The following is a 144179-nucleotide window of genomic DNA, read 5'->3' as shown; positions in this document are numbered from 1 at the left end:
CACAGGCACCGCACTACTGATGCCATTATTTAATTATAATGACCAATCACCCCATGCACTCGAACAGCGACACAAAAGAGACGGAAAATAACACGAAAAAACAGGACTGAGCGTCCACACAGGCACCGCACTACTGATGCCATTATTTAATTATAATGACCAATCACCCCATGCACTCGAACAGCGACACAAAAGAGACGGAAAATAACACGAAAAAACAGGACTGAGCGTCCACACAGGCACCGCACTACTGATGCCATTATTTAATTATAATGACCAATCACCCCATGCACTCGAACAGCGACACAAAAGAGACGGAAAATAACACGAAAAAACAGGACTGAGCGTCCACACAGGCACCGCACTACTGATGCCATTATTTAATTATAATGACCAATCACCCCATGCACTCGAACAGCGACACAAAAGAGACGGAAAATAACACGAAAAAACAGGACTGAGCGTCCACACAGGCACCGCACTACTGATGCCATTATTTAATTATAATGACCAATCACCCCATGCACTCGAACAGCGACACAAAAGAGACGGAAAATAACATGAAAAAACAGGACTGAGCGTCCACACAGGCACCGCACTACTGATGCCATTATTTAATTATAATGACCAATCACCCCATGCACTCGAACAGCGACACAAAAGAGACGGAAAATAACACGAAAAAACAGGACTGAGCGTCCACACAGGCACCGCACTACTGATGCCATTATTTAATTATAATGACCAATCACCCCATGCACTCGAACAGCGACACAAAAGAGACGGAAAATAACACGAAAAAAACAGGACTGAGCGTCCACACAGGCACCGCACTACTGATGCCATTATTTAATTATAATGACCAATCACCCCATGCACTCGAACAGCGACACAAAAGAGACGGAAAATAACATGAAAAAACAGGACTGAGCGTCCACACAGGCACCGCACTACTGATGCCATTATTTAATTATAATGACCAATCACCCCATGCACTCGAACAGCGACACAAAAGAGACGGAAAATAACACGAAAAAAACAGGACTGAGCGTCCACACAGGCACCGCACTACTGATGCCATTATTTAATTATAATGACCAATCACCCCATGCACTCGAACAGCGACACAAAAGAGACGGAAAATAACATGAAAAAACAGGACTGAGCGTCCACACAGGCACCGCACTACTGATGCCATTATTTAATTATAATGACCAATCACCCCATGCACTCGAACAGCGACACAAAAGAGACGGAAAATAACACGAAAAAACAGGACTGCGCGTCCACACAGGCACCGCACTACTGATGCCATTATTTAATTATAATGACCAATCACCCCATGCACTCGAACAGCGACACAAAAGAGACGGAAAATAACACGAAAAAACAGGACTGCGCGTCCACACAGGCACCGCACTACTGATGCCATTATTTAATTATAATGACCAATCACCCCATGCACTCGAACAGCGACACAAAAGAGACGGAAAATAACACGAAAAAACAGGACTGAGCGTCCACACAGGCACCGCACTACTGATGCCATTATTTAATTATAATGACCAATCACCCCATGCACTCGAACAGCGACACAAAAGAGACGGAAAATAACACGAAAAAAACAGGACCGAGCGTCCACACAGGCACCGCACTACTGATGCCATTATTTAATTATAATGACCAATCACCCCATGCACTCGAACAGCGACACAAAAGAGACGGAAAATAACATGAAAAAACAGGACTGAGCGTCCACACAGGCACCGCACTACTGATGCCATTATTTAATTATAATGACCAATCACCCCATGCACTCGAACAGCGACACAAAAGAGACGGAAAATAACACGAAAAAAACAGGACCGAGCGTCCACACAGGCACCGCACTACTGATGCCATTATTTAATTATAATGACCAATCACCCCATGCACTCGAACAGCGACACAAAAGAGACGGAAAATAACATGAAAAAACAGGACTGAGCGTCCACACAGGCACCGCACTACTGATGCCATTATTTAATTATAATGACCAATCACCCCATGCACTCGAACAGCGACACAAAAGAGACGGAAAATAACACGAAAAAACAGGACCGAGCGTCCACACAGGCACCGCACTACTGATGCCATTATTTAATTATAATGACCAATCACCCCATGCACTCGAACAGCGACACAAAAGAGACGGAAAATAACACGAAAAAACAGGACTGAGCGTCCACACAGGCACCGCACTACTGATGCCATTATTTAATTATAATGACCAATCACCCCATGCACTCGAACAGCGACACAAAAGAGACGGAAAATAACACGAAAAAACAGGACCGAGCGTCCACACAGGCACCGCACTACTGATGCCATTATTTAATTATAATGACCAATCACCCCATGCACTCGAACAGCGACACAAAAGAGACGGAAAATAACATGAAAAAACAGGACTGAGCGTCCACACAGGCACCGCACTACTGATGCCATTATTTAATTATAATGACCAATCACCCCATGCACTCGAACAGCGACACAAAAGAGACGGAAAATAACACAAAAAAACAGGACTGCGCGTCCACACAGGCACCGCACTACTGATGCCATTATTTAATTATAATGACCAATCACCCCATGCACTCGAACAGCGACACAAAAGAGACGGAAAATAACATGAAAAAACAGGACTGAGCGTCCACACAGGCACCGCACTACTGATGCCATTATTTAATTATAATGACCAATCACCCCATGCACTCGAACAGCGACACAAAAGAGACGGAAAATAACACGAAAAAAACAGGACTGAGCGTCCACACAGGCACCGCACTACTGATGCCATTATTTAATTATAATGACCAATCACCCCATGCACTCGAACAGCGACACAAAAGAGACGGAAAATAACACGAAAAAAACAGGACCGAGCGTCCACACAGGCACCGCACTACTGATGCCATTATTTAATTATAATGACCAATCACCCCATGCACTCGAACAGCGACACAAAAGAGACGGAAAATAACATGAAAAAACAGGACTGAGCGTCCACACAGGCACCGCACTACTGATGCCATTATTTAATTATAATGACCAATCACCCCATGCACTCGAACAGCGACACAAAAGAGACGGAAAATAACACAAAAAAACAGGACTGCGCGTCCACACAGGCACCGCACTACTGATGCCATTATTTAATTATAATGACCAATCACCCCATGCACTCGAACAGCGACACAAAAGAGACGGAAAATAACACGAAAAAACAGGACTGAGCGTCCACACAGGCACCGCACTACTGATGCCATTATTTAATTATAATGACCAATCACCCCATGCACTCGAACAGCGACACAAAAGAGACGGAAAATAACACAAAAAAACAGGACTGCGCGTCCACACAGGCACCGCACTACTGATGCCATTATTTAATTATAATGACCAATCACCCCATGCACTCGAACAGCGACACAAAAGAGACGGAAAATAACACGAAAAAACAGGACTGAGCGTCCACACAGGCACCGCACTACTGATGCCATTATTTAATTATAATGACCAATCACCCCATGCACTCGAACAGCGACACAAAAGAGACGGAAAATAACACGAAAAAAACAGGACTGAGCGTCCACACAGGCACCGCACTACTGATGCCATTATTTAATTATAATGACCAATCACCCCATGCACTCGAACAGCGACACAAAAGAGACGGAAAATAACACGAAAAAAACAGGACCGAGCGTCCACACAGGCACCGCACTACTGATGCCATTATTTAATTATAATGACCAATCACCCCATGCACTCGAACAGCGACACAAAAGAGACGGAAAATAACATGAAAAAACAGGACTGAGCGTCCACACAGGCACCGCACTACTGATGCCATTATTTAATTATAATGACCAATCACCCCATGCACTCGAACAGCGACACAAAAGAGACGGAAAATAACACGAAAAAACAGGACTGAGCGTCCACACAGGCACCGCACTACTGATGCCATTATTTAATTATAATGACCAATCACCCCATGCACTCGAACAGCGACACAAAAGAGACGGAAAATAACACGAAAAAACAGGACTGAGCGTCCACACAGGCACCGCACTACTGATGCCATTATTTAATTATAATGACCAATCACCCCATGCACTCGAACAGCGACACAAAAGAGACGGAAAATAACACGAAAAAAACAGGACCGAGCGTCCACACAGGCACCGCACTACTGATGCCATTATTTAATTATAATGACCAATCACCCCATGCACTCGAACAGCGACACAAAAGAGACGGAAAATAACACGAAAAAACAGGACCGAGCGTCCACACAGGCACCGCACTACTGATGCCATTATTTAATTATAATGACCAATCACCCCATGCACTCGAACAGCGACACAAAAGAGACGGAAAATAACACGAAAAAAACAGGAACGAGCGTCCACACAGGCACCGCACTACTGATGCCATTATTTAATTATAATGACCAATCACCCCATGCACTCGAACAGCGACACAAAAGAGACGGAAAATAACATGAAAAAACAGGACTGAGCGTCCACACAGGCACCGCACTACTGATGCCATTATTTAATTATAATGACCAATCACCCCATGCACTCGAACAGCGACACAAAAGAGACGGAAAATAACACAAAAAAACAGGACTGCGCGTCCACACAGGCACCGCACTACTGATGCCATTATTTAATTATAATGACCAATCACCCCATGCACTCGAACAGCGACACAAAAGAGACGGAAAATAACACGAAAAAACAGGACCGAGCGTTCACACAGGCACCGCACTACTGATGCCATTATTTAATTATAATGACCAATCACCCCATGCACTCGAACAGCGACACAAAAGAGACGGAAAATAACACGAAAAAAACAGGACCGAGCGTCCACACAGGCACCGCACTACTGATGCCATTATTTAATTATAATGACCAATCACCCCATGCACTCGAACAGCGACACAAAAGAGACGGAAAATAACATGAAAAAACAGGACTGAGCGTCCACACAGGCACCGCACTACTGATGCCATTATTTAATTATAATGACCAATCACCCCATGCACTCGAACAGCGACACAAAAGAGACGGAAAATAACACAAAAAAACAGGACTGCGCGTCCACACAGGCACCGCACTACTGATGCCATTATTTAATTATAATGACCAATCACCCCATGCACTCGAACAGCGACACAAAAGAGACGGAAAATAACACAAAAAAACAGGACTGCGCGTCCACACAGGCACCGCACTACTGATGCCATTATTTAATTATAATGACCAATCACCCCATGCACTCGAACAGCGACACAAAAGAGACGGAAAATAACACGAAAAAAACAGGACCGAGCGTCCACACAGGCACCGCACTACTGATGCCATTATTTAATTACAATGACCAATCACCCCATGCACTCGAACAGCGACACAAAAGAGACGGAAAATAACATGAAAAAACAGGACTGAGCGTCCACACAGGCACCGCACTACTGATGCCATTATTTAATTATAATGACCAATCACCCCATGCACTCGAACAGCGACACAAAAGAGACGGAAAATAACACAAAAAAACAGGACTGCGCGTCCACACAGGCACCGCACTACTGATGCCATTATTTAATTATAATGACCAATCACCCCATGCACTCGAACAGCGACACAAAAGAGACGGAAAATAACACGAAAAAACAGGACTGAGCGTCCACACAGGCACCGCACTACTGATGCCATTATTTAATTATAATGACCAATCACCCCATGCACTCGAACAGCGACACAAAAGAGACGGAAAATAACACAAAAAAACAGGACTGCGCGTCCACACAGGCACCGCACTACTGATGCCATTATTTAATTATAATGACCAATCACCCCATGCACTCGAACAGCGACACAAAAGAGACGGAAAATAACACGAAAAAACAGGACTGCGCGTCCACACAGGCACCGCACTACTGATGCCATTATTTAATTATAATGACCAATCACCCCATGCACTCGAACAGCGACACAAAAGAGACGGAAAATAACACGAAAAAACAGGACCGAGCGTTCACACAGGCACCGCACTACTGATGCCATTATTTAATTATAATGACCAATCACCCCATGCACTCGAACAGCGACACAAAAGAGACGGAAAATAACACGAAAAAAACAGGACCGAGCGTCCACACAGGCACCGCACTACTGATGCCATTATTTAATTATAATGACCAATCACCCCATGCACTCGAACAGCGACACAAAAGAGACGGAAAATAACATGAAAAAACAGGACCGAGCGTCCACACAGGCACCGCACTACTGATGCCATTATTTAATTATAATGACCAATCACCCCATGCACTCGAACAGCGACACAAAAGAGACGGAAAATAACATGAAAAAACAGGACTGAGCGTCCACACAGGCACCGCACTACTGATGCCATTATTTAATTATAATGACCAATCACCCCATGCACTCGAACAGCGACACAAAAGAGACGGAAAATAACACGAAAAAAACAGGACCGAGCGTCCACACAGGCACCGCACTACTCCATTCGCATGGACGAGCGAAGCGAGAGAAAAACTCAAACTAATAGAAAAAGTCAAACCAATGATGCCACATCAAATGACGGACCGTTTTCCCTCTTTGTTTTTGTGGTTGCGTTTTGTTTTCTTATAAATATAGAAACGAGAACCATTTCTAATAACTAGCATGACAATATTTGAGTCAATGTAGAATTGTTATTATAAACAACTCTTCAAATTTTATGCGAAGTATAAGGCTTTTTTATTATTATTTATAAATATTTTCAAGCGTAGAAACATCGATTGCAAAGTCAAAGTACCTCCATTTTTATCAACAGCTTCATCAAACCTCAAAATGAAACGTACTTCAAGAAGAAAGAAACACAATACCAACCGAACAATAACCGAGTAAAAATTATCTTCAATCACCCTTCACCGTTGACTGAACGTTTCATCTTGGGTGAGAGAGAGAACGCGATGAGTTAACCTCTCTACTTAGAATGACCGACTATTATCGTTCAAGCATGAGAACAGAAGAAAAAGCTACTCCTTTCACCCCGTTTGAAAGCTGTTGAATTTTTAAATTTAGTTCTACAGAGCACAAATGTGAAACAAGTTCCACAATTGTTCATGACCTTGGGGTTCATCCAAAAGTTACGTTACACAATTGATTTGATTGTTTTGCATGTAATTCGAAGAATCAAATATCATTTCAGCATTTTTTCAATTTTCAATAGTCACAAGGTCACAAACCCCCTCTGCATTACTAACTGCTACTAAGTATCACAGAAGGCAAAGAACTACAACATAATAGAACCCCAAGCAGACAGAAAGAGTGAACTTCACAACACTTCCGATGAAAGATGACCCTCATCGTTTATCCGCTCCTTTATGCTGCTACGGATTCTGAATGGAACAGTTGGGGATGGAATTGGACCAATGTAATCCATCCTTTAAAGGTACGGCTATGTTTCTATATCTGTATTAGTGTTAGCACGCATAGAAATTTGTTTTGTCTAATTTAGCTACGAAATTTAATTTTATGTTGTTTTTCTCTCCGTGCACTGTCAGAGCAGAGCATGTGTGACGTCATACCGTTTGTTTTGGTATGGTTTGAAATGGGATTTTTATAACTTTTCAAGTTCTTCGCCGATTTAGTCGATTCTGTACCGCGCCAACGCCCTGAAACCATTAGAAAAACTTCCCGGCCATCTGAACGACGAGCTCCAGAAAGAATCTCTGCGATAATGGTAAATATTGAGAATATTATAGATTAATTTGATAGGTACTAATTTATTTTATTCCAGCTGTGTTAACAATTCGCGAACAGGCCAGATCGGACAAGCTCGGAACCAGAATGGCAACCCGCCGGTCGAAGAAGAGGAACGTAGAGACGATTTGGCCTGCCGGAAAACGCTGGAGGCAGACGCCTTTGAGCTCCTGAAGCCGTTTGATCTGCCGTCTTTTGGGGACCGACAGCCGATTCAATCAAGCCATCGGCAGCAACAGCACGGTAAGGGGAACCACAGTCAGCATCAACTCCATCAGCAGCAGTCAATTCCGGGTCGGCTGGGGAATGTCCAACAGCAGCGGCATCATCAGCAGTGCGTCAAACCACCGTCGTTGCTGGGATCTCCGGTTATGGCCAACGATAAGCAGGAGAAGCAGCTTAAATCCCACCAAGTCTTCACGTCTATGCTCGGTACACCGCTGCCACATTTCAACTATGCTTCCCAGTAGCTACAATCCCCTTCCGCACCATCTGCAGCTGCCGATCATTCTATGGCTTGACGAGGACGACTTGCATCAGTTAGGACGAAACTGTAACCATGCACCTCTCTAGCAGCAGCAAAAGCAGCCATCACAATCAAAACACGGCATTCGGGATCAACTCTCTTTTGAAGGTCTCTACCCGTAACGATCTAGGGGGCTGGGTGAATGGCAAACTCCAGCTCGGACTTCTTGCCCTACTAGACCAACTCAATCAGCTCAATCAGCAGCGAGGTGATTCCAGATTCTGTGCCTCCGAGGAACTGGTGGAACATCAGGAAGCCCTGCTGGCGTAGCTGTCGTTTATAAGCGCTGTCCCTATTCAGACTGCAGTCCCGATTCGCCCAGTTGACGGTACTACCCCCATGGAATGGCGTGATAAATCGATTCTGCTCTAAGCTACAAGTGGTTTAGAGCTTTACATTCAGAAATTCTTTCTTTTCTGTTGCAATATTTGATTTTATGCAAAACATGATCATTAATTCACCTGTTGAAACGTAAAAAAAGTTTATTGGATCATAAATGTTAATTCAAAGTACATTTTCAATAAATTTTATATACCATCCTGTAGAAGCGAGAGCGGTATGACGTCATCACCTGAGGCATCGCGAATGTTGACACTTTTTTGCTTACTAATACTATACCGAGGCGTTTTCAGCCGGACCTGTTAAATATACGGACATTGGAATTGGACCACTTTTATCTCGAGCTCGCAGCAGTAGGGTGAATATACCCATTTTAAGCCTAATAAGCGGTCTTGTTTGAATGATGCTGGATAATCTGGAGTGTTCCTTGAAATTTATTAAAACCAAGTACACCAAGGAGTAGAGCAACTTTTTGAGAACGTTTCTGCTTATAATTAATAATAGTTATGCTATTTCTTTTACATGCATTTCAAAAAAATATTTCCAAAATGCATTCTAATCAGTCGTCCATTTTCATATTTTCAGTTTAGTTTTTTTTTTCTTCCAGCGCTCTTTTGGGTCTGCTTAGTGCTGCCAAAATTGATGAAATTTGAAGCGAACACTCACGAAAAGCAGCATTCCTGGCATCACTGGCTCATTCCAACAGGTGCTGGTGGTGGTGTTGGTGGTCACCCATTGTTCTTTATTTGCCTTCGCTTCTCGCTCGGTTTTCTTCAGCCTTCGATTGGAATAGGTAGTCAAAATTGAAAAGTCAAAAGACTTAACGCGTTTGTTTTTTTGGTGGCGCTTGCTAATTATTTACACGTTTTGGGATTATTTTTCAAGTGAGTTACTAACTAATGTGCAAAAGAACATGTTTTTTAGGTGTTAATCGCCGCGAAATGATTTTGGGTTGTTGATCGAAAACAAATCGATCAACAACCCAAAAGAACATGTTGCCGGCAGTTGAAAGCAATTTTAAATCTTAAGCGCTTTTAAATCGTTGGCGCAAGTGAAAAGATATTGATGGCGACTTTCGTTAAGCAGTTAAACTCTCATCTTGCGTGTGGATGAGTGTGCCATCAACATGATGAGAAATGGTCTCGAAAAATAGAAATTATGATCAAAAGTTCATTAAATTTGATCTTTTTGGCCAGTAAATGGCATAAATTTGCGTGCTTGCTTGAGGCGGTGCTGTTGATGGTAAGTTTATAGCCTAAATTGTATTTTTGGAGCTTTAATCGAGCATCAAACTCTTCATAGGAAGAAGATATGTTTGATTAGAAAGGGTATGTTTCCCCTAGTTTGCAGGAAAGTGAGAGCATTGTGGAAAGAAGCTTCGCGCTGCATATTGCTTCGATATGCATGACGGAGTACATTCTCCGATTGTAGGGGAAATTGTGCATTGGATTATGGGATGAAGAAATGCAGAAATATATACGAATCATATTTCAAAAGTGAGTGCTTTGAACGATTTTGAATTGATTCTGTTGAGAGAGAGAAGTGGGACGCAATAGATATGGTTCAACGAAATTGAAAAAAAATCAAGCAAAGAAAACGGTTTTGAAGCACAAGAGCAAAATAACTGTCATATATTCCAATGTTTTAGATCACATAGTATTATACCGACCAATAAAATTTCTACGCAGGCTCAACTCGAGGGGAAGCATGAAGTTTGGGATTCCACTAAACACGTGCACTTTGAATTTTTCAAAAATATTTAGTTAGGGCTGAATGGTTTTTCTCCAAAGTTTGTATGGAGAATTTATGCTGTTCGCTACTACCACATATTTCATGCATTTTTTTCTTGTATGCAACAGCGGCGAAACGTCTTTTTGTACAGAAATTTACATATTTTGTTGTTTTCATATTCAAGCCACAATGAATTTTTACCACCTGCTGGCATTGTTTGTTATTTAAAAAATATATTTTTCAAAAATGCTTATTTAACGCATTTAAGTTCATTGTGTTTAGAGTCGAAACGAATAAATCAAATGAGCGTAATATTGTATGTTTGGCCCATTTGAAATGTTAATCTCTATTTCATAATCTTCAAAAAAAATCGGAGGTATCACAAATGTTTCATTTTTCAACATTGAAAATTAGAAATTGTAGAAATGTTTGGATGAGACATCGAAAACTTCAAATTTCCTGTTTCTTTTTCTTTATGCCTGTAATCTGTAAATATTCCGCTAAATCAAACTTTCTGTGGCAATAACTTGGCAATGGGACACCTTTTAAAAAAAACTGAAAAGTAATTTTTGATTGCAAATTCAATTTTAAATACAAAAGCGAGGTTAAAAAAACTTTTTGCTGGTAATTTTGTGTTTTTCCATAAATCACTATTATTTCGAAAAATCTTAACTCAGCGGCAAAGTTTTTGACCATACTTCTCTATGACAACAATTTTTATTTAAAATCGGCAATTTTTTCCGTGTACCTTTTTCTGAATAGTCCTCATTAATCCCTACAAATTTGCTCAAAACACCAAATGGATCAGAAAAAAAAGTTACACATTTTTAAATATTTACGCACCATTTTTGTATGGACAGCTGCCAAAATTGTGTGGAGCCTTGTTTGGGTGAACCAATGACACGTATAGGCTTCGTTGGTCATAGTGGGGTCTGCCTCAAAGTTTAATCCAAATAAAAAAGCTAAATCAGCCAATTTAAAAAAAAATGCTGACATTCAAATTTTTGAAGATCATTTTTTCAATCAAAATTGAATTTGCAATCGAATGTACCTTACCATACAAATTTTATACTTTGGTTTAGAATGTGAGATAAGGAAAATAATCAATTTTTTAAACCATTGGTTAGACTTGATTTTAAGATTATTTTTTAAATCAACAAATTTTACAAATGTTGCATTTTTTATTTTAACATTGAAAATCGGACTAATTGTTTCCGTCAGAAAATACTTTGCTTTTTTTTAACATTTACTAGAGAGAAAATTTTAGTACATTTTATCAGTTTTATATTTTTTGCAGAGGTGCGTTTCTTCATAGAATTATTTGTAAGCTTAAAAACATTTTGAAAAATCGAAAATGTATACCTAAAAGTAGCTTTAATTTGAAAACAATCATTTGAAAATTGTGTCTAATAATTAATTTAAAAAACTCCTCTCCCGTTCAATGGCTTGCAGACCACATTTGGTCAATATTCTTGGCTTTTTAGGTAAGAAAACGCATTTAAAGCACATTGCAATTATTGCATCATAATAAAATTGATTGTTTTCACATTAAAAATCACATTGAAAATTGAAAAATGTGACATTTTGGTGTAGCTTCGCTAAGAATCGGTCAGGTCCGTTTTTGGCCAATGACCTCTCGAAAAATCATTTTTCTAATTTTTTTGTTGAAATTGCTCGAAAACTATCCAAATGTTTGAAAATATCTACATTAAACATTGTAGCATGTCGATTCCCTCGAACAAGAAACACTGTTGGATGGCTTTAAAAATCTCGAAATAAAATTGTGAAATCGTATAGAACTACTTCCCATTTTTATATGCAATAAGCGATATCAGTATTCTAAAAAAAATACGAATCATCGTAAAATTTCAGTATTTGACACACCGTTCTGAAAAGTAGAATTTATGAAACTGAAAACGTAATGGATGATAAAATTTAAAAATTAAAATTAAAATACTTAAATTTAAAAAAACATTTTTTAATTCAAAAACTTTCACTATTTACCTGGGTGATGAATAGAACGAATGCGTAACGTGATTTTCGAATGATCCCACTTTGTTTACATCTACAAAGTAGGAAGCTGTTCAAGCCCAAGCATGACTTTTTCATACTGGTAAATGAGCTGTTTTATAATCAGTTGTTTGTGTTTCATTTTGACTAGTTTTTGATATTTTTGGCTGGAAAATTGTGTGTTTTCAAGTTTGGAACGGTTAGCCTTTTCTTTTTTACGGATAACGAAGAACTGCGGCGAGTTTGTCATTCTGGGATGTCCCAGATAAATTACTCGGCTGATTTTGGAATCATACAGCTCTTCCTGGTCCAGCGAAAAAATATCGCTAATTCTAGCGAAGCTGATCCAACAAACTGAGAAGATTTGAACTTAACCAGTAGGTTTTCAAAGGGAATCAAATTTAGATTAAGACAGCTTCTGGATGGATACAACCGCATCTACTCCATAAGCAACTTCAATTCATGATTATAACAAAATTACGATCTCACCTTCAACTTTCTAAAGATTTCTTGAATTAAACTCCAGGTCCTCACTCTTAAAAAAACTTGTTTTTGATCGATAACAATACTCTCTACTTTTAGCGAACAGTAAATTGGTTCCACTTTGACAGTTCAAAATTGAGGCCGTTTTGCGAACCACTATTCAACACCCAGCTATTTACAGATGTGAAAATCTTTTTTCTCTACACTGAAAACATCAATTTACTTATATTGAAAATTGGAAATTCAAACATGTATTTTCAAAAATCATGTGAAAAAACAAACAGAGGAAATTCGAGTACATTAAAAAAATACCTCTTCAAAAATGTTAATGTTCAACAGCCATCTATTATACAGATTTCCTCCCCTAACCAAAAACCAACATCCCAACCGGAACCCTTTTGACCCACAAAAATCCCCCGACCACAGTTTAGCCAAACTCTACCCCTTCTTCGATGACCCCGGCTGGGCGTCGACCCATGACCGAAAAATCCAGTCCGCCCACCTCAAGCGCGAAGGACTTGTTCCGGAAAAAGCAACAGGCACCACAACAACAACCTGTGTCTCGTCCCAGCCAGCACCACCACCACCAACCCCGTCAGACTTTGGTTGACACGCTTGGGAAACCTTGAACATTTTCACCTCTTGACTCTCGGGGTAGGAAAACAAAGTCCTAGAAAGCTTACCGGGTTGAACAAAAAAAAACGGTGGGCTAATCTGGCCGTTTGCCACGTGTTCAAAACAAGAGCTTTTTCCGCACGGCAGAAAAGAATTTGAATTTAAGAGAGTTTCTCACATGGCATCAGGGAAATGCTGGTTGAATGAGATTTTCCACAGAATTAAATCAATTAACTTACCTGCGACGTAATCCAAGCGGAAAACTGGGAAAAGCGCACCTCTCGTTGTCTGACGTTAATTAAGTTTTTATTTGATTGTGAGTGCAATCTGCAGAAATGTTGCTTTCGGGAAATAACTTTATAACACATTCACTTTGTATTCTTTTACCGGTCTCGCAATTTATTTCCAATTAAATCAGACCACTTTTCGGCTTTTCAATTACATTTGCACACGCACACACACTGATTCACGAGGACTATAACATGCACAGGGTTGTTACGGAAAAGTCGAGAAAAAATCCGCGCCAGATCCGCGCCGACCCCAAAACCCAATCCGCGCGAAATCCGCGCCATATAAAAAAAAATCGCGACAAACATTGAAGAGAGTAACATAATGAATGAAATTTTAAACGAAAAAAAAAATTATACAGAAGGCATTTGGATCAGTACCGTTGATCAGTTGTGGATTCATATCCCACCTGTACCAAATGGAACCTTTTTTGCCATTTCTGAAACAATATTAGCATTTTTTGCAACACTTTAAATATCGTTTCTTTAAAAACATATTCAGGAAAAAAAATAAATTCGAAAAAAAAAATAAAACCATAAAATAAATCACCAAATTATAAAATCTAGGATTAAGTATTTGTTAATTCTCGCCAAAACTTTACTCTGTAAAATCGAAACACGAAATTTCTATTATTTTCTTCTCTAAATTTCTCTAAACTAAAATATGACTCCGAAAATGATCCGAACTTAGAAAATGGCAAAAAAAATAATTTATACATTTAATAATTTAATAATTCAATAATTTAATAATTTAATAATTTAATAATTTAATAATTTAATAATTTAATAATTTAATAATTTAATAATTCAATAATTTAATAATTTAATAATTTAATAATTTAATAATTTAATAATTTAATAATTTAATAATTTAATAATTTAATAATTTAATAATTTAATAATTTAATAATTTAATAATTTAATAATTTAATAATTTAATAATTTAATAATTTAATAATTTAATAATTTAATAATTTAATAATTTAATAATTTAATAATTTAATAATTTAATAATTTAATAATTTAATAATTTAATAATTTAATAATTTAATAATTTAATAATTTAATAATTTAATAATTTAATAATTTAATAATTTAATAATTTAATAATTTAATAATTTAATAATTTAATAATTTAATAATTTAATAATTTAATAATTTAATAATTTAATAATTTAATAATTTAATAATTTAATAATTTAATAATTTAATAATTTAATAATTTAATAATTTAATAATTTAATAATTTAATAATTTAATAATTTAATTATTTAATAATTTAATAATTTAATTATTTAATAATTTAATAATTTAATAATTTAATAATTTAATAATTTAATAATTTAATAATCAAATAATTTAATGATTTAATAATCAAATAATTTAATGATTTAATAATTAAATAATTTAATATTTGATATTTTAATAATTCAATAATTTATTAATTTAATTATTTAATAATTTAATAATTAAATAGTTTAATAATTTAGTAATATAAGGATTTAATAATTTCATAATTTATTAACTTAAGAACTTTCTTAAAAAAAATAAAAAATTAAAAACATCAATTGTAGGGGAGAGTGGGGAGACTTGATCCCCGGGGAGACTTGATCCCAAGCCTGTATCTCGTCAGCATGTGGGTAAAACAATCAGCTTTGTTCTTGAAAGTTGTGCGAAATTGACTAAAACTCATTGTAGAAAACAAAGAAAAAAAATAAAAAATGTTTAGATTGAGTTACACACATTTTTCGAAGAAGTGCCGCAAAAAGCTTCCAAGAGATCTTTTTTCTTTGTTTTGATAATTATAGAAAACACTCAAAAATTATTGAAAAAAATATTTTTTATACATGAATTGTTTGATAAACATATCAACTCCAAAACCCCTCACACATTTGACATTAAATTTATCGCCATGCTATTTTTACAATCAATTGTTTAAAAAAGTGCGTTTAGGGAGACTTGATCCCTGCATTTTTACAGACACTGGAATCAGCCTCAAGATTAAATAATTTGGCTGGGTTTTCGTACATAGTTTCCTTTAGTATAGTTGTACATAACTAACTGCAGTTTGAACCATTTTTCAAAAGTTTTGTAAACAAAAATTACCAGCTTTTGTAAACATGCTCAATTTTGGTATGAAATAGAAAATTTTAAGTTTTTAAATATTTTACATGCTAAACTTGTTATATTTTGAACACAAACGTACAGGTTTAATGTGAAATTGCTGTATCTTATAGAAAATTAAAAGTTTGGATTAATAAGAAACATTTTGCTTAAGATTTCTTCAAAATGTTGAAAGGGGGATCAAATTACCCCCAACATTTTGAAAATGCCGGTTTAAAATATTTTTTTAAAACGCTTGTCATTATTCTAAGAATTTATCTGATGAAATACCCTTATCAGCCAAACATAATTGAATGTTTAAGCTTTCAATTCATGCAAAAAGATCATAGTTTTGTGAGAAATTGACAGAGTTATGTGCGATACAAAAAAAGGGGATCAAGTCTCCCCACTCTCCCCTAATATTTTCGTAATTTTTCAATTTAATGATTCGTACTTTTTACGTTTTTTTTAAATTATGAATTCTAATTTTTTTATTATTTGAATATGTAAATTCTGAAATTTCAAATTGTTGAATTCCAGATTTCTTATTTTTTTTAGTTTTGACATTACACTCGCTTTTAGACGGAGATTTTTTTTCAGATTGCTAAGTGAATTTCATCATGTTGTGATAATTGGGAGTAGAATAAATTCTACCTGAATCAGAGTGGCAGCAGAATTTTTCATTTTTTCAATGAACCAAAAATTTAAAAATTTCAATTTTTATATTGAAAAAACTTAGAAAATCTAAAAAGTTCAATAGCTTAAAATTTTTTAAATTCTGTAATTTTTCGAATTTTGTTATTTTGATTTTAATAAAATTGTTATTAATATGAATTGTTAAGCAGATGTTTTAAAAATAATGAGTTGTAATGTTATGTTAAATTTATATAACAAATCTCAATACATTTAAAAAAATCGCTCCTTGAAGATTATTTCAATGTTTCGTATTAAGAAAAAAATCAATAATTTTTAGAAGAAAATTTTCTGCATTAACAACTTTTTAGGAATTTGATGTTTTTGCACTTAACGAAAAATATTGAATTTATTTAATTCTTAATAATATTTTCCCCTGTAAATTGAAAGAAATTCTATCGTTCGCAATTATTTTGTTTATCAAAATTGCTATCCGCGCGAAATCCGCGCCTGAGCAAAATTAGCCAGCAAATCCGCGCCAGATCCGCGCGATTCGCGCCATCCGCGCCATCCGCGCGATCCGCGCCGTCCGTAACAACCCTGCATGCAGCTTCCAGTTTCGATTAATTATGAATATTTAATACATCAATTTGTATAGCTTCCCCCACGCAGTTTTTAATCGACCACCACTATATGAAAATTTACACAGAATTTACCGCTTCTTTTTTGATTCATGCCTAGCAGGTTCCAGCACTTTTCACATATTTTCACTCGGTTGAAAATTACCCCCGGAAAAGCCAGAAACAGGCAGAGAGAGGGTTGTAATTTTGCATTCACCATTAAACACCACGATATAATTATGCGCCACCCCTCCTCCGACCAGTAAAGGGGTGTGAGTGTGTGTTGAGGAAAAATGGCCACGATAATCACCTGCACTGGGGCCCTACTTGGGAACGAGATTGGCACTCACTCCTTGCATGTGCACGTTGGGATTGTTGTATCTTATTATTATTTATAATGGATGCACTGTTTCAACTGAGTTGTTTCTGAAAAAAATACAAACAAATTAATGATAATATGTTTTGCAATTTCACAGTAATCATTATGACATTATTTATATTCATTACGCATCTAATAATTCTTGGCTAAAATTATACAAAAATTGTTGTTTTGATTGTTTAAAAATGACAAAATAAAAAAAATTAAAGTTAAGTCACAAATCAAGATAGATTGTTTATTTTTATAAGTTCTTGCTTCAGTGCTGTTTAGAATCGATTATCCATTTTTTTATTATCTGATTGTTTAAAAAAGAAACTTGATGTCCCGGGCAGACGGTAATAACAAACTTCATGCCATTTTGATAACAAATATTGTTAAAATAATAAAAAGTGTTATGCAATTTTCCTGAAAAGTCCATTTTTGCATAAGTGTTTAATAACAGTTTATGTTATCATAACAAAATTGTTATTGGTCTGATATTGGTTGACAGCTAAACCAACTTTGGAATAACATTTTTTGTTATGGAAGAATACCTCCAACTGTTATTGGGATGATCGGATTAGTTGTTAAAATAACAAAAAATAATAACAAAGATTTGTTCGAAGAATAACAAAAAATGTTATTAGTCTGTTATTACAATAACAATCCCGATCAGAAAGTTACATCTTCCTGAAAACTTGTCATGTTCGCAAAAACACAAACATGTCAAGTACCTGTTAACTTCCAGTTAAGAGTTAATCAAACATAAACGCGAACATAATTTACTCTACGCATATCAAAAAATTATCAACTTAAGTTCGTGTTGGAAACTTCAAATTATCATGCTATGGTGCGGAAAAATATCATCCATAAACATAAAATTATCCCGACCAGTTCATTTTTTTCCTGGAAAAATATGGGACGAAAAATATCATACAAAAACATAAAAGTTTCATAACAAGTTGTGATGTTTCCAGATATTTTTTTTCTGTAATAATTTGGTTGCTTTAGAAAGCGTAATACACAGTAAGAAAATATAAGTTTCATATAGACTGTTTTTCAATTGTATTTCAATAAAACAAATTAATTTAAGGATATAATGTGATTTTCTAGTAAAAATTATTTTTATTGAATAAGCCTAAAATTAAAAACTCTGGCAAACAAACTGCTGGAAGACTAAACATCAAGGGATGTCAAGTGAAGAGTAAGCGAGTCTTGTGGTCAAAAACAATTCGGCCTGTTTTCCGCGTTTTGAGCTCTGAGTTATCCAAAAAGTTGTGAAACCTGACCGCGAGTTTCGGCTAAATCGGAACAACATCGAGTTTGCCTTCAGCCTGTGTTTTAAAGCCAGCTAACTGAAAAAAACTAAGTTGGTTTTGCACGTTGTCACAAAATCAATCAAGTACACCCTTCAGTATCGTCTTATCGGTCGCTGCTTTCTCTCCGTTCTTCGCCGTCTTTTGACAACTCTCGGCGTCAAAGTGGTGTGTACGATGTCGAACAAAACAAAGACTCGTTCTGCAACTGGCGGCACCGCAACAACGGTTGACGAAGATGGACAAGCCTTGAAACGCTCCAGGGAGGATCTGAACACTCTTGAGTTTCCAGACGAGGTGGAGAATATGAACGATCTATGGCGTAACATGAAAAAGCTGCTGTTCCACTCAAATTCGCGTTTGGAATCCAAAATCGATGCGTGCAAAACGAGTATCGACGATCTTGAGGATGAGTTTGTCGCTCTGAGAAAGGAATGCGGAGAACAAATGGAAACCGTGAATCGCCAGGTGATTGCCGTCGAGTTCGGGCTGCAACAAACTGCCGAGGAAGTCGCTAGGCTGGAACGGGCGTCGGAGTTGGTAATTTCCGGGATACCTTATCAACAGACTGAGGATCTTGGTCACTTCTTTCGGAACATCGCCACGGTGCTCGGTTACGCCCATACTCCGATTGTTGACGTGCAGCGTCTGGCTAAGCTGCCGATCGTAGCTGGATCAGCACCACCAATTCTTTGTCAGTTTGCCCTCCGTAACGTGCGAAACGACTTTTACCGGCGCTATATGACTAATCGGAGCCTGTCGCTGCGGCACATCGGTTTTGATGCTGACAAAATAATTTTCATCAACGAAAACCTTACGAAACTGGCCAGGGAAATTCGTAGTGAAGCACTGAAGATGAAGAAAGCTGGAGTTTTCACCCAGGTGTTCACCAGGAATGGAGCGGTCTACGTGAAGCGCCAAGGCCAGTCTTCGTCAGAATTGGTGCAGTGTGCTGAACAACTGGCGCGACAAAAGTGAACCCTTTCCCCGAAGTTACTCTTTTCCTTCCCACGTTCATCCTATGATTCCAACTCCTTTTTTCCCTTGATTCCAACCCCTCCTAAAAGTCAAAATTTACCCTTCCAACAAGTTTATCTTTCTTCCTTCCACGTTCATCCTTTGACTCCGTTCCTTATCAAATCCTGTGACTCCTTCCTTCCTAAAAGTAATGCTGCTGATGGATTATGCTGTAAAGTTAACATTTACCTTTCCAACAAGTTTTTCTTTCTTCCTTCCACGTTCATCCTTTGACTCCTTTCCTTATCAATCCTATGACTCCTTCCTTCCTAAAAGTGTTGCTGCTGATGGACTATGCTGGACATTTTACCACCAACATGTGCTGTTTCGACACCGGGGTTGCTGCTCTGTTGCTGTTACAAGAACGATGCTGTTGCTGTTGCTGGGAGCTGGGGACGGTTTTTCCACGTATGAGCTTTGTTTTTTTGTGTGTTCAAATTGATTTTTTTTTTTTCGCCAGCCGATATTAGTTTTTGATCAGTAATCTATTTTTTTTTTAATATGCCTCGATCTATATCTTTTTCAAATGATTTTTTGGTTAGTTTTAAGTCATGGTTCTCTTTTATTAATAATGGTTTAGTTAATGATGGTTTGGTATGCGGATTTCGCTTGAATGTAAGTGCTCCCTTTATTTACTATGTTTGATTCTGATAATAATGATGTCTCTGCAAATTTTCTGATACCTAGAGCTGTAATGAATGCCTGTTTAATTGATGATAAATTGAATATATGCCACATTAATGTTCAAAGTCTTTGTGCCCGTCGTTTATCTAAATTTGAAGAACTTAAACATAATTTCATTGATAGTAAAGTGGATATTATCTGCTTCACTGAAACTTGGTTAGATGATTCTATAACTGACTCAACTATCGCTATTCATGGTTATAACTTAATTCGTCAAAACCGTAATAGACATGGTGGGGGCGTTTGTGTTTATCTAAGGCAAAATATAAGATGTAAAATTCTTAAGAAATCTTTTAGTGGTGTTTCCACAAATGGACGGTTTGAATCCGATTTTCTGATACTAGAATTGCACTGTAATGGAAATCGTATATTGTTGGCTATTTACTACAACCCTCCTCCAAACGATTGTTCCTACTTGTTACGGACACATATCGAAGAATTTTGTTTGAAATATGATCATTCTTTTTTTATTGGTGATTTTAATACCGACTTAAGAAAACAATCTAGGAAATCAATTGAATTTATGGATACAATTTCAAGTATGTCTTTTACTTGCATTAATACCGAGCCAACTTTTTTCTATAATAATGGTTGCTCGCTTTTAGATTTATTTTTAACTAATTCACCTGATCTAGTATTGAGATGTAATCAAGTTTCTATGCCTGGAATATCTTCTCATGATTTATTATTTGCTACTTTAAATCTCGAGAAGTGCACTGACCCAAACGGCTATTGGTATCGTGATTACATTCACTATGATAATCATGCACTCGTAGAAGCAATTTCGCGTCTTAATATCAATGATTTTTTGTGCATTAATGATTCCGACATGCTTCTCAATATCTTAGATAATCATTTATTCATAATTCACGAACAAGTTTTTCCTTTACAATTTAAAAAGACGAGATTTGCACGTAATTGGTTCAATACCGACATCGAAAGAGCTATTATTAATAGGAATTTGGCCTACAATACTTGGAAAAGTTCAAAAAATACTTTTGATCATAGTAAATATAAAAGATTAAGAAACATTGTGAATTCCTTAATTAAAACAGCAAAGTGTAACTATGATAAACAACGCATTAACTTAAATATTCCGGGCAAACAGTTGTGGAAAAATATAAAAAATCTAGGTGTTTCAAAAAGTAAAAACAATAATATCTGTAGTCCAAATTCAGCTGAGGAGGTTAATAATTATTTTGCTTCTAATTACAGCGAATGTGTTCCATGTAATATTCAATATTCTCATTTACAAAATTGCTTTCAATTTCAACAAATTAATGCTTATGAAATAGTGACTGCCATCAACTCAATCAAATCTAACGCTGCTGGACTTGATAATCTCCCAATTATCTTTATTAAAATTATTTTTCCTTTTCTTATGCCATTCTTTGTACATCTTTTCAATACTATCATAACAACTTCTAAGTTCCCACTGAACTGGAAACGTGTTAAAGTGATTCCAATCACTAAAAAGAGCGGATCATCTGAAATTTCAAATCTTAGACCAATAAGCCTCTTGTGTACGCTTTCTAAAGTTTTCGAAAGGATAATCAAAGATCAAATTTCTCAATATATTTCTGACATGAACTTTTTACACCCTTTTCAATCCGGTTTTAGAAAAAATCACAGCACTGAAACCGCACTTATGAAAGTTCACGATGATATAGCGTTTACTGTTGACAAAAAGGGAATTGCAATTCTATTACTTATTGATTTCGCTAAAGCGTTCGACCGGGTCTCTCATGTAAAACTTGTGAATAAACTTATTTCTGCTTACAATTTTTCTGATCCTGCAGCTAAATTATTAAACAGTTACTTATCTGATCGTTATCAAGCAGTTTTCTTAAACGGAATCATGTCATCCTTTATTTTATGCGAGTCTGGAGTTCCACAAGGATCTATTCTTGGACCGTTACTGTTTTCCTTGTTCATCAATGATTTGCCTGGTGTCCTAAAATACTGTTCAGTACATTTATTTGCTGATGACGTACAAATATATTTCTGCTCAAGTGAAAACTTTAGCATACCTGATATAAGCCATAAAATTAATTTTGATTTAAATCAGATTAATTCTTGGTCCGAATCTAATTTATTATCTATAAATCCTACTAAAACAAAAGCATTATTAATCAGTAAATTGAGAATACCACCTGATTTTCCGAACTTGAATCTGAATGGTTCACAAATTTCTTTTGTTACAGAAGCAAATAATCTGGGACTCATTTTTAAAAATAATTTAGAATGGGATCTTCAAATTAAATCTCAGTGCAAGAAAATTTACATTGCTTTAAAACAGCTTACTTTGACAACTAAACACCTTGATGTTGAAACTAAGCTTTGTTTATTCAAATCACTTATTTTTCCACACTTCATTTATACTGATTTTATATATTCTAATGCTTCTGGTATGCACGTGGATAGATTACGTATTGCATTAAACGCATGCGTAAGATATGTTTTCAATTTAAATCGATATTCTCATGTTTCACATTTACAAAAAAGTCTAATTGGATGTAATTTTTCTAATTTTTATAAATATCGTTCATGTATGGTATTGCATAGGATCATCAACTCCAAGAAACCCAATTACCTATTTGAAAAGTTATTACCTTTTCGAAACACCAGAACATTTAGCTTTCTTATACCTAATCATAGCTCGTTTTATTATAGTCAATCGTTTTTTGCAAGAGGCATCGCAAATTGGAATAGACTACCTGTAACGTTAAAACAAACTCCTTCCAAAAATATTTTCAAGCGTGATCTGCTTATCAACCTCAATCTAAACCATTAGTTAATTAAGAGAACCTAAGTTAGTTTTAGTTCATTAAAGTAAATTGAATTCAAGCAGAACACACAATGTAACATTAAAAAAGACAATGTCTTAAGTTACAATACGGAATAAATAAATAAATAAATAAATAAAAATAATGACAATCTAAATTTTTTTTAAATATTTGTATAGAGTCATCCCTCATATTCGGAACAGTTTACAGATCGGCCAATGTTCAAAAAATCATAGAAAATCGATAATTGAACATAATGATTCGCTTTTACCTTCATTTGAAAGCTGTTTTTGCGATCTTTCGAATGCTGTATTGAACAACTGCAAATTTTAACATTTTATATCAAGTTTTTGAAGAAAAACTTTGACCCTTGAAATCCACAAATTCGGAACACTTTTTTCTTACGATGTAAACAATCTTTTTTATCGCTCCTGGGGTACATATTTAAAAAAAAAGTGACTTCACATTCTGAAACCAATAAAACTCATGCTTAGTAATGTTTTATGAATGGTCTGCTAACTTTTTTTGTGAAAATATCAGTTAAATTCAGGTGTTCCACAATTGTGGGAGGCACAATAACATCCCACAATTATGGAACAGGCAATTTGGAAGCAGCGTTTTGCTGCTCTGAATAAAATGGTCTCGAAATGCAGTTTTTTGTTTAAAAGTTCTACTTATATAAATGAAATAGCAAAGGAATGTCCAAATAAAGGTCCTAAAAATAGTAGGGTACACAGAAAAGATGCATTTGGCATGCTTTTGACAAATTATCACAAAAGTGTTCCGAATTTGTGGGTGTTCCGAATATGTGGGATGACTGTATCATTTGCCGTATAATTCGAATTGATTCAAAGTTTAGTGTGAATAAGTAAGGCTGGTAAAAATTTTATTTAAAGTTTTTGTCACTCCTCCCTTCGAAGTTTGCCCGAAAAATCAGGGGGCAACAAAAAATTACATCCAAAATTGCATACAACTAACAAAATTGAAACAAATCAAACTTTTTGTAAAGCCAAGTCAAAGAAAAAGCTTCGAAAATCTGTACAATTGAACTAAACAAATCAATAATGCACTAATTTATTTGCATTGGCCGCTGAAAATTTTCCTGAAATTCTAGCAAACCTATTAGAAGTGTAGAAATTTGCAAATATTGTCAAGGTGGAAGCGTTACAACTGGGCAACGTGGCTCGGTCTTATACAAACATTTAAATTTATAAAATTCCCAAACAAAAAAAAAATAAACAAAAATATGGTCTTGAAAGGAAAGAATCAAAAAAATATATGCAATCCTTATCAATAAATAATTTATTTTCAGAATTTTATATCAATCTGTCAAAAGTCAATAATGTGTATTCAAAATCAGCATAAATAACAGTATGAAAAACTGAACTTTGCTAAACAAACATTGAAATGTTTGAAAGAATTTCTAAACTGAAGTGATAGGTTCACTTTGAAATAATAATTCTCGTACTTACCTTGTTAATCCTCTTCAAATGCATCCAGAGAGCATATGATTGCAGCACAATCCATTTTTGCAGCTGATTGGTCAAAGTAAACAAAATTCTAGAAGCCGAATGTCCAGAAAATGCCCGTTGGTAGATCTGTAAGAGAAAATAAAACACAAAGCATCAATTCTCAAACAAAATTTATGGAACAATTAAAAATTCAATAGTAAACAAAGAAAAAGAAAACAAGCAATACTTATCTGAGTTTTAAAAATCGTCGAAAAATATTTGTCGGTTGACTAGTAGAACTAACATCTGTAGCCACTTCAGGTGGACTCATCTTCCTCCGTGAAACTGCTTGCGAGCCACACAATTTAATCATCTCCTCCGGAATCACAAGAGGAAGGTTCAGAAACGTAAACAATCACACGCGCACTCGCGAAAACACACGGACCAAATACGGTTCCTCCACAAATCGCGATTCTGATGACGCGACGACAAAAAACCAAAACAAATCGAAACTGCTGTTTTCCTCCACCGAGAACTGTCTAATTCGCCAAAATCATTCCGACGTTGATCCGCGTCTTGATAGCACCTGCTGGAGGAGGAGGAGGAATGATGACCAGCGACATGCAGGCAGGAGGATTTCGATTCTGCGAACTGCGGCTTTGTAATGCACCCGCTAACGTAACTTTTTCTTCTCCAACGAGCCACAAAAACATCAACTTTCACATAAATAACAACATTTCGCAACTCTCACATAAAACGACACCAACGAACGCACATTCCCACGACCAAAATACGCACTTACAACCCGCGGCGATTCGCGGGCTGTTGTTAATCAGTGGAAAACTACTGCACCAAAAACGTAAACAAACCCTTGTCCCTTGTCCTGGCGAATCCGCCAAAATCCTTTCCTCGTTAATCCACAGCAGCATCTTGGGCAAGAGAATTACTTTTCTGGTGCAGCGGCTTGGCCGAAACTTTCCTTGCACCCGTCAACACGGAGCGAAACTTTTTCTTCACCCCCCAGCCACAAAAACACAAACAATCACTTAAACACAACATATCACGGCTCCCGAACGCCACGGAACGGACGAACACACACTCCCTCGGCCACAGAACGTACTCACAACCCGCGGCGATTCGCGGACTACAATTTATCCGTGGAAAACTACTGCGCGAAAACGTAAACAAACCAGCCCGCCACGAACGCAAAAGCTGTCTGTCTGCCGATTGCCGATTCCTGTCACGGCATGTCTCGCGCGTTGCGTGCGAGCAGTGAACGAAAGAAGAGAGAAAAGAGAGAGTGAGCGAGCGCGTGGGCTCATTTTTGCGCTTTGCGATGAAATTTTATATGCGGTAAAATACTTTTTAATGTGATTAGTTTAACTAGTGTATTTAAAGTAAATTAAAGTGGAAAAAAAGTCAATAAAAATGTCCATTAACAAAACTGCCATTTTAGCTAAGTCCCGCTTGAAAAAAATTTAACCTTGTAAATCATCTCATAATCCCGGGTTTTCAAAAATATTCTAAGTGTAGGAAAAGTGAAATTTTGTCGAGGAGTGAAAATTTTGCTAAGTCCAAATAAAACAAGATAAAACTAGAAAAAATCATCTCATGATAAAGAGGTCGAAATTTTTTCTAAGTCCCAAAATAATTTGGCTTTCGAAATTCTTCTAAGTCCAGCAAAAACAAGATAAAACAAAATAATATCATCTCATGATAAAGATTTCGAAATTTTTTCTAAGTCCCAAAATAATTTTGCTTTCGAAATTTTGCTAAGTCCAGTGAAAACATAATAAAACAAAATTATATCATCTCATGATAAAGAGGTACATTTTTTTTTCTAAGTCCCAAAATAATTCGGCCTTCGATTTCTTTCTAAGTCCGGTAATATCATGAGAAAATGAAAATTTATCAACTGATGATTAAAAGTCTACAAACATAGAAAGGAACATAGATTTCGGCGCGCATTTTAAGAGTTTTTGGAACAAATATCAAACATGCCATGATATCAAAAACAACTCAAGTTATTTTTTTGTTCGTCCCATGATGCGACTTTCTGCCCGGGCCGCCCGACCCGGGCAGAAAGTCGCATCATGGGACGAACAAAAAAATAACTTGAGTTGTTTTTGATATCATGGCATGTTTGATATTTGTTCCAAAAACTCTTAAAATGCGCGCCGAAATCTATGTTCCTTTCTATGTTTGTAGACCTTTTATCATCAGTTGTTAAATTTTCATTTTCTCATGATATTACCGGACTTAGAAAAAAATCGAAAACCGAATTATTTTGGGACTTAGAAAAAAAATTGACCTCTTTATCATGAGATGATGTTATTTTGTTTTATCATGCTTTCACTGGACTTAGCAAAATTTCGAAAGCCAAATTATTTTGGGACTTAGAAAAAATTTCGAAATCTTTATCATGAGATGATATTATTTTGTTTTATCTTGTTTTTGCTGGACTTAGCAGAATTTCGAAAGCCAATTTATTTTGGGACTTAGAAAAAATTTCGACCTCTTCATCATGAGATGATATTTTCTAGTTTTATCTTGTTTTTGTTGGACTTAGCAAAATTTTCACTCCTTGACAAAATTTCACTTTTCCTACACTTAGAATATTTTTTAAAACCCTGGATTATGAGATGATTTATAAAGTTAATTTTTTCAAGCGGGACTTAGCTAAAATGACAGTTTTGTTAGTGGATATTTTTATTGATTTTTTTTTTCACTTTAATTTACTTTAAATGCACTAGTTAAACTAGTCACATTAAAAAGTATTTTACCGCATATAAAATTTCATCGCAAAGTGCAAAAATGAGCCCACGCGCTCGCTCACTCTCTCTTTTTTCTCTTCTTTCGTTCACTGCTCGCACGCAACGCGCGCGACATGTCGTGACAGGAATCGGCAATCGGCAGACAGACAGCTTTTGCTTTCGTGGCGGGTTGGTTTGTGTACGTTTTCGCGCAGTAGTTTTCCGCGGATAAATTGTAATCCGCGAATCGCCGCGGGTTGTGAGTACGTTCTATGGCCGAGGGAGTGTGTGTTCGTTCGTTCCGTGGCATTTGGGAGCCGTGATATGTTGTGGTTAAGTGATTGTTTGTGTTTTTGTGGCGGGGGGCTGCTGTGGATTAACGAGGAAAGGATTTTGGCGGATTCGCCAGGACAAGGGACAAGGGTTTGTTTACGTTTTTGGTGCATTAGTTTTTCACTGATTAACAACAGCCCGCGAATCGCCGCGGGTTGTAAGTACGTATTTTGGCCGTGGGAATGTGCGTTCGTTGGTGTCGTTTTATGTGAGAGTTGCGAAATGTTGTAATTTATGTGAAAGTTGATGTTTCTGTGGCTCTGTGGAGAAGTTATGTTAGCGAAATCCTCCTGCTTACATGCGGCAGGTCATCGTTCCTCCTCCTCCTCCTCCTGCCGGTGCTGTTAAGACGTGGATCAACGCCGGAATGATTTTGGCGAATTTGACAGTTTTCGGTGGAGGAAAACAGCAGTGTCGATTTGTTTTGGTTTTTGTCGTCGGGTCATCAGAATCGCGATTTGTGGGGAAACCGTATTTGATCCGTGTGTTTTCGCGAGTGTGCGTGTGATTGTTTACGTTTCTGCGTTCATGGTGGTGATTGGGGACTGGACGTGAAACTGTGACATTGTTTCTATCGTTTTGGAGTGTCAGCGATAGAAGGATGAACCTTCCTCTTGTGATTCCGGAGGAGGTGGCTCGAAAGCAGTTTCACGGAGGAAGATGAGTCCACCTGAAACCCGACAAATATTTTTCGACGATTTTTAAAACTCAGATGAGTATTGCTTATTTTCTTTTTCTTTGTTTACTATTGAATTTTTAATTATTCCATAAATTTTGTTTGAGAATTGATGCTTTGTGTTTTATTTTCTCTTACAGATCTACTAAAGGGCATTTTCTGGACATTCGGCTTCTAGTATTTTGTTTAGTTTGACCAATCAGCTGCAAAAATGGATTGTGCTGCAATCATATGCTCTCTGGATGCATTTGAAGAGGATTAACAAGGTATGTACGAGAATTATTATTTCAAAGTGAACCTATCACTTCAGTTTAGAAATTCTTTCAAACATTTCAATGTTTGTTTAGCAAAGTTTAGTTTTTCATTCTGTTATTTATGCTGATTTTGAATACACATTATTGACTTTTGACAGATTGATATAAAATTCTTAAAATAAATTATTTATTGATAAGGATTGCATATATTTTTTAGTTTCTTTCCTCTAAAGACCATATTTTTGTTTATTTTTTGTTGTTTGGGAATTTTATAAATTTAAATGTTTGTATAAGACCGAGCCACGTAGCCCAGTTGTAACGCTTCCGCCTTGACAATATTTACAAATTTCTACACTTTCAAATAGGTTTGCTAGAATTTCAGGAAAATTTTCAGCGGCCAATGCAAATAAATAAGTGCATTATTGATTTGTTTAGTTCAATTGTACATATTTTCGAAGCTTTTTCTTTGACTTGGCTTTACAAAAAGTTTGATTTGTTTTAATATTGTTAGTAGTATGCAATTTTGGATGTAATTTCTTATTGCCCCCTGATATTTCGGGCCAACTTTGAAGGGGGAGTGACAAAAACTTTAAATGTAATTTGTACCAGCCTTACTTATTCACACTAAACTTTGAATTAATTCGAATTATACGGCAAATGATACAGTCATCCCACATATTCGGAACACCCACAAATTCGAAACACTTTTGTGATAATTTGTCAAAAGCATGCCAAATGCATCTTTTCTGTGTACCCTACTATTTTTAGGACCTTTATTTGGACATTCTTTTGCTATTTCATTAATATAAGTAGTACTTTTAAAACAAAAAACTGCATTTCGAGACTATTTTATTCAGAGCAGCAAATCGCTGCTTCCAAATTGCCTGTTCCATAATTGTGGGATGTTATTGTGCCTCCCACAATTGTGGAACACCTGAATTTAACTGATATTTTCACAAAAAAAAGTTAGCAGACCATTCATAAAACATTACTAAGCATGAGTTTTACTGGTTTCAGAATGTGAAGTCATTATTTTTATAAAAATATGTACCCCTGGAGCGATAAAAAAGATTGTTTACATCGTTAGAAAAAAGTGTTCCGAATTTGTAGATTTCAAGGGTCGAAGTTTTTCTTCAAAAACTTGATATAAAACGATAAAATTTGCAGTTGTTCGATACAGCATTCGAAAGATCGCAAAAACAGCTTTCAAATGAAGGTTCAGTTATCGATTTTCTATGATTTTTTGAATATTGGCCGATCTGTGAACTGTTCCTAATATGAGGGATGACTGTATACAAATATTTTTAAAAATTTAGATTGTCATTATGTTAAGTCTTCCAGCAGATTGTTTGCTATAGTTTTTAATTTTAGGCTTATTCAATAAAAATAAATTTTACTAGAAAATCACATTATATCATTAAATTTATTTGTTTTATTAAAATACAATTGAAAAACAGTCTATATGAAACTTATATCTTCTTACTGTGTATTACGCTTTCTAAAGCAACCAAATTATTACAGAAAAAAATATCTGGAAACATCACAACTTGTTATGATACGTTTATGTTTTTGTATGATATTTTTCGCCCCATATCTTTCCAGGAAAAAAATGAACTGGTCGGGATAATTTTATGTTTATGGATGATATTTTTCCGCACCATAGCATGATAATTTGAAGTTTCCAACACGAACTTAAGTTGATAATTTTTTGATATGCGTAGAGTAAATTATGTTCGCGTTTATGTTTGATTAACTCTTAACTGGAAGTTAACAGGTACTTGACATGTTTGTGTTTTTGCGAACATGACAAGTTTTCAGGAAGATGTAACTTTCTGCCCGGGGGGCAGAAAGTTGCATCTTGGAAAAATCTACCCATGTTCGTAAAAACACGAACAAGTCAAGTTCACCCCAGGGTATGGTTAAGAGATAACCGAACATGGCCACGAACATAAATTGTTCGAGGTGTATCTGCGAAAAATCTTGTTAAGTTTATTTGACCAACAATGCCACAACAAGTTGAGTTTATATTAGCAAACAACTGAAATCTTCCAAAAATCATATCAAGTTCATGAAGTAGATTTTGATCCCAAAAATAATTTTATTGGTTTTTAATGCACCCCGCCACTATTCAGACCCCCCCCCCCTTCTTTCTCTTTACAAATATGAGTAATATTGCAGGAATATACGCACTTACATCAAAACAAGATTTTTCAAAGTTGAAAAATTATTTTACTTTAAAAACTCATTAAAAAATTGTGGAGAAAGCGTTGAATTGCCAAAATGTCACAATAATTTTCCAAATCACGAAAAATCCAAAGTCTCTATATTCCTTTTTTTTTTAATTTAAAATAAAAGTCTATGAAAATATTCCTAAAATTGCATAAGTCCAAAAATCCACAGTAAAATTTGAAAAAGCCTGGTTATGTTTCTAATCAAAATAATTTTTCAAAATGTTGAAAAATATTCAACTGGCTGAGAGCAAAAATTTCGCAAAGTCCTGAAAATCTAATAAATTCTACCAACAATCTTGTCGTGATACGGATCCCGTAAATTTTCTAAGTGCCGGAACGATTTTTGTAGGGGGTATATCAATAATTATTAAAAACCAACTTTCGAATTTCAAAATTTCAATGAAGACGTTTTGTTAGGGACATTATTTTAGGAACAAACTGATGTTTTTGTAAAAATCGGACAAAAATTTCCTGTAATTTCGTCGATTTTTCCGAAATTTTGGATCAAAGCAAAAATAAACATCAAAATAATTTATCATGTTTCCAACCTCCTGAAAATTTTCTAAGTCCCAAAAAAATGCTTTTTCTGTAAAAGTAAAGAATTAAAAAATATACGCAAAAATTTCAAAGTCCAGCATAAATAAAATCAAACTTTAAAATATCAGCTCATGAAAATTATTCTAAGTGTCGGAAATTGAAAATTCTGTCAGTGACTGCAAATTTTGCTAAGTCCAGTATAAATTTGAAATAAAGTCAAAATAATTATTGCATGATGTTCGGGTAAAATTTTGGAAAAAATAAAATTTTCGAAATTTTTGCTAAGTCTAAAAAAACTACCACTAACAGCTCAATATCAACTGTAGATAATGCAGTATGATCATGGAATATACTTTCCATTATACGCAGTCGGTTTCAAAAGTCGTCATAACTCGATGAGTTTACAACAAGATGCAAATAAACAAGCCAAGATAGTTCCAAGTTATCGCCACCAACTCACTTTCCGCCCGGGTGGCCTACTATTTTAGAATATCAAAAAAAGTTATTCCCACGTTATTTCCGTCTGCTCGGGGTAAGAGAAACATGAAAAAATGTGTTTGTGTTTATATCTTATATCGAATTCAGCTCCAAGACTCCAAGCTAATTCACGTCTCCCCTGCATTTTAAATCATATTTAGCATATTTGAGATCGAAGTATTTTTTTTGTGAAAAAAAAAAAAACACTACTGCAAAAAGTTTTTTTTCGACAAAAATAAATAATTCGTCAATGCGTTGATTTTTTGAAAACTTAGGATTGCAAACATCTCAGCAGCTGTAAAATGCGTTTTTAAACGCTTTTTCATTGAAATGTTAAAACCATGGCTCGTAATTTTAATTTTTATATTATTTATTTGATTGCCCCTCCTTGACTTTGGTCAGGGTCGAGGGACAAAAACTTCTAAAAATATTTGCAACGGCCTAACAAGTTTAATAATTACATTTCAAAAGCAACCGATTTTGTAGGGGGCGACATAAACTTTGAAAAATATTTGCAACAACCTTATGAAATTTAAGAAAAATTTAAATTACAATTTTTCGGGCCCAACATTTCATATTACGCCCTTTTTAAATGTTAGTAAAAATATTGTTTTTGAAAAGATCGGAAAATTTCACGAATGTTTCATATTTATCACATTGTAGATCGGACCATTAGTTGCTGAGATAACTATCGACATTAGAAAATGGTGGGTTGTTTGGGTGAGACTTAGAAAACATCAATTTTCCTGTTTTTTAACCTTAGCATGGCAACATCTCAGCAACTAAGTGTCGTATCAACAAAGTTCAAAAAAGCAAAATATAGAGAATTTTCTCAGCTTTTCAAATATATTTTTTTCAAAGGTGGGCAAACATGGGCACTTATTTAAAAAAAATGAAAACTGCGACTATTTTCATAAAGTTACATAAAAATGGCTATAACTTGAAAACGGTGCACTTTATCAAAATTTACTACAGTTCTTTTTGATTGCAAATTCGATTTTACATCGAAAAATGAAGTTGAAAAATTGTTGCGACCAATATTTTGATTTTTTGGATAAATCTGTATTGTTTAAAAAAAATCATAACTCGGTCAAAGATTTTTTGCCCATTCTAGAAATTTCTGAAAAGTTGGCGTTGGATGTCCTCTAAAACTCTAAAATAAAAAAAAATAATAATGACCGATTCTTAGCGAAGCTACACCAAAATGTCACATTTTTCAATTTTCAATATGATTTTTAATAGAGCAATTCCATGCCAAATCGGGAATCGGTTGTACCCGACCCTCTCCGATTTCAATGAAACTTTGCAGGCATGTTATCCTACGCTTATATAAGCCATTTTTGTGTATATGGAGCCAGTTCCACTCGATAATGACATTTGAGAAGGGTGTAAGTGTTTTAAATATTTTTGTAATTCGGAATTTAAAAAATTATGTATCTCGAAGCCGTTGCACCGTATCAAAAAGTGGTCAGAGACAAACTTGTAGGAAATTTGACGGGCTTTCCGAAAAAAATACACTGAAAGAAAAAACACTCTACTTTTACGAGATTTTTCGATTTTTAAGTGTAAAAGTCAAATTTGAGGGGGAGCCCACGATTTTTTTTCGTTCAAAATTTTTGTGAAGATAGCCTAAAATGTTACAAAAAGACTCAAGAAAAATGCAGGATGGAGCAACTCACCTAAAAAAATACAAAAATCATTTACTGAAACGGTTTTTTTGAAAAGTGCTCTAAACGTCAAAATTTTCACAAACCGATAGTGGGAATCGATTCTCCAGACAATTTTACATAAAATTTTAGGCTATCTTCACAAAAATTTTGAACGAAAAAAATCGTGGGCTCCCCCTCAAATTTGACTTTTAAACTTAAAAATCGAAAAATCTCGTAAAAGTAGAGTGTTTTTTTCTTTCAGTGTATTTTTTCGGAAAGCCCGTCAAATTTCCTACAAGTTTGTCTTTGACCACTTTTTGATACGGTGCAACGGCTCCGAGATACAGAATTTTTTAAATTCCGAATTACAAAAATATTTAAAACACTTACACCCTTCTCAAATATCATTATCGAGTGGAACTGGCTCCATATACACAAAAATGGCTTATATAGGCGTAGGATAACATGTCTGCAAAGTTTCATTGAAATCGGAGAGGGTCGAGAAAAAAGTACTTGAAAAATTCCTGTTTTGGGCTGGAATTGCTCAATATGAAAAAAAAATCATTTTTATTATGATGCAATAATTGCAATGTGCTTTAAATGCGTTTTCTTACCTTAAAACCAAGAACATTGACCAAAAGTGGTCTGCAAGCCATTGTACGGGAGAGGAGTTTTTTCATAAATCTGCTCCTTTCGTTGTCCCGTCACGAAAAGAAATGGCTGGCAAAAACTCAAATTTCATCCAATTCTTTCAGTTCAAGGAGCAAAGATTCGTTTTTTAATTTGTGATAATGTGTAGAAGAGCAAAAGTTTTAAAAAATCAAACTGACAAAACTGTAGCGATTTTTGTAGTGGCCTTTTAAAAGTCCTGTTTTAAGATGTTGTCCCGTCACGCTACTTTTTTATTTCAGGGGAAGCACAGGTGCCATATGGTTCATTCTGCATGATATTTCTTTGTAGGAAAATCAATTATCTTTCCAAATATGTAATAACATTGCGGGGTTTCTTCTTTTATTTTGCCACTACAGCCAAAACGCTGAAAAAAACTTAGATTTTTTTTGAAAAGGAGCCGAAGAATCCGTCTAATAGTGTTTTTTGCAAATAAAGTTTTAGTGACAAAAAGTGAAATTAAAAATCACCATTTTTTTTTACCTCGTATCATTTTTTTTGTGTAGTCCATATCCATACCTACAATTTTGCCCAAGACACCAAATCGATCAAAAAATCCCTTCAAAAGATACAGATTTTTGAATTTTTACATTTTTGTATGGACAGCTGCCAAATTTGTGTTGAATACTATATGAACGAACTTATGATGCAAAATGGCTTCTTTGGGCATACCAAAGGCACCAAAAAAGTTTCAACAGGATTAAAAAATACAAAAAAATCGAATGACCGAAATCTCAGAGAATTTCTCAGTATCAGAATAAATTATGTAAAATTTTTACAAAAAGGGATATAAATTTGCATTTTTTAAGCGTCATACATATTAGATCCAATTTCAAAAAAATGATAATTTACGCCTTCCAAATAAACAGTAAACAACAAAAATGCTTTCTTTTGAGCAATAAGAAAAAAATCTGTTAGATGATATTTTTTTAATTTTATTCTTGCCATATTACGTTTCAAAATAAAACAACAGTTTTCGCAAAAATAAATGGAATTTTAATATTTATAAGCGTTCTGTATATTTCTATTTTAACCTAAACAAATGATAAAAAATCTTTGAAAAAATAATTTGCACCGTACAATTTAAGCCAATGTGAACATGCGAATCAGGGGGCAAAAATGTATTTCCACAAAAAAATCGTTGAAACAACTTGTAAAATAGATTAAAAACTACTTATTATACATTTTATACCTTGATTTTTTAAAAATCTTTTTGAAGATTGAATGTTGCGAACACAGTTCAAAAAATAACTGTTAAAATGTATAAAGCAATTTTGTTTTTTTTTTATGACACGGTGTAACAGTCGGAAGCTTGAACTTACTCTTATTTTGTTTAATAATATTATGGAACTACATTTATGTATTAATAATCCACAACAGAAAAATATTTACCTTTTAATATTTAACACCAGCAAACATCTAATCACATTGTCATTTTTTTAATATTTAAGTAAATTTTTTTCTTAACTGTTGTTTTTAGTAGGATTTATCCAAATTTTCTTACTTCTGGCAATAATCACTTTTATTTTTCATTATCATAAAACACATAAACATGTAACAATCTGCTCCTTTTTTTTCCTCAGACAAAAACAAATCAACGCATCACACAATCACCACCCACGCCAACTCGTCGCCAACTCGTCACAGCATCCCAACCAACTCATTTCCAATCAAAATTACGCAAATCATTTCGATCTCCGTACGCGTGTCGGTTTTTTTTTCCTTCATCCATCCAACTCTCCCTTGACCTCAACCTCGGTTGACCCGCCTCTTTACACAGAGCAACAATCGGCAATTGTTCAGCTGGCTCACTCACCGACTCTTCTTAGAAATTCATCCGCGCAAACCGCGTAATCACCCAATTAGACGACCCCGCGTCATCCTTGCGTTGTTCTTTTTTTCCTACTTCCAAACCGATTCCACAATCCGTTGCCGATCCGTCACGCCGAGGCCCCGACGCCACTTTGAGAAAAACGTCCGATCCGCGTCGCGCCAAGATTACGACTAAAGCCTCTTCTCGATGGAAGCTGGAGAAGGCTGGTTGAGCCGACAGACAGCACCCAGTCCTACACACAACTGCTCAACAACAACAACAGCTTCCGAAGGGGCGCTGGCAGCGAAGAACCTTCCAGCATCTGTTCCGTGGCGACGGCAAGGGACGACTAACCGCGCTGGGTACTTCGAGACTTGGACGTCGATGCGACCTGTTGTTGGCAGTTTGGCGCCAAAATTTCGAACCGTTATGACGGACCTGGCATACAACGTCGGAACAAACTGGTAGATTCTGGGAACCACATCAACGCATGCTCACCACATCTTCCGCCGAAGAGTTCCGAACCCTCCGAGGGGAAATCGTTCTCTGTTTTGGTTTGATGCAGCTGGACCACGTGGACCCGCGTTGCATTCTCTCTCTCAGCTTGTTCGCACAACAAACGGGAGAGTGATTCTGATCTTGAACTAGTGGTGCCACTACTAGGCCATTAGGGGACCGTGATTATCTCACGCGAAATAAGGCAAAAACCACTTGTTGAGTGCGCGCCTCCGGAAGCTGCGTAACTCGGCTTGGCCCAGAGTTCTAGCTACTAGAGAGAGAATTGAGGTACAGCTGGAGGCATCGTAAGTTGTTGATTGAATTACTGGCTTTTGCAACACAACACACGGCAGTTGGCAGTAAGTGCCCACTTTGAGACACGAGATGCGGTCGGCGAGATCAGACAACGGTCAATCCGGGATTGGATTGGGGCTGTGATATGAAGATTAGGACCGTGTACTGGAGGGAGTTTGAGTTTATCAAAGAACCATAATGCACCGCAAAACCAGCTTTTTTCAACTTTTTCTGAAAAACATGTTTTTTTCGGAATTCTGAGTACGCCATCAAATCGGGCGTCCAATATTTCATAAAGGCCTTTGACACCAAATTTCCAAACCATCACCATTTCAGGCTGCAAATTATTCCAAAGTGGAAGGGGTCGTACCAAGGAGCGGCTACGAAACATTAAAAAAATGAGCTCGGGTTCGTGATCAGGGAAAAAATACCCCTTGGAACAAAGTTTCACGCAGATCGAAAAGGGGCCAGGACAACTGCTGTGTTTTTTTTTGTTTTTTTTTATTAACGTGACTTTACCTAGAGGGGTAATTCGTCACTTACTGCTGTACAAGTTCGCGGAGAATTGCTCATATTTTAATTTAAAAATTATCTAATCAAAACAAAATAAAAATAATAAACTTTATAAAACATATGAACTTATCTTTGGCGAAAAGTTAGAGGAAGTGTAACAACATCTTTAAATTAAGTTTACAGTGGCGTTCAATCAGTGATGTCAACCATCGTGGCGCTCATTTTTGGTTCGCGGCACATTTTTCGTTTGTGGTGCTTTTCAGTTACGGAATTCGACAAAATGGTGTTCGAAGCATTTGTAGAACTCATCAACAGCAACATTTCTTCAGAACATTGTATAGCTGTAAAATTCTTACGCAAAAAGTTACAAGAAGATTTGAGACCTCAGGCCCAATGGTTCGCGATGCTTTTGTTTGCCTAACGCATTTTTGGTTGTAACTTTTTTTGTATTCATCAAAAATTAACACTATGTTCAGCAAAGTTGTACGATTTGATGTGTTCTACAAGTCCTTCATACATAACTTTGTCAAATTCCGTAACTGAAAAGCACTACAAACAAAAAATGTGCCGCGAACCAAAAATGAGCCCACACAAATGGTTGACATCACTGGCGTTCATTTGATTGTAAATGTAAAGTTAACATAACAACTTTTTTTGTGGAAAACTGGAATTGATTTTTTTCATGTTTTTGGATCTTTCTTTTCGATTACCTAAATCCAAACAATGTATTTTCAAAAATTTAAAAACATTCGCTTTCGTGCCTGCTGGAACAAGGCAGAACAATTCCAAGCTCTTAGTGAGCTGATGATGAAGTATATCTACAACGGATAAGCTGCCGTGTGCAGCGAAGTTTTTCGACGTCAAAAGACAAAACAAACTGTGATCTAGTTTTAAGCTTTTCTATTTCTATCCTTTTCCTTAGCAAATTTCGAAGGTTTTTTTTTAATAATTTTTCCTTCTGTTGACAAATCCATTGTTAGAATATCCAATTGCATCAAAACGAACTAAAGTACAAATCATAGCTGATAGGTACTCCAAAACTCTATTAGGTTATAAGAATTACGAAATTGTGAATTGATTATTTACTAATAAAAACTAATTGAATTGAATTGAATTAAAAACATATTTTTCGAAATGCATTCTTCAGAATAAATTGCATGATTTTGTTAACAAAATCGTCGCTGGTGTGACGAGACAAACCAAATTAACCCTCTAGAACCCAACCCCGCTTTTAGACGGGCTTCGATTTTAAAAATCGTTAAAAATCAATTTTTCAAAAAAAAAATGATCTTTTAAAAGCATTGGAAAGAAGAACTCCCAAAATTTGAGAAAATCTATGTGTTGGAAGTTTGACTTGTTTTATGTGACTTTGTCAATGTTTTTAAAAATGTCATTGTGTTAGGAGTCAACTTTGGCTGTGTTTTTTACTAACATTTCCTATGTTTTAAGTAAAAAGAAGTATGCATTTTTTTTATAATTTAACCCCTTCCCGCCCAGAGCAAAATCGTGATTTTTTACGATTTTCATCATCATTCGTAACTGGATCGGCCAAATTGGATGAAGTTTTAATGGTTATAAGCTAACATTCTGACGCAGGTTGAACCAGGTTAAAAAAATGCAAGGTTACAGAGAAATTTTATTTTGAAGACAACAATTAGTGGTGCTCTGGAGTAACCATGGGCGTTAGAAGGTTAAATGTTAATGGTATAAAATAAGCAAAAAATTGAATAAGTGACTGCCAAAACATGAAAAAATTAGATAGGCAAAATATAATGATATGAGGTAGTTAAACATGCCAAATATTATCAAAAAGAAACATAAACTAAACAATATAAATGCAAATTAAAATACTGAAAATGAAACAAGAAAAATATAAAACAAGAGAAGCAAAGTTTTTCGTAAAACGTTGCTCAAAATGACCTCCTGAACACGGGAAAAATAAAAAAAAATCCAAAAAATTGGGCAGTAGAGGGTTATGTTCTATGATTTTATAACATGTATCAATAACGTCATGGTTCGAATTCCCGGACACTTCATCTTGTTTTATCAATTATTTGGATATAAGTTCGCATTATGAATTTCAAAACTGTGTTATTTGATGAATTCCTACATTGTCTTTCATTTAAAGTTTGTTTGAACGCTGTAGTTAATGCCAAAACAATTAAATACAATAAAATTATAAGTTTCCCAACAATGCGAAACATTTCACTTGAAATATTTCATAGGCGTTTAAAGCACCGGGAAGGCAAAGCAGAAATTTATGGTTTCGATTTCCTTAAATTCTAGCAAATTTTTATATGAACTATCGATTGTTTTGATGTTAACGGCTTATTTGAGACCTAAAGAATGCCATTCACTAACATTTCAGTACAAATTTGTGAGATTCATAAGTAAAATCGAGTGTCCGGAATTCGAATCAGCTAGAAAAGACATATTTTGCATGCATTTTCTTGAAACTGACTGCACAGCTAAAAAAGTAGTAATCCAGCTGCGTGTAAAAGGCCTGGGTGTAAAATAAATATTGCATTATTTTATGCAATTTTATGTGATTTTATACCCTGAAATATGTAGACCATCAGTATGGAAAACCTACTTGACCGAAATGTCAAGCTCATATATGCGTTTATCCTTACAGCTTTTCATCGGTCTGATGGTCGAGTGGGCTAAGGCGCCAGTCCTTACTGTTGGTGCTGGGTTTGAATCCCGTCGGTTGCAGCTTTTTTTGTATTTGCAAAAATTGTACATGCAGTGTGTAATATTAAGTGTTTATTTTGACGAAGGTGATGTGCATGCTTTTGCATGCGATTTTACCATCGGATTTTTTGCTGTGTGTTTATACTACATCCTGATAATATTTCTACATTTTCAACTTAAAAAATGATTTTCTGACAGCTATAACAAAAATGATATGCTACTAAGTGTCCGGATTTCGAATCATGACGTTACATTTTTGAAACTTTGCTGCCAAAAAGTTGAACAAATGTATACTTTCGCTTAGATTTTGGAAATTCTCGAGAAATAAAAAAAACTGGAAATATTTATTTACGGGAAATTCGTTGAATTTCCGATATTATAGCTTCTCTAACGGAAAATTAGAAGTTTTAGTCTTGAGTTTACAGTATTTTTTTGTCGAAAGAATGATTCATTTTCTGACATTTCAAATCAGATCAACAGTGCGGTGCCTCTGTGTTCTCTTGTACTAAGCTTGCTGGGATTATTATCTTATCTAGTAAGCATAACATACATTTGAATCACAGACATTGTCTGAGTTTGAATGTTGAGTACAATTTGAGTAATAATTTTTTACGAGTTTCTTTTTTCTTTTTGTGAATGTATTTCAGCAAATAAAATTCAAACCTTAAAAGTATTTTATGATAATTTAAAAGACATTTTCGTGAACCATGGACACTATCAAAATATATGATATATTCAATAGGCAATCGACCATTCAAATTTGGCTAAAATGGGGTCGCAGGACTTAAATTTTATGTTAAAATCAAGATAATGAAAAAAACGAAAAAAAAAATTATATGATTATCCGAAGTCCCACACAAAACTTCGGATAATCGAAGTCTCGATTGTATAAAACCCAAACAATTTTATAAAAACTTGTCAAAAATCAAATTTTTGATGGATTTTCTTCAAAAACGATGCATTTTATCTAAATTTCTGTGAAACACTTTTTGATTTGAAATCCAACTTTGTATCCATAAATCATTTTTTTTCGAAATTTTTTCTAAGGTTTTTTTTAAAATCATGCTTTAATTTTTTCCAATAAGATTGCAACACTGCTGCCAAATATTGATTATGGTTGAGATCAAGTAAATTCAAAATTAGTTCAAATTTTCATAAAATTTTGGCGGCAGTCCAAACAAAAAGGCTACAATAAAATAAAAAAACCTGTATCTTGAGGAGAGAGAGCAGATTTTCTGATAGATTTGTTGTCTTCGGCATAGTTGTAGGGATTGCTTAGAAACCCTCAGAAAAAAAATAGTTACCCTCTATAAGAAATTTACCCATTTGGTGGTGGTGTTTTAGAGAAAACTTTGTTTTTCTCGACGTTTCCAAGTGTATTTCAAAAATCATGAATTATTTGAAAAAATGGCAACACTGCCAAATGAATTTTGACCAACTTGTGACATAACTCAAAGATGGCACTTTTTGTCATCTAAAACATATCCAAAAATTATAATATTTCAAAGGTGGTTAGTCTGCACAAACAATTTTTTGAACGAAAAGTTAAGTGAAAAAATGAGTTGATTTTATGAAAGTGTAACTTTTTTTTCTCATTTGGAAATAGTAACACATAAGTTGATCAGTTCAATTTTGTACAAAATACCTTCTCGGCACGGTATGTGGTGTCAATGCGGTTTTAAATGTGAGGTCAGGTCGACTTATAGGAAAGTCCAGAGGTAAGTACTATCTCAGAGTGGTTATTAGCTTTATTAACTATAGCTACTTTAACGCGATTAATTTACTTAGTCATACTGGGAAGAGATCTGCTTGATACGGAAATTTTCCACAAGCAAAAAAACATGTCTGAAAAAGTCTGTTCACATTACCTTTCATTCAAACTTTCCTACAAAAATTGAGCAATCCATTAGGATTCGTCAGAACCGTTCGTCCAATCCATTGACCTGCCACTCTCACCGGACTAACCTTTCCAAATCAGCCGAAGAATTCTAGCGGAGATAAAACACGGACGGATAACCATCAGTGCATTCCGGCTTCCTCCGGATAGTTGGCCGGTAGGAAAATTCAATTTTCCTGTTCCGCCAGTGATTTCCTCCCACACACACACCGCCGCCGGGGAAGTAAACGACGAGTCAAGAATAGATCGGGTGAGACTTCTAGGAAACTGAACCAACCTGCAGTGATTGGGGGATGGTGGGGAAGGTTAAGGTCGGCAACGTTGATTGCATTTGTCGGCTGCATTTGCATGTGCTGCAACTCGCAGTTCACTGCAAACTGGTCCCATGTCTTAGTCGAACGACTCGATTTTCTACTTGGGACATTTTTTCGTGCATTTGTCAGACATGTAGATGAACCACAAGCAGAGGCTGTGACAATCGGATGAGTCTTAATTGGTACCGACGTGTGCTAAGTTGAGCTGATTGAAAGTCGAGCTTGCAGACAAATTGGCAATCTTGGAGGCAAATTGGAGCATTTGATGCAGATTGATGAGCTTCGTCACTCTCGCTAGATTTGTGGGTGGTAGCATTGTTGTGTGTGTGGTCTGAGGATCATAAGTGGAAGCCAGAACGATTTCAAACAGTTTAACTTTGTTGAGTTGTTTTTTTTTTGACGTAGACTTACGTCTTAGTCGAAGGTACTGGGGTGCCATTCCAAAAACCCCGGGCCTAAGGCCGTGGAATATTGCGTCATCCGTCAATCGCTTATATCTTCCTTCCCTCAAATCGAATCGGCACGATTTTGGTTCCATTCGATTCGAAAATTATTCAGCAATTTGCTATTAAAAAAAATTATAAACATTGAAATTACGAGCCATGGTTTCCACATTTTAATGAAAAAAGTGTTTTAAAATGCATTATACATTTGTCCAGATGTTTTGCCATCACTAGTTTCCAAAATATCAAAGTATTGACGAAAATTTTATTTTTTGCGAAAAATAACATTTGAATTTCATAAAAATTCAAAACATTTTTAAACCAGCCCAAACATGCTAAACATGATTATCAATGCAGAAAAACACATTTTAGATTGTTTTCAGTTGATTAAACTTTTATTTTCATGGAAATTTTGAAGTTTTTTTGAAAAATATTTTTTTTGCCCCCTGATTTTTCAGACCAATTTTGAAGGGGGGGCGACATAAACTTTGAAAAATATTTGCAACGGCCTTATTATGATTGCATAAATAAGCATTATAAAATGCAAAGCATTTTGAATAGTTTGCATTCAATTCTACAAGTTTTCGACAATGAAAATTTTAATTTTAGTCAATAATTACTTTTTGTTTCCTTATTACAATTATGCTTTTGTCATAAATTAGCAAATTTTCGATGAATTTATGATTATCATTCATTGGAGTTTCACGTATATTTCGTACCACAGGACCAAATCTAAAATTCTAAACTATAAAAAGGCTACAAAGCCTATAATTTATTAAAATGCATAAATAAACGTTGTTTAATGTATTCTAAATAGTTTACATGTCTTTACAATAAAAATTAACATTTTAAGAATATTTTTTGCTTCCTGAATTTTGAAATAAAATTAGTGTTAGCCTATGTTTAATGTCATATTTCCTAAAAACAATTCAAATTCTTAAACGTGTTTAAGATCCAACACAAAATTAAAGAAAAATAAATATGTTTTTTTCCTTTTAATGTGACAAGAGATAAAAGGAGAAACCTTAAAAAATTCGTTTGAGTTAGATAAAATGATACATAAATTATTTGTTAACCCATGATTTTTAATAACATTTTTGTTGTTTTTTGTTGTATTGCTTCAAACTCAAATATACCCTTGAAATAATTTGTTTTTGAAAGTGAATGCAGTGTTATTTAAGCTTCTGGGGCAGCACAAGAAAAGGGCATTCTTATCTGGAGTTTTTTTTAATGGCCTAATAAACCAAATTTCCAGTTTTTGCTTTTTGGGTGTTCTGAAACGGCTTTGAGTCAGGGGTCACGGAGTGTTTTCTGGGCAACCTTATGGAGAAAAAATAGTCATCGCTACTATTAAATGTGTTTTATAGGAAATTTTCTCAGCATTACAATGCTTCTAAGAGCGAAATATTTCATCGGGAAATTTCTGAGATATCTATATTTTAAGTTTTTCGTTTTTAAATCCTTAATCATTTATTGGAAACTTTTAAATAACAGTCAAGGAAACTTGTCAAATGATGTGTTTCATGTGTCATTTACTCATAAAAATGTGCAAAATAAGACAAGAAACAACTTTGTAGAAGGTTGCAAACCGCTTAACATTTTGAAAATGAAGTTTTAACCGATTTTATGAATATGTGGGATTTATTCAGAAATTAAAATCATAAAACCGCATTAAAATATTATTTTTACAAGAACAACTAGATTATTACATAATTGTTGTGTACAAATAACACCGGTCTGCTCTGATCCAGCTTGGAATTAGCTGATACAACCAATTTTTTCAGGTTTGAGATTGATGAGGTTTTTCAAGATTTTTATGAATTAATATAATATTTCCTCAATCATACATTAACCAGTTGCATGGATACAAAACATGTTAATGTTTAATACTCGAAATTGAACTGCAAACAATTTGCTCTTAGAAGCATTGGAAAGCTGAGAAAGTTTCCTATAAGACACATTTGAAAGTAGCGATGACTATTTTTTCCTGAAAATTTTGTTCTAGAAAACATGTTGTGGGGTATTAAAAACACCCAAAAAACAAAAACTGAAAATTTGGTTTATTGGACCTTTTCAAAAAAAAAAACTCCAGTTATGTTTAAAAAGAAAGCTATTATGCATCATTGGTTTGCCTATCTGGTCTTCATACGAGTTTGGCAGCTACATAGCAAAAAAATCAGTTCCAGTAATCGTGAATTGTGCCCATGAATTTCAGAACCACGAAGGAATTTATTCATTATATTGTGCGTTTGCATTATAATCATTATTTTATTTTTTTTTTTTTTTTTGAAAACATGTCATTTTATGGCAAATTAACCTAGAAATCACGAAATTTTAAAATATTTTTTTTACCTGAACGAAAAAGTGACGTTATCAAATCGGGCGTCAAATTTTCCATAAAAGTCTTTTTGCAACTCCGTCGTGAAACTACTTACTTTGTGATTTTTTTCATCACTTGTCGTATTTATCCAACTCGGTGGACCTCGTTTGATAATTGTACGAATCATGCTGAAAAAATCTTCTTTCTGCAACTTGTTGCATAAACTACTATTTTGACACCAAATTTCCATCCTTTTCAGGTTGCAAGTCATTGAAAAACTTGTCATTTCGATCCGATTTTCGTTGTTTGAAAATTAGTCATTATTAATTTTTTTGTTCTCATCAACAACAATATTTTGGTATTTTCAATTTAAAGACTAAATTATCAAAAGAGCCTAAAAATCAATTTATTTTTAATTATTAATGCTTCTCTTCTATACATAATTGTCCCACGTTTATATCAAACTAAAAAAAGCTAGAATCATGTGTAATTTAAATTATTTCAGCGATCCGCACTAAGTCTCCATAAAACTTTGGAGAAAATCTTTCCGGAAGCATTTTAGTTAATGCTATCCCATAATTGAAAACACATAAACTATTGGTTGATGTTATAATAAATTCATACCCAAATTTTAATTATGGCATGTGATAACAATAAATGGGTTACTTTCCATTCATAATACTTGCATGATATAGTTATTCAACTTGGGTTCACCATTCATTTGGAAATTTCAATTAACACTCCATTTGTAATTCCAACTCACTTTTCACTTCTGAACAATCTGTCTCTCCTTTGATGCAAAGCGATGACATGTTTTCATTTATGCGACAAACTTTGCCCAGTGATGTTCTAAAAAAGCAGAGAGTTCCCACCAACTGAACCAAGTTAGTCGCATAACATTCTGATGTGTACGATGAATAACTCCAGAGTTTTAGCAGTTGGAAACAGATGATGCAAATTTTTCTCCGACGCCAAACCGGGTACCGACATTAAAGTACAACTACTGTGATATGGTTCCAACTCAGATCACAGCAGAAGTTCCTTCAATATAAGCACCGTCCTTTCGAGACTAATCAGAAAACTTTTTTCACTGAAGTTAACACACATTTTCAGGACGTTACACCAAGTGCAAAGTTAGTAGTTACTACTGTTGTGATATGCTATCTAAAATGAACCTTCGAATATCACACCGGGAGTTCCTTCGAACTTCCGTCACTGGTTGTGCTGCACTGCTCACACTTGACTAAACCCGCTGGATCTTCCGAAACCATTCGACGATGGCGTAAGTCCTAGGATACGAGTGTTCGGTCTAGTCACTGAAGTGCAACTGTGCCTCGGGTAAAGACAGCGACCAAGCCGACAATCGCCCCAGGACTTGGACAACTCAACCCAACGCTGCTCAGAACTGCTGACTCCAGCAGGACGATGACACCTGCTGGACACTTCACTGGAAGCCACTTGGACACCTGACGGGGTGCTGATGAACTCATCACCGGTGGCTCGAACTGGACGAACTGACATGATAAGCACATTCCGGCGGGGACTTTATATACGTGACTTGGGCTGGGTTGAAGAACTACCCAGCGCGGTAGATGGGTTGTCGAGGCGGCAGAATTTGCCTACCTAGGCTAGAAGAGGGCTAGCCTGCGCGAAGAGGGAAAAATGTAGGTTAGTGTGGCCACCGCCGGTAGAAGTATTCAAAACATAGCCCCGCGAGCCACAGGTAAATATTAGGTGTTTTGACCCAACCGCTTCTTGTTTTTGTGAAACAGGAACGGAGTCCGAAGGACTGCTGCTGGGGTACCTGCTGACCGGTTGGAGGTCGTAGGAAAAGTCCGTTGAAGTACAAAAGAGTGCTGTAAATTGAGAGGGAGTGTGAATCATGCGATAATTACGTTTTAAGTTATTGGCTGCAAATGTGGGTGTCAACTGTTTTGAATGGCTCCAAATTAGTGAGGGATCATTGTATCGTAAAGTGTGGGCGTTACTAACGGACTTTTAGTTTGGAAATTTTTGAATGATTGAAAACGGAATTGATAACGGTCGCTTAGAACGGTTACAGTTTTTAATGTTGGGAGATAATAGGTCAGATACAAAAAATTTCCACTTTTTCGTTGTACTGCCAATTTTTCAGTCTAAATTGAGGTAATATTACAACATAAAAGAAGAAGTGCTAAACCATCAAATTTTACACCTCCCAAGTTTATCCATTTTTTGCTGTGTAATTAAAAAATATACATCATTACCCGTCATAAACAAAAAATAATATGTGAAAGAACATTTAAAACAAATCATTTAGTTATTTGATTACTGAACTATTATTTTTTAACTGGGCCGATGCATAAATTTTTCAAAGTTTTTGTCCCTCGGCTCTGGCCAAGGCCCCCCTCGAAAATTTAAATAAGCCTATGTTTCAACATTTAAATGAAAAAAGTGTTTGAAATTGCATTTTACACTAGTTCAGTTGTTTCGTTTCGAAAAATGTAAGATTTGATGAACACAAAAATTTTTGCATACAATTTTTGTTTACTGTACTGTACATACAAAATTTTAAAAAATTCAAAGGATTTTTGAATTAACCCAAACATGCTAAAAATGATTTTAAACGCAGGGAAATGCATTTTAAACTGATTTCAGCTGATTGTACTTGCATTTCCATAGAAATTTGGATGTTTAGAAAAAAATTGTTTTGCCCCCTGATTTTTCGGTCCGATTTTGAGGGGAAGGGGCGACAAAAACATTAAAAAAATATTTGTATGGAAAAACAAGAAAATATGAATCATGAAATAGGGAAAAAATAAAACTGGAAAGACTAATCATGGTTTTGTTTATATTTGTATAACCACGAATGGTTCGAAAAAAAAACTTGAAATAAGATCATAGGGGAACAGCATCTAATTCCAGCGTGCCTCTAATGTTAGTGATAAATAGCTCAATAAGAAGTGAGCAAGCAAGTTTCTATCAAAAGTTTTGCAAAATTAGTTGTTTAAATAGTCAAAATCAGCTAATTGGGTGGAGTTAGGAGCGAGTGCTAAACCTGCCAAACATAGGAGAATTTCCCCTACATAAATTTAAAAAATATTATTGATAGGGACATTTTGTATCAATATAGGTAAAATCCAATAAAAATATTAATTTCATTTTCTTCTGAGGACTGTTCAGAACATTTCCTAGAGTCATGTCAAAAATTTTACTCAAAAATAGGAAAAAAAATGTTTTTTTTTTAAAGAAATTTATTCAATTAAAATCTCAGTTCAAACCAAACAAATAAACCAGTCATTTAAAACCATAAAATTAAAAAAAATCAAAACATTAACTTTTGAAATACCGTAAAACGGGGTGACTTTGAAAGCCGGGGTGACTTTGATAGGTTTGCGATTTTTCCGCAAAATGAAGAGTACAATTAAAATACGTAAGGAATGGTTCAGAAACATACTGACCGTGGTAGAGAAGTGTTCAAAGTACCTCATGAAGAACTTTTCATAAATTTTTGAAAAGTTTATAAAGTTAGTTAACTATAGTTAAGAAAATGTGGACGAAAGTCATTATTTTAAACTTCTCAAAGTGTCATGATTTTCTCAATGAACATGATTTTTAATCGGAAAACGGAATGCATTTTCGGATTCTTTGGACAATTTTCCACTAGGAGAAGGTTAAATAAGTTTGTAAATAATAAATAATATGTGTTTTTGAAACACAATTAAACAAATTCTCCAAATTTATAGGCAAATTCAGTTGAACAAATTTCATGTAAAATGTGAAAACTTGTGATTCGTGCTTCAAATTCAGTTTAAAATGCAATATAAATCCATAATTTTATCAACAAAACTATTTTTAACAAATTTCAGGAAAAATTCCGACTTTTTAACAATTTTACCTAAAATTTATATGTATTTTGTTAAAAAGCTTATAAACTTAGTTAACTTAATATAAACATTGATTTTTTTCTTACAAACTATATCAGCTACTTTAGTGATGGTACATTTAACGTACAAATAAAGTTTGAACATCTTAAATATGATTTTAACAAGAAAAACTATGACTATCAAAGTCACCCCGGAATTAAAACCAAGAATTTTAAACGTAACTTTTTTTCTAAACACTATTGAAAAAACTTTTTTTCCAAAATAGCGCATGGACTTTGTGTGGCCTACCCCAGTACATGTTTTAAAAATAATAATCTTGAGAAAAACCTTACCTGTTGGAAAATATTCTAAAAACAAACTGAAATCCTATCAAAGTCACCCCGGTTTACGGTAAATGAAATATCTGATCGGTTTGGACAAAACATCCTATCAATTTAAAAAATAAAATCTTCAAGCGTAAAGATTTTTTTCTGGAAAACAGTGAAAGTAGGAAAATAATCTCTTTATTATTATTTGTATTTGACTTTTCTCACAAAAATAATATTAAATTGAAGCCAATAGACGGTTAGTTAAAACTTTGGGTTTAAAAAATAGTTCCCAAGAATGTCAGTTCCAGAAAAAAATACTCTGAAAATAAGATTTTTATCGGAAAATATTTTTTTTGGATTTTGAAAACCGATCATTCAGTTTCTGGAATTAATATCAACCAAAAAAGAGTTTTGAGCAAGTTTTTGAGTATGTTTTTTTGTTAAGCTTTGTGAAAAAAAATCGTTATTAGGAGAATTCATCACACGCATATTTTAATGGTAAACAATAAAATCAAAAATAAGATGAAGTTTCAAAATAAAATTAAAATGTTATCAGTTAAAATAAAGTTGTTGCAACAGTTCAACTTCAACAAGATTCAAGTTTTAAAATGTTGCTGATTTGAAAAAAAAAACTAACCAAATTCAATCCCAAAAATGTGGACGCTCAACATTTTTGTGATTCAAATGTGGGGAATAGCTGCATTGCACATCAAAAATATTATATCCAACAAGTCTCCTCATTTCCAAAGCTCGAAATTCTCAACCAGACGCCATATTGTACATGTTTCAAAACAAGCATAAAAATCAACACGAACTATCCCAAGAGAAAGAGATAAATTCATATCAACAAAGTGAAATCCATCATTCCTCGTTGGTCCACAATACACGAAACAATCTGCCAATATTTATGCATTATGAAATAAAACTTTTTCCATCCGTTTGTGTAGCACAAATACCAATCCAATCTTTATTCCGTTCCAGATTCGTCCTTGTTTTCACCGGAAGGGAAAAGTTTAACCGTAAGTTTCTGTTTGTGGAGAGAAAGGATAATTTTTTTTTCGTTCTGTTTCGGACGAGTACGTATTTGTAATCAAGTTGTTCACTCCTTTGTGTCAATAAAGCAGTTCTGGCTGAAAAATTGATGCTTTGTACTTGATTTAAACAATATATTATTAAACAATGCAAAAGTTGTTCAGAATGTAGGTTTTGTTAAGTTTAAGTAGATATCGTTGAAAAATTTCCAACTGAAGTCATTATAGTTTCTATTTTATTAAAAAATTGAAATTTCTACAATAGATTTTGTTTTTTAAATATGGCTTAAATTCAAATGAATAGAAAAAGTTTGATATCTGAATGTTTGAAAATCGTGAAAATTACGCCATTCAGCGTTTTGTTAATTAGCAATGACAAATTTACAGAACACATGAATTTTGTGAACAAAACTGAGTCCCAAATCCATGTTTTTTTCCGTATCGTATTGTCTTCCCTGGCCTGATCAAAATTGTTATCTGACAAGTTTGTCATATCCAATAAATCAAAAAATAACAAATAAAACTGACAAAAAGTAATTACAAAACTTTAAAAACCATAGAAACAATATTCAGACAATCTACTAGAGATTTTAGTTCCTCGGCCCACCGCTTGGTGCTGGTACTCTTGGCCAACTTCGAATTTTCGAACTCAAACTCATCAAAACAAACCCCGACTGACAGTTCTCCCATGTCCAAATTTCGCAAAACAATCAGCCCGTATCTGCTACTGCTGCTGCGTATTCGCTGTCATTCCGTGTCATATTTGTGTTCCCAATTTTTCCGTACTGCCCCTTGAAAAATCTGGTCCAAAATGCTTTCAAACGTCGCGAAATCTGTCGCACAGCGTGGCCTGTTTGGAAATCTGGTAAGTAGAAATAGTTTAGCGTACGAATATCTAGAAACAAGCTACAAATTTCATGTCAATTTTGCATTTTTTCCGGTGACGTCTCCGATGACCTCTCCGGGCTGAACCATTTTACTCCTCTTCCACACGCACCTCCTTCGCAGTGAGGGGAAAACTGATTGCATAACAAAACAAATTTAAAAACTTATTTCGAGATAGGATCGAAAGTACTTTTCAACTAATCAGCTGTTGGGCGAAGGTCAACCAAATCGATATACTAACAGGAAACTTCACTAGTAAAATATGGGACTTTCCAAGTGGGTCAAAACCATTTTCCGTGCCGGGACGGAGGTGGCTGCACAGAACCAAAAACCAGGAGACGTGGCCGTCACTGCAAAGGTCGGCAAATAGATGTGTTGATAATGATGTTTGTTACTAATCGAAGTTGATTTATAGTTAGTTTTAAACAGAAGAAAAACAAATCTGATGACGCGTTCTTTTTTGTTTACATTTGCAGAAAGTCCTTGCGACTCAATCGCAAAGCAGCGGATATGCTACCGAAGCGACGTTTGAAACCAGAGTAAGTATTCTATAATTTTAACATTATTAAAGTGGTATGGCTGTGAAAAAATGATAATTCTGGCACCCCTGTTTCAAATTATAAGCACTTAGGTAAAATTTAAAAAATAACATAATCGGAGATATGAAAACAGCATTACAGTTTTTTCTATATACCTATCAGTGGAAAAAAATCCACTATAGTATACCTTTGCGTTCAGGAATCAAGTTTAAAGATCTTGCAACCCTTTCAAGAGATATAACGATGATCGGGTCTCCGAATGACAAATAGCCGAATATTATAAATTCGTTTTCCAAAATTAAAGTTAATGAATAACGTGAAAATATGAACAAAATGAAAAAAAAAATATAATAATTCCGCCTTACAAGACATCCCGACCAGACGAAAATCACTTGAGAAGCTCAGTTTTTGATATTGTGAGAAGAACAAAATGTGTTTTTGGAAAAGTCGGATTAGTTGTCAAAGGGAAGATAAATTAATAACATTAATTGATCCTGTAACTTGGATATAGCCAGCACTTTTTTCTCGCACTTTTGAAGACAAGAGTTCAGAAAGCTAGGCAACCACGTTTTGTTTATTTACATTTCCAGTCGCAGTTTGGGGCAGCGAATGACCGAAAGGTTAAAGCTGCCGGAAATAAAGAAATTAACAACAACAGTCGCAGTTTCCACCAACTTTCAATGCTTTAAAAGTGCGATTGACAGGTGAAAACGAGCGAGCAACCTTGGCTCGCTTTTATCATTTTTGAGGAAAATTTAAATCTCCCCAGGCAATTTGACAAGATTCGACAGAAACGTGCACGCATCCTGGTGGCGAGTAGAAGCACTACGCAACGATGTTCGGAATGACAGCGTGCTTGGAAATATTATTTTTTTGCAGTTTTTGATTTTTATTTCCATCAAATATTTTTTAACGTCGATGAAAGTTATTGTAAAGTGTGGCAATCGCATAAACGAATCGAATGATGTATAAATCATAGGGGCTGAGTTAATTTTTCATGTTTTTTCCTCAAATTTACCAAAAAGATCTTCTGAAAAATTGATTTAAATAAGATTTATTTGATTGATAATGCTCCTTATGTGTGTATTATTGATAGAACAAACTATTAGAGTCATGTTACAGCATAATAACAATATTTTTCTCAAAAAATTGTCAGTTATTCGAATTTTTCCAAAAATTTCCAAAAAATCACCAAAATGCATTTTTAAGGTCAATATTTTGGTCAAACGGGAAGAAAAGTAAAGTTTAGACACTTTTACATAATATTTCATCATTACTTTTAACTTTTGCAACATTTAACTCAAGTTATCCAAAATATCGATCATCTATTTAGAAAAATCGTTTAAATAAAATACCAGTCACAATTTATCACTACAAATCACCACGCATTATGATCGTTAGCGAAATTGCCACACTTTGCAATACCCCACTTTTCTGAAAATGCTTGATTTTTCATTCTAAACGCGATTTTTCCCTAAAAACTGCTCAAACTGTATGGGGGCTATCATTCCGAACACCGCTGGAACAACAGCGAACCTAGCGGAAAAACGTCGTCGAATTCTTCAATAGCGCGATCGATAGCCATTTCAATAAAATAAATAAGTGAATGCGATTCAGTAATCATCGACAATCAAAAAAAAAAAACATTGCTGAAAAATCAGTATCTAAATATCTGTCAAACAGAAATGTCACTTATGACTTATTGTTTGGATGCTGCCGAGGAAAAATCCTCTTTCAAATGTGTTGTGATTTTTTTATTATGTATGGTGATCCTTTGAAACAGGAGTTTGGAGGATTGTTGAAATAAATATATAAATAACAGCACTGGAAACATTTCCAATGGCACGCAAAATCTAATTTCGATAACGAATTTCAAACTGACAAAAGAAAATTACTTTTCTGCAGAATAATTTGACGTTTCTTTTGCTGAAATTTCAGTTGTTTTGACAACCAACTTTCAGTAAACTATCTGTCAAAGTGACTGTTAACGCCCAGTTTACCAAAATTGACGATCTAGTAGAGAAACTTTCAGACAATACTTTAGATTATGTAACACCACACGCCCAATCTCAGTAGCCCTTCGTGTACCTTTATGTTCAATGTTTGTAGTCGTTTCAGAACACAAAGTGGTTTGTCTTTTGTATAGTTTGTAGACTTCCCGGTCGCATTTAACTTGACCAGCTAGAACTAGACTACAAATTTATCCATAAGACACTTCTGACCAGATGGTCGACCGGGACAAGTTAGGTAGAGCTAATAAACATCCACGAATTGTACCCCTTTTTGTGCAATAAAGTCTTCCCGAAGGGTTGAATTCAGGGAGCAAGTGTTGGATTGAAGTAGGGAATACATTAGACTAAAAAGTAGGAACGTTCTTTTATTGCGTAACTCAAAAATGTTTCCCATCTTCCAGGCCTTCAAGCTGCACAACCTGGACCAGGGCCCGGCCACGACGGTGACCGTAACGAAGGACGAAGCGCTCCGATACTACGGCCAGATGTACGCGATCCGCCGGATGGAAACCGCCGCCGGTAATCTGTACAAGGAGAAGATCATCCGCGGCTTTTGTCATTTGTACTCCGGCCAGGAGGCTTGCGCCGTTGGAATGCGCGCGGCCATGCGTCCCGAGGACTCGTGCATCACGGCGTACCGGTGCCACGGCTGGACGTATCTGATGGGAGTTTCGATGCAGGGTGTGCTGGCTGAGTTGACGGGTCGTCAGAGTGGATGCGCTCGGGGAAAGGGTGGCAGCATGCACATGTACACGAATAATTTCTACGGTGGTAATGGTATTGTGGGGGCGCAGGTTCCGCTGGGAGTGGGCATCGCCTTTGCTGCCAAGTATAACGGGACGAAGGGAGTGTGCATTGCGGCCTACGGCGATGGTGCGGCCAATCAGGGACAGATCTTTGAGGTGTACAACATGGCCAAACTGTGGAACGCGCCGTGCATTTTTGTCTGTGAGAACAATGGGTACGGAATGGGAACAAGTGCGGAGCGTGCCTCGGCCAATGTCAACTACTATACCCGTGGAGACGCCGTGCCCGGAATCTGGGTCGACGGAATGGACGTGCTGGCGGTCCGCGAGGCTACCCGATTTGCCATCGAGCACTGCAACAGTGGCAAGGGACCGATCCTGTTGGAGACGGCCACCTATCGCTACTCGGGACATTCCATGTCGGATCCTGGAACCAGCTACCGGTCGCGTGATGAAATCGCCGAAGTGCGCCAAACGCGTGATCCAATCACTTCGCTGCGCGAGAAGATCCTCACGAACGAACTGGCAACGACCGAGGAGTTGAAAGAGATCGAGTCCAAGCTCCGTGGAGAGGTTGATGCCGCGACCAAGGTTGCCAAGGCCGACAAGGAGATCGCGGTGGAGGAGCTGGTCACGGACATTTACGCCAAGCCGGATAACTGCAGCGTCATCCGTAACTCGACCCCCGGAGGTGAACTGGCCCACAAGAGCCTTGGCCGGGCTGTGAACCTGTAGATCGGGACTAGCGCAACTGTTTTATTTATAATCTCACAATCGCATTTGGAGCAAATTGGGTTTTTGTTTTTACTTGAAGTCCTGCAATTATACTTTTTTATTTTAGCTAAAAGCGAACGAAATCAAACGACCACACACTCCAACATCCAACACATTCTTGAACAACAACGGGTCATTTAAAAACTGTGGCATTTAGTTTGGTCACTGCCTCCTCTCAGTATCACACAAACACACGAGTCGTAGCGTTAGATCAAGAAACAAGTTTCACCTCCAACATGGATATTTTCGAAGAACATTCAAATAAAAAAAAAACTTCACTATTTAAAATAGTACACCCTCCAAAAAAGAGCCTCCTGAATAAATGTTTATTTACACCGAGAAACATCCCGTCCCTACCTCACGGTCATCGATTGCCCAACCGCACCAGCTGCGTCTCGAAGCTCTGCAGCAGGGCGCTCTTCCACAGCCAGTACGCGAGTAGGGCGTAAAAAATGGCCTTGACCACGCGGTCAGCGAGCTTCAGCCGGCGCATCTTGCGGTTCGCCTGGGGCAGCGATTCGTCCGGGTCGTTCAGAAGGTAGCGCCGCACGCCCATCCAGCAGTCGTAGTAGAACTGGTCGATGCGCTCCTCCGTTAGGTGCCAGCTGAAGGCGGCGCTGTAATTACCAAAAAATGACACTTCTGAACAACTGAAGATTCGAAAAGTACATTAAATTTCCATCCTAATGGCGTGTTGCTCAATTTGTAACAGCTAAGTAACGAAAAAAATGTTGTCATAAAACCGCCCACCGTAACGAGATATCAAAAATGGACCTCGGATTCGAGATCAGGGACAAACATTACCCCTTATGACAACATTTCACGCAAATCGAAGAGGGCGTTTTCATGCAAGTTAATTTATCAGATTTTCTACTCGAAGAAAATATTGAAGTTTTCAAAATATAGTCTGAAAAGTGTAATTTTACAATACTTTCGTTCAAACATAACAAAATTAATATTTCACAATTTATAAACAACCGATTCATTGAATATGTATTTTTTTAAATTTGTGATTGAGTGTCATTTTGTTACATGATTTTCTGGAAAAATTTTAAGGATATTTGGTATAAGAAATTAGATTTCAAAACAATTAAAGAAAAGTTTAAAAATTGAATTTACAAGCCACGGTTTTTGCGTTTGAATGAAAAAAGTGTTTAAAAAAAGCATTATACACCTGCCCAGTTGTTTTGCACTCATTAGTTTCCAAAAACCTAAGTATTGATGAAAATCTATTTTTTTTTTGCAAAAAAAAAGTTTCTGCGGTGCTGTACATTGAAATTTCATAACTTTCAAAATATTTTTAATCCAGCCAATATGCTAAATATAATTATCAAAGCAAAAAATACGTTTAAGATTGTTTTCAGTTGATTTGACTTCAATTTTCATTAAAATTTTGAAGTTTCTTGAACAAATATTTTTTGACCTCTGATTTTTCGGAGCAATTTTGAAGGGGGAAGGCAATAAGGTTTCATCCATAAAGTACGTCACGCAAAAATCAGCCAAAATTTACCCCCCCCCCCCTCTCCCCCTTTGTCACGCTTTTCCTATACTTATAACATGCAATGTCACACTTGCTCTGACCTCCCCTCCCCCCCTAGAGCGTGACATACTTTATGGATGACGCCTAGTAATGATTGCAAAATATAAAAACTAAAAAATCACACAATACCGATTTTTTAAGTACTCAAATTAACATAATTCGGAATTTTTCGCTTCGTTTGCTTTTTCACTGTTCTTGTATTTTTTAAATTAGGCCGTTGCAAAAATTTTTGAAATGTCCCTCGACTCTGATCAAACCCAGTCACGAAATATTCAAGCAGAGCTGGTTCTGTCAGAATCCTGCTAGAACGGTGGAACATTTCTGCTAGAATGCTGTAAGAATATCCAGCTCTGTAAGAACTCTGCTAGAATCCTGCTAGAACGTTGTGACTGGGAAGTCGAGGGGAGGGGGGAACAAAAAAATAAAAAAAGTATAAAAATTGAAATTACGAGGGTTTCAACATTTGAATGAAAAAAGTGTTTTAAAATGCAGTATACACCTGTCCAGTTGTTTAGCCATCATTAGTTTCCAAAATATCTAAGTATCGACGAAAATTTTATTTTTTGCGAAAAAGCCCAAACATGCTAAATATGATTATAATTGCCGAAAAATGCATTTCAGATTGTTTTCAGATGATTTTGCATCATTAGTTTGTCCATATAATTTTCCATACAAATTTGGCAGCTGTCCATACAAAAATGATATGTGAAAATTCAGAATTTTTGTATCTTTTGATGGAATTTTCTGATCGATTTGGTGTCTTCGGCAAAGTTGTAGGTATGGATATAGACTACACTGAAAAAAAATGATACACGGTAAAAATTTTTTTTGGTGATTTTTAATTTCACTTTTTGTCATTAAAACTTGATTTGCAAAAAAAAACACTATTTTTAATTTTTTTTATTTTTTGATATGTTTTAGAGGACATAAAATGCCAACTTTTCAGAAATTACTAGAATGGGCAAAAAATCTTTGACCGAGTTATGATTTTTTGAATCAATACAGATTTTTTCGAAAAATCGAAATACTGGTCGCAAAATTTTGTTAACTTTATTTTTCGATGTAAAATGGAATTTGCAATCAAAAAGTACTCCAGTGAATTTTTGATAAAGTGCACCGTTTTCAAGTTATAGCCATTTTTAGGTAACTTTTTTGAAAATAGTCGCAGTTTTTCATTTTTTAAAATTGGTGCCCATGTTTGCCCACCTTTGAAAAAAATATTTTTGAAAAGCTGAGAATATTTTGCTTTCTCGGACTTTGTTGATACGACTCATAGTTGCTGAGATATTGCCATGCAAAGGTTAAAAAACAAGAAAATTTATGTTTTCTAAGTCTCACCCAAACAACCCACCATTTTCTAATGTCGATATCTCAGCAACTATAGGTCCGATTTACAATGTTAAAATATGAAACATTCGTGAAATTTTCCGATCTTTTCGAAAAAAAAATATTTTCAAAAATTTAAAAGACTAACATTTCAAACGGGCCAAACATTCAATATTACGCCCATTTGAAATGTTATTCTTGATTTTAAATTTTTGAAAGTATTTTTTCGAAAAGATCGGAAAATTTCACGAATGTTTCATATTTTAACATTGTAAATCGGACCTATAGTTGCTGAGATATCGACATTAGAAAATGGTGGGTTGTTTGGGTGAGACTTAGAAAACATCAATTTTCTTGTTTTTTAACCTTTGCATGGCAATATCTCAGCAACTATGGGTCGTATCAACAAAGTCCGAAAAAACAAAATATAGAGAATTTTCTCAGCTTTTCAAAAATATTTTTTTCAAATGTGGGCACACGGCGTGTTTTCTGGGCAACCTTAAGGAGAAAAAATAGTCATCACTACTTTCAAAAGTGTCTTATAGGAAATTTTCTCAGCTTTCCAATGCTTCTAAGAGCGAAATGTTTCATCGGGAAATTTCTGAGATATCTTTATTTTATGTTTTTTCTTTTAAAATCCTTGATCATTTATTGGAAACTTTTAAATAACAGTCCAGGAAACTTGTCAAATGATGTGTTTCATGTGTATTTTACTGACCAAAATGTGCAAAATAAGACAAGAAACAACTTTGTAGAAGGTGGCAAACCGCTAAACATTTTGAAAATTAAGTTTTAACCGAATTTTTGAATATGTGGGATTTATTCAAATAATAAAATAATAAAACCGTATTGAAATATTATTTTTACAAGAACAAATAGATTATTACATAATTGTTGTGTACAAATAACACCGGTCTGCTCTGATTCAGCTTGGAATTAGCTGATACAACCGAAATTTCTACAGGTTTGAGATTGATAGGATATTACAAGATTTTTATGAATAAATATCATATTTCCTTAATCAAACACTAACTAGTTGCATGGATACAAAACATGTTTTATACTCGAAATTATACTGCAAATTACTGTTGCTAGCTTTAGGAGAAATACTTTTCATTAGTATGAAATGATTGTTTCAGTTTTTTTGTATTAAATGATCAAGGAATTAGCAATATTTTAGAAGTTTATAAGACTCCCATGTTCAATCTCATCTTTAAAAAAAATGTATGTCTTGATTTTTGTTCAAATAGTTTGGAAAGAAAGTTTCTGTTAGATTTTTTTGTCAAAATACTATTTAATTTTTGTTCAAACAAAAATAAATGTTTGTGACGGTGTTTTCAGAATTCTGAATTGGAAGACTCGAGTTTTATTGCTACTTTTAAGTGCATTTTCTACAGAAAACATTTTATAAAATTTTATCTTTATTTTATACTCATGAAAATATGACTTTTGAAGCTTGCTACAGTAATATGTAGTACATTTTCGATTTCAAATCATATTTGTATTTATGTTCCAGGTTAATGTTTGCTTATGAAAATATCAAATTTATTCATTAAAATTCAATAATACCATTAATAATCACAAACTTGCCAAAGTTTCGGTTGAACAAGCTAAATCAGAATAGACACGGTATATTTGTACACAAAAAATATGTAATTATCAAAAAAATCTTGTAAAAATACATTTTTACACTGTTTTATGATTTTAATTTCTGAATAAATCCCATATGTTCAAAAACTTAGACAAAACATAATTTTCGAAATGTTTAGCGGTTTGCAACCTTCTACAAAATTGTTTTTTGTCATACTCATCAAAATGTGCAAACATTTTGATGAGTAAATGACTCATGAAACACATCATTTGATAAGTTTTCTGAACTGTTAGTATAAAGTTTCCAATAAATAATAAAGGAATTTAAAACCAAAAAACATAAAATAGAGATATCTCAGAAATTTCCCGATGAAACATTTCGCTTTTAGAAGCATTGGAAAGCTGAGAAAATTTCCTATAAGACACATTTGAAAGTGGCGATGACTATTTTTTCCTGATAAGGTTGTTCTAGAAAACACGCCGTGGGGCAAACATGGGCACCAATTTTGAAAAAATGAAAAATGCGACTATTTTCAAAAAAATGTACATAAAAATGGCTATAACTTGAAAACGGTGCACTTAATCAAAAATTCACAAAAGTATTTTTTGATTGCAAATTCCATTTTACATCAAAAAATGAAGTTGAAAAATTTTTGCGACCAATATTTCGATTTTTTGAAAAAAATCTGTATTGATTCAAAAAATCATAACTCGGTCAAAGATTTTTTGCCCATTCTGGAAATTTCTGAAAAGTTGGCATTTTATGTCCTCTAAAACATATCAAAAAATTAAAAAAAAATAAAAATAATGTTTTTTTGCAAATCAAGTTTTAGTGACAAAAAGTGAAATTAAAAATCACCAAAAAATTTTTTACCTTGTATCATTATTTTCAGTGTAGTCTATATCCATACCTACAACTTTGCCGAAGACACCAAATCGATCAGAAAATTCCATCAAAAGATACAGAATTTTGAATTTTCACATATAATTTTTGTATGGACAGCTGCCAAATTTGTATGGAAAATTATATGGACAAACTAATGATGCAAAATGGCTTCTTTGGGCATACCGAAGGCACCAAAAAAGTTTCAGCCGGATTAAAAAAAAAACAAAAAAAAACGAATGACCGAAATCTCAGAGAATTGCTCCCATACCAAATTTCTCTTCATTTGCTACCACTACATTCAAATCCCGATGGTTTGACGCCAACTGTTGTCACTTTTTAATTTGACACCCCTTTTACACGGAGTTCACACATACTACGAAACGTTTGTTTTGATAGTGTGCGTGAGCGCCGTGTAAAAAGTGACAGTTCGTCACTTTTTAGTTTGACTTTGACCAACCAACGGGGTACAAACTAAAAAAGTGTCAAACGAAAAAGTGACCAACCACCGGTGGTTGAGTGTATTGCAAATTATGAAAATTTGAGTATTTTCAAAAAATTAGACATTTTGTGAAAACTATGCATTTAATTTTAAGATACTTGAACTAAAAAAAACTAAAACAATGAAAATGCATGCAAAATTTCAAATCGTTTGATACCCATATTGCATATTATGAAAATTGTAGTATTTTCGAAAAAATACGGTATTTTATGAAAATTTGAGTATTTCACTCAATATAATCTAAAACAGTGAAAATTCATGCCAAATTTCAAATCGATTGATACCCCCATTGAAAATTGTGAAAATCTGAGTATTTTTGAAAATACGATACTTTGTGAAAACTAGAGCATTAAATTCCAGAAACACCAGAACAGTGACCCAAATTCAAAAGACTGGTGCTGCATGTTAGTAGAGCTGAGCTTCTAAAGATTTGTCAGTTGACCGCCGTCTGAAGCCAACATCTACAATGACCAGTGTTTAAATAGGGAAGGCTGGGACTTGGTAACGACTACTTACATATCGTCTCCCTGCAGACCATTCCGGAGCGATCGAAACCGTTCGGTTTCAAAGTTCCACTGATGATACACAAAGTATCGTAGAGAAGCTTGCGCGAGGAACACTTTCCGTTGTATTTTCATCAAGCTAAAAGCAAAAGTTTATTATATTTTGTCAATTTAAAACAATTTTTGGAGTGTCTTACAAGGGTCGCTTCCCGCAGACCCAGCAGAGCGTATCGACCAGCATCGCCGGCAGAATGTGCAGCAACAGAACCATCAGATAGTACTTGACCCGCCACGTGGTTGTCGATCCACCGGGAACCCACAGTAGCCGGCTGAAGCACAGCTTGGTCATGTTCGCTTTGCCACAGTCGATCATTTTGTCGAACTGCCACGAATGTTCGTGCTCGACGGCACTGTTGTACACGGGCAGGTGGTTCTGGCTTGGGGTGTGTTTCGTCGTGCCTCTTCGCCACGCGGCCAACAGTAACGCCTTGATGGAAATGTCCGCCGGGATGGTGTTGGCACGGTTTCCTGTCGGCATGAGATCCGTCCGAACGATGCCGGTTCCGGCTCCGAGCAGCATTCCCGATGGACCGTTGAGGTTGTCGATCCAACCGACGAGCGGTTCCTCGATTGTGTTGACAACGATCGAGGGTCGGAAGATCACGAGGGGTAGCTGGCTTTCGTAGTCACGGCACACCTGCTCCGCCAGGCCTTTGCTGAAGGTGTACGTGTTTGGGGCAAAGTCGGTGACTCTGGAGATGAATTATGAAGATTTAGCGTTTTTAGAATCCTTCTATTCTGAGAACTTACTTGTCTGTTAAAATATCTAAAATCTGTGTGTCGAATTTGAGGGCACAATCCAGCATCTTCCTCCAATCTGCTTTGGCAGGATATAACTGAAACACCAAAATTCATCATCATCATAAACAAAACCTCCAAAGTTTTGAAAACTCACCCTCTCATCGACCTGCGTCTGCTCGGGGTTGCTGTAGGCCGTCGAAACGTGCACGACGGCCCGCAACGCCTTCATCCCCAGGCACAGCTCGAACAGCTCGCGCGTCGAGAGCACGTTCGTCAGGATGGCGTCCTTGAGGGGATCGTCGAAGCGGACGCTGGCCGCCAGGTGAAACACCACCGACACATTCCGCAACCGTTGGATGTCCTCCGGGGACATCCCCAGCCGCAGCTGCATGCAGTCACCGTACATGGGCACCAGTTTGGACAGGGCCGACGGGTTGAGGCGTTTCAGCTTTTCGAACAACTGATGATGGGGGAAGAGACAGATTAGCAGGGAAGTTGTGTTTCTGAATATCTTCTGGCATGAATATAATGCGAATCAAGTTATAATAAAACTCTTGAAAAGTGAAACCAAAAGCAAATCGTGTTACAGGTCCTTATTTCAAATCTTTGTATATTTTCCTTATTTTCTCTTATTTTGAAGCATATTGGATATTCAAGATGACATCCAATATGGCAGAAAAAATTAAATGATGTGTAATCACTTGAATTTCATTCAAAATTGCTAAGAAAAATATTTTAAAAAATCTAATTGTTATCCAATCAGCCTTAATTTTTCAATTTATGATATCTCTGAAATTATAAATCCATTTATCAATGGTAAAATGTGACATTTTGTGACGTTTTCCAATTTCAATATTTTCAACATTTCAAAATAAGGCCAAACATTTAAAAAGGGTCAATTTAGAAATTTTAGAATTTTCTCAGCTACTAAAAAAAAAATGTTTTTAAAAGTGAACATACATAAGCACTATTGAGCAGATCTCTCAGATTTCGGCCATTCGGTTTTGTTTGTATTTTTTAATCCGACTGATAATTTGTGGTGCCTTCAGTATGCCTAAAGAAGCCATTTTGCATCATTAGTTTGTCCATATAATTTTCCATACAAATTTGGCAGTTGTCCATACAAAAATGATATATGAAAATTCAAAAATCTGTATCTTTTGAAGGATTTTTTTGATCGATTTGGTATCTTGGGCAAAGTTGTAGTTATGGATACGGACTACATTAGAAAAAAAATTTTATACGGTAAAAAAAAATTGGTGATTTTTTATTTAACTTTTTTTTAGAAAATGCTGGGTTGTTTGGGTGAGACTTGGAAAAAATCATTTTTTTCTGTTTTTAAACTCAATTTCGAAGGAAATTGGACGTAGAATCCATTTCCGTGATCAAATGTTGATTAATTTATTGTTTCTACCTGTATTTCGCAATTGAAAACATTAAACGGCCGTATCTCAAAACACCCCAACTTTTTTTTTTTACCTCACCATCGTTTGCAAAATTTGTTGTTTAAATAGTGAAAATGAGCAAATTGGACAAAACTAGGAGCGAGGACTTAAGCTGCCAAACATACGAGAATTTCCCCTATTAGCCATTTGAATAAATATTTGCGTAAAATTATAAAAATATAAATTAAATTAATCATCTCCCAGAACACCAGGTAGCAGTTATTGATCAGCCCGCCTGTGATGCGGCGAATGAAGCTGATGTAGGTAATCTCGAAAACACTAAACTTTAAAATTCGATATCTCTGGAACGAAACATATTCATTTCTGTCGATAAGCGATTCTTATGTAAAATTGGCAGGGGAATACGATGGTGAGGTCAAATTTAAAAAAATAAATAGGGCTGTTTTGAGTTACGGCTATTTCAAGTTTTCAATTGCGCAATACAGATAGAAAAAATAAATTAATCAACATTTTGATCACGGAAATGGATTCTACGTCCAATTTCCTTTAAAATTGATCTTAAGACCGACCTTCTATGATTTGTGGTTCTTAAGCTATCGCTATTTGAAAGTAGGAGATTTGATCAAAAATCGCAAAAAAGTCGATTTTTTGGGAAGGTACAAAAATGGAGCGGGTGGTCCAATTTGGATGAAATTCGGGATTCTTGCAAGTTTTGATAGTATCAACAGCTCTGCCAAATTTGAGCAGGATCGGAGAGGGTAATTTTCAAATTTGCACTTTTTCGTGCACAGTTGAGATGGAATGACCCATATGAAATGACAGAAATGTAAAAAAAGGGTTAAAAATGCTAAAGATTTTATCAGATAAATGACCTGACAAAATACATCATAGATTGCAAAATAAATTAGATTTTTTGAAAAAAAACATAATTTTTAATGATTTTTCAAATTTTTGCAACAGAAATTGAATGGTAGAATAGTCTAATAAATAGAAAACGGATAAAAATTATTATTTAAATTAGTTTAAAGTCATTTATTAACATTTTTCAAATTGATTGTTGAGTTTTATTATTTTGTGCTCATTGAATTTTTAAGAAAATTTTAATAATGTATCAATAAAAAGTTATTTTTCATTGATCACTAAACAGCAAAAAAAAGATAATATTACTACTGGGAATGTGTCAAAAAATATGTGTAATTTTACATCCGGAACTGGTGAAATTTTATTCACTTCCTGATGAATTTAACCTTTTCACAAATTACACAGTCCAACAAGATTTTGTCTCTGAGACGAGTATATGTGTTCCTAGTAGAATTTTGCCTGCTGAATCCGAATCCGGGTCCAGAATTGCTCCAAATGGTCCCAATTTTGAAATACACCCGTTTAAAATGTTAGTTTAGGCCAAAATTAGCTACTTTGTTGACTATTTTACAAAAGAACTATTGAATAAACAACTAAACCAATACATGTACCTTAAAGTTCACGTTTTCCCCTTTCTGAAACACCCCTGGTTTTTTAAATTTGATTGTTTCTACGCATATTTATAGCCATTTTAAAATTTTATTTTCAGTTGGTTCTCATTCAAGTTTTTCCAACTTGCATGCAAGTCAAATTCTAATTTTAAAATGGCTATAAATATGCGTAGAAACAATCGAATTTTAAAAACCAGGGGTGTTTCAGAAAGGGGAAAACGTGAACTTTAAGATACATGTATTGGTTTAGTTGTTTATTCAATAGTTCTTTTGTAAAATAGTCGACAAAGTAGCTAATTTTGGCCTAAACTAACATTTCAAACGAGTGTATCTCGAAATTGGGACCACTTGGAGCAATTCTGGACCCGGATTCAGATTCAGCATGCAAAAATCTGCTAGGAACACATATTCTCGTCTCAGAGACAAGAAACATTTGATTTTTTGTTGAACTGTGTTATTAGGGTGAAATTCCAGAATTTGTTTTTTTTAATGTTCTATAAGCAATTGTGTTTCATATGTACAAAGGATTAAAAAAAACTCTTGAATTACTTAAAAAAGAGGTTATATTCAATTATCCAAATTATCCACCTTCAAAATTAGAACTTTTTTACTGTGTATATATCACAAAATGAAATTTTCAGGTACAAAGAAAAAATCTATATTTTTAATTTAATTCTTTCTGTTCAGTTCAAAGAATAAAAAAGGGATGATCTCCTAATTATCGAAAGTTTTTTACATTTTTTATGCTGAATCTATAAATTACGAAATTAACATAATAGCACAATAGGGCGACAATAAAAAAAACACACAAGGTACCGTAAACCGGGGTGACTTTGATAGGATTTCAATTTGTTTTTAGAATATTTTCCAACAGGTAAGGTTTTTCTCAAGATTATTATTTTTAAAACATGTACTGGGGTAGGCCACACAAAGTCCATGCACTATTTTGGAAAAAAAGTTTTTTCAATAGTGTTTAGAAAAATAGTTACGTTAAAAATTCTTGGTTTTAATTCCGGGGTGACTTTGATAGTCATATTTTTTCTTGTTAAAATCATATTTAAGATGTTCAAACTTTATTTGTACGTTAAATGTACCATCACTAAAGTAGCTGATATAGTTTGTAAGAAAAAAATCAATGTTTATATTAAGTTAACTAAGTTTATAAGCTTTTTAACAAAATACATATAAATTTTAGGTAAAATTGTTAAAAAGTCGGAATTTTGCCTGAAATTTGTTAAAAATAGTTTTGTTTACAAAATTATCGATTTATATTGCATTTTAAACTGAATTCGAAGCACGAATCACAAGTTTTCACATTTTACATGAAATTTGTTCAACTGAATTTGCCTATAAATTTGGAGATTTTTTTTTTAATTGTTTTTCAAAAACACATATTATTTATTATTTACAAACTTATTTAACCTTCTCCTAGTGGAAAATTGTCCAAAGAATCCGAAAATGCATTCCGTTTTCCGATTAAAAATCATGTTCATTGAGAAAATCATGACACTTTGAGAAGTTTAAAATAATGACTTTCATCCACATTTTCTTAACTATAGTTAACTAACTTTATAAACTTTTCAAAAATTTATGAAAAGTTCTTCATGAGGTACTTTGAACACTTCTCTACCACGGTCAGTATGTTTCTGAACCATTCCTTACGTATTTTAATTGTACTCTTCATTTTGCGGAAAAATCGCAAACCTATCAAAGTCACCCCGTTTTACGGTATACCCCACGACTCGAATCTTTAAACAAAAATAAGTAACTGTGCCAATTTTGATCGATTAAGGTTCTTTACAACATTGTCGAGGGGTGCAAAACGATCCGAGTTGATCCTGATTTTTGGTAATTATTTGAGTAAAAAGTATTTTCTTATATATTTCCTATATACCCCTTATATACTTTCAAGTATATAAGCCGATTTTTTTTCATCGAATTGCTAATAACTCATCAGTATCAACTCGGATCTTCTTGCACCCTATGACAAAGGTGACATTTTAAACATTTTACATCATTATTTTAGGCTTTCTATAATCGCTTTGGTTTTTCGGCATCACTTTTCAACTCTAATTGTACATTTATATGTAGATTTCACCGGATTATCAATTGTTCATTTTCTGTTCTCTATATCGTCATGCTATAACACTTGAACACTTCCACAAACTTCTATTCTAGTTTTCTTCACACCCACCGGATTATTCGTCAGATCCTGCACCCGAGTTTGGGGCGTTTTGCCACGCTTCGAGCGCATCAGCACAAAAATTCGGCCCACATCCGGGCAGGACCGGAGCAGCTTCTCGATCAGCACCTTGCCCATGAACCCCGTTCCGCCGGTCAGGAACACGTCCGCACCGGCGTAGAACCTGGGCACCGAGATGTACTCCCCCAAACTCACATCACTCAACATCACTTCGCACTCGGACATTACGAGTCAACCGAAAAGGACGACCTCCTTCCTTCCTTCCTCTTCCAACGACCAAATCTTCCGGACTAGTAACGGAAGCGCCCAACGGTCGTCGTATTTATAGACTTCCTTTCACTGCCTTGGCGTGAAGCCATACCGTCAGGGTACTCGGTGTTGGTCCTCTCTTGAGGGCAATTGCGCCGACTTGATCTAAACCAGACGAACGGCCACAGACAAACGGATGTTGACACTTGTCCGGAGTTTTAATATTAATCGTCACTTTCAATACGCAAGTTCACTTAGCAGTTCATTCAATAAATTTAATCTACTTGTCTGTGACCCCATACAGTCTCCCCCCACAAGACGAATTCCGTAAGATATATCTTCGAAGGGCACTTTGTAATGGTCTCTTTTTTTCGGAGGCACTACCGCATTGTCTGTAACGCTGCGCTGTGACGACCTTGGACTTGGCCAGTCCCGACTCCAACTGCACCGCGATGCAGTTTTTAACTTTCACTTTTTGGCGCCAAGTTCAGTTCCAGTTCTGGGAAGTTCCTATACGCACGTGAATACAAGCTTGCTGGGGAATAAAATAAATACCTTTTTGCAATAACCATCATCGTAAACGGGCATGCGAGACAAAGATGTCAATGAACACGTAAACCGGACGACACTTGCAGAAGTTCGTTTGACCGTGAGTTTGTTTGTTTTGAGGTGTGGATCAGTGCGACATAAGTTATGCAATGTACAACATGTTTGCCAAAATGTACGAACAGGTTGTGAAAACGTAAAGTAGTGAATTTCCGAGTTTCATATAATTTAAAAAAATATAACAAATGATCAGCATTTTTTCGGAATTCTAAAGAACTACTTTGTAGTGAATTCAAAATGGCCGAAATGAGTTTCCGAATCATTTTGATTGACCGTTAAATTGATGATTGATTGACTTAAAAAAGAGATTTACGTCTAATTGCCTACGCTAAATTCATATTTTCAATCGGAACTTATTTACATTTCTTTCGATGAAATTCACCGTATTCATGTTATAGTCATCTTAGGGTTATTTACAGGTTAAAAATAAATTAAACACCGCTTATAAAAAAAAATCATATCGCTTAGACAATCATCTGTAATTTTCACTTGTGAACTTTGAAAATTGATCAACAAAATTCAAGATCAAGCCTAAGATTACAAAAGGACAAAACAAAAATATGTTTACCTTCTAAAAAATTATGCTTGATTTTGAAATTGTGAAAATATTTTAAATTACAGTCCAGACTCGATTATCGGAAGCCTTGATTATCTGAAGTTTCGATTTTCGGAAGGTTTGTATGGGACTTTGGATAATCGAATTATGACCAGACATTTTTTTTTTCATATTTTTGTGTTTTTTACAGAACCTGGATCTGCGACCGAATTTTGGTTAAATTTGGATGATGATTGCCTACTAATTATTTCATTTTAATTTGGGGTCATACTAAAGTATTTCAACAAAAAAAATCATGATCCGATAATCCGAAATGATTTTTTTCCGAGGCTTTCGGATAATCGAGTCTGGATTGTATAATATATATATATGGAAAAAAACAAAAGTGCTCGGATCTGGCTCAAAATTTTTGTGGGAGTTCCCTGGCCGAAATAATTAGACCCGTATTTTTTTGTTTGGCCATTAGGGTGACCTACGCCGTGTTAGGGTGGTCTGAAAAATTGCCATTTTCGTCGATTTTCGCAAAAACCACTTTTTTCGAAAAATCATCACTCCTCGCCATTTCAACCGATTTCAATTGTCTTATACGCAAATGAAAGGTGATAAGTTGGCCTTTCAAAGAAAAATAGTAAGAAGTTTCAAAAATCTAGCCTAACATATGAAAAGGGCGTATGCAACTTTTAAATGCCGTTTTGGCGGTGTCTGGACCAAAGAGCCTATGTCTGGAAATATTTTTATCGGATTCCCCGGACATTTTTACATAATATACTAAAAAATGAGAGGAGTTCATTAACAGGATTCCGAGATATGATTTTTTGAAAATAAAATCCGTGTTTTCTGACGCGCCGCGCGCAAAAACCGGAGAATGACGAAATTGGCAAAAAATCAACTTTTTTCACAAAAACTGTGATAACTTAAAAAGTTCACGGATGACCTATACATGTCTGGGTACCAAAAGTTGCGTCTTTTAATTACGAAAATTTTGGTACCCAGACATCTATAGGTCATCGCTGAAATTTTAAAGTTATCGCAGTTTTAGTGAAAAAAGTTGATTTTTTGCCAATTTCGTCATTCTCCGGTTTTTGCGCGCGGCGCGTCAAAAAACACGGATTTTATTTTCAAAAAATCATATCTCGGAATCCTGTTAATGAACTCCTCCCATTTTTTAGTATGTTATGTAAAAATGTCCGGAGAATCTTATAAAAATATTTCCAGACATAGGCTCTTTGGTCCAGACACTGTCAAAACGACATTTTAAAGTTTCATACGCCCTTTTCATATGTTAGGCTAGATTTTTGAAACTTCTTATTATTTTTCTTTGAAAGGCCAACTTATCACCTTTCATTTGCGTATAAGACAATTGAAATCGGTTGAAATGGCGAGGAGTTATGATTTTTCGAAAAAAGTGGTTTTTGCGAAAATCGACGAAAATGGCCATTTTTCAGACCACCCTAACACGGCGTAGGTCACCCTAATGGCCAAACAAAAAAATACGGGTCTAATTATTTCGGCCAAGGAACCCCCAGAAAAATTTTGAGCCCGATCCGAGCACTTTTGTTTTTTTCCATGCTGTTTTCTTGGGGAATTGCTGTATATATAGAAAATCAGACCGATTTTTGCAAAAAAAAAAATGCTAATATGAAGTGGCTGTAACATTGTCCTAATTACCACTAAAAACTTTGCTCAAGTTGATTAAAAATTCACGGATTTTCGAATATTTACGTACACTTTTAAATTAAAAATTTAACAAAAAATCAAAAAATGGATAAAAATTAATCACGCGTATAAAAAAAACGATTTCATAAAATCATGAAAATAATTTGGGGTGACTTATATGCTATACACGACATTCCTCTCGTTAGAGACCATCCATAAACCACGTAGACAGTGGTCACCAAACTCCGGCCCGTCGAGGGCTTCTGTGGGGCCCGCGGGCTGGTTTTAAATTTATAATGGGATCCGGCCCATAAAAGAGTTTTTGTAATGGGTTCTCTAGAAAAAAGAATGGACAAGTTTTCTTTTGCTAAGAAAATAATAAATAATATTAAATTTTATGAAATCATGGAAATCACATTTCAATTTAATTACCTACCTTAAAAAAATCTTTCATTTATTTGAAAACTACGATACTCAAAATGACGTTACTATCCGAAAAATGTCCAACAGTTCTAAACATCAGGTTTGATTCTGTGGAACGCTTCGGATCTTCCAGCAAATTTTAAAAATTAAAATCAAATCAAATCTTCAAATCTGGACCAAATTCGAGAATAAGAGGTCAAGGGAAAATGCGATGAATAGATGATGAAACTAAAGAATGACATTTTTAGGAAATTATTTTCATAAAAATCAAATAGTTACATTAAAATTGAAAAAAAAAATCTGACGTATAATAGAATTATTAAGCAAAAAAACTCAATATATTTTCAATTTTCGTCAAATTTCATTTTGAAAATTATTATTGACATTCAAAAATAACTTGCGTTTTGTTTTATTTGCTAAAAAAGCAGGACCTTTTTATTAAACTTATATTAAATATAAAACAATAATAAGATTATTAAATTTTATTGTGTTTATGTAAAAAAAATCTTATAATCATTCGAATAATAATGTGTTTAGCTGTTTTTTTTTTATTTTTTGTTGTTGTTTTATTTTGTTTATATTTTAAATTTGTTTGACTTTTTTTTCAAAAGAACATTTTCAATAATTTTCCTAAAACAATCATAATATTGCCTTTTGTTATTGTTCTGATATTTTTGTTCACTCACTGCTTGCTTAATAAAGATAAACATGAAATCTATAATTTTTTAAAAGGTTCTATAAGCCCGTAACTGCCGTTTTACGGCGATATGATGTATACGCCATTTTGGACATTTTCAATTTTATTGTACAGTCTGATAAAGAATCTTAAAAGCTACTTCCTTACAAAAGAATTTTTCAAAAAACTGCTCTGGGGCCCATTTTATCAAGCAAACAAACTATGATGTATACGCCAATTTTACTCATCATGATGTATGTATACATTGAGAATTGATAGAAGTCAAATTCAATACTGTTTGAATGTTGATTTGAGGTTTTGGGACCAAATCAAGATTAGGCAATATTTTATTACATTATTTCGATTTAATTCTTAAGGGGACGTCCATTAGGCATCATCCATAAAGTACGTCACGTTCTGAGAGAAGAGGGGGGTTTTGAGAAAGCGTGACGTTGCGTGTTAAAAGCATAGGGAAATCGTGACAAAGGGGGGTGGAGTAAATTTTGGCTGATTTTAATGTGACGTACTTAATGGATGACACCTTATCCACATCCACGTAGACACTTTTTTGAAAATTCTAGACCCACCCACCTCCCTTGCTGACAATTGTTCATGCAAAAAATGTGGAGCATAGACGATCGCTAAGGGAGCGTTCTTTTATTACGTAACGCAAAAAATCAGATTTTTAGATCCCCCCTCGTAACAAAATTTCCATACAAATTTTAAAAAAATTGTATGGAGCATAACACGGCCTTCAACCCCCCTCTCCCCAACTGCGTTACGTAATAAAAGAACGCTCCCAAAAACCTCCCCCCCCCTTAAAAAATCCACTTGGACAATGCATTACGGGATCCACTCAGCTATCAAAATAGCTGGCACAAAAAATAAAGCCAGCTTTGATCGCTTTGATCGAGCAATGTATACATACATCATTGGGCTATTTTTTCGGCCAAATGATGTTTGTGGTTTAAAATCGTAGAGAATAGGAAAAAACAAGAAATTTTGTAGGGGCCACATTTTTATTGTACTTTTTTACTTTTTAAAAGTTTCTACAGTGCAGATCTTAAATTAGTCATTTTGAATTGAAAAAATGAACAAAAACAGAAAATCGTGTCTACAGCAAAATCATCTCAATGGCGTATACATCATATCGCCGTAAAACGCCAGAATAAGGTCTTATGTGTTTATAGGACCTATGGGACCATCCATAAACCACGTGGACACTATGGGGGGGGGGGGCGGTATGGCAATTGTTCACGCTCCAAACAAAAAAGTTTTTTTTGTATGGACAGTTGTCTACGGGGAAGGGGGGGGGGGGGTTGAGATTTCCAAAAAAGTGTCCACGTGGTCTGTGGATGGTCCCTATTCAATTTTTCGGAATACAACACAACACAAAACAAAAAATGTGTCCACGTGGTCTGTGGATGGTCCCTATTCAATTTTTCGGAATACAACACCCAAAGGAAAAATATATCTCAAAATCTGCAACATTGGATTTGCTGCAGAAAATGTCATATTTTATAACATTTTTTGCAGCAAGCCCGTAGATCATTTTTGCCCGCGTGTAAAAATTTCAGCGATCTGCAGTTCTCACCAACACATATAAAGCTGGCCCGTCCCCGAGCAACACTCCAAAGAGAAGCATATGTTGGTGCTCTTTCACTCACTTTTCATCAAGCGTCCATGGCGCGGTGGTAGCGTGTCGGATCAATAACCAAGAAGTTGGTGGTTCAATCCTCGTTCTGCTAAGTGTTTTTTTTTGTGAAATACAACCAAAAAGTCGTCGGTAATGTCGATAATTGTCGGTAACGGGCAAAAATGTCATACTCCTATATCGCAAAAAATGCATGAGGACAGATTTCATGCAGATTCTGATATACTTTCATGCCGCCATGCATCACAATCATGCGACTGCCAGTTGGGTGAACACAACACAAAACAAAAAATGCAGATGTAGATTTTTGAATGAAGTAGAAAAAATATGCTTTTGAATGATTGTGTGAATTGTGAAATGTTCATTTCAAAACTAATTAAAAGTAAAATGAAAAAAAAACCCATTATTAAATCCAAGAAGAAAGTTCAATCCCAATATATTTATAAAACTAGATGGAAATCTTTTAAACTTTCAAAAAATCTTAAAAATTTAATGAATGAAAATTTATAAGAAGTATTGCTGTTTTGCGAAAATTTTGAAATAGGAAAACATTTAATAACATCTGAAAATTAAATGAAAAAGAAGTAATTTTATGAAAATTTATCTTTGAAACAAATAAACAATTTCAAGTTTCAATAATTTTTATTTTTGATCCACATGCGGCCCACGATACTACGGCTTAAAACCAAAATGGCCCGCGAAGTTAAGCCGGCTGAGGACCACTGTTTTATATTGAGCCTGAAAAATCGACACCTTCCCTAAATTGTCAACGTGGTTTATGGATGGCCCCTTATTTCTCAATTATATATACAATTCCAACGACAACACAAAACATTTGACGGGGATTTTTTTAGACAATATACCAAGAGTTTCGCAAAATATTACGAAGTTTAATAGTAACTTGGTTTAAACGCCGTTCACTTTAAAATTGACACAATCTAACTTTTGAGAATGTTTGAAATTGGGCGTATTACACTCAAATGATGCTTCCATCATTATATAGTTCCAGTTACAGTTTTGGGGGAAATTGGGTAAAACTATTTATAACATAAAAAAGGAAATTTGGTACATATTTGATTTTTTATATGAATTTTTTTAATTTTTACTATCCACTTTTACATTTTTCACCTGAAAATATAATTCAGACGATCAACCTCTAGATCATTTCTGCCAATTTAGAATTCATGCCGGTTAACGATAATGATGATTACTTGTTGGTTTTTGAACATTACAATCAGGAAAGCACACTATTTTTTCGATAAACTAGTCCATCAAGCCACGTGACACCTCATTTACATCGCATTGGTATCACAGATTATTTTTAGTTTGAAATATGATTGATGATTGATCATCACTTTCACTTTGAATTTCTACTTTGCTTTTAGAAATCGTCCCAGTTTCCACATACTTTCACCAACAAAAAAAAACACTCCCCACAAATTGCACTATATAGAGATAGCCAAACTCCACAGAGATCACGACGGTTACGCGGCTAGCTGGAAACTGACTCCCAAAACGTGGCCTACAGATTCGTCAGTGGCCAGTTGTAACATCTTCAAGACAGACCTTCGTCATCGATTACAGGTAAGGTCTACAACTTTTGTTTCTACCATCAGTCCGGTCCTAATTGAAGGCCAATTAGCGCGATGCTAATTGAACGCCCGAAATATGCGCGATATGTAGCAGTTGGGTTTCTTTTTTGAATGGAATAGCTTGAAATGACCGACATTTTTTTAACCGCAAATTGAAACCTTTTTAACCTCGAGAAAAATAGATTCTACCAAGGTAAATGCAATAAACAACCAAAGTTTCTGAATCTAATCGACCAGAACTTCTCTAAACGAAAGCATCCTCTCTCAACACAAAAAAAAAACTAAGCCACATCACACATAGGGGCAAATTGCACCCGCCGAAATCCCGCCAAAAACCACCCAAGAGCGGCGATGCAAATAATGTGTCGAAATAAAATTTAGTAGAATCGTGACCGGGAGACTTGCCCTCGTTTTGGCTTTTTGAACATCTGCCAGCTCCAAGCCAACAGCCAAAGATGAAATCAGCTCCAGAGAGAGAGAGTGAAATGGAACGTGACCGCATCGGAACAAATCCTGTCAGAGCCTGAGTTCTTGGACGCGTTGACCCCACCAGCTTGGAAAAGGAATGCAGCGAATTTAAGTTTGAAGGAAACTATTCGTTTGATGGTTGGTGGCAAGTTTTGCTAAAGAAAAGGGTCGGAAAACTTTTTAATTTGCAATCTCGGTAAAGGTTAAAAATTATGAAACTGACCTTAAAATTACGATTAAAATTGTCCTGCTAAGAACGCGTAGCAACAGCAAGCCCTTAAAAAACTGCTCTCAACGTTCATGTTTACACAATAGCGATACACAACAATTGTGCAAACGTACTGACTGAAGCTTTCCCACCAAATTGCAATTTTGCCCCTGGGGGCCATCCCAAAATCAACATTGTCTCGCCCCAAATTGCGGTTTTCATACGATTGGGTCTGCAAAAACTGATGCTGCTGCTTTCATTATCGTCTTGCGTCGGCTTTAATTTCACCGGAACCATTATTGCTATGGAACAATTCCTGTCTAGAACAAAGTGTTCAATAATACAGCTCGACATTCAGTAAACACTTCCGTTTCGTCAAGGTATGATAAATTTGGACCCGCTGAACAAGCTCCAATCGACAGAATTGAATTTTAGTGAACTTCCTGCGAAAGCATAAAGTTGTAAATTTTCGAGAAAAACAATGGAGACGCATGGTTTTTAAAATGATCACATTGCATTTATATTCGTTGGCAGATAATTCACTAAAATTTAATTATGTTAATTGCAGCGTGTTTAGGGAGCCCAAATCTATCATACCTTGACGAAGCTGAAGCGTTTACTGACATCAACTCCAAAAATGTCAAGTTGTGTAATAAGTGAACCTTTGCAGCGTTACCCTTTCCTAGGAAAAATTTCAAATCAATCAAAGCCACCCACTTTACACAATAGCGACCTCGCGCACAATGCTCATTGTTATTGAAAAGTTCAGAAACTAGACACGTTCATTCATCAACGATGCAAACGCGCGTTGCCTTGAGCGAAATTCGAATGAATTCACAGGAAACAGACCTGACGTCAGGAGCTTAATCATCCAAATTTAAGAGGAAACGCCTTTTCTAGGACGAAAATTAATCAGTAAACAAAACATATCAAATTAAAGCTTTCTTTTCTCATTTACATCGTAAATCCGTAACGTATTCAAATTTGATCAACAACCACAAACAATTTACGAATGTCAATGTTGCTTAAACTCAAAATTTACGAGCAACATTATGGAGTCGAATCAGGCAACGCCACGAAGTCAACAATCCGTCGTGATTGTGCCGCCTTGTCGCACACGTGTCGTTTTAGACATTTTCTTCGCAGAGAGGATTCTGTGCACGGAGCACATTTCACAGAATCAGCAGGCGAGGAAGGATGCGTGGACATACCCTTCCAAACGCTCCGGATTAGTTTTGATGTGGCAACAGCATCATTTCTGTCATACAAGGTCAATGTTGTGATTGGATTAAAAAGACAAATTTGGCAACTTTGAAATCAAGTTTTAAGGCTCAGTCAGGCTAAAGGTAATGAAATCGCTGCAGCTGAATTTATCATAAAATGCACGCGGGATAAGATAGAACGATTGCGATGAATTGGGAATGTGACTTAGCAAACAGATGGGTTTAGATGAGGTTTCTGCCTTGTCTAGGCTGGGACTTTCGGGGTCACTTTGAGTGAAGAAAATATAGTGTTTCTTTTAGTTCAAAATAACCATTGAAGGAAATCGTGGTAAACTGAAGACATAAAGTTAAAGATTTGTTTTACCCAAATTCCCCCACCAAGTTCAGTATAGCCGAAACGACGATCCAGAATGCACCATCTTAGCAACATCAGTGTGCATTTCGCTGAAATTGCTGTAATCTGTAGCAACAATGTTTACCAGAATATCTCATACCTCCTCCATAACAAAAAGCTTTTTGCTTGCATTTTGGGATTTGGAAGGTACTCAAACGCGGTAAGCGATACAACATATCTACAGCGATCTAGAAGAGGCCACTTTGCACAAGTGGATACCACTTTAGCTCAACACTATCGGTCGCGTGCACACACTCACACAAATCCCCCGTTGGCAAATCGTCGAAACGATAAAGGAAAGTGCACTCTGGGTTTTTGGAGGAAACCCGCTTTGTGTCATCTATGCAGCTTACTGAATCTGATCTAGTTTTCATTGAGGTAACATTTTCTTGTTGTGAATTTAAATAAACCTCGATGAAGAAATCTTGAGCAAACAAACACACAAAAATTGACAAAAAAAAAACAAAAATACAGAAATACAAAAATACAAAAATACAAAAATACAAAAATACAAAAATACAAAAATACAAAAATACAAAAATACACTTGTCGCACCTGGATTTTATCGCTTTCTTGATAAATTACACTTTTTAGTAAATGGTAGACACAAAAAGATTAATGGACAGCACTGACCTACTGAAGAGAGTCAGTGTTTACATGCATTGTGTCCCAGCCGCGTAATCGATTACCGAATATTTCTGTTGCTGTTGTTCACAATAACAGTAACCAAGCCCTGTAAACTCATGGAAATTTCATGAAGGTCCCGTAAGGCAGCTTGTAACGTCATCGTTAGTCCAATTGTGAGTGTCCTCCGTCCCTGTAGCCAGTAAATAGGAATGCTAATCGCAAACCTGTTGCTGCAATCACCAATTTGCAATAGCTTTATAACAATTGCATTCGCCCGGACAGGTTCACATTGAGTCGGTTACGTTCTGGGCAGCAAGTGCACGCGTTTTGTGAGGTAGTTATTCTAGGTTCTAGGAGAGATGAGTTCGACGATCCCTATCAAGAACATTCCGGAAACGTTTGCCGGGGCGGATGTGTTCATCACGGGGGGTTCCGGCTTCATGGGCAAGGTGCTGATCGAGAAGTTGATCCGATCGTGTCCGGATATTGGGCGGGTGTTTGTGCTGTTGCGACCTCGCCGGGGCAGAACTCCGGACGAACGTCTCCAGGAGTTGGTGCAGGTGCCGGTAGGATTTGAAGTTTGTGGAAACGTTGGATTTATACAGTTCAGAATTGTTTGTAGCTCTTCGATGTGATTCGTGCAACTTGTCCTAATGATATTCGGAAGATCGTGCCGATCAGTGGGGATTGTTCGGAGCTGAAGCTGGGACTGGACGAAGAAAGTTTGAAGAGAATGGAGAATGTTCAGTTTGTGTTTCATGCCGCGGCAAGCGTCCGCTTTGACGATCCGCTGGAGAAAGCGATCCTGTTGAATACCCGGGGAACCCGTGAAGTGATTCTCTGGGCTAAGACGCTGAAGAACTTGAAGGCCATGGTGCACATCTCGACGACCTACAGCAATCCGGAGATATTCGATGTCGAGGAACGAATCTATCCGGCCAAGATGGACTGGCGAAAGGCGATCGAGCTGGCCGAAACGTTGGATCCTGAAATGCTGGAAACATTATCTCCAAAGTGAGTACCTGAGTTTTTTCGGCGATACGTTCCAACACTGATTTGGAATTACCACTTAGGTTATCCGGATTTGCCCCAAATACGTACACCTTTACCAAGGGATTGGCAGAGCATATCTGCAACGATTATCACCAGGAACTACCGTTGGTCATCTTTCGACCTTCGGTTGTGACCGGATCTGAAGCGGAACCGTTTCCCGGGTGGATCGACAACTTCAACGGCCCGGTAGGGCTGTTGATGGGCTGTGGAACAGGTGTACTGAGAACGGGTAAACTAAACCTGGAAAATAAGATCAACTGTATTCCGGTGGACGTAAGTATCAACGCCATCATGATAGCTGCCTGGAAGAGAACCTATGAGCCTGAAGGTACCCTGACGATCTACAACAGCGCGGCGGAAAAGCACAAGACTGCTGATTATTCTTTCCTGACCACGGAGGGACATGACATCTACATGAGAATGCCGGTATCCCAAGTGTTTTGCGCACCGGGAGGACACAACGCGTTTGATACATATTCTTACTATCTGCTCTTCTTCCTTTATCAGCTCTTACCATCCGCGTGTGCTGATCTGGCACTGAAATTAAGTGGACGAAAACCCTTGTGAGCATTAGACTTTCGAATCACGATCACATTACGGACTCAACCATGCATTTAATAACTTTTATTCTCAACACCTTTCCCACTTCAACAGCCTCCTGAAACTCCAGAGGAAGATCTTCAACGCGCAAATCTCCCTAAAACACTTTACGGACAACGAGTGGGAATTCAAAACGGACAACTTTCGGAGCCTGGCGAATGATTTGAACGAAACCGATCGGTAATCATACCCCATAGACAACCATTTATTGAAAATCATATAAGAATTTGCATGTTTAGTGAAACGTTTAACATCAGCTACCTGCGCAAGGGGACGTACGACTATTTCGAAGATTGCATCCTTGGAGCCCGGCGGTACCTGATGAAGGAGCCGGACAGTACGATTCCGAGTGCTATTAAAAACATGAACCGATTGGTGATAATTTACAGGACGGCGCAGGCCGCTTTCTTTGGTTTTGTTATGTATGTACTGTACCAGAAGGTATTACTTTGGACCGCATTGGAATAAACTGTGGAGTTCTGGAAATACCAAAATAGCAATTTTCCATCATTAGTTTTTTCATACATAACAATTTTGCGGACTGGTCGATTATTCGAAAATATGTATCTTCAAAAAGTTTTCTCCAATCGACTTGGTGTAAAGTTGAAAAAAAAATTTCACTTTTATCATTACACACGGCAAAAAATCCGATGGCAAAATCGCATGCAAAAGCATGCACATCACCTTTGTCAAAAAAGACACTTAATATTACACGAAAAAAAACGAAGTTGACTTTATAGCTGTCGGCCACTATTGCTAGTACCAACTACTAGTGTCTTCCTTTTGTCTACAAGGACTTCGCCGCCCTGGGCTCCTAAGTGTATGAGAGTATGGCACGGAGCGACGGCGCCGAATACCCATATTTACACAAAGAATTTTAGAGCGCCCGCCGCGGGATTCGAACCGGCAACCTCTGGATTGTGAGTCCAGTGTGCGGTCCGATTGATCCACACGGGCGGGGATACACTGCATGTAAAATTTTTGTAAACACAAAAAAAAATTGACAAAATTCAAACCCAGCACCAAAAATAAGGACTGGCGCCTTAGCCCGCTCGGCCATCAGACCAATGAAGAATGTGAAGGATACGCGTTACATGAGCTTGACATTTCGGTCAAGTAGGTTTCCCATATTGATGGGCTACATATTTCAGGGTGTAACATTACATAAAATTTCATAAAATAATGCAAAATTTATTTTACATCCAGGTCATTCACAAACAGCTGGAGTACTACTTGCTGGGTTTGTCTAAAAAAATTGTACATGTTAAGTGTCTTTTTTGACGGAGGTAATTTGTATGCTTTTGCATGCGATTTTACCATCGGATTTTTGCTGTGTACTGAATGAGAGTTTCTGGTTATGCTGATTATTTTAGTTCAAATATACTGCCTGGAAGAAAAAGGAACAAGTATTTTGCAAGCAGCAGTGACAACAATCCGAGCGAAATCAATCGATGAAGACAGATTTTGGCTGGACACGACCCCAACGACTTCAAAACTCGCTTCAAAAACATTCCCATTAATAGTTATTAATAATATGACAATCTTAACTTCGACCATCTTAAGATTTGTCAACTCCAACTCCGGGTCCTTAAAACTCTCATGCAGCACCCACAATTGTATAATGCTTCTTTACGCATTTCAAATCGACTAAAAGTTTTTAAATGCACAGTGGTCCAGATCGCAAAATTAAGTGGAAAGTGGATTTTCCGAAAAATGATCAAGTTTGGTGTCTTCAGAAGAGTTGCTGCAAATGGAAAGGGGCAACTTTTGGTTTGGTTGAAAATGAGAGTGTTTTACGATTAGAGTGATTTTAAAAATCTAACTTTACAGGAATATTTTTGGGTTTTTTTTTGTCTTCTAAAAAGTTGTTGGGCTTGCCAATTCAAGCAACTTTGTCGAAGACACCAAAATTTTATTTCGTAGTCCTTCTATGACCAAATATATAGAAAACATCTGAGCAAAGCTTCAAAAATCAGTTTGTTGAACGTGGCAATTCAGGGTTAAGTTTTAGAGAAATGTGAAATTTAGAGCACTTTCAGAGCTCTAAAAAACGAACATTATTTTTGGTCATAATTTGGGTTTAAATGATAATTTTACATGAAAAGCCATAATATGACCAAAAATCAATTTTTCGATACTTTTTCGATTTACGATACTCAATTCTGAGGGCAGATTCAGATTCAGCGGGCAAAATTACATAGAAAAACATATATTTGGACAATTTTCGAATCTCGTTAGGGTGGTCCCATATGGTTTTCCCTTGAAAATTATACTTTTTCAAATGAAGATATCTCGAGTTTAAAGAAAAACATTCCTGGATCTCCTCTTTCAAATGCAACCTGGTGCTTCAAATTTAGCTGGCGCCTTTTCGAGATATTTAAGTTTTAAAATTGCATCTTTTTTACCTTAAAATGGTTGTATCTTTTAACCCTTAAGTCCAAATTGACATGTTAACAAATAATAATGTTCGTTTTTTAGAGCTCTGAAAAAGCTCCGAATTCCACTTTTCTCTAAAACTTAACCCTGGATTGCCAAGTTTTAAAAACTGATTTTTGAAGCTTTGCTCAGATGTTTTCTATAAATTTGGTCATAGAAGGCGTTGATTACGAGATAATTTTCTTTTGTCTTTGACAAAGTTGCTTGAATTGGCAAGCCGACAAAAAAATCCCAAAAATATTCCTGTAAAGTCAGAATTTCAAAATCACCCTAATCGTAAACGACTCTAATTTTCAACCAACCCAAAAGTTGCCCTTTCCATTTACAACAACTCTTCTAAAGACACCAAAGTTCAAAACTTCACCATTTTTCGGGAAATCCATTTTCCACTTAATTTTGCGATCTGGACCACTGTCCAATGTTACTACTTTTGACTAATTAAACCAATAATTTATGTTGATTATATTAAAAATTTATCAGCAAAAATTATTAACGTTAATAATTTTTGTTGATAAATTTTCAATAGAATCAACATAAATTAAATTTGCAAACTGTTAATTGGGGCCATCCATAAACAACGTGGACACCTTAGGAGGGGGGGGGGAGTGTAAATTCATCGATTTATTCATAATAACCACATTTTCAATTGGGGGCAATCTACAGGATACAGAGAATCCTCTTTTTACGCAGTGGCGTTACGCTTTTTATTTCGTAGATTTCTCTTCAACCATAAAATATTATTGCAAGCTTCAAATAGTGTTTTGTAGATCTGTAGTAAATCTACAATTTGCTTTTAAAACATTGCAAAAATGCTGCGTCATTCCAGAGAAGTCTACAAATATGAAAAACGTAACACATCGCGTAAAAAGAGGTGTCACTGTACTCGTTTTATTATTATACGGATCCCCATCCCAGACCATTTGTCTATGCGCCTATCCAGGCCTGCCAGGGTTAATCAATTTCCACGATGACTATGGGGTAATCCAGGGCAACACGCCTTTCTTGTCCAGTATTTGCCGTTCATTTGTGCAACTCTGATTGGCTGCTCGACTCGTCAAACGCAAGGCGACGGCCGCCGAACTGAATTTCACCACGTGCGCAGATCAAAGGTGACAAAATTAAGTCTGTCGAAACTACTCCGACCGACCAGTCCAGTCCGGCATGAATCGAAGCCATGACCTCCCCCCGGAAAGGGGGGGTTCCCAGCTGTGTTGGCGTAAGTTCCGAAATGTTCAGTTGGTTGTTTTGTAGAATGCACGAGTCTAGGAAGACGATCGTCGCCGAATCGGCAGGTAGCTTACGTCGTTCCCAATTGAAGAAATGGTCGAAATGAATCGCTCATGAATTACTCATTAGCATCGATACGGTTGCTGTACGGGAATCGGATTTTGGTACGAGCCGATCGCGACGATTGAGGGGTTTTCGAGTGTTCGATAAGGTTATAAATGTTGGTTGATTACGCCGTTAGAACTCAGTGTGGGGTTCAGTGTTCTGTTGGTTGGGTGAAAGTGCGAACGAAGAGTGCGATCATGAGTTCGGTTCCGTTGAAGGGTATCCCGGAAACGTTTGCCGGGGCGGATGTGTTCATCACGGGAGGTTCCGGCTTCATGGGGAAGGTGCTGATCGAGAAGTTGATCCGATCGTGCCCGGATGTTGGCCAGGTGTTTGTGCTGGTACGACCCCGCCGGGGCAAGTCCCCGGAAGAGCGGATCGCTGAGCTGGTGAAGGTTCCGGTAGGAAGTTGAGGGTTTTGTGGTGGTGATCTCGTTTGTGTAATATAAGGTTTGATTGTTGCAGTTGTTTGACAAGGTGCGCGAGATGCATCCGGAAAATATCCAGAAGATCGTGCCGATCTGTGGGGATTGTTCGGAGCTGAAGCTGGGACTGGACGAAGAAAGTTTGAAGAGAATGGAGAATGTTCAGTTTGTGTTTCATGCTGCGGCAAGCGTCCGCTTTGATGATCCACTGGAGAAAGCGATCCTGTTGAATACCCGTGGAACGCGTGAGGTGATTCATTGGGCCACGACGTTGAAGAGCCTGAAAGCAGTGGTACATATCTCTACGACCTACAGCAATCCGGAGATATTCGAGATCGAGGAACGGATCTATCCGGCCAAGATGGACTGGCGAAAGGCGATCGAGATGGCGGAGAACGTCGATTCGGAGGTATTCCAGACCATGTCCCAGAAGTGAGTAAGTGCGCGAGAGTTCGTCAAGTGTCCGGCTTTGCATACAATTTTCTTCATAGGTTAACCGGATTCGCCCCAAATACGTACACCTTCACCAAGGGACTTGCCGAGCAGATCTGCAACGATTATCACAAGGAACTGCCGATCGTCGTCTTTCGACCGTCGGTTGTTACCAACACCGAGGAGGAACCTGTCCACGGATGGATCGATAACTTCAACGGTCCCGTTGGACTGCTCGTTGGAATGGGCATTGGACTGATGCGAACCGGCTACGTCAACCTGAACAACCGAATCAACTGCATCCCAGCGGACGTGAGCATCAAAGCCATGATCATCGCGGCCTGGAAGAAGGCCAACGAAGGACCAGGGCAGCTTACGGTGATCAACAGTGCCGCGGAAGTGCACAAGACAGCGGACTACAACTTCCTGATCTACGATGCGCGGTACGTGTACTACAAGCACCCGATGTCCCAGGTCCTGTGGGCTCCCGGTGGAACTCACGCTCCGTGCAAGTACGTGTACTACCTGCTGTTCTTCCTGTACCAGGTGGTACCTTCGATGTTCCTTGACATGGCATTGAAAGCGCGCGGAAAAAAGCCATTGTAAGTCAATTTCTTGATCACAACTAGTTCAACTCATACTAATCCTCCCTTATACATTGCAGCTTACTCAAACTACAACGCAAGGTCTTCGATGCACAGATGTCACTGAAATACTTCACCGACAATGAGTGGGTCTTCAAAACGGACAACTTCCGAAATCTTGCCCACGATCTCTTAGAATCTGACCGGTAACATATCCCCAATCTCTCAATCAAGTCCTGTTCATAACAAGAAATCCCCCAAACTTCCCAGTGAAACCTTCAGCATCGCATACATGTGCCTTGGGATGCAGGAGTACTACCGGCGCTGCATCCTTGGGGGTCGCCGTTACCTGATGCGCGAGTCCGACGATACGATACCGGCCGCAAAGGAGAAGCTGAAACGTTTGCTGATGATCAACAAGATAGCAAAGGGACTGTTTTTCGCCTTGCTAGCTTACATACTTTACAAAACGGTTTACGTTCCGTATTTTGCTTGAAAAAAAAAGACTCGCAGTACGTTTTTCAATCAATGACCAAGCAAATCGTTACTTCATCCTTCGAAATCCCGACCGTCACACCACGGTCAAGGTCTGGATCGACACCTGTGTCTCCACTCAAATATTCCTCCAACTAGCATACAACCGAGGTCCACCGAGCGCATGCTCACCACATAATTCCCCTCACTCGCTCTGTTGCACCGCTTGAACACGTGAAGCTGTAACGGAACGAGTCGCCACAGAGACCTTAACCTTGACGGAGCGGTTCATTGTTACTTTTTGGCGTGCTTCCTACACATCTATACACAGATTGATTCTCCGCACCTAGTTGTAGGTATCTCGTTCTGCATTCGGTCTTTCCTGATAATCTGCATCTGCTGCCTGGGGGTTGTTTTCTTTGTGGTTAAAGTAATGGAAGAATGGCAGTATTGTCTGAAGCGGTGTGCCATTTACCATTCGAATGTAAAAAGCGATTTGTTTTTTTTTTGTTTTTTTTTCCTTTTTTTTCTTCTTTTACTGTGAATTATTAAAGTAGTATTTTCCATCGTATTGTAACAGCTATTTTCTAACTAACTTCAAGCAGTCAAATCAGCGTGCATATTCCTTTGGAAAAGAATCAATAAAGCAAATAAAATTTTAACTCTGATATCTGGTTCAGCTGGAGGAAGGAAAATATGTTTGAGGATCGGGATTGAGGATTAAATATTGATTGAATAACGTTCCGTAATCCATATTGCAGGAAATTAATTAAATCTACTAATAAGCTGATTTTCAAGTAAGGGACGATTTAAGTTCAATATTTTGCCATGCGCAAAGCGGACTGTCAAACTTTGAGAACGTATTTCTCTTAATACCGAGTCGATTTCCGGGTGCCACGATATCTCGAGATGCGATGGACCGAATTGGTTGAAATTTGGGGTGAAGACTCTGAAGATATATCCCGTGTGCATGACGAAGCCCGGTTTTAAAAATATATTTTTATAAAAACTACAAAAATCTAAAACTTACGATTTCTTATATCAAAAACACAAAAAAAATGTTTATCTATTTTAAAAATATTTTTTTAGGAATCGGCCTTCGTCATGCACACAGGACCAGTTTAACGAGTCTTCACTAAAATTTTGAGCCGATTTGGTCAAAGAAGTGTTGAGGTATCGTGGCACCCGTTTTTTGAAACTGCGAACTTCAAAGTTATATCTTGACAATGGTTCAACCAAATGCTGTCATTTTTTTGTGTTCATACTTCCCTCCCTCCACGCGAAGTTTTCCACACCAAGCTCGAAAGACCAAACCCCCCCAACAATATTTATAACGGAAAAAATGTGCAAATTTCTCAAAAAATTGTTAAGTTCTTATCGATTGCAAAGATTTTGAATAAAAAATAAGTTTTTTTTGCTTGAAACTCATTTCATTTCGCATGATGACTCACCAACTCAGTATTCGCTCATAGTGATGCCTTTTTTGGTCCCCTACAACCAACACATAAAACAATACAGCAAATTAAAAATAACAGAATTTCAACTCATAGGAAATTGGACGAGCTTTCCGGTGAAAATATATTCGAGACTGAAAAATCAAGTCTGTGATAAGTAAGGCTACCAACTGTACGGATTTTTTCCTTACCATACGGATTTTCGACCCTTTCCGCGGATTTTAAACAGACCGGAATTTTTGTACGGAATTTTTCGCATAGTACGGATTTGTACGGAATTTTAACAAATTTAAAAAAAAATAATTGCTTTTTTGATTGGGTAAAAAAAAAGCCCGTCCAATTTCCTACAAGTTTTTCTTTGACCACTTTTTGATATGATGCAACTGCTTCGAGATACAGTAATTGTTAAATTGCAAAATACAAAAATATTTAAAAACCTTACGCCCTTCTCAAATGTTATTTTCGAGTACTATTGGCTCCATATACACAAAAATGGCTTATATAGGCTTAGGATAACATGTCTACAAAGTTTCATTGAAATCGTACCAAAAAATTCCTGATTTGAGGTAGAATTGCTCATGGAAAGCAGGGCTGCGGAGTCGGGTCATATCTCAAGCGAATCCGACTCCAGCTTTCTAAGTTTAACCGACTCCGACTCCGACTCCGGCTCCGGCTTTCAGCTCCAACCAACTCCGACACAAAACGGAAAAAAATGTAGGTTACAAGTTGTATACGTTATCAAACCAGATACAGTTCAGACTCGATTATCCGAAGGCCTCGGAAAAATTTCACTTCTGATATTCTTATTCGGTCTTAATTTTAATTGTCGGGTTCAAGTATGAACACTTAACTACGCTAAAGTGATTTAGAATTTTTAAATTCAAGATGGCGTCCAAAATGGCGGTGATAACATATTGAAAAAATGCAGTTTGATATTCAATAGGCAATTTACTATTCAAATTTTACTAAAATGGGGTCGCAGAACTCGAATGGAAGAACAAATATATTTTTTTTTAGAACGTGATTCGATTATCCGAAGCCCATACAAATCGAACTTAGGATAATCGAGGCTTATAATAATCGAGTCTGGACAGTATCAAAAATATTTCCAGTTTTGAAGGCATTTTTAGATGAACAATTTTGAAAGTAAATTTGGACTCATTAACATAACCACAAATTTACACTTATTTTATTAAAAGCTATTAAATATTTATATGTCATTTTTTTGTAATGCATCATTAAAAGTAACCTAGCCGTAAAGATCGTTTTAAATATCATATATATTTAATTTGCTCACTTTTAGACTGACATTTATAAGAAGCACAGTGACAATCAAAGTCACCTTGGTTTTTTAAATAACAATTTTAAACGAAACTATTTTTAAAGCTACATTGATTTCTATTTAAGACGTACATGGACATCACGCCATAGCTGAAGAAGAATCGAGAAATTAAAAAGAGAGATGTGAGCCGATAACATGAAGTGAAACTTTCCCAACTGTCATGGAAAACTTCACAGAAGCTTGACAGAAAGTTTAACTCCATGTTGCACTTGTAATTCCTCGATATTATCACAAATCAATTTACCTAAAAAAATATTTGTGGAAAGGACACTTAAGGGCTTCTTTTCAAATATCCGTGACATAGAAAATATTGAACCCAGAGATTTTTGATTTATTTTAATTTTAAAATTTTCTATGTATAAGGAGGCGCGCGATACTTCTTGAATCTTAACCTTTGGTCAAATTTGAATTGAAAGGGTTCAGGCAAAAGGATGCAGTCAAGACTCAAATGAATATTTCTGAGTACAAAACTAATATTGTCTATTATTTTTTAATTTATTTAATTTTTTTTAATGAGACTACAAATCTGGGTTAGAGAGGATTAACAGGGTATCATAAAGTGATCAAAGTGAAATAACACAATAAGAGCATTCCAACCACAATAAAAATGCTCAAAAAAACATAATGGCATCTAATAAATCTCCTGAATAAAAAACATAAAAATATAAGAAGTTCTGTGAAACCTGCATTATAACAAATACTGAACAGGTAGATAACTCCGACTCCGACTCCGACTCCGGGTTATCAGAAATTTCTGGCTCCGTCTCCGACTCCGACTCCAGCTCATAAAATTTAGCCGACTTCGGCTCCGACTCCGACTCCAGCTGTCCTAGTTTTGATGACTCCGACTCCGACTCCAGGTCCCCAAAAAGACCCGACTCCACCGACTCAGACTCCACAGCCCTGATGGAAAGTATCTTTAAGATGTAGGTATGCCTTCGGACACCTAGTTTCGAGTAGGAATCTCGCAATCGAGAACGCCAAGGGAATGCTGTAGAGCGAATAATTTGATTTTGATTGTTATGGATGTATACTAGAAAAAAAGCTTCATGACTCAATTGAACCTTTCAATTACAAAGACCCCGTCTCGGAGAGCAATTATTGAGAAATTAATTGAAACATTGCATACTAAACAACTTCAGACCCAACAAACAAGCAAAAAGGACACAACAGACATTCGCCCAGCTCGGCTGGTGTGCAAACCCAATCTTGTTCGCTCAGCAAGACTGCGCCCAGCAAGCAGAGTGTACAAACCTTACTCGAAATGGCATTTTGTCTTCCTGCTCTTCACCCCGGCGGCGGATGTTCCTAGGTACAAAGTTCAAGATGCATGGGAAAACTTTGTTGGTGTGTTCCTTCCCCTTAAGACATTACCCACCAGTCACGCTCGCGCTGGTGAAGAATTTAACACTCTCGCATTTGCATCACAGTTGGGTGAAAAGACGACTCCCGGACTGTGAGGACATGAGTGCTTGCCCTTTATTCTGCCATGAAATATACTGCCTAAAAGTTCAAGGTCCACATCGGGAGCCCTTTCCCTTTGGAATTAAATCCGGAAACGAGCCGCAGACATTCGCAGATCTCTTAAGAAGTGCAAATAACTATTCCACCACGCTGGAAGGAATGTCGGGAAGAAGTGCTTTCACAGAAATGCTGTGGCGTGTACTGCATTGCTCTTGAGTCTACGCCGAGAAAGTTTCTTGAAGCAAGACGACAAGGACGATGAAGACGACACGACACAATGACGGAGGCGACATAAACTTGCATGATTATTTAATTAGCAAACCAATTGCAGATTCCATTTAAATGGATGATGAATAACATGTGCAGGCAGGAAATATTGTATGGTTTCTGAATATTTAATGGTGTTAAAGCTTTTCATGACTTAAGTCCTTGTTACCCTATAATTTGGGCAACTGAAAATGACATTGAAATTGAAAACAACTCTAGTTTTTTTTCTTTTTTTTAAGGTTTTATAAACATATAAAATACAACAGCTTATAAGACCTTTTCTAAAAAACACTTGACTTGTAAAATAGATGCTAAATAATCCATTACACTTTGTAGAACGCTTATTTATGCATCTTAAAACAAATTACGACTTATTCATCTTTTTTTCAAATTTTGAATTATGGACCACGCATCGGTACAAAACGTACACGATCAGGAAAAAAAAATCATAGATTGATTGATACTTTGAAAATTTCCATGAATTTTTCATTTAAAAAGAAATGTAAAAAGAAAATTTCATTTGTTAAAATAGATTCTGGCATCTACATACTAACCCCTCTATAATATTGCATTGTTATAACAACGTCCAGTTACCGAACAAGTACTTTACACGAAAGCCTTGAAAAGTGATTTTCTAAGCGATTTGGTATCTTGGGCAAAGTTGTAGGTTATAACTAAAACTTTTCGTAAAAATTGATACATAGAAAAAAATATTAAATTTTTTTTAATTATTATTTTAGGCTGGTACAAATTTTAATTTAAAGTTTTTGTCTTCAAAGTTGGCTAAAAAAATCAGAGGACAAAACAAATATTTTTTTAAGCTTCAAAATTTCAATGGAAAGTTAAGTGCAGTCAGCTGCGTTTAGAATAATTTTTAGCATGATTGGGTTATATCAGGGGTGCCCAATCTTTTGGCCCGGCGGGCAGGTCTAATTTTTCTGAAGCAGTGGCGGGCCGGAACTAATATTTGATAAAAGTTGAAAAAGTAAACACATTTTTTTCAATTTTCTTATGATTGGGTTCTTTTAAAGTAAATACATAACAGAACTAGTGTTGCAAATATGATTCATATAATGAAATAACAAAGATAACATTCAAAAATGTGTTTATTTGACTTATTTTAATTTTTGTTTGTTTAATTGTTTAAGATTGCATAGATTTTTTAACAATTGCAATTAAATACCTTGATATTTTTTTTTATAAAAAAAAACATTCAAATTTCAATGATCGTTGCAATTTTTTGAAGTTTTTGATACATTTTTTAATATTTTTAAAATATTTGCAGCGATCTATTTTCAGTATAAATAATTTGATTGTTTAAGCTTTTTTTGAAAAAAAAAACTTTATGAATAAAAAGTTGTTCTGGGAAAATACATTATTTTTGCTTACTTATTTATTTAAAAAAAAAAAGAAAACGGAAAAAACTTTAATTTGAAGTAAACACAGTTAAAACTGAAAGAAATAACATTTAGTCTCTTTTTGTAAATTTTAAGACAACAATCCAAGTTTTTTCATAAATTTCATAATTTTACGAAATGGATAGTTTTGTTTTCCTGCACAATTTTTCAATTAAAAAACATCAATATAAAAATTATAAGAATTAAATTCAAACATGAAGAATGTTCTTAGTATATGTTAAAATTTGATCTCAAGCTTATTTTTTTAATCCAAACAATAATTTTATTTATTTAATACTTCATGAACAGCCTCAAGGGCCGGTCATAGAACTATTTTGAAAAGCCGTCGCGGGCCGGATAAAATGGCTTCACGGGCCGGACGTTGGGCAGGCCTGGGTTATATTTTGATTTTTCACATTTTTTTTAATTTAAGGTAAGGTATGGTGGCAAATTATGTTTTTTTTAAACAATAGTGATTTGATCGAAAATTTACTCTCTTGAGTTTGTATCGAAAATATACTCCCCTGAATTTAAAACAAAAAGAACTAAATATTGTAATTTCTAAAAAATACACGTTTTTTGAAAAAAAAATAGGTTAAAAGTTTCAGAAAATAGTCTTTTTCTAATTGAGTAATTTTTGTCCATCTCTGAAAATAAATAAAAATGGGAGGATTCTCTCGTTTTTTGGGAATTGTTGGTCCAACCTTTAATTCTTGCGAAGAATTAAATTACGAAAAATTCAATCGATGATATCTTGGAAATTATTGATTCGATTTGTAATGTTAAAAGGTAAAACGAATTTTATCAATTCGTTGTAGTAAAATGGTATTTTTTTCCGTATTTTTGATAAAAGTGCTAATCATAACCGACATCTTAACCGAAGAGACCAAATCGACCACAAAATCCCTTCTCAAGATAAAAATTTTCGAATAAATGCATAGCACATTTCTATGGAAAGTCTAAAATTTGTATGAAGAAACCGATAGACAAAGTTTCATACAAATAAAAAAATACAGTGAAAATTCGATATGCGAAAAAGTAGATGACTACACAATTCCACAAATACATTTTTTGCAATTTTCTAAGGATGATATTTTGTGCAACTTTCATTCTATAAAATAATCCTTTTTTGTTTTTCTTTATTCCATTTTTAACATTCTGCTATTTATCACAATATTTCATTCAGTTCTTCACATTGTTTGATGCAAACTTCAAGTACCAGAAATTGTTCGGTAATTGGGCTGAGAACGTAGCCCAGTAAACGAATGCTGCTCGCTAACTGGGCTGAACGAAAAATTACGAGGGGACCTGAGGTCCTGATGAAATATTAAAATAAAAGTTACTGAAATTTATGTACAATGCTTACTTTTCCAATTTGTTTAATTGTGACTCGAAATTGAACAAAAGTTTGAAAAAAGTTTTATTTTATTTATTGAACATGATTATTGCATCCATTGACCCCTCGTTAATTTCGGTTTGTTTTGGTTTTTTGACGTTTGTGCGATTTTTAACCGGGCAACAGCCCAGTTACCATACAAGTACTGTATACATAACTTTTATGTTTTCTCGAAGTGCGTCAAAACAAAATTCGCGAAAAAAAAATACAAATTACTGCATAGGGGAACAGCATCTAATTCCAGCGTGCCTCTAATGTTGGCAGGTTTTGACAATCAACTAAAGCTAATTAAAAGCGTTTTCAACTGAACTCGAAGTGAGAAGTGAGCAAGCAAGTTTCTATCGTTTTGCAAAATTATTTGTTTAAATAGTGAAAATCAGCAAATTGGAAGGAGTTAGGAGCGAGTGCTTAACCTGCCAAGCATACGAGAATTTCCCCTATTAAGAAAATTGATTTTAAAAATGGATTTTTGCCGCTTTTTATATAGAACCCGTCCAGAGACCGAGGAGTAACGCATAAGACCCACTAACGCACAATTCAAACATTGTCGTTTCTTGCGCTAAACCTGCCAACAGATGTCCCTCCGTTCACCGTTTTCGAACACATCCCGCTTGAAAGCGATTCCTTTGCGATGGATTTTATCCGTCAGCCGGGTCCAAACCTGCTCCACACTAACACATAAATGATTACATAACATAACCTGCAATCGCTCTGGAACTCTTGACACTTTGCCTTCATCCTAGCCAGAAGAACGTACACCCTTCTGATTTTCAGCTCGTTGCAGGCAGTCAATAACTAAATATTCTTAATGTACTACCTTTCAACTTATTGCAAAGTAGTTCAATGCATTAATCTTTATTGTTTGCTTTCAGAATGGCCGGCGGTGAACAGGGTGGAGACAACCTGAAGGGTCTGTCCAAGATCTTCAACGGCGAAACCATCAAGGGACGGGCAAATGTAAGCTTCGAGAGTTATTCTTTTCCTCTTGGAATAATTCAACTAAATTTTCATCTCTTTACAGGTCGCGAAGGCCACCTACGCCGGCCTCGGACTGCTCATCCTGTACTTCTCGCTGAAGCCGTCGAAAAAGTAAACTTGAGGATGTGACGGATTGGGTGTGATGTTCGGATTAATGCAATAGGAATATCACAACAAAAATGTACATCATCTCGTGTGCTCTAGCGTTACGGTCGAAAGTGTGAGGAAAATATATTATGCAACAGTGCTATAAAAATTGAAAAAATGTGATTTTTTGACTCCTGTACATTGATTTATGCTGAAAGAAACTTGATTCTGGTTTTGTTTGCACATTTACAAAAATTTAAGGGTATTTTTTCCTTAACTTTGCCGGCAAACAATATAAATTGCCTCCATAATGGAAGCTGGGATCCGTGAGGTAAAATAAACACGAACCAAAATATTAAACTTTTTTCAGAGGTGTTAAGAAAAGTGCAGAAAAGTATAATGTTAATGAAAGTTAATGAAATTTAAAATTGAAAATTTAGCTTGAGATATGAAAAAAAAGTGGAAATGAAAATCAACAAAAATTATTTAGAATTTATTACAGATGCAAAGGTTCTTCATTTATTTTTTGTATTTTCATATGCATTTATGGTGTTTAATTTTTGTTATTCATTTAAAATTTAAGTATTTTTCTACAAACTCAAATCATTATCTTTTGCCTAATTTCTGTTTTCCAGTCGTTTTTTAATTTGTTGTATTTTTTAAACTTTTTTTATATTAAGTCTTTAAGTCACCACAACTGGTTGTTGCTTTCATAAAGGTTTCTTCAAGTTTTAAATTTAGTGAACTATATTATTAAAAAATGTAAATAATTAGCAAGCGCCATAAAAAAACAAACGCGCCAAGTCTTTTGACGTTTGACTTTTAACGACCCATTCTAATCGAAGGCTGAAGAAAACCGAGCGAGAAGGCAAATAAAGAACAAAGGGTGGCCACCAACACCACCAGCACACTATGGGCCATCTCCATACAAACAGGCGGCCAAATTATTTTTTTGCTTTTTAAATGTTTTTTCATACAAATTTGGGCAATTGTATGGTATTGAAATGATATCCGTCGATTTTTATGACTTTTAATGTTTTCAATAGTATATTGTTTATAATAAATAGTCTTTTAAAACATTTGCAAGTGCAAAAGAATTGCGTATATATTTTATTGCAAGTTTATATTATTAAATTATGGATAAGCTAATGCATCCCCACTTTAAGGACACAACCCCTCCCTCCACTTTTTTTCACCCCCTCCCCCCTCTCCTCCAAACAAAATTTTGTTAAGCGTAATAAATCCATTTTAAGTCAAATATTTATTATTTACTGCTGTGTGTTTCTTTTTGTGAGTCCATGCCATATAACTTGAGACCCACCGCCCCCACCCTTACGGGCATAAATTGCGAAAATTTTAATTGTTAAATCAAATAACAGAAAAATTAATTTCATTCAAAATATTAATTATGAATTAAAACTATAAAATACAAAACATATTCTTACTAATCCTAATGTTCTTGTTCATGAAAATTCATTTGATTAAAGAGTCTCTGACGGCTTCAGGATATGTTAAAGGTACTTTTATGATGTTTTGTACTAAACAACATAGAACTTAAATGTGGATCAGTTTCATGGATTGATCGCAGAAATTCATCATGCTAAGTCAATATTTTGCTGAATACTTTTTTCGGTATCAAACTGAGATTCTCCAGTTTCGCATGAGAAACTTCGGTACGAATACCTTATTTTGACTAAGGTACCGTAAAACGGGGTGACTTTGATAGCCGGGGTGACTTTGATAGGTTTGCGATTTTTTCGAAAAATGAAGAGTACAATTAAAAAACGTAAGGAATGGTTCAGAAACATACTGACCGTGGTAGAGAAGTGTTCAAAGTTCCTCAAGAAGAAGTTTTCATAAAATTTTGAAGAGTTTAAAAAGTTAGTTAACTATAGTTAAGAAAATGTTAATGAAAGTCATTATTTTAAACTGCTCAAAGTGTCATGATTTTCTCAATGAACATGATTTTGAATCGGAAAACGGAATGCATTTTCGGATTCTTTGGACAATTTTCCACTAGGAGAAGATTCAATAAGTTTGTAAATAATAAATAATATGTGTTTTTGAAACACAGTTAAAAAAAAATCTTCAATTTATAGGCATTTTCATTTGAACAAATTTCATGTAAAATGTTTAAACTTGTGATTCGTGCTTCGAATTCAGTATAAAAGGCAATATAAATCAATAATTTTATAAACAAAACTAGTTTTAACAAATTTCAGGCAAAATTCCGACTTTTTAGCAATTTTACCTAAAATTTATATGTATTTTGTTAAAAAGGTTATAAACTTAGTTAACTTAACATAAACATTGATTTTTTTCTTACAAACTATATCAGCTACTTTAGTGATGGTAAATTTAACGTAAAATTAAAGTTGGAACATCTTAAATATGATTTTAGCAAGAAAAACTATGACTATCAAAGTCACCCCGGAATTAAAACTAAGAATTTTTAACATAACTATTTTTCTAAACACTACTGAAAAAACTTTTTTTCCAAAATAGTGCATGGACTTAGTGTGGCCTACCCCAGAACATGTTTTAAAAATAATAATCTTGAGAAAACCGTTACCTGTTGGAAAATATTCTAAAAACAATTTGAAATCCTATCAAAGTCACCCCGGTTTACGGTACTCAATTTTAAATGTAGAGCAGTTCTCTAGGATTTCGGTCATTCGATTTTTTTTTGTATTTTTTAATCCGACTGAAACTTTTTTGGTGCCTTCGGTATGCCCAAAGAAGCCATTTTGCATCATTAGTTTGTCCATATAATTTTCCATACAAATTCGGCAGCAGTCCATACAAAAATGATGTATGAAAATTCAAAAATCTGTATCTTTTGAAGGAATTTTTTGATCGATTTGGTGTCTTCGGCAAAGTTGTAGGTATGGATACGGACTACACTGGAAAAAAATAATACACGGTAAAAAAAATTTGGTGATTTTTTTATTTAACTTTTTATCACTAAAACTTGATTTACAAAAAAACACTATTTTTAATTTTTTTTATTTTTTGATATGTTTTAGAAGGCATAAAATGCCAACTTTTCTGAAATTTCCAGGTTGTGCAAAAAATCACTGACCGAGTTATGAATTTTTTAATCAATACTGATTTTTTCAAAAAATCGAAATTTTGGTCGTAAAAATTTTTCAACTTCATTTTTCGATGTAAAATCAAATTTGCAATCAAAAAGTACTTTACTAAAATTTTGATAAAGTGCACCGTTTTCAAGTTATTGCCATATTTAAGTGACTTTTTTGAAAATAGTCGCAGTTTTTCATTTTTTTAAATTAGTGCACATGTTTGCCCAGTTTTGAAAAAAATATTTTTGAAAAGCTGAGAAAATTCTCTATATTTTGCTTATTTGGACTTTGTTGATACGACCTTTAGTTGCTGAGATATTGCAATGCAAAGGTTTAAAAACAGGAAAATTGATGTTTTCTAAGTTTCACCCAAACAACCCACCATTTTCTATCGTCAATATCTCAGCAACTAATGGTCCGATTTTCAATGTTAATATATGAAACATTTGTGAAATTTTCCGATCTCTTCGAAAAAAATATTTTTGGAATTTTCAAATCAAGACTAACATTTCACAAAGGCCAAACATTCAATATTACGCCCTTTTAAAATGTTTGTCTTGATTTGAAAATTCCAAAAATATTTTTTTCGAAAAGATCGGAAAATTTCACAATTGTTTCATATATTAACATTGAAAATCGGACCATTAGTTGCTGAGATATTGACGATAGAAAATGGTGGGTTGTTTGGGTGAAACTTAGAAAACATCAATTTTCCTGTTTTTAAACCTTTGCATTGCAATATCTCAGCAACTAAAGGTCGTATCAACATAGTCCAAATAAGCAAAATATAGAGAATTTTCTCAGCTTTTCAAAAATATTTTTTTCAAAACTGGGCAAACATGTGCACTAATTTAAAAAAATGAAAAACTGCGACTATTTTCAAAAAAGTCACTTAAATATGGCTATAACTTGAAAACGGTGCACTTTATCAAAATTTTAGTAAAGTACTTTTTGATTGCAAATTTGATTTTACATCGAAAAATGAAGTTGAAAAATTTTTACGACCAAAATTTCGATTTTTTGAAAAAATCAGTATTGATTAAAAAATTCATAACTCGGTCAGTGATTTTTTGCACAACCTGGAAATTTCTGAAAAGTTGGCATTTTATGTCTTCTAAAACATATCAAAAAATAAAAAAAATTAAAAATAGTGTTTTTTTGTAAATCAAGTTTTAGTGATAAAAAGTTAAATAAAAAAATCACCAAATTTTTTTTTACCGTGTATTATTTTTTCCAGTGTAGTCCGTATCCATACCTACAACTTTGCCGAAGACACCAAATCGATCAAAAAATTCCTTCAAAAGATACAGATTTTTGAATTTTCATACATCATTTTTGTATGGACAGCTGCCGAATTTGTATGGAAAATTATATGGACAAACTAATGATGCAAAATGGCTTCTTTGGGCATACCGAAGGCACCAAAAAAGTTTCAGCCGGATTAAAAAATACAAAAATTAAAATTGAAGAAAAAAGACCGATTTCGTAGAGAATTGCTCTGTAGGCAACAGAAAATTCCAATAAAGTCATTTCGAACTTCTTGAAACCAGGTATTGATTTTTGAAGCGACGATGCCCACGAAGTAGGTAGCAAAGCAAGTGAAATAAACGGGCGCATATGTAGAATGCAGCAAATTTTGATAAAACGTAAATGTTCAAAATGGCATATCTCCGAAAACGCAAAAAATCGCAGGCTGGAAATTTCAGCAATGTTAGATTATGATAAAATCTTTCAAGTGATCTTAGTTTCATGTTTAGCATCGGTTAGCAAAAAAAGTACTCGATTAACAAACACAAAAAAATAAGTTTTGTCAAAAAAATGCTCCAGTTATTCGATGAAAACTTCAGTTTTTGGTTTGGAAACAACATTTTATCTATTAATAGTTTCAAAGCTTATCTCATTACCTTTCCAACGATGTATAATTGTCCTAATAAAATATTTAAAATGGCTGAGCTATGTGAAAATCAAACAATCAGCCTTTTTTACGAAAAACGCTAGTTTTTTACTCCATTTTTTTACTTTCAGCTTGCGTATCTCCGTAATGAACAAACTTAGAGCTTTGAAAATTTCGATTTTTCTTAGTTAGAATGTTTACTTTCGAGAAAAAAATACCAAAAAATATTTGGAGAAGGTCACTTTTTTGAAACTTGGCCACCCAATGTACCATAGTGCAGCAGTGCCTGTTGGAGTGGGCCAGTGATGCCAGGAAACTTTCTCTATAAATGCTACTTTTCGTGAGTGTTCGCTTAAAATTTCATCACAATTGGCAGCACTAAGCAGACCCAAAAGAGCGCTGAAAGAAAAAAAAAATACTAAGCTTAAAATAGAAAAATGGGCGTGGCCCAATGCATTCTCGTCTGATTAGAATACATTTGGGAAGTATTTTTTTAAATGCTTGAATAACTTGTTAGTAAATGTGAAAATTAATAGAAATGTTCACAAAAAGATGCTCTACTCGTTGGCGTACTTGGTTTTAGTAAATGTCAAGGAACACTCCAGATTATCCAGCATCATTCAAACACGACTGCTTATTAGGCTTAAAATGGGTATATTTCCCCTATTATTGAAACAGGTTTCAAAAATACCACTTGGCTTAATTATTGCGGCTTCTGTCTCACAAGCAGAAGGTTCAGGGATCAAATTCCGGTCGGTAGCCTTGAAATTTGGAAGTTGAACAAAAAACAAAAGTGCATCAGGTGAGATTCGAACTCACACTTTTAGAAGTAAAATTACACATTGTTTGTGTCATAAAAGATGTAATATTACCATGATTTGTTCTACTGTGCACACCAATCAGAAGCAGAACTTTTGGCACTCCCACCTGTACAAAATAATTCTACTTCAATTTGCAATATTTAAAAAAAGCCAAAATGGACTAAAAATTATTGATTGCAGTCATTCATTGACATTGTTATATGTATGTATGTATGATCCCCATACCCGCAGGCAACTTGGTCCTGAAACACATGTGAGGGACACTTAGCATAGACGCCCTTGCTCCCATCACGTCACTGAGGGTATGGAGCGACGAGAAATAAATAAGCATGCCCCCAAGTCGAACCTTCATTAGAGATGCAGGCAATCCACATCTAACAGCGAGCATCCTTTAAAAAAAAATTGTTGAACGAGTTTACTATACTAATTTTCTATAAATTATGGCAAATTTATCTTCAGAATATCTCTAAGAAAGATTTATTTATCATCAATGGTATTTAGAAAATGTCAAAGTGAATCAAGATTGACTTAAAATAACAAGGGATCGTTCGGATGAATTAACTTCCCACCGCTCTTCGTCGAAACTAAAAAGGTACATGTATTCGAAGGCGAACCTGCTCCCACTTACCGTTCGCTCCAGTCCGGTTAATAATAGTAGGTAAATCAATAAAAGAAAGAATAAACCAAAAACGAAACAATCGCTCACCGCTTACGTGGCCAGACTCTGCAGGTCCAGCTTCCGGATGATGTCCTTGGCCTTGTTGAGCGTGTGGCCGTGCGTGCTCGACTTGGCCATCTGGTGCAGCTCGGCCATGTACTCGTCAATGTTGTCCGCCGTGGCACCCTTGTGCTCCGGCCCAATCGGAAGTCCGGCCAGCGCACTGGCCAGCACCGATCGCAGCTTTTGCAGATAGCTCTGCAAGGTGGCATTCCGAGCCCGCAGACTGCTCGTCTCGTTGTCCAGCTTTTGGATGCCGTTGTCCATGTTTTCGACGTGCTTCTCCAGGACTGAGTTTTGCTGCTCGTAGTCGATGTTGGACTTGCGCAACATTCGCAGCTCCGAGTCGATCACCTTGTTGTGTTCGAGAAAGTCGTCGGTGAAGATCGGGATTTCGTAGTCGCCGACGCGGATTTCCCCTCCGGGACGTTTTTCTTCCTTTCCGTTGAGATACGGAACGGCATCTTTGTGGTCCGAGTCGCCATCGCCGTTCGATTTGGGCTTCTTGCTGTTGGTCGACGGTGGCGTTACGTTATTCTGTTTGTACTCGGAGACCTCGCGGTGGTAGCGCAGCCGGTCAACTTCGGCTGCTTCGAGGAAAGGCTTTTTGACCTCGTCCGAAAGGTTGCTCCACTCTTCGGCCAGCAGCTTGGTGATATCGACGGCCGACAGGGCTGGATTTTTCAGTCGGCGTTCCTCGCGGAACTCGTTCATGTACCGGACGTATCCTGTGGGTGGTAAAAGTATAAAGTAAGTGTCCAGTAATAAATAAGCCAATCCTAACATTTAACCACATTCCCAGGTATCTCACCTGTTAGCGGATGCTTCGGTGCGTTTGCGTCCTTGATCTTCTTGCGTTTACGAACCGGTTTTGCTCCGGCTGATGTCGCGGCGGCTTTGGCTTTTCCGTTTCCATTTTTGGCCGTTTTGACGAGCCCCGGGGCAGTGTTTTCACCATCCGTTGATTTGTCCATTCTGGGGCAGTGGTTTGCGGTATCTTTTGTCAGCAAGCGTCACAAATTAATTGGGTAATTCGATGGAAATTTCGGAGGAAAACAGGGGCACGTCCGTTTATTGAAAGGCAGATTAGATTGGCGGATTTTTGTTTTCGTTTCGGCATGGGCACTCATTTGAAGTGAGTGACGGGAGAGTTTCGCTCTTTTTTTGTGGAGAGTTTTCTGGTGCCCAGTGAATGTCAAGAATACGGATTGAAGATTTTCGATTCGAGTAATTTCTCAAATTTAAATTCTTCTAAAATTTTTAAATTCGATAAAACCAAATTTATTTTGGATTTATTTTTTTTCAGTGAAGACTTTTTAATTATGAAATATTTGAAACTATCAATCAAAATTTTATTTATATTAAATATTCAATTTGAAGAGCTTCTAAAATTATTAATCATATAAAATTAAATCGTGCTTTCCATTTCATTAGGGCACAAAACTTTTGAAAACAAGAGTGTATCCCTCTCACACCTTATGCAATGTCATTTGAGTGAAAGGGATAAACTATTGTATCCAGGTTTTTAAACGAAAATGGCGTTCGAATGATGAACGCCCGAAATGTCAAAATCACGCGGTAATACCAACATTACGAAAAAAGTGTACCATGGCATGACAGCCACATTTTTTTTCTAATGTTGGTGCTACTGCGCAATTAGACATTTTGGACCTTCACCATTTCGAACGCCATCTTCGCTTAAAAACCTGGATACAAAAGTGTTGTGCCCTTTGGAAATGTTAGGCCCCAAATTTCTGTATTATAAGATAAATTTGTAATTTTTCCACGAATTTTTCAAAATGTTAAAATAATAATATGTCAATTCTTAAATTTCTGAATTTCAATATGTTTGAATTCTGGAATTTCGATTTTTTTTTTAGTTTTTTTTTCTTTTCTTCCAAATTTATTTATTTTTTTCGTAATTTTGAATTCCATCAATCCCCGATACACTCTGTTTGTTCTAATTTATTATTCTAAAATTCCTTGATTTTCAAATTTTTAAAAATTTTAATTTCTGAATTTTGGATTTTCTTCTAATTTAAGTATTTCAAATTTATTGTATATTTGAATATATTAATTTTAAATTTCGTAACAAAATTTCCATACAAATTTTAAAATTTTTGTATGGAGCGTAACACGGCCTCCGACCCCCCCCCCCCCCCTCCCCCTTCCACCCCTTTACCGAGTTACGTGATAAAAAAACGCGGGAATGATGAGTGAGTATACATTCACTTGCGCAAGTGTTCCTCTTGCTCCATATGGTCGTCTTTCCTTACTTAGTTTGCCCTGCCTGATTTTGTCATTGAAACATATTGCACACTTTGTTCAAAAAAGGTGCAGGTGGTTATGTTACACATGACCAGTATGACAAAGAACTTTGCAAGATGATTGTTGAAATTTTCGATAAGAATGTCCGGTCCAAATTTCCCCATGATTCCCTTATAATTACATAAGACAACTCTTTTGTGAATAGTTGTAAGACATAATATCAACGTCCTATCGAACTAAGGGGACGGAAATTGCAAATGGAGCTGCAATAGAAATCAAGGTGAAATCAATCGACTTTCCCTCACCACTCGAAAGTTACCAAGGTGCGGAAATGTTTTTGCAAAGCTGTTGCAAGCAATTGGCGGCAGCAAAGTAAATTTCAACAGCAAACATTAAAACTGCCCTTTCAAGGGCTCTAATCGAATTCGAAATAGTTATTCTATATTTCCAGAAACAGAATTTCACCGCGGCACAATAAAAAGGCAATCGCAGTAATCGATTTATTACTTCCTGCGTAAAATAAGCGATTTATTTTAACTGCGTAACTTCAGATAATGGTCAGATGCATGTGCAGTATCAAAAACCATAAAGTTTGATACCCATATTGCCCTAACTCTTATGGTTCGGCAAATGTCCCCTCATCGGAACATCCGCGGGGCCTCCGGTCACTCCGGATTGTGGCCAATACTTCCGAAATTTCAAATTTCATGTCCAGTATCAAAAACCATAAAGTTTGATACCCATATTGCCCCAACTCTTTTGGTTCGGCAAATGTCCCCCTTCGGGAAATCCGCGGGGCCTCCGGCCACTCCGGATTGCGGTCACGACTGCCGAAATGTTAAATTTCATGTCCAGTATCAAAAACCATAAACTTTATCGCAACCACAACCAACTTGACTCAAAGGGAACTGGTTCTCGATCAACACGGAGACTCCTTCTTGATGCCGTTAACCGGAGCCTTCCGGGATCAGCAGCTTGACCACATCGGTCCCTAACGTTCTTCCTTGATGGCCTGCAGCGACAATCCGTCCCGTTCCTGCGACGGCCCGAGCCATTTCGACGACCTCTCCATGTCGTTGACCGGGGGAAATTTCTGCTGTCCCTTCTGATTTTGCAACTGCCACTCGATGTTGACTCCTCGGCTGTCAGAAAATTATGAGCTTGAGTGGAGATGATTTTAGATACATCAATCTCACGTCTCTCGGAGAGGATGATCGGGAAAGGTTTGTTCAACCAATCAGCGTGAAGGAAAAGAAGGGGAAGTCTGCGAAGAGGGGAAATCGCCACGTAACGATTTCGCTTCGCAAAAAATTGGGTTCCGATCTTTTTATTCATTCTCTTTACACATACTACACACCACCTAGAGCACCAAACAGTGCGTTGCAAGTGTATTTGTAGCAAGAAAGCGCCATCGACTGTGGATTTGTTCGTGTGCGTGTGTGTGTGTGTGTGTGTGTGTGTGTGTGTGTGTGTGTGTGTGTGTGTGTGTGTGTGTGTAGTAAACCACACTAAAATTGTGTTCGCGGAACCACACTAATATCGAAAATCGATTTTCCCCAAGATCGATCGGATGAGCAAACTCGTGAAGGGTAGTTGCACGGCAGAAACCAGGCGCACAGCCCGCGTTTGTGTGTATGCGTTGATAATTTGGTGCTCTTTCAAGCCCCAAACTTGCCACTCGATTTCCCTTCCGCACACACAAACACTCACTACCGTACCCAACCAGATTTTTAAAGAATACTCTTTCGTGTGAATTGGCCCTGAAAAGGGCCATTTTAACGTCCTATGACGATGATAAAACCATGCGATGATGACACTCCAAGTTGCCGGCAATTTTCCCTCCCGCGCCTGCTCTGCCTCTCTTTCCAATTTTTCAATTCTCTCCTTTCTCTCGGCGGCTCTGCTGTGCTGCTGCTGCTTCTCGATCCTCCTCGTGCAAAGCTTCGGACTCGTTTGAGCTTCAACCGGCGGCACGGCGCTCTTTTATAACCTCGCTTGGCTGTGACGGCTCGACGCTTTCGAAGCAGTGGCAGAGAGCAAAATTTGCTAAGTGCTAGATACTTGAATCTGATTAATGTGTTCGGGAAAGGTTGCGCTCAACCAATCAGCGACCGGGATTTTCCCGGTCTGAATTTTTATTTTTCATCTTAACTTTTGAGTACTTTAACAAAGTTTTATCAATTTTGTGAGGTAGTCTACTTGCAATTTAAGACTTCCCCTTTCGTTTGGTGGATAAAGCATGCAGATTGCTTGAATTGGGTGGAATATATAAGCGTTTAAACGATTACACAAATCGTTACACTTTCGCTTCGCGAAATTTTGGATTGACACCCGTAGACAGTGCCCTTAGGACAAAGTTCTTTGTCAATAAGTACGACCGCAAAGGATTTAAAATGCATTAATTTTGAATCAGTTTAAAAAATTATAGAAAAGGTCCTACTTAACAGCTCGTTTCAAGGGGACTATTGATGGTCTATCGAAAAAAAGTTGTCTTGTCAATTTATTTGTTGCATTTAAAAAAAGTTTCACATGAAAATGACATAGACTACCCTATTCAGGCATGCCAGATTTTGAAGATTTTCGGGCACATCACAAAAAGGTTCTATGCCATTGCCCCAGAATCCCATTCCCCAGAATTCCATTCCCCAGAATGCCATTCCCCAGAATGACCCATTCCCCAGAAATATTTAGGACCCTGAAAAACATGTTATATTTCCCATTTGGTATAATGCTCGGTATAATGCCATTTAGCATAACGCCGTTTGGCATAACGTGATCTGGCATAATGGCTTCATAATGGTCAATTGGCATAATGATATTAAATTTTCAACATTAATTATTCAATTTTAGAATCGCTTTAAAGAAGTCATCGTGACTTGTGATAACTGCTGATACTAATTGATTTTTTCCTTCTTTAGTAGGGAGAACTCTCTTTACTAGGGATAACTGCTGAAGGAAAATTCAACTTATGTCAGCATGTCACAAGTCATTAGAGTTATCATTTCTTTAAAGAAGGGAAAATTCAACTTTAGAGGAAATTGAACTTTTATCAGCAGTAATTACAGTTATGAGAGTTTTCCCTTCATTATAGAAGGGAAAATTCTACTGGGAAATTTCAACTTTTGTTAGCAGTAACGACAGTCAGGAGAATATTCATATCACTTTTTAAAATAAAGTACATTCGTAATAAAAAAACTTTTCTGGGAAATGGGTCATTCTGAGGAATGGGTCATTCTGGGGAATGGATCATTCTGGGGAATGGAATGCTGGGGAATGGCATTCTGGGGAATGGGATAGAACCCACAGAAACGCAAATGAGTTTAACTTGATGGCAAAATAATATTTTACAAATCTGTTTTTAGCAAAAGAAGCAAAACAATGTTATCTTTTTCGTGAGTAATTAATTTAATTGAAAATTATCGAATAACATGGCAAAACAATACGTTTGAGCATTGAGCTTGTGCTCGAAAATCTTCAAATGTGGCACCCTGGTCGACCCTATTACCGCTATTACCAGTTTATTTTCATTAAATTTTGAAGTGTCTTCCCCCTCCGAACGCTTTCTTCGTCCATTCGCAACCGCACCATATACACTGGGCAGTTCAATGTTTTCATTTCAGAAAACTGTCACTTTCAAGATTCAAGAGTGCATGTGCGGGATTCGCGATTCGTGATTGCATCACAGTATTTTGTAGTTTTTCCATCGTTTGGACCGTGCAAAAGTGTGTTTTCCACGGAATTTAATAATTTCCCATCGGTGGTTGATTATGTGACTTTGTGGCGCTGATTGTGTTTTGAAAAATTGTGTTGCCGGAAGTGAAACCACCCCTTTTCAACCATGAAGCTCTTCGCCAACTCGCTGGTGCTGCGGAAAATCAATCGATACCTGCGGAAAAACGTCCGGGACCAGTCGCCGAACATTCTGCGGCTGTGGGCGACCCAGTGCGAGTTCGTGTTCGCCCAGCAGTTGCGTCGCAGCCAGCAGATCATTACGCTGTACGCCAAGATCTGGGAGGAACGAGCCCTGCGCGAGCTGCTCCGGCGCTTCCGGGGACAGGTGAGTGGTGGTCGTCCCGGTTTTATGTAACAGCACCGTCGTCTGGTCAGCGCCAGCTCGCACCAATGCAAGAGACAGAGATTCGCTGGTTTAATCTTGCCTTTTCGGTAGAAGTGGGGGGTCTTGTGGCTCTGTTATTTTTAATTCTTATCGAAATTTGCGCTAAGCTTGAGGCCTGACGCCAAAGCAGGTTTCACTTTTAAGCTTGCCGGCGAAGGCGCGACACAGAGCGCACGGAATTTGTTTACGAAAGCGAATTCTATAATTAGGAGGTTGCCGGCGAAAGCCGAACCGGCGGAACGCGCAGATTTTTGTTGCATCTTTCACCCTACGTAGCATGTAAACAACCGTGACGTCAGAACCTTCCTCGTGGTCTGCTCCCCTCTTTCGGCTGCAGCGAGGACTTTGGCTGACGCGCAAATATAAAAAAGGTGCAACAAGATGCAATTGAATGCCCAGGCGTAATTGGAGATGATTATGTCGTACGGCGTGTGTTGTTGGCTTCGAGGTTGTTGCTTTTCATTTGACGAACAACAAGAGAGAATCAGTGCTGAATGATTTTTTGATTGTTGAAGAGTTGAAGAAGATAATCGCTTTAATAAATATTAAATATTTAAAAATCTCTGCATCGTCAACAGTAGAAAGAAGGAAGTTTGAAAAATCCTGTTGAAAGGAAATCTAATTGAAATGCTGCAAATGTTCACTAGCAAGGTAAAAACTCACAAACAAAAGCTTTGCAGCAATTACTAAAGTACATATGCAGAGAAGTCGCGATATACGTCATTGATCAAACAAATTAACTATTTTCAGATGAGTCGTTTCGATTTTTATTTCAATTCCATCCTTCGAGATTGAACTGCAAATTCAAATTCTTTAGCTCAAGCTTAGGAATCGATTGTGGAGGAATTGGGAATAAAACCAACTCTACCAGAACAGGGACGAGGAAAGGGATTTGGAAGATGGGAAATTTGGTGAAATAAAAATAAACTCCTTAAATATTTTCATCGAATTTACTTATGTTAACATAATATTGTCAAATTGTGATTAATTTTAAGTACAGTTTTGCCAGTAATTTACTCAACAAATATTGTTGTTGTTTTGACATAGGACTATGTCTTTACTTACTATATTGGGGGGCCAGTTCAGAAATTCGATCCAAAGCGTCACTTTTAAGCGTTAAAAAAGGGGACATTTTGAACGCTTATATCTTTTTTCCCTGTGAATCAATCCAGATGGTTGGACCACCAATCGAAAGAGGAAGACTTCAGCTATTGTTTAACTACATAGATAGTCTGACTAAACATAGTTAAAGCACTTAAAACATGCAATCAAAATGAGTAATTTTTCAGTACAAATCGGACAGATGACCAATCAGAGCGAGCGTATGCATTCGAGACCGCGCCCCTTTTGTGCCGTTCTCCGGCTGTGCCGCTATTTAAGCAGAAAATTTCGCAAAAGCAAGTCACTTTGGAACGAGCACTCGAACTGTGCACGTCGGGCCGGCGCGGAGCAGCAGCAGCAGCGGCCAATAGAAGAAGAGGACCAGAAGGAAGAACCACCGGCAGCAGAAGGAGGAAATTCGAGCGAAGCGGACGGCGTGGAAGTTGCTATGATGCGGCGGTTCTCATGAAAAATGGCCAATTCGACAGTGGTGGCCACAACCTGGAGTGGCCGGTTCCCTCAAAGAAGGTTCCCCCGGGGCCTGGGGGGACATTTACAGAAACATACGAGTTGTGGCAATATGGGTATCAAAATTCATGGTTTTTGATACTGAACATACTAATGGCCATTTCGACAGTAGTGGCCACAACCTGGAGTGGCCGGTGCCCTCAAAGAAGGTTCCCCCGGGGCCTGGGGGGACATTTACAGAAACATACGAGTTGTGGCAATATGGGTATCAAAATTCATGGTTTTTTATACTGAACATAATAATGGTCATTTCGACAGTAGTGGCCACAACCTGGAGTGGCCGGTGCCCTCAAAGAAGGTTCCCTCGGGGCCCGGGGGGACATTTACAGAACCATACGAGTTGTGGCAATATGGGTATCAAAATTCATGATTTTTGATACTGAACATAATAATGGCCATTTAGACAGTAGTGGCCACAACCTGGAGTGGCCGGTGCCCTCAAAGAAGGTTCCCCCGGGGCCTGGGGGGACATTTACAGAAACATACGAGTTGTGGCAATATGGGTATCAAAATTCATGGTTTTTTATACTGAACATAATAATGGTCATTTCGACAGTAGTGGCCACAACCTGGAGTGGCCGGTGCCCTCAAAGAAGGTTCCCTCGGGGCCCGGGGGGACATTTACAGAACCATACGAGTTGTGGCAATATGGGTATCAAAATTCATGATTTTTGATACTGAACATAATAATGGCCATTTAGACAGTAGTGGCCACAACCTGGAGTGGCCGGTGCCCTCAAAGAAGGTTCCCCCGGGGCCTGGGGGGACATTTACAGAAACATACGAGTTGTGGCAATATGGGTATCAAAATTCATGGTTTTTGATACTGAACATAATAATGGCCATTTCGACAGTAGTGGCCACAACCTGGAGTGGCCGGTGCCCTCAAAGAAGGTTCCCCCGGGGCCTGGGGGGACATTTACAGAAACATACGAGTTGTGGCAATATGGGTATCAAAATTCATGGTTTTTGATACTGAACATAATAATGGCCATTTCGACAGTAGTGGCCACAACCTGGAGTGGCCGGTGCCCTCAAAGAAGGTTCCTCCGGGGCCTGGGGGGACATTTACAGAAACATACGAGTTGTGGCAATATGGGTATCAAAATTCATGGTTTTTGATACTGAACATAATAATGGCCATTTCGACAGTAGTGGCCACAACCTGGAGTGGCCGGTGCCCTCAAAGAAGGTTCCCCCGGGGCCTGGGGGGACATTTACAGAAACATACGAGTTGTGGCAATATGGGTATCAAAATTCATGGTTTTTGATACTGAACATAATAATGGCCATTTCGACAGTAGTGGCCACAACCTGGAGTGGCCGGTGCCCTCAAAGAAGGTTCCCCCGGGGCCTGGGGGGACATTTACAGAAACATAAGAGTTGTGGCAATATGGGTATCAAAATTCATGGTTTTTGATACTGAATGTAACATTTCCAGAATGTCAACTTAATTGGTAATTAGTTTGGGTAACAATGAACATGTAACAACGGCTTACTATGATCAAATCTCTATGCTACATCTCTTCCTTGTTTGAAATGAATTTGAATTGCTATAGTACATACGTTTGTTTAAGACTCATATTCATCCCAAAACTGATAACTTTATATAATGTATCATAATATCATTATAGTTTCATAGTTGTTAATTGTTGACTATCAATTTTTAATCGCATATTTTTGTTTATTTTCTTCTTGATTTTGGAATCCTTTTAGATAATCTTTCTTCTTTCCTTCTAAAATTAAAGAAATGTATCTAGACCAATATGAAGTTATAGTTTAGAGGTTCGAAAAAAAATAACAAAAGTAAAGATTCGATTTATTTGATTTCAAATCTATGTCATATACTGAAACTTCATCAAATTAATTTACTAATCAATTTATTAACAAATCTGTTGAGCGAATTGATCATTCCAACTACACCAATCGACGGATCGATCTGGCACGATGAACATGGAGTTCCACCGATTTTCTTTGTCAGACCGGAGTCTCGACAAATTAGATTGAACGAACGGATCGCTCCAATCCCGGTAGACTGGAGTCCTACCGCTTTCTTTGTCAGATCGGAATCTCAACAAAATAGATCAAACGAACGGATTCGTTTCAATCCCGACAGACCGGAGTCCTGCCGATTTCTTTGTCAGGCCGGAGCATCAACAAAATAGACTGAACGACGGATCGTTCCAGTCCCGGTAGACCGGAGTCTTACCGATTTACTTGTCAGACCGGAGTCTCGACAGTTAAGGTCAAACGAGCTATACGTTTCAACCCCGGTAGACCGGAGTCTTACCGTTTAATCAAAACTTTTTCGAATTACCTTTTGTATTAGATTATGTTTTATCCTAGTAAAACTGTCTTTGTTTATTCTGTTTGCAGACATTCATTTGCACTCTAACAATTTTATTATCTTTTAATTTTCACAGGAAAATCTCAACATATTGTATGGTTCCTTGAATGTATCACTTAACTTGTCACAAAGGCAGCAAACTTTTTTTTAAACAATTGGTTTCTTCCAAATACAGTTTACCAATTTAAACAATCGATCAATACACCAGCATTGCATATTGTTTTTCACCCTACTTACTTTTTTAGGTTTTCAATATTTTTTATCAAATTCCAAATTATTCAAATCGTAATAAAGGTGTTTTTAAACTTGAACTTGATCCAACCTCTTATTGTGCAACTTGCTTTTTAAATGAGTCCTCTGAGTCGCATAAAGTTTCCTAGTTTGCTAAAATAAAGATTAATCATTAATCACAACTGGGATAACATTATTTTTGACAAAATTGGCTTCATTTTCCTTTTTTTTTCACCAAAATGCCGTGAAATTGTTTTCAGAAATATTTCATTCAAGTATTATTGCTCTATTAAAACTTTTAGGAGTTCTTTTCTACAAATATTCATTTGTATTTGACTTTGAATTTTTCAAGTGCTTCAACGAATTTTCATTTTCTTCATCCTCGTCGCCAATGTAACATTTCCAGAATGTCAACTTAATTGGTAATTAGTTTGGGTAACAATGAACATGTAACAACGGCTTACTATGATCAAATCTCTATGCTACACTGAACATAATAATGGCCATTTCGGCAGCAGTGGCCACAACCTGGAGTGGCCGGTGCCCTCAAAGAATGTTCCTCCGGGGCCTGGGGGGACCTTTACAGAAACATACGAGTTGTGGCAATATGGGTATCAAAATTCATGGTTTTTGATACTGAACATAATAATGGCCATTTCGACAGTAGTGGCCACAACCTGGAGTGGCCGGTGCCCTCAAAGAAGGTTCCCACGGGGCCTGGGGGGACATTTACAGAAACATACGAGTTGTGGCAATATGGGTATCAAAATTCATGGTTTTTGATACTGAACATAATAATGGCCATTTCGACAGTAGTGGCCACAACCTGGAGTGGCCGGTGCCCTCAAAGAAGGTTCCCCCGGGGCCTGGGGGGACATTTACAGAAACATACGAGTTGTGGCAATATGGGTATCAAAATTCATGGTTTTTGATACTGAACATAATGGCCATTTCGACAGTAGTGGCCACAACCTGGAGTGGCCGGTGCCCTTAAAGCAGGTTCCCCCGGGGCCCGGAGGACTTTTTACAGAACCATACGAGTTGTGGCATATTGGTATCAAAATTCATGGTTTTTGATAATGTACATGAAAATTGACACTCCGACAGTAGTGGCCACAACCTTGAGTGACCGGTGATCTCAGAGCAGGTTTCCCCGGGGCCCGGAGGGTCTTTAACAGAACCATACGAGTTGTGGCAATATGGATATCAAAATTCATGGTTTTTGATACTGAACATGAAAATTGACATTTCGACCGTAGTGGCCACAACCTGGAGTTGCCGGTGCCCTCATAGAAGGTTCACCTTGGGAGAACATTTATGACAATTTTGCCGACAAATCTATGAAACAAAATAAAGTAATCTTAATTCAGATTTCACTAGCAATCCAAAAACACATTCAAACTGTTTGGTCCTATGTCTTTCGGTTATGTCTCTGACATACCATCTTGAACTTTTTTTTTTTAAGCTTGGCTGCTTTGTAACTGGGTAGTTAGCGGTTAAGCGGTGGTTTAGGTTAACCAAAATTGACATTAATGTTCAAAACGAAATGTCGCCTTAATCGAGTATACTTTGTACCTAAAAAAGTGTAATTTCTCTCCCCCAGGTCCAACGCCAGGCCAAGGGTTTCCTGCTGTCGTCCGCGGCGCTGCTCGCCTTCGACTGGGACCGCGAGCGCATCGAGTACGACGACGTGAAGGAATACTTTGACGACTTCAACTTCCTCGAACGGCTGCAGCGCGAAACCATCTTCTGCGGCCAGTGCCAGAAGCGGCGCGAGATTGACTGCCGGCTCGACGGCATCTGCTACTGCCGCTGCCCGCGGAACGTGACCGATGTGCTAACGCGCGAGCAGAACGACTTCACCGCGTGGGAACCGTACATCGAGCAGCGCGACATGATCACCTGGCGCAAGGAGGTCAAGCCGGGGCTTTACGCGTACAAAGTTTACGTTGAGTATCCGGACATTACGGCGGAGGACTTCCTGCACGTGCAGACCGACGTCGAGTATCGGAAAAAGTGGGACAACACCGCGGTCAGTTTGGAGGTCATCGATGAGGACACTGCCAAGGGGTCCAACAGTCACATCATCTACTGGGAAATGCTGTGGCCGGTAAGTTAGGGACGTTGAGTTGTAGAAGGTTGGGAAACTAAACTTTCAATCCAAACCAGAAACTCTTTGCCAACCGCGACTACGTGTACAATCGGCGGTTCTTCGTGGACCGCTCGAAGAAGGTCATTGTCATCGTCAACAAGAGCGTCCAGCATCCGAAGGCACCTGCCCGGCCCAGCAATCACCGGGTCAACGAGTTCTGGAGCTTCATGGTCATCAAGCCGACCACGAGCGCGTTCAACAAGCCGGGCGTGTCCTTCATCCTGACGTACTTTGACAACCCGGGCCTGTCGATCCCAAAGTACATCACCAACTGGGTCGCCAAAAAGCAGATGCCGGACTTTCTCGGCCAGCTGCACCAGGCCACACTCAACTACGCCAGTATGAAGAAGCAGAACGAGACGAGAATCGTGAGTTTGGCTTTGGTTTTGTTTAGTAGAAGATCTGTAACAAGGGTTTCCCTTCAATCAGGTGGCCTTCTGGGACAAACATCGCGATCCGGGCTTCGAGTACCCGCCGGACACCCTGTCGGGATTCAACAGCGAGGATTTTCTGCAGGCGCAGAGCGAGAACGAAGGTTCCTCAAGTCTACAAGAAGGTAGGAATCAATTCATGTTACACGGTTTGTTGTTTTCGTAGTGCCCCCTCCCGTCAAAAATGTCTCTAATCTGCTGGGAAAGCTTCAAAACTTCCCGATCATTAACAACTCATTTGTACTATTTTTTTTTACGTTTCATTTCGATTTCGCTTGTTGGATGTGTGGATCATCATCTCGCGTGAATTAACCAAACCAAACCAACTTCTCTGACGGCCGCACGTAAAGAGGTGGAAAAGAAGCTCAAGTTTTGGCGTTACATTTTGTTTAGAATTAAATGAACAGTAGAGCAGCGCACATCGATTAGCTCCGTTGCCAGATCTGATAGTCGTAAGCAAAAAGGTGATTATTGTTTCTCGTTTTTAGTCTGCTTCTATCACGCTTTTGTTCTTGTTTTGGAATCAGGAGTCGCTCAAGTTTCTTTTCATGGAATATAAATTTAGTCGTAATTGTACATAACTAGATTGGGATGTCAACGATAATATATACTTTGTTTTAAGGTCTTAAATTTTGGCAACGTTTTTTTTGTCGATAAGAAACCATCTTGACATTTTGGAACACCAAACCCCTGCCATATTCTTCGTAACGATTAAAACCTAAAGTATTAGGCAGAAAATCGACCATCATTTAATCCATTTCAAAATTTGGAATCCGTTTTGTCATTTTGCATGAGCCACACAAATTTGCTGTATGGTTCCCCTCGCAACTGGGGAGTTGTATGGTTTTTTATCCTTACGCAAAAAAAAGTTACACTCTTGAAAAAATTACCCATTTTTTCAATTTCAATTTCAATTCGGTTTTATTGGTGAATAATCAAGATACAATGAGTTATTTTGAAGTGCTTAACAGAGTTTTGGAGTTCCTTACAGCTGTGTGTTGCATCATAATCCATTTAGGAACAATTATTTCTTTAACTAAGGCACTAGCAAGAGTAAGAAAAAACTATAAAAAAACTTACAGAAATTGCAAAGGAAAGGGGATAGAGGAAGAGAAAGCTTAATACTAGATCACAGAAAATTTATCCTTTGTAGATGTGTTTGATCATCAGTTCTCCAAGGGCCAGGAATTGTTCTGCCTTGTTCCGGCAGCTCCGAAACCGCGTCATCATCTCCCCCGCGAGAGCAAAGAACTCCGGCAGGGTGAAGAGATCTTCCCCGGTGACTTCTTGCTGGGCCGTACTGCCGCTACCGGCAGCGACCACGCTGGCGAACGAACGCCCCCAACCAGGAGGGAACGCTGAGTTTTCCGCTGGAACCGTACGCTGTCCAGCTGCAGGAACGGCTGCGCTCGTACTTCGCTGAGGAGGGTGGGACGCTTTCTTCTTCCTCTTTTCCTGCTCCTCGAGGTAGGCCTTGCGCGCGACGCATCCGCGGTAATTGCCGGTATGGTTGCCGTCACAGTTCGCGCACTTTATGCGCGGCTTGGTTTGTTCTGCCTTGTCCCCCAAGTCCGCCTTTCGTGGCAGTGCGCACGCCTCCGAGAGGTGTGACTCACCGCACTTCACGCAGCGGGGCCGGAGGTTGCAGTTCCGCGAGCCGTGGCCGAATTTCTGGCAACGGTGGCATTGCGCTACGTCCGTCGGGTTCTTGGTGTAAAACCGCCAGTTTACCCAAAAACCGTCCAACGTTTTAGTCCGCCGCAGGTCTTGGATCTTGACGGTGCCGCGGTCGAAGTACAACAGGTACAGTGTGTGTGTACCTGTTACCGTTGTCTTGCGCGAGAGCACTTTTATCTCCCGCGGTTTTATTCCGGCGTCCGAAAGGTGACCCTTCAGGTCGGAGATCGGACGGTCTTGATAACCCTGCAAGACAACCTTAACAGGGGGCTTCTCGGGGTTGAATGTGTAGAAGTTGAAGTTGCTACGCTTCAATTCTTCAAACACCAGGTCGAAATTCTTTTTGGTCAGTGTGATCACTTGCACTGCCGACTTACCGATTTTCAGACAATATCCGAGGCCTTCCAGCAACTCGTCAACATTGTCCGCTAACGTGTCCAAAACAAAAATTGGAGGTGGTCTACGTTCCGCTGGAGAGTTGTTCTTTTTTGACGTCGGCACTTTTTTCCGTGCACGACCATCATCGTCGTCGTCGACGTCGGTAGTGCTGCTACCGTCAGAGTTGTTATTTTCTTCGTCGTCGCTCAGCATCTGGAACTCGTTCCTGATGGGGATGTTGGCGGATGTTGATGTGCCACTGGTCGTGGCACCGGAAGTACCGGAACGGGTTCGCACTGGTGATCTTGGGACATATCCGGGATGTAGTAACTTTTTGTCTATGCCTTCAGCGCTGACGCTCCCCTGCGCGATGGCGGCCGACACGGCGTTGGTTTGTTTACCTTTTTGCACACGGCCGGTAGACGAACTTCGCGGGTTTTTCGAGGCCGCACTCGAACTGCCACGGCCACGGCCGGTCTTTGGCATGCTGGAGAAACAAACTCGCGGGTAACCACAATCAATTACGGCGAAAAAAATCGATAAAACGATGGAGCACTGAGCACTAGCTGCATGCTCTCGTGCGTACACGGAGGGAGCTGAATTATCCATTTCTTTAACCTTTTTTCACTAAAACTTTCTCAAAATACGTATTTTTATTTTTAATTTTTTTTTATGTATTTTATGAAACATCATCTTTTGAGCCATAGTGCTTGACGGTGCAAAATCTAGTTCCAAAAACATTTTTTTGAATTTTTTATAAATTTCTTAAATGTAATCAACAAAATTACAAATTACATTTTTTGTTAAAGTGCACCGTGTAACTTTTAAGTTATAATTTTCGGAAATTTGCTTTTTCGTTTAAAAAAAAAATTTTGAAAAAAAGTCACACCTGAAAATAAAAATTAAAAGCTTAGAAAATTTCGTACAATTTTCTCTCTGAGACTTTGAAAATCGGACATCCAGTTTCTGAGGTACATCCTCACAAAGAATTCGAATCGATGAAAATAAGCCTAATTAGCCTATAATTTTCAACTGACGATATCTTGAAAACGATTGGTTTGATTTTCAATGTTAAATAATAAAACTTTTGTAAAATTTTCTGATATTTAAACAAAAATATTCTAAAAAAATTGGTCTTAAATATGAAATGGGGAAAATGATCTACAGTATGTAAAAAAAGTATTTACACCCCTTGGGCACTATGCACATTTTGTGATGAAACATGTAAAAAATTTAAAGTTTGACAGGAACCTAGTACTACGTTTTGTTCAGAAACTCATGCCAAACATTTTACTACAAAAAGCTCATGAAAAGATGATTTCTATAAAAAGTTATATAACAAATACTATTACGAAAATAAAAAAGGTGCAAAAAAAGTTTGTACACCTTTCGAAAAATTAACATAAATAATGTTATTTGTTGACAAATCACCATAAATCCAGTCTCCCAACTCCAAATAGGCATCCTTGACTGATTAAAAGAAGAATTTGGATTGAATATAAAGTTTACTAACTACTTAGTATAAAAGTTTATATAACTCTGGAAATTCTATATAAAACTTATCTAAACCTAATTTTGCAAACTTTTAATTCAACTAAATGTCAATATATTACCATATAATTGCTAAATAAACATTTTGGAGTGGGTATAACACCGTTTTGGAAGTATTTGTATCGATAGAATAGATTTTTCGTTGGAATTTCGTACCAACCCGGAATTACGTCGTAGGAAAATCCGCCGGCATCCGAAACGGTCCACGATTCACAAGTCAACCTATGTGGAATCGGAAAGGGCATAAAATTTCCGATCTTTTGATACCCATACATCTAGGTTTTCTTTAAAACCTACGTTTTAAAATACCTAAGCAAAAACGTTGTTATGGTTTCGTTTGAGCAACCTGCCAAAAATGTATGGAATTTCGTAATTTTTGTTCTCGTGGATCAAACTTACTTTTTGCCCAGGTATTCAAAAACGTAGGTTTTAAAGAAAACCTAGATGTTTGGGTATCAAAAGATCGGAAATTTCATGCCCTTTCCGATTCCACATAGGTTGACTTGTGAATCGTGGACCGGTTCGGATGCAGGCGGATTTTCCTACGACGTAATTCCGGGTTGGTACGAAATTCCAACGAAAAATCTATTCTATCGATACAAATACCCCCAAAACGGTGTTATACCCACTCCAAAATGTTTATTTAGCAATTATATGGTAATATATTGACATTTAGTTGAATTAAAAGTTTGCAAAATTAGGTTTAGATAAGTTTTATATAGAATTTCCAGAGTTATATAAACTTTTATACTAAGTAGTTAGTAAACTTTATATTCAATCCAAATTATTTTTTTAATCAGTCAAGGATGCCTATTTGGAGTTGGGAGACTGGATTTATGGTGATTTGTCAACAAATAACATTATTTATGTTAATTTTTCGAAAGGTGTACATACTTTTTTTGCACCTTTTTTATTTTCGTAATAGTATTTGTTATATAACTTTTTATAGAAATCATCTTTTCATGAGCTTTTTGTAGCAAAATGTTTGGCATAAGTTTCTGAACAAAACGTAGTACTAGGTTCCTGTCAAACTTTAAATTTTTTACATGTTTCATCACAAAATGTGCATAGTGCCCAAGGGGTGTAAATACTTTTTTTACATACTGTATTTGTAGGCCTTTTTATAGTAATGAATCAAATCAAATAAATCAAAAAAATGTAATGCCTGATTTCAAATTATAAAAAAGATAAAAAAAAGTCGCAAAAGTTTTATTTTGAAAAAAAAAAATTACATTAGGAAAAACTCTTGGAAAAACTCATTTTCATCGATTCAAATTTTTATTCAAGACATTTTGTTCGGTGGTGCTTATCTTTCAAGAAGTATTTTAAAAATCTAAAAAAAAAAACAAAAGAAATTGAAAATACATACCCTAAATCGGCTTTTACTTGGAAACGGTACATTTTATCAAAATATAAAAAGTGTAAAGTACTTTTCGATTGCAAATTTGATTCGGTGACCATCCGACAATTAGATTGCGAGATGGTCAAGCTTGATCATGACTTCTACAGGTAAAAAAAAACACGTGTTCAACATAAAATCAGTTTTCATGGCTATAATTAAAAAAACGTACCCGAAATCGAAATTTCTATAAAGTATCGATTGCAAATTTGATTTTACATCTAATAATTAAGTAAAAAAAACTTTTTTTTCGAAAATTGGCAGCACTGCCAAATATATTTTGAACAACTGGCGGCATAGCTCAAAAGATGTTTTTAAATGTCTTTTAATTTTTTTTACTTTATAAATAAAAACGCCTTTAAAATATAAATTGAAAAACGGTATTTTTTGTAAGAGTGTAGCTATTTTTTTCGGAAAAGTTCTTAGCACCAAATCGATCAGAAAATCCGTTCTCAAGATATAAATATTTTCGAATATTTTGATACGCTTTTTGTATGGACCGCTGCCATTTTTTCTAATTCTTGGGACAAGTTTTAAGCATAAGACAATCAATAAAAACTAAAAAAAGCAATTTATAAAAAATATAGATCGCAAAGGTAACTTTTGATTGCCAATTCAATTTTATATACATGCAGAAAATTTAAAAAAATTATAATACTGAAAAATTTTGAATCTACTTAAAAGATTCTAATCACTCCTGAAAGTTTCATGAAGATATTTATTAAAGTATGTGAAGGACAATTTAAGCTTGAAAACCTGAAACCTGAAGAGGGAAGAGGATAAATGCCTTTATGAGCTACATATTTCTGGGTGTAACTTTACATACAATTTCAAAATCAGATTTTTTTTGCTGCATAATCCTCGTCTGATACAGATCATACCTTCCTATAATTTCACTGCCGGCCAACGGGTATTTTATTATTGGATTTTTGGACTCACAAAAAGCACAGTTGCCGAACTATTTTGAGTCATTATTTAATCTTTTTTTTTATTTGACTTAACTATATTTTAGTTGTTTTAAGGTGACGCCAGCCAGCATCGCCATGTTTTTACATACAAAGAGAAGTTTTTGCTTTTTTGAGGCAAATCTGGACCTCGTCCTAATTTCTTTAACTGATTTCTTGTATCTAATGTTTTGCATATTTTGCTAATAATCATTTCATGCTTCTTTTCCATTTGCTTGTTATTAGAGATTCAAATTTGAACTCTGAAAAATATTGAAACAAATTATTAACAATTTTATTTCTTCAAAATGCTTTACCCAAAAACTTCAAGTCAATCCAAAGTCCCTCTCTGTCGCACCTGCATCCGAGATTACAAAAGCCCACCACCTCCAAAAAGCCAACTCAGCTGTCGTCAAGAAGACTACCAACACTGATAGCAGCAGTAATCAGGAACCGTCCCAAACCAGCATGACAACGGCGGTGGCGACCACGCAGGACGCAGTGTCAGAGTGCAACAACAACAGCAGCAACAATTCGTCAACACCAGCGGCGCCGCCGCAGAAATCTTCCTGGTGGAGTTATCTGTACTCGTATTTATACTTCATTTAAGACCTGCAGCTCAGCTGCTGCTGATATGAGAACGTGCGTAATCGGGTTCTAGGTCATGGTTTGAACAGTTCCTAAAACGGCGTTGCAACCATGAGTCATGTGTACGTACTCGCTCGCTTTCGGCTTTGGTGAGCTGATCCTGGAGCCCGAGAAGGTGCAATGTGTCTACTAAGTCAAACAAACCCCAATTGAGCATACTTTTAGCCAGCCTAAGTACAACCCACAGTTAAAACTCAAGTTTACTCATCTTTTAGCCAAGAGCATACCAAATAGAATCGTGATTAGAGCGGGAATTAGTAAGAAAGTGTTAACAAGTTACGGCATAAAAAAAACGAAGTAAGCAAAACAAGCAATGCAACAAGTTTAAGTTCTGACCAGAACCATACATCGTGATTCAAGATTATATTTTATACTTTTTGTAAATACAGTGTTATACATTTATTTTAGGCATGTTATTATCACGAGAAAAAATATTATTATCGGATTGTTTCCTTTCTGTCAGTGCATGCAGCAATTATTAGTTTTCTTTTCAATGTTCTCTACAAACTAACGTGTTGATTCGAACAAGTGCTATTTAGAATTATACCATCTTGTAGACTAGAAGTTAATTGCTGACTTTTTATTGGCTGTCCGAAATCCATTGTAGTGATTTATCACATAAAACTAAAATAGATCACAACTGGAGTTCTTTTTTTTTTTTTTTTTGAAAAGGTCCAATAAACCAAATTTTTAGTTTTTGCTTTTTGGGTGTTTTTTAAAACCCCTGACTCAAGGCGGTTACGAAAACACCCAAAAAGCATAAACTAGAAATTTGATTTATTGGAACTTTTCAAAAAAAAAACTCCAGACATATGTACACAGAATCAATTGCCTACTTTTTACATCAACAGTTCTCCTTCAAAAAACTATCTCAGCCTCTTATTATGCTGCACAAAAAATCATCAAACTATTAACTGGGCTGTTTTCGGAGTTGCAAAAACTGTTGTATGGAACACGTTTTTTTCAGCACGAGTCGTACATTAATGCAACGGAGCTTACCGATAAAATTTCAGAGTCGTATTAGGTTTTACAGCGTGACGTCACAAGCGCACACTCACACACATTTTTACTGAGACACACGTGCAAAAAATGTAAACAATGCAGCCAAGCTGTCAAATTTCTAACCGCAAAACCGAGTCGGCGTAAAACCCTGGGATGGGATAAACAGAGAGAAAAAAACCTATTGTCAAACTAAACCACTTTCAACATGGCCGCTTCTGTCAACCTAAACCAGTCCTTTCTTATTAGGAGAAAATGAGAAGTATTGTAATTTGAGTTGAAAAAAATTAAAAAAAAATTAAATCAATTTCACAAATAATTGTAAATTGCATTAATAGATTGTTTAAAATATTTTCAATTGAAAAGCATTTATTTCTATCATACACCAAATGTTGACTTATCAGCATTTTCATTTTAAAAAACAATACATTTCATGAACTGACTATTCTTTTGCCCATTTAAAACTATTGTTATTTTTTTCGCGTTACATAGAAATGTCATCTAGATTGAACAATATTAAACCTGTGATTCCCATGAAATTAAAATGTGGCGTGAAGAAACAACATCGTACTGGATTTAAAAAGCAAACAAAAATAATGGCCACAGTTTAGCCTATTTGATTTTTTTCGCACTTTTTTATTTCAACTCATTGCCACAAATTGAAAAACAAACTTTTTTGCTCTTTGAAGTGAATGAATTGGTACAAATTTGAATTCTTGCCAGCCATTTCTTTCGATTCTGACACCTTAGGGCGTGCGACCTATGGAATGTTAACTTTCTTCAAAGTTGAGTAAAAATTGCCGTTGAATTCGACGTGCTCCTCTTTGAGGAACTGGGAAAGATTTATTTACTTTCTTTGCGTAACGGGACAACGACAGGAGCAGATCTAGGAAAAAATCTCCCCTCCCATTTAATGACTTGCAGGCTCGCTTGTAGGCTTTTTAGGATTTTTTTAGATTGAAGTAAGAAAACGCATTTAAATCGTATTGCATTTTTCACATCCAAATGAAAATTAAAAAACTTACTTATAAAAAACACATAAAAATGAAGAAGTGAACATTTTTTGACTCATCTTTGATTTGCCAACCATTTCAAGTGATTTGTATCCGGCAGCTCCTTATGAACGGATCCACCGTAAAACGATGGAACATAAACTCAGGATTCTCCACCCACGTCCAACCGCAAATTTTAACAGCCAAATTCAAAAAAAATCTGCGAGGAAAAACTAAACAACATTTCAACCAAAGAAAAAGTCATCCGCATGCTTGAGCACTGAGTTGAAAAACATCATCAAGAAAATTTGAATTGTCAAGCTATCTGGATCACAGATTGCTTGATATTTGTTTTCGAACACAAATTTTCTTGCAAAAAACAGAAGAAGAATACAAACGTAAACACTCAAAAAGAAGACTATCCAGCCGTCCCGTCCCAGGTAAAACCTAATTGTTAAACAAAACAAATCGACGCCTACATTTCAAAAAGCATCATGTACAAACTATGCGTTTTGAGAAAAACGCATTTGAACGTTGAGCATCCATTTCCAATTCCCATTTTAATATAAAAGCAAAATAAGATGTTCTAATGACAACAAACGATGAAAAACGTTGCTTTTATTAATACTTGATCATCCAAATTCAATAAAACATTATTTCCGTAATTTTATTTGAGAAAAACAAACATAACTTCTTTTGAAATCACCAACGTTCATATCACCCTGCTGGCATTGAGGGGGACGCTTTGTTATGATTCGGTTTTCTTCGCCGAATGTACATGGCGCTTTGTTCATGTTGCTTTTTTTCCGTCACGAGGTTCATGTAGTCTTTTGTTTGACAGGTTGACAGGGCTATATAAACAGAGATTGCTGATGGCAGAGATTTTGTTTATGTTACTTTATTTAAAATCATGATTAAACAGACTTTACTGAAGTAACTTTTGCTCATTTTTGGTGGAGAGGTAGTTTATTAGGAGTACTTTCAGAATATGCAATAACCCAGAAAGTGTCAAAACGTACATGATGTCTTTTGAAATGTTACCGTCGAAATTTTGGTGGATTTTGTTTTCTCATGTCATGTTGGTGATAAGTTTGGCGGGGTTTGACACTTTTTCGCCAAACGTCAGCCTGACATGCGCCAGCAAATTTTTGCGATTAAAATATTTCCAAAAAATCCACCAACATTGCAAGTTTAACAATAGCACTCAGGTCTTGACAATAACATTTTTTTTGAAATATGTAAAATTGTCTATGCTCTAAGAATTTTTTTAATAATATAGTAAGGCCGTTGCAAATATTTTTCAACGTTTATGTCGCCCCATCCCCCCCCCACCCCTTCAAAATAGGTCCAAAAAATCAGGGAGCAATATTTTTTCAAAAGACTTCAAAATTTTAATGAAAATAAAAGTCAAATCAACTGAAAATAATCTAAAACGCATTTTTCTGCATTGATAATCACATTTAGCATGTTTGGGCTGGATTTAAAATATTTAATTTTTTTCATGAAATTCCAATGTACAGCACCGCAAAAACTTTATTTCTTGCAAAAAAAATAATTTTCGTCAATACTTAGGTATTTTGGAAAGTAATGGTTGCAAAACAACTGGACAGGTGTATAATGCATTTTTGAACACTTTTTTCATTCTAATGTTAAAACCGTGGCTCGTAAATTCAATTTGCATATTTGCAACGGCCTATGTTTCAAAGTATCAATACTCAAAAAAATTCACAAAGTACCGTATTTTTTTTAAATTCCCAAATTAGCGCAAATTATGAAAAAATAGGCATTTTCACTTTAGTTGAGTTAATTTTATAAAATACTATTTTTTACAAAATACATTTTTTGCAAAATTTTACAATTACAGCACAGATTCGATTATCCGATTATAGATCTTGGAAAAATTTCACTACGGCTAATCCAACCACGAAAAAAAATATTTTTTGTTGTCTTTTTTTTATGGTCGAGTACTACTACTCTAAAATGATTTAGAATTTTCAATCCAAGATGTAATCAAATATTAAAATTTTACTAAAATGTATGGGGTCGCAGAATTTGAATTTAATGTTTAATATTTACATCAAATTTGAAGAAGAAGAAGCAAATAAAAAACACAAAAAATTGGTCATGGTTCGATTATCCGAAGTCTTATACAAACCTTCGGATAATCGAATCTGGAATGCACCGTATTTTTCGAAAATACTAAAATTTTCATAATTTGCAATATAGGAAACAACTAAAATTTTCACAAAATATCGTTTTTTTCTCGTAGAAGGCTCAAATTTTTATGATAATTGTGTATGCATTTTCACTTTATTTTAGTTTTTTTATTGAATACTCAAATTTATATGGTTTTCAATGTGGGTATCAAACGAAGTGAAATATTTGGTGCATTTTCGCTTTATCTAATATTTTTTCGCAGGATACCTAAATTTTTATGATTTTTTTAAATGCTTATATTTTTATAAAACACCGTATTTTTGCGAAATTTTTTATGCATTACCACTTAATTACAGTTAGTGTTTTAGTTATCGTCGAGCTTTTTGCGATAAAGGCTGGTACTAATATTTTTAAAAGTTTTTGTCACCCCCACAACCGGCTCGAAAAATTAGGTGGCCAATTTTTTTCAAAAATCTTAAAAAAATTAATGAAAATTCAAGTGTAATCAGCTTAAATAAATTTCCCTGAATTTTTAGCATTTAGGATTTATTTAAAGATCTTTTGAATTTTGGAAAATTTGTACGATGTACATTACCGTGAAAAGTTTTTTTTTCGCTAAAATTTCACTTTGACTATGACTTGTTACTTCAATTTAAAAAAAATGTGGTCCTAGTCGGAAAAAGGTTATCCTAAAAATTGTGTTTTCTTTTTATATCTCCGGAACGACTCACGCCATGACTGAAGAAGATTATTATTGCTAATCAATGTATAATCAATCTTTTCTTCGTTTCCCCCTTTTCAAGTATCCGTGACCTAGAAAATATTTTACCTAGGGATTTTTAATTTAATCAAAATTAGATTTTTTTTTTCTCGTATATTTCAAAGGAGGCGCGTGATACTTTTTGAATCTTCACCTAAAATAAAGCTTTGTGAATCATCGTGCGCCTCCATCAAAATATATGAAAAAACTTAAAATTATCTGTAAATCTGTAAAATCCACAATTTTTGGATTTGTTATTGTACACTTTGCACCAAACTCTCCACCATTGCAAATCATAACTGCACACCAAATATTTGCACAATTGAAATCCTACCCCTTCTCCCCACCGCTCGCCTAGAGTGGTGCGTGTTTCGACTGAGCTTTGTTGCTTTCGACCACTTTAGGTCACTTTCAAACTAGGGTGTGTGTCTTAGATAGTTTTTTTCTGCTGTAGTTTGAGGTGTGCACTTTGTTGGAGAGCTTTTCACAACTTGCACGATTGTCTAAAAATCTCTGAAATCCGCAAGATCTGTAAAAGATTCTAAAAAATCATTGAAAATTATTTTTGGCTGTAAGCTAGTGGGTCCTATTAATAAAATTTGATTTTTGGGTGTTTTTGGATACCCTAACTCAAGGCGGTTTCAAAAATACCCAAAAAGCAAAAACAATCCAGATGTTTAAGCGAAAATGGCGTTCGAACGGTGAACGCCCGAAATGCGAAAAAAGTGTGCCATAGCATGACCGCCACTTTTTTTTCTAATGTTGGTAATACTGCGCGATTTTGACATTTCGAACGACATTTTAATAGAGCCAAACATTCAATATTACGCCCTTTTGGAATGTCAGTCTTGATTAAAAAAAAATCAATATATTGTTTGCGAAAAGATCGGAAAATTTCACGAATGTTTCATGTAAAGTACTTTTCGATTGCAAATTCAATTTTACATCAAAAAATGAGGTCAAATTTTTTTTTGTTTAAAATTTAATTTTTTTCCAAAAATCATTATTTTTTCTAAAAATTTATAACTCGGTGGCAGATTTTTTGACCATACTTCTCTGTGGCTCAAAAGTTGCGGGGGTTTGTCCCCTAAAACATATCAAAAAATCTCGAAATTCAAAAAGATGTATTTTGGGAAATGGAGTTATTGTGAAAAATGGTAATTGAAAAAAATCCGTGTACCTATTTTTTTCTCAATAGTCAACAGACAATACCTACAACTTTGCCCAAGACTCCAAATTGATCAGAAAATTCACGAAAAAGTTACAGTTGTTTAAATATTTACGTACCATTTTTGTATGGACAGCTGCCAAAATTGTATGGAGACTTGTATGGGTGAACCAATGACACAAAATAGCTTCTTTGGTCATAGGGAAGGCCCCCTCAAAGCTTGAGCCAAATAAAATAAATACAAAAAATAAAAATGGTCGAAATCGGCCGATTTCGTAGAGAATTGCTCACCTTTCTTTTGCAATGAAGCGAGCTAAAATTGGTGCAGCCGTTCTGTAGATAGTTACGACGTTTAAAAAAAAAGGTTTTTGAGAAAATCGTCAAAAACGCAATTGTTTTGACCACCCTATTTTGGATAGGATCAGCCAAATCGCCAAACCAAAAAATAAAAAATACAGTTAAATTTTGAGCAAAATCGGAGCATTTTTCTAAATAGTGTGGAATTTCTGGAATTTATTGGAAATTTTTTCAACGTGATTATATATTGAAAAAAAAAAATAAACGTGGTAATTGTTGGGTGTAGCTATTTTCTTTTGAATTGCCCTAACTAAGTCCTACAACTTTGCCGAAAACACCTTATCAATCATAAAATACCTTTCATAGCACCTTGTTAATTTGCGTGCCAAGAATATAACATTTTTTATTTTCAAAAACCTCGCTCCAAAAGCTTAATTTTGTTCTTTGGTGTATTTAAAGCAAGAGTCAAATATGATAACCAAAGGTGTTGTTCGCATGGGAAAAATGAAATAAAAATATGGGAAATCTTATTTGTCTTCATATTTTTTTAGCAGATTGCAGATCACATTGAAAATGTATTGCTCTATTTTTTTTAAAGAGTGAAGTTTTATTTCTAGAAAAAAATGCTTAATAGAAAAAATCAAACAGGAGTCAGAGGTCGTGACAGCTGCTACGCCGTTTTGCAAATTAACCCAAGATTAATGCAAAACGATTTATTTTGACCTAAAGATTGAATGAGAAAAGTTTCATCCCAACAACAAAATAAAAAGAAAAGTAGATTTGCGAAAACGTACACTCAGTGTGATAAATATAGACACATTTGCATGTATTTTTCGAACAGTCTGGAAAGAGTCTACAGTTAATTTTGCTCAAACAATCCCTTTTTAAATAACCAAGAAAAAACACAATTATAAATTACAGTCATTGCGATCACCTGGTTTTATCTTATCTGTAGGATTTTTTTTCGTTTCTGCGTTATTTACTTTCACCGAGAAAATTTATATTCCTACGCAGGGTACAGTTTACAAATTCCATACCCTACAGAAACTTACCCCCAATTTAGGGTAATTTGGAAACGCTTGTTATTGCAAAGAACTTTTTTTTTATAATTAAGAAGTTTTTTTAAGCTGTCTTTAATGAAGCTGCTTGGAAACTTAAATATCTCAAACTTTTCGTCACAATTATTTAACATGTATCTCTACTATGCAGCTTATCCTCATCATGTGAGTGTGGATATTTGCGTATACGTCTGAGATAAATACGTGTCTAAATCTCGAAACAATAAAAAGCCTCGAAAGCCTTAACGGATCATCAGTCGACCTTTAAATTTGAACTAATCCAGGCGTGTGTCCCAAAGCTCCGCGTACAGAGAATGATCAAGAATAGCACCGAAGTGGTCCAGCTGCTGAGGCAGATCAACAAACGCCAGCTGGCGAACCTCACCGGCCAGACGATGTGCCGGTCCGCAAACTTTACCCGGAACCGGTTGGCCTCGACGATGGCCGGTGGACAAAATGGTAACTTTTTTGAATTCTTCGGTTGAAGCTTTGAGGTTTATTTGAGTTTTATTTGTAGCCAAGATGTCGACCGCCGCCAAGCCGGAATACGCGGTGGACCAGATCGCGCTCAAGAGCAGTCAGGGTGCACCGACGCAGGCCGTGTTCGATCGGGAGGACAAGTTCGGAGCGCACAACTACAAGCCGATTCCGGTGGCGTTGGCACGTGGCGAGGGAGTGTTCATGTGGGATGTCGAGGGCAAGCGGTACTACGACTTCCTGAGTGCGTACTCGGCGGTTAGTCAGGGTCATTGCCATCCGAGGATCGTCCAGGCGCTGACCGATCAGGCCAAGACACTGGCGCTGACCTCGAGGGCGTTCTACTCGAATGTGCTGGGCGAGTACGAGGAGTTCGTGACGAAGCTGTTCGGATATGACAAGGTCCTGCCCATGAACACCGGGAACGAGGGCGGCGAGACGGCCTGTAAGATTGCTCGCCAGTGGGGCTACAAGGTGAAGAAGATTCCGGAGAACCAAGCCAAGATCATCTTCGCCGAGGGTAATTACTGGGGTGGCACCCTGGCAGCCATTTCGATCTCGAGCGAACCGAGTGCATTCAAGGGATTCGGGCCGTACATGCGTGGATTCGATGCGATTCCGTACAACGATACCGCCGCGCTGGAGAAGGCCCTCCAGGATCCGAACGTGTGCGCTTTCTTCGTGGAACCGATCCAGGGTGAAGCCGGAGTGGTCGTCCCGGACGAGGGATACCTGACCAAGGTCCGCGAGCTGTGCACCAAGTACAATGTCCTGTTCATCGCCGACGAAGTCCAGACCGGACTCGCTCGAACCGGTAAAATGCTGTGCATCGACCACGAAGGCGTCCGACCCGACATGGTCATCCTCGGAAAAGCCCTCTCCGGTGGATTCTACCCCGTCTCAGCCATTCTCGCGAACGACCCCGTCATGTTGTGCCTCGAACGCGGCACGCACGGATCAACCTACGGCGGAAACCCGCTCGGCTGCAAGGTCGCCATGACCGCGCTCCAAGTCCTAATCGACGAAAAGCTCGCCGAAAACGCAGACCGCATGGGCAAGAAGCTGCGCGCATCGCTGGCCGATCTGCCCAAGGACGTCGTGTCGGTTGTTCGCGGCAAAGGTCTCCTCAACGCGATCGTGATCAATCCCAAGTATGACGCGTGGGAAGTGTGTCTCCGGTTAAGGAACAACGGACTGCTGGCCAAGTCGACCCACGGAGATATTATCCGGTTTGCGCCGCCGCTCACGATCACCGAGGAGCAGATGGACGAGTGTCTGCGGATCATCAAGGGAACGATCATGTCGTTTGCGCAGGGATTGTAAGGGGAGGAGAGGTGTTGTTGTTTCGCGTTGCTGTGCAATACGAGCAAAGTGTATAAAATTGAGTAAGCGTGTTTCAAATGGATATCGTACCATATTTAGCATTTAGTTTAATTGTTGTTGTGGACAAATGATCCAAATTTTAATACTTTAAGCTTACCAATTAAAAGTCTTGATTGTTTGCCGTTATATTCAATTGTTATTTTCATTTATATGAAACAAGTCTCCATACAATCCTTTTTAGTTAGTTTAAAAAAATCTAAGTTTTGAAGAAACCTTTGTCATAAAAATTTTATCATTTATTCAAAAAAAATAAATGTACGATTTTTTAATTTTAAAAGTAAATCAAATTAAATTTTTTCTTCGATAAAACGCAGCGTTTTCAAGTTATTGCCATTCAAGAGTTTATTTCAGGTACCGTAAACCGGGGAAACTTTGGTAGGTTTGTGATTTCTCCGCAAAGTGAAGAGTACAAATTAAGGCTCTGAAAGGCATCATTCCCGAGCGACCATTTGGCGGCCATGTATGTGTTAGAAAAACATTCAAATCTTGATTCAGAATGTATCAATCAAAAAATGGGTTTCTTTGTGTTGTTTGTAAAAGCATTTTACATATCGTGATTATTTTTTCATTTCAATTTACTGTTTCTGGACCCAGAGTTCAGAACCATCATTGACAGTCATTGAAGGATACCTTCTACGACCTTAAATACGAACGGAATGGTATCGAGAAATTAAAAGTGAGATTGTGTGCATGCAACATGGAGTTAAACTTTCCGAAGTGCCATGGGAACCTTCACAGCAACTGCACAGAAGGTTTAACTCCATGTTGCACACACTCGCACTTCTAATTTCTCGATGGAATTGCTTCAAGAAAACGTTTTTTTTTTAAAGTTCTTTATTTAAATATGATTATTTTGATATTCTCAAATTGTCATTATTTTCTCAATAAAAATAAGTTTGAATTGGAAAACGGAATGCATTTTCGGATTGTTTGAAAAATTTTCTTCTAAGGGAAGATAAAATAAGCTTGTAAATAAAGAATCTATGACATTTCCCCGAAACCCACATTCCCGAAAAGACATTTCCCCGAATGCCACATCTCCGAAAAGACACTTTCCCGAAATGTCATTTACCCGAAAATCATTTCCCCGAACAATCCATTTCCCCGAATGACCACATCCCCGAATGGCGACTTCCCCTAAAAACCATTTTCCCGAATGGCCACTTCCCCTAATTTTACACATCCCCGAAAATCATTTTCCCGAATGACCATATCCCCGAACGGCCATTTCCCCGAACGCCACTTCCCCGAACCCGGTCAGGCGGGTATGCCCGTTGTCCAGAACCGCGCGTAGCGATCAATGAAGTATCATGTCCACAATTGAACGTTCAAAAAATTCCGAGATTTTTACGAGCGTTTTATTCCAGCTCCACTTGAGTTTCTCCCAAATCCCAAATTTTGCGTTACGTAATAAAAGAACGCTCCCTTATTTCTAATGAACAAATCTAAATAGCTGCGTGCCGCTTAATTCATTTGCCTATTTTTCTCATTTCGTCGCATTCGAGCTAACTTGTCGTACGTCGATTTTGGGCCAAATTGAATTAAGAAAGCCATTTTGTGCAGCTCACATTGCCCAAAACTCGATTTCAATTCTGAGATATTCAATAAAAACCGAAAAATTTTGTCTTGTGCTAACTTGACACACTCTGAAAATTGCTGTAAGTGAGACAACTGGCCAAAGAGGTTTCAGATCAGAATGCGTTTGACACACGTACATGCCCGACTACCGTAAACGATTGTAATTATAACTCGGGACCTCAGCAACCAAATTCAAACAAATTTCAGGACAATGCACAGAATGGTCAACAAAATATAACGTGATTGTTATTGTTTACATAGCGTGCTCTATTTTTCGTTTATTCAAGGTCAAACACTAACACGCATTTTTCTCGGAACGTCAAAAAGCGACAAACGACAAGATAGCACGACAGGGTCGATTTGATACATTGATCATTTCGGTGCTGTGCAATCCTTACCACGTGGATACCGTTTTGGAAAATTGTGCTTTGCTGAAAATTGTCCGATACAAAAAAAATCTTTTTTATTGAACATGGATGATCTCAAAACCTCGCTTTCTTGAAGTTTCCGCGTGGTTTATGAATACGGTCATTTGTTTTTTTTTACATATTTAAAAACACACGTAGGAGAATTTAATATTAAGGTCATACTTTTGTAAAAATATCGCTGAAAAACAATTTAGTTTATATCTAAGTTAATATCATTCGGGAAAATGGAACTTTCGGGGAAATAACCATTCGGGTATATGTAAATTCGGGAAAACGACAGTTCGGTAAAATGGCCATTCAGGTAAATGACATTCGGGGATATGGAATTTTCGGGAAAATTATTTTCGGGGATGTGGAAATTTCGGGAAAATGATTTTCGGGGAAATGGCACTTTCGGGGAAATGATTTTCGGGAATGTGGAATTTTCGGGGAAATGATTTTCGGGGATATCGGATTCGGGAAAGTGGGATTCGGGAATATGGGATAAAACCGTAAATAAAAAAAAAACGATAACTCGTGATGTTTATAAGCAAACCCCTTATGTCTATATATCAAAATTTTTGTAATTGTCTGCTCTACAACTTTGTAGAACATTGTTTTACTCCAAAAAATAACCCTGCAAAGTTAAAAAAAACACGAAATTTTAAAATGAAAATTTTTGTTCTAAATGAAAAATGACCCTTCTGTGCAATGTAGATTCGAAAAGTACATTAAATTTCCCATAAAATGACATGTTCTAAAAAATTTTACAGTCGAGTAACGGAATATGGGAGAATTTTTAAAACTTTTTTAGTGTTTTTTTCGATGAAAAATACGTTTTTTCGGAATTCTGAGTACGCCATCAAATCGGGCATCTAATTTTACATAAAAGTTCCTTTGACACCAAATTTCTATCTCATCACCGTTTCAGGCTGCAAATGATTGAAAAACACCTCTTTTTCGCATGTTCAAAAATGGAAGGGATCGTACCGCCCCTCCGTCACGAGATATCAAAAAACGGACCTCGGATTCGTGATCAGGGACAAAAGTTACCCCTTAGGACAAAGTTTCACGCAAATCGAAGAGGGGTCGGGGCAACTGCTGTGTGAGTTGGCGGAGAATTACCCATGTGTTTTGTAAAAATGTTTATAAACATAGTTAACTAAATAATAACATTGATTTTTTTTCCTCAAAACTGTAACTGTAGTGATAATATATTTGACGTAAAAGTAAAATTTGAACACTTAACATTTCATTTTAACAAAAAAAAACTTTGACTGTCACACAAAGTCACGAAATTCAAAATAAGATTTTTTAACGCAACTATTTTTTTTGAACACTATTCAAAAAACTTTTTTTTTCAGAAATAGTGCATGGACCTGTGTGTCCCCAGAACGTGTTTTAAACATAATATAATATCATAACATAACATAATATCTTGAGCCAAACTTTAACAGTTGAAAAATATTCCAAAAAGAAATTGAAATCATATCAAAGTCATCAATGTCGATTCTCCCCGGGGTTCCGGGCCTACTTGATTTACATGGAGAAGGTTGAGAATCGCTGCTCTAAAGTGATTTGGACATTTTAAATCCAAGATTAGCATAGCATAGCATTGGTGTCTACCCGTAGCTGCTACTTCGTTATTGACCAGGACCCCCAAACATTGCTCCGTGGACCACAGATGAAAAGTAGGAACCAATCATCACCCCTTCGCAATTTTCAAAGGTCCCTATCATGCTGATCAATACCGACGCCGGCCACGACCAGAGGTAAGACACGGGGAAGTGGATGGGAATGTTAGTCCGATACTTGAGTGATGGGACCGCCAAATCGACTGCGTCTCCGACAAAGTATCACATGAGTTTTGAGGGGTTAGTAAGATGGGTATGAGGTCAGGATTCACTGTGGTAGGTGATGTGACCATAAGCAATTTGTTTATCGGTTGAAATTTTAAAAATCTTAGGCAGCCGGCTGCGGAAAGATAGCTATCTAGGGATTTAAATATAGTATTAATTCGACCGCGATTCTCCAGAAATTCTCCGATCAACGGTGATTTAGGAAGGGCTTCATTTATTGAAATGATTATTGAAATGATATACAGGGTTGTTACGGACGGCGCGGATCGCGCGGATGGCGCGTTTCGCGCGGATAGCGCGGATCTGGCGCGGATTTGCTGGCTAATTTTGCTCAGGCGCGGATTTCGCGCGGATGGCAATTTTGATAAATAAATTAATTGAGAGAGATAGAATTACTTTCAAGTTATTAAGAAAAATATTATCAGGAATTACGATAATTTGTTTTTTCCTTTGAGTGCAAGAATTTCATAATTTTTCTTAATTGAATTTTCTTCTGAAAATGTTTGTTTGTATTTTCTTAGTACGAAACGTCGAAAAATGAAGATTAAGTAGAAATTATTTTTTATATGTTTCTTGTCATTTCTTAACATCTCCGGCTCTGAATATTTAATTTCTTTTGAGTTTTGAGTAATGATTTTTAACCTTATTTATTTTTAATTTTATACTGGATTTATTCAATTTTTAATTTTGCAAATCAAATATTACAAACTTTTCCCGAAGATATAGACATTATAATGTGTAACAAAAACTATTATTGGGGCTTGTTCTGGTGGGCGCCAAATATGAGCTTGATTGGACGTAACAGAAGCTAGCCTCCACTTTCGAATTTTGGAATGGAATTTAATTGGTAGAAATATTTTTTTTCTAAATTTGAACATTCTTGGCGAAAATAAAAAGATCAGAACATTCCAAATTCAAAGCTTCAGAAATTCAAAAATTTGAAAAAAATTGTTTAAATAGTTTTTATTCTAACAAAAAAAAAACAAAATACATATTAATTTTTTTTCGAAATTTCTAAAATCGTAATTTCAAAAGTCTGAAATTTCGAAATTCAAAATATTAGCAATCTGAAATTCAAAATACCAAAAACTTGGGTAATCAAAAATTTGAAGAATTAAAAAAATCAAAATTAAAAAGTCAAAATTTAAGAACTAAAAAATATCAAATTCAAAACAATATAGAAAAAAAATCTCAAATCTAAAATAATTTTAGTATTCTTAAGCTTATAAATTCTTAAATTCTTAAATTCTTAAATTCTTAAATTCTTAAATTCTTAAATTCTTAAATTCTTAAATTCTTAAATTCTTAAATTCTTAAATTCTTAAATTCTTAAATTCTTAAATTCTTAAATTCTTAAATTCTTAAATTCTTAAATTCTTAAATTCTTAAATTCTTAAATTCTTAAATTCTTAAATTCTTAAATTCTTAAATTCTTAAATTCTTAAATTCTTAAATTCTTAAATTCTTAAATTCTTAAATTCTTAAATTCTTAAATTCTTAAATTCTTAAATTCTTAAATTCTTAAATTCTTAAATTCTTAAATTCTTAAATTCTTAAATTCTTAAATTCTTAAATTCTTAAATTCTTAAATTCTTAAATTCTTAAATTCTTAAATTCTTAAATTCTTAAATTCTTAAATTCTTAAATTCTTAAATTCTTAAATTCTTAAATTCTTAAATTCTTAAATTCTTAAATTCTTAAATTCTTAAATTCTTAAATTCTTAAATTCTTAAATTCTTAAATTCTTAAATTCTTAAATTCTTAAATTCTTAAATTCTTAAATTCTTAAATTCTTAAATTCTTAAATTCTTAAATTCTTAAATTCTTAAATTCTTAAATTCTTAAATTCTTAAATTCTTAAATTCTTAAATTCTTAAATTCTTAAATTCTTAAATTCTTAAATTCTTAAATTCTTAAATTCTTAAATTCTTAAATTCTTAAATTCTTAAATTCTTAAATGTTTTTATTTTTATATTCTTAGTTCTTAAATTCATAAATTCTTGAATTCCACAATTTTTGAAGTCCTATTTTATGTAAGAGAATTGAAATTATGAGAAGACATTATTTTAATTATCGGAAATTAAATTTCTTTCGGAGTGAAATTTTAGCGAGGATTTTGGATTACAAACTGTATCAAAATTCTTAGATTTTGAATATTTAGACTTTCGAAATTTAAAATTTTATCATATTATTATTTTAGATTTGGGTTTTATTTTGAGGTTATATTTTTGAAGTTAAATTTTTAGGTTTTTAAATATTGTATTTTCTATTTTGAAGATTTTTTTTCATGACCCTTGCCTTGACCGTCTCTTGAGGATTTTTTTTTAAATGGATTTATTGCTTTCATTCTTTTGGAGCCTTTAAACATAAAACAAGTTTTTTAATCAAATACTTTCTGAATTAGTTTTTCTTCATTGAAAAATAAAATTTCTTAAATGTTGGTCGCGATATTTTTTTATATGGTGTGGATTTCGCGCGGTTTCGGATTTTAGGTCGGCGCGGATTTGGCGCGGATTTTTTTTCGACTCTCCCGTAACAACCCTGGATATAGAAAGGGCTTAATCCAGCAATACGACTTGCTAGTCTCAAAAAAAAAAATAGGTAAGTTTTTATAGAAAACTATCAATAGAGAACAACACAAAAAAAACTCATCGGCCAACGAACGCGAGTGGAGAAAAAAAAAAGAAAAAAAAGGAGGTAAAAAAACAGAACTGCGCGTCCACACAGGCACCGCACTACTGATGCCATTATTTAATTATAATAGCCAATCACCCCATGCACTCGAACAGCGAAAAAAAAAGAGACGGAAAATAACACGAAAAAACAGGACTGCGCGTCCACACAGGTACCGCACTACTGATCCAAGATTGCAGACAAAATGGCGGTGATAAAATATTAACAAAATTCTTTTCGAAATGTAACAGGCAATCAACATTGAAATTTGACTGAAATAGGGCCGAAATACGAAACACATTTTTTGTTCATGATTCTATTATCCACAACTTATTAGAAACCCTCAAAATTATCATTAATTTGGCGTATATTAAGATAAATGAAAATAAAATAAAAATTAGACTTTAAGATTTGTTGATCCACACTCTAAAGTGGCGATGATTTTCTTATCACACTCCTGAATTGTCCCCAAGAGAGCTTACAAATATCAAGCGTGTTTGTGTCTGAAACCGTTTACCACCCAAGGTTAGGCAAAAATATCTTCACAAAAATTGCATTCTTTTATCATCTCACACCATATTGTGAGTAATTTTGGTTAAGGCAAACACGGTCCGGACAAAGCGTCACAGTTCCTTTCAAACACACGAAAAAAGGGTCATCAAGCTGATAAGACGGCTGAATGGGCGGGAAATTTATGAATTCTAGATTGTCTTACCTGCCGGCACAAGCTGTTGTCACCTACCCCAGTCGGGTGACGACAACCGGAGAACGATGCACTGCTGCCGAGCTTGAGTCGTCAGGTCGAGTCTCGTCCAAGGGGGTCCCCGCAGGTATAGGGGCATACATGATAACACAGCGTGCGATAACGATAAGGTTTTTTTGGGCTAAACGAGTCATTGGGTTGAATCTTTTGTATAGTACGATTAGCTTTGTACGAGATTAGTACAGTCAATGGGGTAAGATTAGGCCTACCGATTGGTAAGATTTTGGAAACATCTTGGATCTAGGCAACTAAATCTATTTCTGTTTAAAGGGTTGTGTTGCATGCATTTGTAGGAGACTTTGCAACAAAAATCGCTTTTCTGAAAAACGTGCTTTTTTCGACATTTTTTTTATTTGTATATCTCAAAGTCAACTCTTTAAACACTAATTTGGCTAATTTTGAATGGATTGGAATAAAAAAATGTAAAATTCAATAATCTTTTTGCAAGTTTGTTCATAAGCAAAAATAACTTGAACTGAATACCTAATACTCTGTTATGTTTTGGAATTCATATCTTAGATCATTTTCTCGTAAGTCACTTTAACTTTCATTTTTTAAAGGGTTAAAATGGATGATAATATTCATTTTTTTTGTATGTTTCTATTGTGAAATTGTCTCAGGAACACGAATATGATAAAATTATCACCAGAAAATGGGATCTAAGTGGTCCCCCGAGCAAAAATTTACAACCAAAAAAATCACTAAAAGTAAAAGTGTCTATTCAATATGTTAAACTGCCTTACCCAAAGTGGTCTCAGTCTCAGATGGTAGTCCCAGATGTCCCCTACAAGCTGCAGGTCGATCCGAGTTGATATCTGGATGGAACACTTTTTTATTTGAGTTTGAAAATTATGCTATTTTTTCACTAAAATGCCAATAACTCCCTTTAGAATTAACCAGTTGGGATGCTCTACCCTGCATTTTGTTGCATTTTTGAAGTCCTTTAAGATGCATTTCGAATTTTGAAATTAAATTTAATTTTGCCTAAGTTATAGTCTTTTTAAGATTTTTTACGTTTTTGAACCTTCAAACTTTGTGTCCCGATTTGCCCCACTTCCCGTTGTCCTAGAGTGCTCATATTTTGGCCAGATGCTAGTTATATATGTACAAACAACCCCTGAAAATTTCAGGCAGATTGGTGAGGTCGATGCGAGATGGGTATGCTTTGCTCGTGGACTCGCTCTTAAAATGGGATTTAACCTGTAAGTCGGTGCGTTTTGCCCTTTGCTACTTTTGAGCCCCCCACATTTTTTGCATTTTCAAGAACCTCATGAGCTCATAGTCCGTGTTCCAGGAAACAACTTTTCCGAAGAGTGAAGTGAAAAGATTCGTCCACTGTTTAAATAAAATGGTACAGAATTTATAACACCACCGCTGGAAACATCAACTTTTTCTTCGCTCTGTTCTGGCAGCAACATCAGCTTTCTTGGTTGCATGAGCGTCGCCTGCCTCAATCTTTTCTGCAGGAGCAGCAAGTGCTGCCAGATGAGAGTGAATAAAAAGTTGATGCTTTCAGCGGTGATGTTATAAATTCTGTAACATTTGCAACAGTGGACGAATCTTTTCGCACTCTTCGGCAAATTTGTTTCCAGGAACACGGACTCATGAGCCGTGCAAACTTTCGGATAATTGGGTCCTAAAATGAAGTTTAAATTTGTGATATTATTGCTCATAACAATAAAGCTTATTTTTCTGAGTACAATGACTCTTTGAACGACCACAAAGGATTTAAAATTGACTTTTAATTGAATTTTGAAAAATTAACTTCATGGTCCTTCTTGACAGAAAAGGTCCTACTTGACAGCTCGTTCCAAGGGGACCATAGTTTATCAAGCGATAAAATGTTGTCTCGTCAATATTTTTTTGCATTAAAATAAAAAAAAAGTGATTAGAAATGGTTTTTAATCGTGTTTTTTACCGTTGTACATAAAAATTGACATAGGGCTTTAGCACCCAATTGAAACTTCGGATAATCAAATCTAGACTGTACTGTACTGCCCAATTGGTATGTTATGCCTTATTCTGAAAATCACTTAGGGGAGAGTGGGGAGACTTGATCCCCGGGGACACTTGATCCCAAGCCTGTATCTCGTCAGCATGTGGGTAAAACAATTAGCTTTGTTCTAGAAAGTTGTGCGAAATTGACTGAAACTCATTGTAGAAAACAAAGAAAAACATTAAAAAATGTTTAGATGGAGTTACACACATATTTCTAAAAAGTGCTGCAAAAAACTTCCAAGAGATCTTTTTTCTTTGTTTTGATAAGTATAGAAAACACTAAAAAAATATTCAAAACAATATTTTTTATACATGAATTGTTTGATAAACATATCAACTCCAAAACCCTTACGTTACCACTGGTCGTGGCCGGCGTCGGTATTGATCAGCATGATTGGGATCTTTGAAAATTGCGAAGGGGTGATGATTGGTTCCTACTTTTCATCTGTGGTCCACGGAGCAATTTTTGGGGGTCCTGGTCAATAACGAAGTAGCAGCTACGGGTAGACACCAATGCAATGCTATGCATATCAACTCCAAAACCCTTACGCATTTGACGTTAAATTTATCGTCATACTATTTTTACAATCAATTTTTTTAAAAAGTGCGTTTAGGGAGACTTGATCCCTGCATTTTTACAGTCACTGGAATCAGCCTCAAGATTAAATAATTGAGCTGGGTTTTCGTACATAGTTTCCTTTAGTATATTTATACATAACTTACTGCAGTTTGAACCGTTTTTTAAAAGTTTTGTAACAAAAATTACCAGCTTTTGTGAACATGCTCAATTTTGGTTTGAAAAAGAAAATTTTAAGTTTTTAAATATTTTGCATGCTAAACTTGTTATATTTTGAACACAAACGTACAGGTTTAATGTGAAATTGCTATAACTTATAGAAAATTAACAGTTTGGATGAATAAGAAACATTTTGCTTGAGATTTCTTAAAAATGTTGAAAGGGGGATCAAATTACCCCCAACATTTTGAAATTGCCGGCTTAATTTTTTTTTTTAAAACGCTTGGCATGATTCGAAGAGTTTATCTGATGAAATACCCTTATCAGCCAAACATAGTTGAATGTTTAAGCTTTCAATTCATGCAAAAAGTTCATAGTTTTGTGAGAAATTGACAGAGTTATGTACGATACAAAAAAGTTGATGAAGTCTCCCCACTCTCCCCTAACTAATTATTTTTTATTCATTGTAGTGACATCAGTGAACGCAAAAATAACTCTGGTTGATAGATTAGATTTCAGTGTTATCATTTTTGTTTAGTTTTGTAAGTAGTACTCTAGACATTACCCGTTTTGCTAAATATTATAATATAAAACATTCATCCCGAATTATTCAGCAAAGAATACACATCACAAAACAAACGTTCAACCAGGAACGTTCCAAAAATATCGAAAAGAGTAAGTAAAATGAAAACAGGTCCAAAATAACTCTCGGTAACGAGCACTCTTCTTCATTCTTCCTCCCTGTTTGCAGAAATGCGTCGCTGAAATCAACTCCAAACAGAGAGCAGCAAGAGAATTCGCAACTCCTTCCATACTTTTACTACCAGCTCAGCAGCTGTTTAAACGTGTGTGTGTTTGTGCAGCTTCTGCGACTGTGTCGAAACAATAAAAGTGACCACTTCACTCGAGGCCGGCTATCAGTAATCATCGAGAGTCGCACCCGTTTGGACACGGACTTACTTTTCTGGCTTAAAAGGTTTTGCTAGTGCGCAGTAGTGCTTAAGTTTGCAGTAAAGTTCAACGCCAAAATGATCAAGAACGTGGACAAGGTTCAGCTGCTGAGGCAGTTCAACAAGCTGCTGGTGGCGTCCAAAGCTGGGGCTGGAGCCCGCGGACGTCCCGTGGCAGCGGTGCTGGTCCAGAAGCGACCATCTTCTTCGTTTGTCAACCAAAATGGTAAGTGTAATAAAAACCATGAGTTTGTCATAGAACAATAATTATAGGGAATTTCACTGAAGTGGGGTTTTTCCTTCAATTGATACCTCTGTGTTGCAGTAAACTAGTTTTGCTGCATAAATTGAACTTGTTTTGTCTCAATTTTATATTTATTTCAATCTGGAACAAAAAAAAAACCCTAGCTAAAAGTATTGTTAACATTATACTAAAATTTATTGTAACAAATTGTATTTTTTTAACTCAACAGCTCAACTCAATTAAAAAAAAAGTTAAGATTCTATATTAGGAGCTGAAATCAAGTTTTAACAATCTAGAAACAAAATTTGGTACAAAAATTCTGTTCAACTTGCCTAACCCTCAGCAGCCCAATAGTTGGTTTATAAATTCAGATGGTGGTTTGTCTCGTTCCGTAAGACTAAGCTAATATCCTGATTCTATTTAATTTTTATTCAATACATCATAAGGCCAATACAGAGTGCAAAATTGACAAAGGGAGCGCGTGGTCGTAAAAAATATTCGGAGTGAAAAGTGATTTTTTTGTGATTTTCAAAGCCTTTCCTATATCATCGTTGATCGGAAGGCACGGCGTCGGGTGGATTGTGTTTAAATTTTTCGAATATGGTTTTATTTTTTTGCGGTAAAAAAACCATTTCTATATTGTACGATCAGTTCCTAGCTGGACTCGGTCACTGGAAACGACCGGCGACTCAGTGACCGACGAAATAGGCGGCGGGTCAGATGCGGGCATAAAAATGTTAAAATCTCTTTCCCCCTCACTTCGTCTCACCATCCAGCTGCAGCTTTGTTGGCAAACAAACGGAGCACGCGGTCGCATGATGGCGGCATCGAGCCAGAATTAGGGGTGATCATGTGATTAAGAATGAAAGTTTTTTCAAGAAAAATAATATTTTTCCGACCGAATAAAAAATGGCGAGCATGTTCAAACAATTATTCCTGATGTCGGAGAAGTGATAAAAAAGCCAAATTTTAATCCATAATTTTTCTATAAATTATTTTTTTTCACTTCAACTTGGAACCCCTAGGTCTATCCACGACCGTTTCCAATGACCGTGAGAAGATGCCAGAAAATCCAGCTACGAGCTAAATCCACAATATAATGATCGAAAGACGCACTGACAATTTGGATCGTCGAGGGCATAATGGAGCAAAACAACTGTGTGTGAGTGATTTTGTGTGTTAACCAGAAAGACCTTCCCATAGCATCGTTGCTCGGAAGGCTCGCCGACGGGTCTGTTATGAAAGTCCTCCCCATAGCGCCGTAGCTCGGGAGGCATCGAAAAGCCAATACCTTATCCTACTAACCCAAAAAAATATTAATCACGTGATGCTTGAAGGAGATGCTGTGGATTCAACGGTCTCAAGCGGTATCAACAAGTATATAGCGAAAAGCTATGTGCTTGATGAGTCTGCAACTTCAACTATCGGACTAACATTCCTCCCTTTCGTTGAACTGCAGGCTTCTTGGGAGGGCGCCGGTATTGACTAATAAAGTAGGGATCTTCAGAGGTTAAACAGTGAACGGATGGTTGGCTCCCACTGATCATTTTTGATTCATTGTTTAACTTCAGCTGATCTGTCAATAACGGAGTAGCAGCTCATTGGCAGTCAACCATGGTCATGCTCATGCTCAATACATCATAAGGCCAATACAAACATTATTTGTAGTTTTTGTCTCTCCCCTTCCACACCTTTATTTTTTCCAAAAAAAAAATCAGGTAAACATTTAGATTAAGAAAAAATCGGGATACATTTCAATAAAATGATATTGTTTTGAAAGTGAGACACGAAATGTTAGTTTTTTTTGCTCGACTGTGTTATTTTTTCAAATTCCACAATTTTGATCTCGGTAAAATTAAATGAAAATTAAAAAAAATGACACAATTAAATCATTCTTAAGAAAAAATCTCTTGATAATTTATTTCATTGTTTTTTTTTTTACAAAAAACAAATTACAAAACACGCCTCTGATTCTGATTGGTCGTCAACCTGGCAATATTCCCTCATAATCTCTTCCAGATAATTCGTCTACCCAGCTCAGTGACCTGATGTCTGTGTATAGTACGCACGCAAAATCGCTCCGTCATAATCGTCACAATGCCCTAATCACGAAATTTTTACTACAAGCTATCACTAAGTCAAGCCAAATCGGTCAAGTGCCGCCAAGCAACGGAACAGAAATTCTCTCTCTTTGCTTATCAGCAAACACGCGACTCTTTTGCGATTCGTGTACTGGAATGAAAAAAAAAAGATTAATTTAAATCGTAAGCCAGAGAGAATGACGCTAAAAATATAGACGGCGGAATGTGGTCAGGTCGGAGAGATTAAAACATTAACGGTTGTACGCACAATTCTGAATTATTTGTAATCAATCAATGAAAAAGCCTTTCGATAGAACACAGGAAACAATTTGGAACAAGTTGCGCGTCGCAAATGGCGTCACTGGACTGTACAAAGGTTATCATCAAGAGTATAGTTGGGCAATGGAAAGTTCCCACGAGGAATCCAACTCGAGTGCTTTAGGAAGATTGATGGCAAATTTGTGAATCGGAATCATGCGTAATCCTTGGCGTAATCAAAAGTTGTAGTTTTTTTTAATTTAAGACTAGATTCATGCATTAGTATTTTTAGAAAAGCTTTTAAATAGAAATAGCAGCTAGTCCATGGTTATAAATTCTTAAAAGTTGCGCTCGAACTAGTTTCGAACTAGCTATTTTCAACAAACAAATATTAAAACGGCATGTTAACGTTAGTTTTTTGCAGTTTTTTTATTTGGTGGTCTCGGAACGTATACCGACCAACAAAATGTCTGTTCAACTCGAAAGTTTGTTTGATTTTGAGCATTAAGGGGTTACATACATGTAAATCGGCAAAAATGCCAGAGGTTGGTATGAGCACACACTTACATTTTTTGTAAATCTGTTTTCAGGGCATTAAAATATACATTTTCAACTTTTAACAAAACAAATTTGAAGACATTTGGTTGAATCTTTGCCGAGATATAGCTATTTGAAGTAAGCAGTTTCAAAAAACGGGTGCCACGATATCTCAACACTGCTTCGACCAAATCGGCTCAAAATTTTGGTGAAGACTCGCTAAACCGGTTCCGTGTGCATGACGAAGCCCGATTTTCAAAAAGTTTATTTTAAAAAAAGTTAAAAATATTTTTAAGTTTTTCATATTAAAAATTGACAGTTTTTGATTTTTGTATTTTTTAAAAAAGCAAAATTTAAAAATCGGGCTTCGTAGTGCACATTGGATATGTCTTGAGAGTCTTCATCACAAATTTCCGCTAATTCGGTCCGTCCCATCTCGAGATATCGTGGCACCCGTAAATAAACTCTGGGTTTAGAGAAAAACGCTCACAAAGTTTGACAGTTCGCTTTGCGCATGGCAAAATTTCAAACTTAAATCGTCTGTTACTCACTTGAATCAATAAATATTTTCATGAAACTTTCAGGAGTGATTGAAAATCATCTTTTTAGTGGAATTAACAATTTTGCCGTAATATGAAATTTTGAGATTTTCTACATGTATGTAACCCCTTAATAGAATTTTTTTGAAAATATTGAAATTTTCACAAAATACCGTATTTTTTCGAAAGTACTCATATTTTCATAATTTGCAATATGGGTGTCAAATAAAGCGAAATTTGGTATGCCTTTTCCCTCTATTAGAGTTATTTTAAATTTTCACAAAATACCGTATTTTTTTGAAAATACTAAAATTTTCTTAATACGTAATATGGGTATCAAACGAAGTAAAATTTTGTTAGCTTTTTCACATTAATAGAGTATTT

General features: G+C 36.3%; 10 protein-coding genes across 14 annotated transcripts in view; 7 read left to right on the top strand and 3 right to left on the bottom strand.

Moving 5' to 3' along the window:
- The window catches only part of LOC120431713 (orexin/Hypocretin receptor type 1-like), a 276085-nt gene extending 262071 nt beyond the window's left edge, over positions 1-14014 (bottom strand). For all 3 annotated transcript variants that reach the window (XM_052707482.1, XM_052707485.1, XM_052707483.1), the window contains exon 1: positions 13773-14014. The gene's annotated coding sequence lies outside the window, so the exon portion shown is untranslated. The remainder of the gene's footprint in view (positions 1-13772) is intronic.
- Positions 14015-51063: 37049 nt separating this feature from the next.
- On the top strand, positions 51064-55406 carry LOC120424465 (pyruvate dehydrogenase E1 component subunit alpha type II, mitochondrial-like). 2 transcript variants are annotated; one of them, XM_039588597.2, is made up of 4 exons: positions 51078-51223; positions 51367-51601; positions 51720-51782; positions 54196-55406. In XM_039588597.2, exons 2-4 carry the CDS (start codon positions 51506-51508, stop codon positions 55273-55275), a joined length of 1239 nt encoding a protein of 412 aa, XP_039444531.1. In that variant the 5' UTR covers positions 51078-51223; positions 51367-51505; the 3' UTR covers positions 55276-55406. The 2 variants fall into 2 exon arrangements, with proteins under 2 accessions (XP_039444532.1, XP_039444531.1); XM_039588598.2 differs by lacking the exon at positions 51367-51601 and having other exon boundaries at positions 51064-51223.
- Positions 55407-55595: 189 nt separating this feature from the next.
- On the bottom strand, positions 55596-67844 carry LOC120424464 (putative fatty acyl-CoA reductase CG5065). Its single transcript, XM_039588596.2, has 6 exons — positions 67532-67844; positions 62614-62919; positions 62469-62554; positions 61856-62410; positions 61672-61797; positions 55596-55931 (listed from the first exon to the last, which is right to left on the bottom strand). The coding sequence occupies exons 1-6, from the start codon at positions 67763-67765 to the stop codon at positions 55679-55681; spliced, it is 1560 nt and encodes a 519-aa protein (XP_039444530.1). The 5' UTR covers positions 67766-67844; the 3' UTR covers positions 55596-55678.
- Positions 67845-78147: 10303 nt separating this feature from the next.
- LOC120424475 (fatty acyl-CoA reductase 1-like) lies at positions 78148-80058 on the top strand. The gene is made up of 5 exons (XM_039588609.2): positions 78148-78438; positions 78495-78886; positions 78946-79488; positions 79580-79705; positions 79765-80058. Exons 1-5 carry the CDS (start codon positions 78232-78234, stop codon positions 79991-79993), a joined length of 1497 nt encoding a protein of 498 aa, XP_039444543.1. The 5' UTR covers positions 78148-78231; the 3' UTR covers positions 79994-80058.
- A 2569-nt stretch (positions 80059-82627) lies between these two features.
- Positions 82628-85265, top strand: LOC120424474 (putative fatty acyl-CoA reductase CG5065). Its single transcript, XM_039588607.2, has 5 exons — positions 82628-83694; positions 83759-84150; positions 84210-84752; positions 84815-84940; positions 85005-85265. The coding sequence occupies exons 1-5, from the start codon at positions 83407-83409 to the stop codon at positions 85228-85230; spliced, it is 1575 nt and encodes a 524-aa protein (XP_039444541.1). The 5' UTR covers positions 82628-83406; the 3' UTR covers positions 85231-85265.
- Positions 85266-93189: 7924 nt separating this feature from the next.
- On the top strand, positions 93190-93776 carry LOC120424466 (ATP synthase membrane subunit K, mitochondrial-like). Its single transcript, XM_039588600.2, has 3 exons — positions 93190-93338; positions 93401-93485; positions 93550-93776. Exons 2-3 carry the CDS (start codon positions 93402-93404, stop codon positions 93619-93621), a joined length of 156 nt encoding a protein of 51 aa, XP_039444534.1. The 5' UTR covers positions 93190-93338; position 93401; the 3' UTR covers positions 93622-93776.
- Positions 93777-99963: 6187 nt separating this feature from the next.
- LOC120424473 (high mobility group protein 20A) lies at positions 99964-101216 on the bottom strand. The gene is made up of 2 exons (XM_039588606.2): positions 100921-101216; positions 99964-100837 (listed from the first exon to the last, which is right to left on the bottom strand). Exons 1-2 carry the CDS (start codon positions 101081-101083, stop codon positions 100101-100103), a joined length of 900 nt encoding a protein of 299 aa, XP_039444540.1. The 5' UTR covers positions 101084-101216; the 3' UTR covers positions 99964-100100.
- A 4782-nt stretch (positions 101217-105998) lies between these two features.
- Positions 105999-119957, top strand: LOC120424462 (stAR-related lipid transfer protein 7, mitochondrial). Of its 2 annotated transcripts, XR_008212036.1 has the most exons (6): positions 105999-106434; positions 112305-112811; positions 112871-113221; positions 113283-113409; positions 113635-113748; positions 119565-119675. XR_008212036.1 is itself a non-coding variant. In XM_039588594.1 (5 exons), the coding sequence occupies exons 1-5, from the start codon at positions 106216-106218 to the stop codon at positions 119840-119842; spliced, it is 1482 nt and encodes a 493-aa protein (XP_039444528.1). In that variant the 5' UTR covers positions 105999-106215; the 3' UTR covers positions 119843-119957. The 2 variants fall into 2 exon arrangements, 1 of the variants encoding a protein (XP_039444528.1); XM_039588594.1 differs by lacking the exon at positions 113635-113748 and having other exon boundaries at positions 119565-119957.
- A 7579-nt stretch (positions 119958-127536) lies between these two features.
- Positions 127537-129300, top strand: LOC120424476 (ornithine aminotransferase, mitochondrial-like). The gene is made up of 2 exons (XM_039588611.2): positions 127537-127771; positions 127830-129300. Exons 1-2 carry the CDS (start codon positions 127627-127629, stop codon positions 129110-129112), a joined length of 1428 nt encoding a protein of 475 aa, XP_039444545.1. The 5' UTR covers positions 127537-127626; the 3' UTR covers positions 129113-129300.
- A 10793-nt stretch (positions 129301-140093) lies between these two features.
- The window catches only part of LOC120424467 (ornithine aminotransferase, mitochondrial-like), a 10525-nt gene continuing 6439 nt past the window's right edge, over positions 140094-144179 (top strand). Inside the window, exon 1 of the mRNA XM_039588601.2 lies at positions 140094-140362. Within this exon, the coding sequence (XP_039444535.1) occupies positions 140215-140362 (148 nt within the window). The 5' untranslated portion in view covers positions 140094-140214. The remainder of the gene's footprint in view (positions 140363-144179) is intronic.

This window comes from Culex pipiens, chromosome 2, assembly GCF_016801865.2.
Source record: "Culex pipiens pallens isolate TS chromosome 2, TS_CPP_V2, whole genome shotgun sequence".
Classification (NCBI taxonomy): Eukaryota; Metazoa; Arthropoda; class Insecta; order Diptera; family Culicidae; genus Culex; species Culex pipiens.
This window is presented reverse-complemented; position numbering and strand designations above follow the sequence as displayed.

Coding starts and splice junctions, on each gene's coding strand:
- LOC120424465 (XM_039588597.2), top strand. CDS start 51,506: ATGGGACTTTCCAAGTGGGTCAAAACCATTTTCCGTGCCGGGACGGAG. Junction 51,602..51,719: donor ACGTGGCCGTCACTGCAAAG/GTCGGCAAATAG, acceptor TTACATTTGCAG/AAAGTCCTTGCGACTCAATC. Junction 51,783..54,195: donor AAGCGACGTTTGAAACCAGA/GTAAGTATTCTA, acceptor CCCATCTTCCAG/GCCTTCAAGCTGCACAACCT.
- LOC120424464 (XM_039588596.2), bottom strand. CDS start 67,765: ATGTCCGAGTGCGAAGTGATGTTGAGTGATGTGAGTTTGGGGGAGTAC. Junction 62,411..62,468: donor TTAGATATTTTAACAGACAA/GTAAGTTCTCAG, acceptor ATTCATCTCCAG/AGTCACCGACTTTGCCCCAA. Junction 55,932..61,671: donor GGTCTGCAGGGAGACGATAT/GTAAGTAGTCGT, acceptor TGGTAATTACAG/CGCCGCCTTCAGCTGGCACC.
- LOC120424475 (XM_039588609.2), top strand. CDS start 78,232: ATGAGTTCGACGATCCCTATCAAGAACATTCCGGAAACGTTTGCCGGG. Junction 79,489..79,579: donor TTAAGTGGACGAAAACCCTT/GTGAGCATTAGA, acceptor CCACTTCAACAG/CCTCCTGAAACTCCAGAGGA. Junction 79,706..79,764: donor GATTTGAACGAAACCGATCG/GTAATCATACCC, acceptor TTGCATGTTTAG/TGAAACGTTTAACATCAGCT.
- LOC120424474 (XM_039588607.2), top strand. CDS start 83,407: ATGTTGGTTGATTACGCCGTTAGAACTCAGTGTGGGGTTCAGTGTTCT. Junction 83,695..83,758: donor CTGAGCTGGTGAAGGTTCCG/GTAGGAAGTTGA, acceptor TGATTGTTGCAG/TTGTTTGACAAGGTGCGCGA. Junction 84,151..84,209: donor TTCCAGACCATGTCCCAGAA/GTGAGTAAGTGC, acceptor TTTTCTTCATAG/GTTAACCGGATTCGCCCCAA.
- LOC120424466 (XM_039588600.2), top strand. CDS start 93,402: ATGGCCGGCGGTGAACAGGGTGGAGACAACCTGAAGGGTCTGTCCAAG. Junction 93,486..93,549: donor CCATCAAGGGACGGGCAAAT/GTAAGCTTCGAG, acceptor ATCTCTTTACAG/GTCGCGAAGGCCACCTACGC.
- LOC120424473 (XM_039588606.2), bottom strand. CDS start 101,083: ATGGACAAATCAACGGATGGTGAAAACACTGCCCCGGGGCTCGTCAAA. Junction 100,838..100,920: donor ACCGAAGCATCCGCTAACAG/GTGAGATACCTG, acceptor TACCACCCACAG/GATACGTCCGGTACATGAAC.
- LOC120424462 (XM_039588594.1), top strand. CDS start 106,216: ATGAAGCTCTTCGCCAACTCGCTGGTGCTGCGGAAAATCAATCGATAC. Junction 113,222..113,282: donor AGCAGAACGAGACGAGAATC/GTGAGTTTGGCT, acceptor CCCTTCAATCAG/GTGGCCTTCTGGGACAAACA. Junction 113,410..119,564: donor TTCCTCAAGTCTACAAGAAG/GTAGGAATCAAT, acceptor AAAAACTTCAAG/TCAATCCAAAGTCCCTCTCT.
- LOC120424476 (XM_039588611.2), top strand. CDS start 127,627: ATGATCAAGAATAGCACCGAAGTGGTCCAGCTGCTGAGGCAGATCAAC. Junction 127,772..127,829: donor GATGGCCGGTGGACAAAATG/GTAACTTTTTTG, acceptor TTTTATTTGTAG/CCAAGATGTCGACCGCCGCC.